This window comes from Oncorhynchus clarkii, chromosome 14, assembly GCF_045791955.1.
Source record: "Oncorhynchus clarkii lewisi isolate Uvic-CL-2024 chromosome 14, UVic_Ocla_1.0, whole genome shotgun sequence".
In the NCBI taxonomy this organism is placed as follows: Eukaryota; Metazoa; Chordata; class Actinopteri; order Salmoniformes; family Salmonidae; genus Oncorhynchus; species Oncorhynchus clarkii.
Genome location: NC_092160.1, coordinates 14,500,196 through 14,644,374, shown reverse-complemented (window position 1 = coordinate 14,644,374; position 144,179 = coordinate 14,500,196). Strand labels below are relative to the sequence as shown.

Genomic DNA, 144,179 nt, shown 5'->3' with positions numbered 1-144,179 from the left:
TTTTTCCCCACAAAAGGGCCTTATTAGACAGAAATACTCCTCAGTTTCATCGGCTGTCCAGGTGGCTGGTCTGACGATCCAGCAGGTGAAGAAGCCAGATGTAGAAATCCTGGGCTGGCGTGGTTACACGTGGTCTACGGTTGTAAGGTCGGTTGGATGTACTGGTAGAAAAATTAACATTAAATTATCTGGCAAGGGCTTTGGTGGACATTCCTGCAGTCAGCATGCCAATTGCATGCTCCCTCAAACCCACATTTTAGAGTGGCCTTTTACTGTCCCCAGCACATTGTGCACCTGTGTGATGCTTCTGTTGTAACCGTCTCTTGATATGCCACACCTGTCAGGTGGATGGATTATCTTGGCAAATGAGAAATGCTCACTAACAGGGATGGAAACAAAATTGGAAAGAAATATGATTTTTGTGCGTATGGAACATTTCTGGGATCTTTTTATTTCAGCTCATGAACATGGGATGAACACTACATGCTGCATAAAAAAATTGATTCAGTAGAGTTTCACCTTCCATTTTAGAGCAAATGGATTACCACTATTCTAATCTCCCCAGTTGTCTTATAGGGGAGGAATTGAAAGGATGGCGGATGGCATAACTCATCTTCACACCTACAATGAGCTCTGTGGAAAAGGTGTTTCCCCCATCAAACCTAGTCAGTTGGGAAACCCGTACAGATTCAGTGATCTTTTGCTATTCATACCTGACACTTGTTGGTCTGTATCATCACAGAACTGTCCCTGTGCATGTCCTCATTCCAACACACGATGGCTATGGTTAGATTTGTATCAGGAGGGATGAAGGTGGGGAAATATCATGAATACATCAAATTCGGAAGTATCGCTCCTGTTTCCATGAGTGCATTCATACTCCCCTGTAAAAACCCTTTACATTTGTGTTAGGTATTTATCATTTGATTTGGTGGATGTTGCTTTCTCAGAGTAACAGGAATGATTTAGCCAAATTGCAGATTGATTTAGACTGTTGGTATTACCTTTTTTGAATCACCCTAATGCGGAACATTTCTTAACTGGCCACTTCACACAGCCACTAAGTGGAGTAGGAAAAAGTGTTCTAGTCACCGATTCCACTTTCTCTCGCTGTAACGTTAGCTAGACTGGGTGAAGGGAAAACAACATTTTTAACACTGCCTTTTTCAGAAATGTATGATTTGAAATATATATTTTTTCTCTGGTCAGATATTATGCCATTTCGAAACTTAAGAAGCTCCTACATCGAGTCATATTTGACAGACACCCACCACAATATGAAAACGTTCACCCTCTGGAACTTCCTCTGATGTTTTCCATTCTCGACCTGACTGGGAGCCTCAAAACCCCTCTGTAGTCCCTAACAGATGATATATATATTTAGTTTAAATATTGTCTGAAATTGTCATCCAGGACAACTGTGATTGCCTGCAGACTGGCAGTGTCTAGTACAGGCAGGGCTTTAAATGTAAAAAAAAATCACTGGCGCTACCAACTTAAAATGGGTAGGAAGGAGCACAATTAAAAAAATTTAGGAGCATCAAAAAATATATACTTTTTTAATTGATTGATATCGCCATTTTGGGTCTTTGAATTTCTAGTTACTTTTGTGCCATTTAAAAACTAAATCTAACAGTCTAAAAACCATTTAGTTTATTATAAAAGCTAAAATGTTGATACAAAAACCTGTAATTGGTTGAATATCAGGTTTCGACATAGACTAACTGCACTGCCTATGCATTACATTGGAAATTGTACACTGTCAAGTTTATTGCTCTGATATGGTCATTGATTTCCTGAAGAATCTATCCCATTTTCTTTCTTTCTTTCTGTGCCCCCATGTTTGGATGTACTGGTAATTAAGTAACCAAGTTGTTAGCTATCTAATGATGCTACATAGGCTGAACAAGGTGTCAACAAATGAACATGTGGTTTTAGAACAGCCTACGAAATGGTTTATGACTGTATGGCCAATTCACGATAGGAAGAAAAAAACATTGCCCCAGTATTATGGGTCATGTCTTCTGTTTACCTGTTTGTGCTAGATACAATCTGTTTTTGCTGTAGTAATGGTGCAGCCATGACAGTAAGGCTCGCTTTTATCTGTAGGGCACGCTAAAACAATAGTACAGCGAAGCCCAATCATTACAACTGATCTGGCTGATTATGTTTCTAGGCACATGGTGCTCCCACAATGTCAGGTTGCACAGCAAAATATTTTGGTGTATGGGACCAAAACGGACACACTTTTTAGAGCCCTGAGTACAGGGTTTCCTCTAGCTTTCATAGTCAGGTGCCACAGTCAAAATTGGATGCTACAATTCGCTTTTTGGACATAGGTTAGGTTTTAAATCAGATTTTTAAGAAGAGTAACTGTAGAACTTGTCAGGGTTCATCTTCAAGGTTTTATGGCAGACTGCACCTATTGGTGCATTGCCGCCACCTAAATGACCCTAATTCAGACCTGGGACACCAGGTGAGTGCAATTAACTACCAGGTAGAAACAAAAAATAGAAGTGTTTCGGACCTCCAGGACCGGAATTGGGCAGCCATGATAGTAGCCTATCCCTTGCACACATGAGTAGCCCCACTTACCAATCCATGAAAAAGATAATGGGGCCATACTAGTGAACATAAGCAGCAACAATCTAGGGTTGCCTACCCCTGCTTAGCCCAATGCACCAAATTATTAGACGATTTTTAAGGACATTATTTAACTTATTTGTTGTCTATTATCAACATATGGGAATAATAGGCATTTGATCTATGAACATGTATTTTTGAACAAAGTAGCTATTTTCATTAGCTATAGAAATACACGTAAATGCTGAGGATACAGATTTTGCCAGTGCCAACACGCTCCTCAAAAGTTTCCGATACCAAAATGCGTGCATTCACAAACATGTAAAGAGGAGAAGCGCAGTTGGGGGGAACACATGTACAATGGATCTTCATATTAAAGGAATCCACTGGAACATATTCTGTAGGAGAGCTGGGTGATCACGTTAAAGTTATTCTGGCTGATAAAGTGTATTTACTGACAGTGAACTGTTCAGGTGTCATTCCCACTACCTGCTTTGTGGAGGCGGAGCAGTGTATCTCTCCAAATACCGCGGTTTAACAGAGTTGTTGGGTATTTTTTGTTTTTATATAAACAGGCTAGCCGTTTATGTTCTGAAAATGGTCTACATTTCACCCCTCTACATTTTCTGATATAAAACTGCCTATCATACCCATATGTTAAGAACAGACAACGAATATGTAGTGAAATATTGTTGTTGATTGATGTCTTGTTATGTTAAGGGTGAGACTGTAACGGCTTTCTTCTATCTCCTCCTCTGATGAAGAGGTAGAACAAGGATCGGACCAAAATGCAGCGTGTAGATTGCGATCCATGTTTTAATAAACAAACGTAAAACACATCAATACAAACACTACAAAATAAAGAACGTAACGAAAACCTAAACAGCCCTATCTGGTGAAAACACATAGACAGGAACAATCACCCAAAAACACACAGTGAAACCCAGGCTACCTAAATATGGTTCCCAATCAGAGACAATGACGAACACCTGCCTCTGATTAAGAACCATATCAGGCCGAACATAGAACTGGACAAACTAGACATGTAACATAGAATGCCCACTCAGATCACACCCTGACCAACCGAAACATACAAAGTAAACTATGGTCAGGGTGTGACAGAGACTGCATCGCTACATCTTCCACAACCTTCTAAAGTAGAATAGTTTTTTTTTCAGATGGCTGTTTATCCCATCTTTCTGTTTTATAATCTGATGCTAAATTGCAGAATATATTGTCTGCACAGAGTATCCCAGCGGTGTATTGGCGTGCTCTTTTCTGCTTGTATTAATAGTCTCTCCCCTTTAACTGTCTTAATGGCCCCATTGTTACAACGTCCAATGATCAGGGATCGAGGTTGTTGGAGAGGATCAGCTTGAGCAAAGTCAGGTGTAGAATCACTGATCAACAAATTGTATAACCTGGCAAATATTATGCTTTGTGCTATTAAGATTCATATGCTACCCCTACGCTGGTTTAGGTGATCCCCCCCCACCAAACACTCGCACACAACCAGACATTGAATGATTGATTAGAGACAGCTTGCATAAATTAAAGAGTGTTTCCAATGATTTTTTTCCTGCTTGATAAAGATAGAAATACAAACTGTCTGGCTTTAGCCATGTCATCTGATGTTACAAGCTGCAAAAGCTATGCATTTTGAGCTGGAGAGCTAATTTCACTAAATGGTTGCTTACGTTTGCAAGTATGAGAGAGAGATGTTTGAACTTGTGATTTTATATTCTTTGTTTATTCAAAGTAGGTTGGCCAGCAAAACGTTGGTTTACTTTAATGTAGCTGTAAACTAGGTAAAACTCCCCACGGCTAGTATTACCGTTTTCACATTTTTATTATCATTAAAACCGTGTTTGAAAAACTCACGGTAAATACTGTCCAGCATCAACCAAAGTTAGCAACAGTCTGATACAGGCGCAGCATGCAACCTGGGTTTTGTTTTGTGTGTGAACATGGCGGAAGGCGGTGACAGCGCTCGGGAGATTTTTCAGCCTTCTAAAGAGGACCAAATCTGAAGTGTGGTCTGATTTTGGGTTTTACAAGAGTGAAACGTAATTGAAGATGGTCACCCTGTCTCCAGAACAGAAAGGAAAACACTTTGAACGGGGGCAACACTTCAAATCTCTTGAGTCATCTTCGTGACCACCTTCTACTTTACAGCAAATGCAAGGTAAGTTAACTTTTAGCTCAATGCATGATGTGGGGACTTCGGAATGGAGGAAAATGTCATGGTTTGTCTAATTTGCTAATAGCTTGTCCATAATGTAAACTGAAGCTTTCAGTGTTACCTACTCTTGTTAAAACACTGCACGTTGTTCTGCTGCTGTATGCGTCATGTGTCTGCAGACTATTCTCCCATTGTACACGATAACACCTTATGTAGTTTAGTCACCCAAACAACATATTTTGTTCATTTAAAGTCCGGCAGTCGTCGACTTGGTTGAAAAAGTGTTCCAACGGGAGAAACACTATAGACTCCTATACAAGACTCCTAAGACTCATTTGTATTTATGTAAATTGTGCATGGGGTCATTGCATATACTCAAATGCAAGACAGACTGTGAGTAATTATAATGTAACAACACATAATAATAATAATAATAATAATAATAATAATAATAATAATAATAATAATAATAGTAATAATAATACACTTGCTATTCCCTTGTTTACAGAGTGGGCGTGCAGCAAACCCAGTCATGCTACTGGACCTTCATCTACAGTTGTGACACAGACACTCCAGCAAGCATTTTAAAAGACAGGCTGCTTATGGACCCACATCAACAAATGCTCAAGACCTCACTGCAGCTCTTTCATATTACATTGCGAAGGACATGATGCCATTTCATATTGTTGAGAGGCCCAGCTTTCTGAGGCTGATGAAGGTTGCCGTGACTACCTACAAAATGCCATCACAAGCATTACTTTCCAAGACTGAAATCCCAAACCTGTACAACCAGGTTAAAGCTGGTGTTGGAACATTTTGGGCTCAAGGCACATGGTTTGCTGCAACTTCTGACCTCTGGACCAGTGAAAGCGGGGGTGGTCAACACAATCCATTACCACACCCCAGACTGGCAACTGGAATCAAACTGCCTGGAAACGCATTTCTTCCCAGAAGATCACTCGGCTCAGAAGATCAGAGAGTTCTTTGAGAATATGCTGGAAGAGTGGGGATAAGCAAGAAAGACCTGGTCTGCATAACCACAGAAAACGCAACAAACATGACCAAGGCTTTTGACGAGTTCCCAGATCTGTGGCTTGGGTGCTTTGGCCATCATTTGAACTTGGCCATCTCAAAGGCTCTGAAAATTCAGAGAGTTGACACAGCAGTCAAGGCCTGCCATCATTTGGTCCGCGGCTTCTCAAGGAGCTGGAAGAGAAGGCGAGAACTGTGAGAAAAGCAAGCTGCCCTCAACGTGCCACAGAAGGCTCTGATCCATGATGTGGTGACCCGATGGGGATCTACACACAAGATGCTTGAGCGTTTCCTCAGCCAACAGCAGCCGGTCTGTGTGACACTGGCTGGGGAAAGAGGAACATGGCATCTGATGCCCAAAGATGCCGACATAAGTGTCATGGAGCAACTGTGCCAGCTCCTTGAACCTCTGAGAAAGTTTACAGATGCACTTGCCTCAGAGACATGAGTGACATTGTCAGCCATCAAGCCTGTCCTGGACCACATCACACGTGATGTACTGGTGGAAAAGGATACGGAGCCATTCCTGGCCAAGGAGATGAAAAGGATAATGAGAGAAGACCTTAACAACAGATACACAGAGAAGGCAAAGAGAGTCATCCACATGGCTTGTTTCATTGACCCCCACTTCAAAAGGAGCTTTTTAGATAAGCCTGAAGCTGTAAAAGTTGACACTGACAGCTGTGTCCAGGGGGCACTGAAGCTGGTAGCTACACAAGTCAGGGAATAACCACAAAGCACCAGCATCACCTCCACCACCAACGCCCTCACAGTGGCATCGGAGGGGAAAGGCCTGTCTGGGTCGCTGAGAAAGATTACCTCAGCAGAGACGTGAAGAGGGTCAGATTCCGACAGGGCGAAAGAAGAGATCAAGGTCTACTACTACTACTACTACTACTACTACTACTACTACTACTACTACTACAATTAACACCTACTACCACCACCATTACTACTAGTACCAACACCACCACCACTACTACTAGTACTAACACCACCACCACTACTACTAGTACTAACACCACCACCACTACTACTAGTACTAACTCCACCACCACTACTACTAGTACTAACTCCACCACCACTACTACTAGTACTAACTCCACCACCACTACTACTAGTACTAACTCCACCACCACTACTACTAGTACTAACTCCACTACTACTAGTACTAACTCCACCACCACTACTACTAGTACTAACTCCACCACCACTACTACTAGTACTAGTACTAACACCACTACTACTAGTACTAGCACCACCACCACTACTACTAGTACTAGCACCACCACCACTACTACTAGTACTAGCACCACCACCACTACTACTAGTACTAGCACCACCACCACTACTACTAGTACTAACACCACCACCACTACTACTAGTACTAACACCTCCACCACTACTACTACTACTAACACCACCACCACTACTAGTAGTACTAGCACCACCACCACTACTACTAGTACTAACACCACCAACACTACTACTAGTACTAACACCACCACTACCACCACCATTACTAGTACTAACACTACTACAAGTACTAACACTAACGCTACTAGTACTAACACTAACGCTACTAGTACTAACACTAACACTACTACTACTTCTACTAACACTACAACTAGTACTAACACTACAACTAGTACTAACACTACAACTAGTACTAACACTAACACTACTAGTACTAACACTAACATTACTAACACTAACACTACTAGGACTAACACTAACACTACTAGTATTAACACTAAAACGACTAGTACTAACACTAACACTACTACTAGTACTAAGACTAAAACTAAAACTACTAGTACTAACACTAATAATAGTACTAACACTAAAACTAAAACTACTAGTACTAACACTAACACTACTACTAGTACTAGCACTACTACTAGCACTAACTAAAACTAGTACTAACTAGTACTACTAGTACTAACACTAACACGACTACAAGTACTAACACTAACACGACTAGTACTAACACTAACACGACTACTAGTACTAACACTAACACTACTACTAGTACTAACACTAACACTAAAACTACTAGTACTAACACTAACACTAAAACTACTAGTACTAACACTAACACTAAAACTACTAGTACTAACACTACTACTAGTACTAACACTAACACTACTACTAGTACTAACACTACTACTAGTACTAACACTAACACGACTAGTACTAACACTAACACGACTACTAGTACTAACACTACCACTACTACTAGTACTAACACTAACACTAAAACTACTAGTACTAACACTACTACTAGTACTAACACTACTACTAGTACTAACACTAACATGACTACTAGTACTAACACTAACATGACTACTAGTACTACTACTACTACTAACACTAACACTACTACTAGTACTAACACTAACACTACTACTAGTACTAACACTAGTACTAACACTAACACTACTACTAGTACTAACACTAACACTACTACTAACACTACTACTAGTACTAACACTAACACTACTACTAGTACTAACACTAACACTACTACTAGTACTAACACTAAAACTAAAACTACTAGTACTAACACTACTACTAGTACTAACACTAAAACTACTAGGACTAACACTAAAACTACTAGGACTAACACTAGTACTAACACTAAAACTACTAACACTAACACTACTGCTAGTACTAACACTAACACTACTACTAGTACTAACACTAACACTACTACTAGTACTAACACCACCACTACTACTAGTACTAACACTAAAGCTACTAGTACTAACACTAAAGCTACTAGTACTAACACTAAAGCTACTAGTACTAACACTAACTAGTACTAACACTAAAGCTACTAGTACTAACACCACCACTACTACTAGTACTAACAATAAAGCTACTAGTACTAACACTAACACTACTACTACTACTAACACCATTACTACTACTACTAACAACATTACCACTACTAATACTACTACTACTACTAGCACCATTTCTACTACTACTAACAACATTACCACTACTACTACTACTAGCACCATTACTACCACTAACACCATTACTACCACTAACACCATTACTACCACTAACACCATTACTACCACTAACACCATTATTACTACTACTACTACTACTAACACCATTACTACTACTACTACTACTAACACCATTACTACTACTAACACCATTACTACTACTACTACTACTACTACTACTAATACCATTACTACTACTACTACTACTACTAACACCATTACTACTACTACTACTAACACCATTACTACTACTACTACTACTACTACTACTAACACCATACTACTACTACTACTACTACTAACACCATTACTACTACTACTAACACCATTACTACTAACACCATTACTACTACTACTACCATTACAACTTCAAGCACACCACATTTACTTCAGTAAATATCCTTCTCTAGTTAGTGCTGTTTTCATTCTCCTCAATAGAATTTATGTTCAAGCATAATCCAAATGAACACACCTACACACATGGGAGGTCAAACATGGTAACTGTGCAGGAAGATTATTTCGCTATGACAAAGCTGAAAATATAGTACCACTGACTCAACATTGCCTTCAGGGAAACTACATTCATGGTCAACTTAAGAGATTAATTTGGCACACATGTATTTTCCTCAATTATGATTTCAGAAATCTTAGCTTATTCAACTATATGAATTCTGAAGTTTTGGAACATACACTAGTTTATGTATTGATCTTGTCTGCAAGATTGCAGTTTGGTGATATTAACATGCTTTTGGAATATTGTCAAAGGACCCTTTCAAATAAACATTTATTCTCATCATTCTCTATGGAATATTTTAGAGCTTCAACAAAAAGGCATCAATTATGACCTAAATGATCAGCAGTGACTAATTAAAGATCGGGAAATCCATGGAAAGTGTGAAATGCATTTCTGCTAATCAAGACCTCCTGAATGAAACCACATCTTGATGATGCTTCACCTCCCACACACCTAAACACTGCAGGGACATTTCTCTGAAAATGGCCTTTCATCTTCATTTAAAAAAAATATTTTTTTTATTTATTTAACCTTTTATTTAACTAGGCAAGCCAGTTAATAATTTGTTCTCATTTACAGCCTACCGGGGAACAGTGGGTTAACTGCCTTGTTTAGGAGCAGAACGACAGATCTGTACCTTGTCAGAACGAGGATTCGATCCCAGCAACCTTTTGGTTACTGACCCAACGCTCTAACCACTAGGCTACCTGCAGTCCCAAATTCAAAACGGAACGATTTCCATTTTTCCAGAAAATCTGTCAGTAGGCTTATTGTACTTATCACCGATGTATGGAATTATTCCTCTGACTCTAATCATTAATTTTTGTCTGTATCAGTTATTGGACATACATTCAAAATGATTGCCTTTCAACTCAGTATCAAAGCAAATATAATTCACAATTGACTCAAAAGAATGCCTGTGGATTTCAATCAATGACTAAATTAACAGAGAATAAGGGAAAGGAACACACGAGAGATAAGAGAGAGCAATCATAGAGGGAGAAGTCAAAGTTTAATTTCTGATTGTTTATTTGACTTTTGTGTATCTATTGTACCTGCTTCACATATGTAAACATGTTTCCTGTGCCAATAAAGCCCTTTGAATTGAAATCAGAGCCAGAGAGAGAGAGATGCGAGAGGAGAGAAAGCCAGAGAGCGAGAGCACGAGAGAAGAAGAGATTGGTGACGTGAGGGGCCATGTTAATTTGGGGGGGAAAAAACAAAACATGTTTAACGGTTCAAAGCATGACTCGCTCGAAGTGTTCAAAGCGTCTCAATTGAATTCAATTCAAAGGGCTTTATTTGCATGGGTAACATGTTTACATTACCAAAGCTGAAGAACATACTCACATCCAGGTAGTTATAGGCAAATTCATGGAAAACACTCCTGCTCCCAGGTGATATTTATAACGTTTGCCCCTTTAGGTTTTCATCAGACATCCATATCCCAGGTGGGGGTGGAAGGTCCTATATATAGGGTCAGTACTGAGTGACATCACTTCCTGAAACAGGAGGTAAAAATGTATAACATAGTTTCACAATATTAACATTCAATGTATCAAAATATATGATCATACACAAGGAATGTGATCAATATTTACAGTAATATACATACACATACAATATTCAATTAGAATTTAAAAAAAATGCAATTTGGACATATTGAAACTATAAAAACGGTTTCAAGTCAAACTCCTCTTTAAGGCCAAGAGGAGACAGTGTGTTGAGCCTGTCGATCCAGAAAGATTTCCTTTGAAGAAGTTTCCTCTCAAGGGTCGAAACATTGTTAATAAATATCACCTGGGAGCATGAGCAGCAGTGTGCAGTGTTTTCCTTTCTGTTTTCCAAACATGTTTACATTGCCAAAGCAAGTGAAATAGATTAACATGAACACTAAACAAAAGTTCCAAGGGAATAGAGATTTCAAATGACATATTATGGCTATGTACAGTGTACAATGTACAAATATGCTGAACAAAAATATATACGCCACGTGACAATTTCAACGATTTTACTGAGTTACAGTTCATATGAGGAAATCGGTCAATTGAAGTAAATTCATTAGGCCCTAATCTATGGATTTCACTTGACTGGGCAGGGGTGCAACCATGGGTGGGCCTGGGAGGCCATGGGCCCACGCACTGGGGAGCCATCCCAGCCAATCAGAAGGAGTTTTCACCGCAAAAGGGCTTTATTACAGACAGAAATACTCCTCAGTTTCATCAGCTGTCCGGGTGGCTGGTCTCAGACAAACCCGCAGGTGAGGAATCCGGATGTGGAGATCCTGGGCTGGCGTGGTTACATGTGGTCTGCGGTTGTGAGGCCTCTTGGATGTACTGCCAAATTCAGCTTATGGTAGAGAAATGAACATTAAATTCTCTGGCAACAGCTCTAGTAGACATTCCTGCAGTCAGCATGCCAATTGCACACTCCCTCAACTTGAGACAGACATCTGTGGCATTGTGTCGTGTGACAGAATGACACATTTTAGTGGCCTTTTATCGTCTCCAGCACAAGGTGCACCTGTGTAATGATAATGCTGTTTAATCAGCATCTTAATATGCCACACCTGTCAGGTGGATGGATTATCTTGGCAAAGGAGAAATGCTCACTAACAGGGATGTAAACAAAATGAGAAGCTTTTTGTGCGTTATTATTTCAGCTCATAAAACATTGGACTAACACTTTACATGTTGCGTTTTATATTTTTCCTCAGTGTAGTATTGTGAGGTCCAAGACAATTCCCAGCCCTAACAAATAATAAGAATAAGTATGAACAGTTTATAAAGTTGTGCTTTGCATTCAGCAAACAAACCTTAAGAAAACTGGATCTTTATGGAAGATGTTCTTCAAAGGAAGCTTGAAACCACAGACCACTCTAGTCAAATACTCAGGTGGTGGCTTTGGTTGCAGCTACTATGTATGTGTCATTTAGGAACACCACATCATGATCTGAAGTGTGGGCTGTTGGGTGGATGCTTCTCTCCACGATCCACAATTTTATTCCAGGTGCCCACTCATTTGCGTCACTCAGTTGTACCTGAAACTTGGTGTGTAGGTCAGCTGTCCTGTCCCTTTTTGAAAGCGTTAGCACATTTTAAGGCATTTGAAAGTTGTGAGATTTAACCCTTTGGGCCATGACTTGAAGCAAAGGAGGGTAACTGTCACGTTCTGACTTTAGTTCCTTTATTTTGTCTTTGTGTTAGTATGGTCAGGGCGTGAGTTGGGGTGGGCAGTCTATGTTCGTTTTTCTAGGTTGTGTTTATGTGTATGGCCTGGTATGGTTCTCAATCAGAGGCAGGTGTCGTTCGTTGTCTCTGACTGAGAATCATACTTAGGTAGCCTTTTGGGTGAATGTTTTCTGTTTAGTGTATGTCACCTTTCAGAACTGTTTAGTTTCATTCTCCGTTGTTATTTTGTTTAGTGTTCTGTTGAATAAATGAACATGGACACGTACCACGCTGCATATTGGTCCGATCTCTCCTACTCCTCCTCAGACGAGGTCGACGAACGTTACAGTAACAAAATGCTTAGAATGAATTCAATTTCAATGGAGAAACTTGAAGCGATGTGGCTGTAGGCCAGGGCTCTCTAACCCTGTTCCTGGAGAGCTACCGTCTGTTTTCCAAAGAACTGAGTCCCTTTCAACAAGGGGAATAGTTTGCGAACGTTAGCTAAAAATCTGTGCGTCGAACATAAGTGTCTGTTTTGGTTCGAATTTGCCGCTACAAGTAATTGTGGCCATGTAGACTTTCTATTAATCCCCACAAAAATTTGCAATTTGACCTTTCACCATAAAAGTTTGGAATGTTCATTCAAATCATCCTGAAATTGTTACTAGAGGACACGTTCGCCGCAAAGGAAAGCCTTGAACACATCTCTGGCAAGACCTACAATCAAAGCCTTGACCTTTGCGAAAGCCTTAACTTCACGCCTTGGTATGGGTAGTAAGGATTTTGACAACCCGAAGGGACTAACTCATTCTTTCTAGCCTTGCAAATTAAAGATCCAATTCAGCCATGTTATATGAATATTAAATCATTTCTGGGTAACAATTAGGCACCTTACTGTGATTGTATTAAATTAAAATAGTCAAAAATTAACATATCTTCTTAGCCAAATGGCATTTCTCCAGCAATAATTTTGCTTGTACTGCTTGGGAGTGGTCTGAGAGAGGGTCCTAATTGGAGACAGGGTTCTCACCAAATAATGTAAGAGGGACAATGCACCACCTAGTGGACTGGCTGCGCCACTGTTATTTGTTGTAATTTAATCCTCTAGATTTGCACTAAATGTCAGTTATGGGTGTTCAAAAAAGCTAAAATCTCCAGGCTGCCCCCCCCCCCCCCCCCCGCCGCCACCTGAAGCATAAATCATAGTCCAAAGATGCGATAGTTCAACGTCCCATTGTGGCATAGCTATGTGGCTTGTGACCACCATCCATGGGTTATACCTTGATCAATTCTGGGGAGAACCCTGCGAGGGATTTGTAACCTGAAAATGAACTGTTATTTTCAGAGAGGAGGGAAAACTGTCTTTGTTATTGGTATATTAACTTATAGGTTCAAATCCCACCCAGCCAAACTGAACTTTCAGGTGGTCTTTTCGAATAGCTCTTACACTAAAAGTGCATTATAATAACTTTTGCCTTGAGAAAGTATTCACACCGCTTGACTTTTTCCACATTTTGTTGTCACAGCCTGAATGAATTTAAAATGGCTTAAATTGAGATCTTGTGTCAGTTACCTACACTCAATACCCCATTATGTCAAAGTGGAATTACATTTTTACAAATTAATAAAAAATGAAAAGCTGAAATGTCTTGAGTCAATAAGTATTCAACCCCTTATGGCAAGTTGAAATAAATTCAGGAGTAAAAATGTGCTTAACAAGTCACATAAGTTGCATGTGTGTGCGATAATAGTGTTTAACATGAATTTTGAATGACTACCACATCTCTGTACCCAACACAATTATTTGTAAGATCCCTAATTCGAGCAGTGAATTTCAAACACATATTCAACCACAAAGTCACTATACCCCTACCTATGTGTACAAATTACCTCAACTAACCTGTACCACCCTGTATATAGCCTCATTATTGTTATTTTGTTGTTACTTATTTATTTATTTTACTTTAGTTTTTAGTACATTTTCTAAACCAACAATGCAGTTTTAAGAAAAGAGTTAAGGTCTTGTTAGTAAGCATTTCACGGTAAGATCTACACCTGTTTTATTTGGCGCATGTGACAAATAAAATTACATTTGATTTTAAAGACCAGGGAGGTTATCCAATGCCTCACAAAGAAGGGCACCTATTGTTAGCTTCTTTTTTTTTTAACCCATCTACCATTAAATATCCCTTTGAGCATTGTGAAGTTATTAATTACATTTTGGATGGTGTATCAATACACCCAGTCACTAAAAAGATGCAGGTGTTCTTCTTAACTCCATTGCCGGAGAGGAAGGATACCGCTCAGGTATTTCACCATGAGGCCAATGCTGATTTTGAAACAGTTACAGAGTTTAATGTTTGTGGTAGGTGAAAACTGAAGATGGATCAGAAACATTGTTGTTACGCCACAATAGTAACCTAGATGACCTAAATAAGCCACTAAAATAAAACAAATACAAAATAAATGTCTTGAATACAAATGGTTATGTTTGGGGCAAATCCAACAAAACACATCATTGAGTACCACTCTTCATATTTTCCAGCATAGTGGTGGCTGCATCAGGTTATGGGTATGCTTGTCATTGGCAAGGACTAAGAAGACTGAATAGAGCTAAGCACAGTCAAAATCTGAGAGGAAAACCTGGTTCAGTCTGCTTTCCAACAGACACTGGGAGACATTCACCTTTCAGCAGGACAATAACCTAAAAAAGAAGGCCAAATATACAGGGGGCAGCAGGTAGCCTATTGGTTAGAGTGTTGGACTAGTAACCAAAAGGTTGCAAGGTTGAATCCCCGAGCTGACTAGGTAAAAATCTGTCATTCTGCCCCTAAACAAGGCAGTTAACCCACTGTTCCTCATTGACTTTCCGAGTTAAATGACTTGCCTAGTTAAATAAAGGTTAAAAAATAAATACATCAAAAATACACTGGGGTTGCTTACCAAGATGACATTGAATGTTCCTGGGTGGCCTAGTTAGATTTTCAAGCCGATTAAAGTAAAAACCGGCAAGACTTGAAAATGGCTGTCTAGCCATGATCAACAGCCACTTGAAAGAGCTTGAAGAATTAGAACAAATTATGTGCAAATATTGTACAATCCCAGTGTGCAAAGCTCTTAGACTTACCTAGAAAGACTCACAGCTGTAATTACTTCCTAACATGTGTTCACTCAGGGGTGTGAATACTTATGTAAATTAGATATTTCTCTATTACATTTTCAATACATTTGCAAAAATGTATAAAACATGTTTTCACTTTGTCATTATGGGGTATTATGTGTAGAAAGGTGAATGTTTTTATTTAATATATTTTGAATTCAGGCTGCTGTCAAGGGGTAGGAATACTTTCTGAAGGCACTGTATCTACCTCAAATACCTTGTAAACCTGCACCTTGATCTGGTTCCCCTGTATATAGCTCCATTCTTGTGTATTTTATTCCTTGTGTTAATATTTTTATAATAATTTAACTAACTAATTGTTGGGAAGGGCTCGTAAGCAAGCATTTCACAGTAAAGTCTACAACCGTTAAATTTAGCGCATGTGTCAAATAACATTTGATAACCCAGTAAAATCACATTTTGACTGCACTGCCTCTTTAAAGAAGGTTCAATACCGCAGCTTTTGCAGAATGTCAGTTTTAGTCAAAAAAAAAGTTTTATCTTTCACATTGTGATGTGTGTAGCGATATCTGACTACAATGGGAATTCTGCACTAACCAACGAGGAAAAACCCACCATCTCCAACCACCACCACCTGTCCCACTGGAGAGACCACTAGGGGTTTACCAAAACCACTGACACCTGCTTGTCAGCCTTCCAAAATGTTGTGGCATGTTAGACATACTTCTGTGGTTGAGTCGAGAATGTTTTTCATTGCTGCAAAAGGAAACTATTTGTTCTTTCAGGTGTACTGTTATGAGACAGGGAAACGAGGCCAGAGATGATGCTTGTGCAAGTTGACTTCTGCTCACCACAGGACCCTCAGTTAACACTGAATATCCCCTTCTATTGACCCCTAGTTTGATTACAGTAGTAAACCCACCTTGGTTTCAAGTGTTTGTGCTAGCAGACATGGAGCACACTTGATAGAGAGAGGTTGACAATGTTTTGGCTCTCTTGAACCCCCCCCAAGGCTGGGAATTCCTGTGTTGGCAAGGTAGCTCAAAAACATGCTGCACCTGTTAGTGTGAGAACTGACAGGCAAATATTGGTTACCCGTGTTGCATGAGGTGAAGTTCATGTTTACTTTATATGCATACATTGGAAACCTTAGTAGCACGTTGTAAAACATTTGACACAGTCAATGGGTTTACGGTGTACAGGCTAAATGAGGAGCAGCTATACCCCTCAGATGTCACTGGTGTTAAAGATTCCACTCATCAAAAAATCTCTGCACACAGTGCATTATTCTGTCAAATTTATTGGGGCATTTTATTTTTCTTCTTTTCGTGGCTTTTTTTTAATCCTAAATTACAGGACGAGCTCATATGGCCCTTGCCTTTTGGGTCTCGTCCAGTTAGAGAGGTGAACCCTGCTGAAAAACACCCACAACGCAGGGTCTGTCTACTAAAGGTCTTCATAGGTCCAAAAAGTTGGATCTGTCCCAAAATGGATCTGTGGCTTTGCTACCCTACCCAATTTCAATAAATGAATTTGTAAAAGACAGACCTGTTCTGAATGGAATCGAGAACAGTCAGACCCATTCTGAAAAGGCCCGTAAAAAAAGACTCTTGCCAGTTCGGATGTGAAAGACCCGTTCTGATCAAAGAGTAGAAAGACAGAGCGAAAGAAACCTACCAGGCACTGCCAGCGTCATCAATAAGCTAGTGTTATTGGCCAAATGATCCACAGTCAGTGTCCTTAAACTGCCTATACATGTTTTTTAAATATACACCACCGTTCAAAAGTTTGGGGTCACTTAGAAATGTCCTTGTTTTGAAAGAAAAGCAAATGTTTTTGTCCATTAAAATAACATCAAATTGATCAGAAATACAGTGTAGACATTGTTAATTGTAAATGACTATTGTAGCTGGAAATGGCTGATTTTTTAAATGGAATATCTGCATAGGTGTACAGAGTCCCATTATCAGCAACCATCACTCCTGTGTTCCAATGGCACTTTGTGTTAGCTAATCCAAGTTTATCATTCTAAAAGGCTAATTGATCATTAGAAAACCCTTCTGCAATTATGTTAGCACAGCTGAAAACTGTTGTTCTGATTAAAGAAGCAATAAATCTTTAGACTAGTTGAGTATCTGGAACATCAGCATTTGTGGGTTCAATTACAGGCTCAAAATGGCCAGAAACAAATACCTTTCTTCTGAAACTCATCAGTCTATTCTTGTTCTGAGAAATGAAGGCTATTCCATGCGATAAATTGCCAAGAAACTGAAGATCTCGTACAATGCTGTGTACTACTCCCTTCACAGAACAGCGCAAACTGTCTCTAACCAGAATAGAAAGTGGAGTGGGAGGCCCCGGTGCACAACTAAACAAGTGGACAAGTACATTAGAGTGTCTAGTTTGAGAACCAGACACCTTACAAGTCCTCAACTGGCAGCTTCATTAAATAGAACCCACCAGTCTCAACGTCAACAGTGAAGAGGCAACTCCGGGTTGCTGGCCTTCTAGGCAGAGATGCAAAGAAAAAGCCATATCTCAGACTGGCCAATAAAAAGAAAAGATTAAGATGGGCAAAAGAACACAGACACTGGACAGAGGAACTCTGCCTATAAAAGTTTTGACTTCCTGTATATTCTGCTGTTCATAGTGAACCACAAAATCCAGCATTCATAGCGAATGCAGATACGGCCCCACTAGATACCCACAAACTTGCAGAATTGTTTACTTCGATTGACCAACACGCAGTAATCTCAGAATTTCTCTACGCAAGATGTTTTTGAAAACGTTTGTTTTTCACTGATGTTTATCATGCCCGTGTGGTGTTCTGTTTGTCTGGCTGTGCTAACTATACGGAACAAAAATATGAACACAACATGTAAAGTGTTAGTCCCATGTTTCATGAGCTGAAATTAAAGATCTCAGAAATGTTCCATATGCACAAAAAGCTTATTTCTCTAAAATGTTGTGAATAAATTTGTTTACATCCCTGTTAGTGAGCATTTCTCATTTGCCAGGATAATCCATCCACCTGACAGGTGCGGCATATCAAGAAGCTGATTTTTAGACAAGATTGTAATTGTAATTGTCCCCCCCCCCCCCCCCTCCCCTCCACATTAATACACCGGAAGCTGTAATAGGATGTTTCACTCAGCGCGTGAAACCCAGACCTGCCTTCCTCCTGGGCGATTATGTGTGAAACACATCTCACTGACCTAGAAATTCCTCGAACATGATGGATACAAACCCAGATTCCCCAAGGGTGTGAAATTCCCCTTTTTGTACTTTAATTTCGTTTTTAATTTTTTTAAATTTTCACAAGTATGTGGTGCATTTTCGCAACTCTTAATACAAAACTCAAATCAGATCATCAAAAAGGCAGTTTCAAAACTCTAAGCACATTTTCAATTGACTAAGTACAACACATAACTTCATCAGTGTTTCATCTAGATATACATGTTCACATAAAGTAATTGCCTTTCCAAATGCAATGCTCACATTAATATTGATATGTGTAACGATATTCGTAGGTGGAAGAAGGTGAAGAGGACCAAGGTGCAGCGTGGTACGTGTTCATGGTAAATTTAATGAAGAAACTGAACACTAGAACAAAAAAACAACAAACCGAACGACCGAAACAGTTTTGGCTGGTGCAGACACACAACAGAAAACAACCACCCACAAACAAGAGTGGGAAAATAGGCTACCTAAGGATGGTTCTCAACCAGAGACAACTATTGACAGCTGCCTCTGATTGGGAACCATACCAGGCCAAACACATAGAAATACCAAACATAGAACAAAAACATCGAATGCCCACCCCAACTCACGCCCTGACCAACCTAAAATAGAAACATACAAAAGGAACTAAGATCAGTAAGTATGGACGTGACAATATGATTCTCTTCTCATTTTTAAAATACATTTTACTATTACTTAATCTGACTGGTCTTAATTGATAAACACTAAACCATTTGGTAAACCTATAGATTTTAAACTGGTTTGTCCACTACAGATTTTGAGAGCCACATAAAGAAAATGTTGGCCTATGTCTCCTTAGTAGGAATGTATAGTATGATATACAGTGCATTTGGAAAGTATTGACCCCTTGACTTTTTCCACATTTTGTTACATTACAGCTTATTCTAAAATTGATTGATGAGGATTTGATTTAATCTACACACAATCCAATTATGACAAAGCGAAAAGTTATTTAGCATTTTTTGCAAATATTTTAAAATTACAAAACAGATTCCTTGTGTAAATAACTGTTCAGATCCTTTGCTATGAGACTCAAAATAAATTGAGCTCCGGTGCATCCTGTTTCCATTGATCATCCTTGAGCTGTTTCTACAACTTGATTGGAGTCCACCTGTGGTAAATTCAATTGATTAGATATGATTTGGAAAGGCACACACCTGTCTATATAAGGTCCCACAGTTGACTGCATGTCAGAGCAAAACCCAAGCCATGAGGTTGAAGGAATTGTCCATAGAGTTTCGAGACAGGATTGTGTCGAGGCACAGATCTGGAGAAGGGTATAGTGGCCTCAATAATTCTTAAATGGAGGAGGCTTGGAACCACGAAGACACTTCCTAGAGCTGGCCGCCCGGCCAAACTGAGCAATCTGGGTAGAAGGGCCTTGACCCGAGGGTCACTCTGACAGAGCTCCAGAGTTCCTCTGTCGAGATTGGAGAACCTTCCAAAAGGGACAACCATCTCAGCAGCACTCCACCAATCAGGCCTTTATGGTAGAGTGGCCAGACAGAAGCCAGTCCTCAGTAAAAGGCCCATGAAAGCACGCTTGGATTTTGCCAAAAGGCACATAAAGGACTCAGACCATAAGAAACAAGATTCTCTGGTCTGATGAAACCAAGATTGAACACTTTGGCCTGAAAGTCAAGCATCACATTTGGAAGAAACCTGGCACAAATTCTACGGTGTATAATGTTGGTGGCAGCGTCATGCTGTTTTTTCCCCAAAACCTGCTCCAGAGTGCTCAGGACCTCAGACTGGGGCAACGGTTTCCCTTCCAACAGGACAATGACCCTAAGCAAACAGCCAAGACAATGCAGGAGTGGCTTCGGCACAAGTCTCTAAATATCCTTGAGTGGCCCAGCCAGATCGAATCTGATCAAACATCTCTGGAGAGACCTGAAAATAGCTGTGCAGCGACGCTCCCCATCCAACCTGGCAGAGCTTGAGAGGATCTGCAGAGAAGAATGTGAGAAACTCCACAAATACAGGTGTGCCAAGCTTGTAGCATCATACCCAAGAAGACTCGAGGCTGTAATCGCTGCCAATGGGGCTTCAAAAAAGTACTGAGTAAAGGGTTTGAATACGTAAATGTGTAATTTCATTATTTATTTTTTTTGACATTTGCAAAAAAAAATCATTATAATAATGTTTTTGCTTCGTCATTATGTGGTATTGAAAGCCTGGTAATGGCTCACATCAACACCATTATCCCAGAAACCCTAGACCCACTCCAATTTGCATACCACCCAAACAGATCCACAGATGATGCAATCTCTATTGCACTCCACACTGCCCTTTCCCACCTGGACAAAAGGAACGCCTATGTGAGAATGCTATTTATTGACTACAGCTCAGTGTTCAACATCATAGTGCCCTCAAAGCTCAGCACTAAGCTAAGGACCCTGGGACTAAACACCTCCCTCTGCAACTGGATCCTGGACTTCCTGACCGGCTGCCCCCAGGTGGTGAGGGTAGGTAGCAACACATCTGCCACGCTGATCCTCAACACTGGAGCTCCCCAGGGGTGCGTGCTCAGTCCCCTCCTGTACTCCCTGTTCACCCACGACTGCATGGCCAGGCACGACTCCAACACCATCTTTAAGTTTGCAGACAACACAACAGTGGTAGGCCTGATTACCGACAACAACGAGACAGCCTATAGGGAGCAGGTCAAAGACCTGGCCGGGTGGTGCTAGAATAACAACCTATCCCTCAACGTAACCAAAACTAAGGAGATTGTGGACTACAGGAAAAGGAGCACCGAGCACGCCCCCGTTTTCATCGACGGGGCTGTAGTGGAGCAGGTTGAAAGCTTCAAGTTCCTTGGTGTTCACATCAACACCAAACTAGATTGGTCCAAACACACCAAGACAGTCGTGAAGAGGGCATGACAAAGCCTATTCCCCCTCAGGAAACTAAAAAGATTTGGCATGGGTCCTGAGATCCTCAAAAGGTTCTACAGCTGCAACATCGAGAGCATCACTGCCTGGTACGGCAATTGCTCGGCCTCCGCAACATCACTGGGGCAAAGCTGCCTGCCATCCAGGACCTCTACACCAGGCAGTGTCAGAGGAAGGCCCTAAAATTTGTCGAAGACCCCAGCCACCTCAGTTATAGACTGTTATCTCTACTACCGCATGGCAAGCGGTACCAGAGTGCCAAGTCTAGGACAAAAAGGCTTCTCAACAGTTTTTACCCCCAAGCCATAAGACTTGAACAGGTAACCAAATGGTTACCCGGACTATTTGTATTGTGTTCCCCCCGCTCCCCAACCCCTCTTTTACGCTGCTGCTACTCTCTGTTTGTCATATATGCATAGTCACTTTAACTATGCATTCATGTACATACTACCTCAGTTGGCCCGACCAACCAGTGCTCCCGCACATTGGCTAACCGGGCTATCTGCATTATGTCCCACCATCCGCCAACACCTCTTTTTACTGCTACTCTCTGTTCATCATATATGCATAGTCACTTTAACCATACCTACATGTACATACTACCTCAAAAGCCTGACTAACCGGTGTCTGTATATAGCCTTGCTACTCTTATTTTCAAATGTCTTTTTACTGTTGTTTTATTTCTTTACTTACACACACACATACCTTTTTTTCACACTGTTGGTTAGAGCCTGTAAGTAAGCATTTCACTGTAAGGTCTAGCTACTACACCTGTTGTATTCGGCGCACGTGACAAATAAACTTTGATTTGATATTGTGTGTAGATTGATTATTTAATCCATTGTAAAATAAGGCTGTAACGTAAAACATTTGGAAAAAGTAAAGTGGTCTGAATCTTTCCGAATGCACTGTACACCGTAATGTGACTATCATGACTTTATTTCACAGTAAGTTTTACTGTCAAAATATCTGATATTGACTAGATCAGTTATGTACTGTATATAAACATGTATTCAAAATTAAGTTCCTGAGGTGGGGTTCACACTGCTTTACTAAAATTGCATTGGCCAACACAGTACTGAAATACTATAATATATGCAATTTATGTAGAAGACACTGTTATACAAAGTGATAACAGTGACTCTACACATTTGTATGTGACTCCAGTGGGAATCGAACCCACAACTCTGGTGTTCCTAGTGCCACGCTCTTACGAACTGAGTCACGTACAGGATCACTACAATACATAAATACGATATTGTAAAATACAATGCTGATTACAATACAGGTGCAAAATGTATGATTGTCATCCCCATGAGTGTCCCACTGTCCCTCAGGCCATGGATGAGGCAGGCAATGATTTCAATCCAGGCTTAGATTCGCCTTGACAAAAGGTTTTTCCCCAGGTGCATGAACAATGAGAATATTTACTGAGATGTGGATGAGAACCGTTGGCCAAATGCTCAAGACAGGCTTGATGCAAACTAGTTTCTTTCTTTTCACTCTTTTCCTTTGTTTACTGTAATTTTGACTGTTAGCCTAAATTTGACCACAGTAGACCTACTCCTATGTTGTAATTATATCTGAAAATCAAAATGACGATCACAAATGGGACATTTTTGAAATAAGATTTTCAGTGCATTTTGAAGGGTGGTACAAGTGTATAGCCTAAAGTGAAAATAGTGTAATGTACTATATTACTTTCAGCACTTCAAAGGGCAAATTTGAAACATGTATGTTGCATTTTTTGCTATTGGTGTAACTGGTTGTTAAAACGGTTAAATTGATATTATTATGTTGTGTTTTGGTGATTTAAACCAATGTACTCATTATATTTCACAGTAAACTTATATTTTGATCAAGGGTTGTGTGGTGAAAGATATCTACAAACAAAATGAAAGGTTTTGAATGTAAGACTGGCTGCGTTACAAGAGTGACCAGTTTAACGTTTGGTACTAAGTGAAAATTCACCACATACCCCCCCCCCCCTTATCTGTTGCTGTGAATGAATGGCCTCAATTTGATTTGTAATTGCAATTTAAATAATCAGAACACATATACAATATCAGTTATTTAATATTCTTACATTAAATTACATGTTTTTGATTAATACAAAAAACAACAGTATAGGATCATCAAAAATGATGAACAAATACTTTTTCTCCAATTTCATAATTTCTTCACCTTTTCAATCGATTTAATCTCATTGTGAGACACTTATTTTTGATTTAATAAGATGCATAGTATGGAGTAATGGGTGAGATATTCACAACTAACAATGTGAATAGTATACAAACATACAAACATGTTCATGTGAATAAATAAAGAAATATGAACAATCAAATGATAAACTGCATGGACATCTTCTTGCACTATAGGGCACCAAAAAGGCTGTCTTGTGGTAATAAAAAAAAAAAACATTCTTTAGCTTGAGTAGGATAACACCATTTCATAAATAAATATCACATAAATAGAATAGTAAGGTGACGGTAATGGCCATGCCTCTGATGTGTTCACAGAGTAGTGTCTTCTACACATTCCCATGTCTTCTCCCATGTTTACCCCCCCAATCTTTTCCTCACGCCAGTCTACTGATGGCCTGAAAAACATATTTTGGTAGTTAGCACACTGCACACTACAATCATTTGCTTTCGTGGAAGTGTAGATGACATTGTTGTTAAAAGTCTGACTGATTTATAAAAAACGGATACCTTTTGAAGCAGAGATTCCAACTGTTGGACACATTTCTGGCTGTCCTTTGGATATGAATCACATCCTTGGCAGACTGTTTTCTGAGGGAATAAAGGAACACAGAAAATGTTAGTTGGCTCTCACAATTTAATTTGTTTTCTGGATAAAATGCTCATTTGAAGTTACTCTTGGATTTGGACTGAAAATAGGCCTAGTAAAGTAACTATTACCCTTAACATACTTTCCACGTTCCCTCAAATGATTACGTTCAATAATGATCATCATGATGACGCTAATAGTGTAATTAGGAAAATAATGGCAAGGCTCACCTCTCTCTCCTCCTGACTGCAGGAGTCCAGACTTCCCAACTAAAAACCGAACAAAGCAACATGTTAATATTTTTCCACACAGTCTTGCTATCTACATTTTTATATAGATATACATTTTTCACATTTTCTTAAGTGACTCACAATCATTCGGTTGTTGAGGTTTTTGATAACTTTACGCTGAAGGGTCTTATTTTTGGCCTTGAGATGAGGTACCATCGCCCGGAAGCACTTCAAGGCAGACTGGGAACAGCACTCCTGTAAAAAGCAAAAAGAGACACTAAATTATGGAATGGAACAAGACTGGTTATTCTCCACTAATTAAACTAGTTGAGGCAAATCAAATTGATTGTGTTTTGATACTCTGTTACACTCGCATGTAAACTTTGTAATGTGGAATAGGAACCACATGAGGGCGCTGCTGTATTTAAGTGATAATACGCACGAATCCAGTGTTTATAGGATATATTGGCACTGGTGTTTTGTTTTGGGCTGGCAAACCGTGCGAATATATCCTCCAAACATCGGATTCGAGGGCATTATCATTGTTATACAATGGGTTACCAACATATTCAAATAATGATTGAAATATTTTCATTATGGCTATTTTTTAGCAATTTATTCATAATATGTTATCCTTCCACAATATATAGTCCCGACACAAATCAAGGGTTGCTACCCAAGCCCATATACCACACCTCCTCGGGCATTATTGCTTAATTAAGCAACATACAATCTTCAAGATAAATTAGCCATTCATCACAATGCTACATTTCATCAACCTGAACTTCTACCCGAATACATGCAATTTTTCCAGTTCATGCCAGCCAAATGTATTCTATTGAGCCACATACACCTAATGCCCACAATGCCTATACTTCATAACATAACCCGCTCTCAAGTATGTTGGTCCTCTCACAGACATAGTTAAGTTGTAATAAGTCATACCTTTTCTTAAAATTTATATTGATTGTGTTATCATTTGCTATAAAACCTTGACACACAAAGGTCATATTCTGCTTTTCAAGGTAAGACTTTCCCGTCTACCCTGGCACATCACATCCACACCCCGACAAAGAAACAATAATGTTTCTACCAATGTATCCAATACAGAATAATATGTTCCCCCGCTTCACTGAGATTAAGTAGAGAGATGTTTTCACTGTTGTTACTTGCTGCCTGTTTCCAGTTTCTCCACTTTGACTGGGTGTTTCACAGAATAGAAAATAACTCTCTTTGCTGACATGACAACACATTTTCCATGTGGAGGCTTTCATTTGTCTCTACCATTAGGCAATGATATTTTTCCCCATGCGGTGGGCCTCAAACTTTTGAGTCTCAAACAATAACTGTTAGACGGCTACACTCTTAGAAAGAAAGGGTTCTAAAAGGGTTCTTCGGCTGTCCCCGTAGGAGAAACATTTTTGGTTCCAGGTAGAGTGTACAGACACAATTTTATATTTAGTGTCAAAACGATAACATGGAAACCTTTTGATGGAACGTTTACCTATTAAACATTGGTAACAGACTGGTTCCATGGTATACTAATGAAATATTTGGTTAAGTTTAGGACAACTATGTTCAACTAACTTTTAAGATATAGTCAAGCATTTAGTAAAACCACAAGGAATTCTTATTAATAAGGAATCTTTAACAGCACAGTAGCACCGTTTGTCTCTTGGGGATAAGCCACAGAGACATGGTAGTGTGATTACTCATTACAGTTCTCCTAAATGTGCACAAGAGACATGGAGCTCACTTTCAAATTGACTCATTCATGCACAGAACTCTGACAATAACACATGCCAAACTGGATTGACTGTTAGGGCAACTGATAAATAGCTGAAAGAAAAATCATTCTCTTATCAAGTGTGTTTTTAAAACATTTTTATGAAAGAGTTTGTGATTCTGAGTGTGTGGGCCTCTGCTCTAATCATATGTTAACACTGTAAATGTGTTACACCTGCTAAGATAAAACCAACACGTGTATTTTTTTATTGTAGATTGTCCATTAATACTTTCAGTTAGTTTATTTGATTTAGTTATTCACATATCGTAAAACCAATTGACCCATGCTAGTAATTTAGCTGAAGAGTTTTTAGTAAACAAAATAGTTTTCCATGAAAAGATGTAGTACTGTGTACCTTTCTACTGTCTCCACATCCTGTTATAATGACTAAAGGATTACTAAATGAATTACTTCAAATTAGACTATTATATTAAACTAAGTATTTACTCATTATTGGTGATATAGCTAATTAACTATACACATAATTTATGCACATCTATTACACATGTAATTGCACTCTTTATTGCTTTATAGTATTGTTGATTGTGTCATTTTTTACCATAATGTATCACACCAGTATTTCCTGACCTCACAAGACCACATTTGCCTGCCCTAGTACTAGCATCCATGTGCCATAGACAGTAGGTGGGAGAGCATAAATGACAGCAACCCCAATAACAGCGGTCATTCATTGTTTATGAGTTATCTGACTGATGTCAGCATGAGCTCCATATGTTTGCAAAGTAAATGAGCTATAGTAGATTTCCCTTTAAAAATCACTTACTTCCGTATCCATTGAAGGAGCGTTAGACATCACACTGTTGTGCTGCAAGACGACAACAAAAAAATGTTGGTACTGAGATTGCATTTTATACATATCAGCCCCAGAGATGTAGCATTACCGTTAAGGTAATTCTTTCTGAGCCATTCACAGCCTTTATAAATGTAAAAAGGCAATAGATGCATTGCAGTACACAGTATAATGCATAATAAAACATGCTATAATCATTCATCAAAGCTCATGGTTTCTTCCAAGAGTCCATCGAATACATTAAGTGCTTATAACGCATAAGCTTTGAGAAAGTGTTAAATAAATTGCAGGTTGACCTACCGTCACAGTTTTGTTTAGCGCTTTTAATTCCTTTATTACTTCAGTCAGCTTCAGGATTCTCTCACCCTTGTCTGCATCCACCAATACACAGGTGATGGCTAGGAGACAACAAACAAGCAGCTTCATCTTCTCTTAACTTTCTTTAACGATGGCACAAATTACCCAAAGGATGCTGTTCAAAACGTTGACTGGTAATGTGGACAGGTGTCTAACTTACCTATATATTTGTCCATCAGGACACAGGAAAACCACGTTTGAGATATTGGAAAACTGTGGAAAGTGATTGAATGAGTAAACACATTTTCTTTTCCACTGGCCATTACCACAACGTGAGCTCAGAGTTGCATCAAGTGGTTGGTGCGTAGGGCGTACGGAAGCGAGAGTGACAACGAAAGCATACTTTCTGCACACAAGGCAGGAAACTACAGAGCAGATTCACTCTGAATCAGAGGACCGATACATCTAATAGGTTTTATAGGTAACAATAGCCTAAATGTATCTGCAGACACATCAAATAGCTGTTTGTGTGTGGATGGCCTCCTACACAAGCATAACTTGTAGGAACAACAGGAAATTCTTTGAAGGACTACAACAATGACATTACAATGTCTAAGGGCACTCCACCATATTTCCCTCTTCTGGGAGGATATACGTTTGTACCAACAGAAAGGAACCCTTGAAACCAGACTCTCACCTGAAAGCTACCCCCAAGACTGAGGCCTGCTGTTTATTACTCCTGAAACCTAATTATAATTCAGCTTATGTTATATTATCAGTGTCTGTCCTTGTAGTATTGCTCATTTTGGGAAATGTATAGTTTTGAATATTATGGTAGAATTCCGCATCAATCCCACAGTGGTGAAATCTCAAACAACTCCATAGAAACCAGTGAAAGCTGGAGAGAGGGCTGTTGATTTCAAACAGACATACGAGCTAGGGGGTGATGTTACAAGAGTGTGTTCACCCTGGGTGAAGTTCATCAGCACTGTACTTTCTGTGTATTGTCACGTGTTATGATTGCATCTTTAGGTTGGTGTGGGGGTCGCTGAATCATAGATTCACTAGTCAATAAGAATGTAATGAGTTCAGTCTTACATCATCTGTGGTGGCTAAATGTATTTCAAAACTCTTCACAATTTCATTATCTCTGGCACTTAATTCATATGTTTTAAATTGAACAAATGTCAAATAAAATATACAAATCATACTTTTACAATTTACCCAATGTTATTAATTTGATAATCAATCTTGGAGAAAAATGCTAGTGTTTTTTACTTGGGGAACGCATCTTTAATGAACTATTTGTCATTATAGCAGTACTTTAACACTTCAGCTGTTATTTTTTATTTTTTACCTCTTTTTTTACCTCTTGTCATTTTTTGTTGTTTGATTCCAAACGGTGTTGTAATAATTCCCTTTTGGGGAAAACTGAACAAGCATCACCATGATTTCATGTGAGATAACCTCCAGTGTTAGTCAGACAGGAAGCTGTGTAGTGTCCAAGTGTGCGTAAGCCGGTTTCTGCAGCGTCAGCGGTCTGAGGTTACCTAAGGAGTTCCATCCTCTTACGGAGTGGATGCTGTACTACTGGCTTCTATCTGAGAGGAGGAAGTGAGCTTGTGACAGATTCAAGAGAAAACCCCTCCTTCCTGGTCTTTGTTTCAGCATAAAGGAAATAGTGGGTGGGGACTGGGCCTATGAGCTGTGAAGCAAGTAACACTAGCAGTACTCATAGTGTCATTATATAAGGGAAAGGCAATGGCGAGCACCCCTTATCGTCCTGTTGGAAGGTGTATCTCTGTAGGACTGTTATTTCATTCCTAGGGAGTCCATTTAGTTGTCTGAGAGTTGGTTATCACTCATGGAAGGGATTTCTGTCCTCAGGTAGACACGAGATGAATCACAACGTTCCTTGTCCAGTCATGTGAATCTACCAATACGACCCTGGTGTGATAGTGTGCTATATGCTAGTGTGAGCAGTTTTGCATTGAGGGAAGGTAGCTGTCTTAGAGAACTCTGTCACTGTGAAATCAGAGTGAGAGTTGTTTTCTGTGGTCAACCGTGTTAAACGCAGTGCAAGACATGTGGCTTCATTACAGGTGTGCAGACAATTTTCATTAACCGTAATAAGGAACTAGATACTGAACTACGTATTTTGTGATAGTTAATGTACAATCTATCTTAGGGTGGTAGTATAAAATGTTTGATTCAAAAGAATAGAGAGAGAATCAAAATGTTGATGCACGTGGATCGTGTATGTACATTAACACATGGATTCAAAATACAACTGTATGGCTCTTGCTCAAGGGATCACATGTTTTGTAATCTGTTATTATCAGGTGCTTGGAAGTAATCTGCCCAGAGACTACAGATGGAAATGAACGGTTATATATATATATATAAATCTGGTGCAACGCACAATTTCTCTGTTTTCTGATAAACTTATTGCATAAGTCCTTGAAGGGAGGGGATAAAATAAGTGAGACTCCTGAGAAGTATTACTCACCACTTTCTTGACAATCAATCCTTTTGATGGTAAAACAATTTATATTGTTAGTCTTTAGTTGATATAAATCTCTAAGTAAACGAGTTTGTGGTCATACTAAACAAGCCTAAACAGAGTAAAATAAAGAATTACAATGACAAATCTAAGAGCTAAAATCTAACTTCAAATTTGAAGTTTAAATCTATGGATTTCACTGCAGTTTTTGTGTACACTCCCCTACTTATTTCTTTGGACAGTGAGGCTTAAACTTTGAATTTGGCCCTACACTCCAGCATTTTGGGTTTGAGATCAAATGTTTCAAATAAGGCGACAATACATAATGTCACCTTTTATTTGAGGGGATTTTCATACATATCTGTTTTACTGCTTATGTTTTGGTTGTGTTTCAGATTATGCTGTGACCCGTAGAAACGATTGTAAACAAGGCATTGTCATTTTGGAGTCATTGTAAATAAGAGTAGAACATGCTTCTGAACACTTCCTTCATTAATGTGGATGCTACCATGATTACGGATAATCGTGAATTCATCTTGAATATTGAGTGAGAAAGTTGCAGAGGCATAAAGATCATACCCCCCCCCCCCCAAAAAAAACACAAACCCTCCTGTTATTGGTAATGGTGAGAGGTTAGTGTGTCTTGGGGGTTAGGATCTTTGTTCGTCTGTCATTCATCGTTATTCAGGATTCATTCAGGATTATCGGTAATCATGGTAGCATCCACATTAATGTAGACGTGTTCAGAAACATTACATTTCTATTGGGCACATCATAATCTGAAGCACAACCAAAACAAACTGCAAATGGATCCAACAAGTTTGTCGTCACAAGCTTGTTGTAGTAATTGTGTTCTCGGAATATGGGCCCAAATAATAAACCTTTGACTGCTTTAATACACATATAAGTGAATTTGTCCAAATACTTATGACACCTTCAAATAGGGGGACTAGATACATAAATTGCTTTCAGAAAGTATTCACACCCCTTTTCCCACATTTTGTTGTATTACAAAGTGGGATTAAAATAGATTTCATTGTAATTTTCTTGGCAACGATCTACACAAAATACTCTGTAATATCAAAGTGGATGAAAAATTCTAACATTTTGAGGGGAAAAAACGATCAAATTAGATAAGTAGTCAACCCCCTGAATCAATATATGTTAGAAACACCTTTGGCAGTGATTACAGCTGTGAGTGTTTCTGGGTAAGACTCTAAGAACTTTCCACACCTGGATTGTACATTTTTCAAAATTCTTCAAGCTCTGTCAAATTGGTTGTTGATCTTTGCTAACCAACTATTTTCAGGTTTTGCCAAAGATATTCAAGTAGATTTAAGTCAAAACTGTAACTCGGCCACACTGGAACATTCACTGTCTTCTTGGTAAGCAACTCCAGTGTAGATTTGACCTTGTGTTCGAGGTTATTGTCCTGCTGGAAGGTGAATTCATCTCCCGGTGTCTGGTGGAAAGCAGACTAAACCAGGTTTTCCTCTAGTGTTTTGCCTGTGCTTAGCTACATTCCGTTTCTTTTTAATACTGAAAAACTCCCTGGTCCTTAACGATTACAAGCATACCCCTAACATGATGCAGCCACATCAGTAATGTTTGGGGCAAATCCAATACAACACATAAGACTTTGTATTCAGGACGAAAAGTGAATTGCTTTGTCACATTTTTTGCAGCATTACTTTAGTGCCTTGTTGTAAACAGGATGCATGTTTTGGAATATTTGCATTCTGCACAGGCTTCCTTCTTTTCACTATGTCAATTAGGTTAGTATTGTGCAGAAACTACAATGTTGTTGATCCATCCTAAGTTTTCTCCTATGACAACCATTCAACTCTGTAACTGTTTTAAAATCACCATTAACCTTTCCCTCTGGAAAGGTTTCCTTTCCCTCTGGCAACTGAGTTAGGAAGGATGCCTGTATCCTTGTAGTGACTGGGTGTATTGATACACCATCCAAAGTGTAATGAATAACTTCACCATGCTCAAAGGGGTATTTAATGTCAGCATTTTTTTTACCCATCTCTCAATAGATGCCCTTTGCGAGGCATTGGAAAACCTCCCTGGTCTTTGTTGTTGAATCTGTGTTTACGATTCACTGCTTGACTGAGGGACCTTACAGATAATTGTACTGTCTGTGTCAGGTACAGAGATGAAATAGTCATTCAAAAATCATCACTATTATTGCACACAGAGTGAGTCCATGCAACTTATTATGTGACTTGTTGAGCAAATATTTACTCCTGAACATATTTAGGCTTGCCATATCTAAGAGGTTGAGTACTTATTGACTCAAGACATTTCAGCTTTTCATTTTTAATTAATTTGTAAACATTTCTAACAACATAATTCCACTTTGACGTGATGGGATTTTGTGTGTCGTGTGTAGATCCGTGAGAACATCTCAATTTCATTTTCAATTCAGGTTGTAACAACAAAATGTGGAAAATGTCAAGGGGTGTGAATACTTTCTGAAGGCACTGTATGTATGAATAAATACTGATCTAAAAGGTGACATGCTGTACTGTCACCTCATAGAAAACATTTGATCTCAAATCCAAAATGCTGGAGTATAGAGCCAAATGTACACATTTTTGTTTCACTGTTTAAATAAATACGTAGGTGAGTGTATCTCTGTTGCATTGGCTAATCATGTCATTATTGAACAAGGACTGGATTTTTCATTTTGTTAATATATAACAATTAATCATGAAATACAAACACTCTTGATTGTGACAGATATACTTTGTACTCCCACCTACAGATATTTCCTACACTGCGGTCTCCTCACTGTAAAGTGTTAGTGAGCATTTCCGGAGAGGCTGACGATAACACTCAACATACTGGGCGTTAAGCCAAGATGACGGCTTGTGATTGTTTATTTGTTATGAATATTCTAAAAACATTTTTCCCCCAAAATTTGTGAAATCAAATAGGACTATGCAATCTGGAACTGTGTTGGTTAAATTTGGTCAGGTGTGCCTGCTTTCAGAATGATTCCAAATGAGAAAACATAACAACAAATGGCCAATATTACGGTAAGTATAGCGGAAGAACGAATTCCGTGGGTGGGGGATCGCCTCTGTTGGTCCTCTACATTAAAAGGGAACCATTGGTTCAACCTACTCAGGAACATACATTTGATCACATAATAGGTACCTACCTATGTGTGGCTCCAAAAGGTTATCAAGGTGAAGGCTTGCTTCACTTAGATCAAATCTAAAACACAAACATGTCAACATATCTCTTTTATTGAACTGAAACCATTTTCTTACTGTGAATCTACTACAGTCTGCTGCTTTGTTTTTCATTAATTTTTGTTTGCCTGTATGCATTATAGTATCAACTTCTTATACTTCTTAATTGAACATTCATAAATTACATACAAATCTCGTTCTGTTTGTTTGATTTGTCCCCCTCAAAAATAGTTTTATTCGTTTTTCTATCTGATATTCCTTGCGTTTTAGTTATGAAAGGAAAGGGTGACATTCACAGTTTAAACAACCGCATACACAGTGATGAATAACCATCATGCAACAACAGCCATCATTAAACCTGTTACTTTGATAAATACACGTTTATTGATTAAAGATGGATATTTGTCCCATGTTTTATAATTGTACATCCTCTTGCAAAAGTGGTTTAATAAACACCTCAAACTCCACTGAATTATTCCGATTTACAATTTAAAATCTGGTCTGTTTCTAAATACTTCAATTCAGCAAATGTAATATTTTCCAATAACGACACCTCTCCAATTTCTAATACAGAGCTTGAAAGTGACCATTAAAATGATCTGGTGAGCTTCAAGAATGTCACATACAGTACTTTGTATTCAAGCTACTCTAGAAGGTTCAACAGAATGGGAGAGTTCCATAATAAAGACATACATACATACCAGTCGGGAAATCAGCCTTTGTAAACCTCTACCAAGACCAATGTGCCACTTCTACTTTAGTTTATATCACTGTTTAAATAATGGTTCCTTCTAAATAGTCATAACAATGACACATACTTGACCTTTGGAGTTAACGGCTACCATCTTTTACAAGCAACGATGAAAGGGCAGTAGCACTTTGGTGCTTGGGAAATAGCTTGATTTATGGGAATAGAGAAAAAGCAGCCTGGGTGTGGGAGTCCTTCAACAACATGGCGAACTCAAGATTTTCAACCACAAGAATAGGGGAATAACACTAAATTTATCAGGGAGTTTTGTTTTTACACTGCTGCTAATTGCTGTTTATTATATAAGCAAAGTCACTTAACCCCTACCTACATGTACAAATTACCTAGACTAACCTGCACATTGATTCGGTACCGGTACCCCCTGTATATAGCCTCGTTATTGTTATAAAAACGTTTTTTTTAAAATGTACTTTAGTTTATTTAGTAAATATTTTCTTGAACTGCATTGTTGATTAAGCGCTTGTAAGTAAGCATTTCACGGTAAGGTCTACCTACACCTGTTGTGTTCGGCGCATGTGACAAATACAATTTGATTTTAGTCATAGTGAGACCAAGGTCTCTACAGATGAGCCCTGAATTACAGAAAATTCAGAATGCAAGCAGAAAAAACAAAATAACAAACCAGCACATTCATCAGTAATTAGGTCCTCAATCAGCTTTCTGAATTTCCCCAGAGGCACCGGAATGTCAAATTTAAAAATTGTTCCACATAAGGTGCAAGAAAACTAAAAGCTAAAACTCAGTAGAGACCAAAGGAGTTTCCAGAATTATCCATCCCTGAGACCGGGTGTGGTAACTTTTATGTCTAATGTTTAGTAAAGATGTTCGGTACAGTGGGACTTTTTGGAAAAGGGCTTTATGAATGAAAAAATAGCAATGTATCAACCTACGTGACATCGAAGAGGGCCAACCAACTTTCTGGTGGAGAATGTAGTGATGAGTACTAAAATTGTTGCCTGTACTAAAGCGCAGTGCACAACGATAAACTGCCTCTAACAGCTTTAATGAAGTGGCAGCTATGTTCATATAGATGATGTCGCCATAGTCTACGACCGATAGGAACGTTGACTGAATAATCTATTTAATACTATTTAGCAACAGGCAGAATCTATTTCTAGAAGAAACCCATGTTTATTCTCAGCTTCTGAACTAACTCATCAATGTGCTTTAAATGAGTTTTTCATCCATCCAGATGCCCAGATATTTCTATACAGGGACACGCTAAATATGGACACCATTCATATTTATTTTTATGCGCTATAGACAACAACATATACTTAGTTTTACCTGCATTCAATACTGATTTCAGGTCAAAGTTTTCCTGTAATACAATGAAGGCAGACTGTTGTTCAGATAGAGCCTGGTCAACCGTGGGGGTAATCACATACGCAACAGTATCATTGGCATACAAGTGCAGGTTACAAGTCGATATGCCAAATGTAAACAGTAAAAAGTACAGGACCCAGAATCGAACCCTGCGGGACACCTTTCGTGATATCCAGGAAACCTGATTTAACACCATCAGTAGATACACATTGAGTTCTATCTGTCAAGTAATTTTTAAACCAGTTACATGCAGCCTGGACTAGGCCTCTGAATTAACAGTGAGTGATCAACAGTATCGAAAGCCGTTGACAGGTCAATGAAGAGGGCGCCCCAATGTTGCCTTTTATCCATACAGTTAACCACATAATTTATAACTAGGGATGCAGCAGAGATAGTGCTATGACCGATGTACATTTAGAATACATTTCAAAGATAAGATCTTAGCTGAGAATTAATGAAGAATTATAGTATTTTAGCTAGGCAATAAAGTTTAGGAATAGAGAGATAATTATTTAGGTCACAAGGGTCATCACCTTTGTGAATATACACTACATGACCAGAAGGATGTGGACACTTGTCAAACATCTCATTCCAAAATCATGGGCATTAATGTGGAGTTGGTCCCCCCTTTGCTGTTATAACAGCCTCCACTCTTTTGAGAAGGCTTTCCACTAGATGTTGGAACATTGCTGCACGGAACGGACTTGCTTCCATTCAGCCACAAGTGCATTAGTGAGGTCGGGCACTGATGTTGGGCGATTAGGCCTGGCTCGCAGTCAGTATCCCAAAGGTGTTCGATGGGGTTGAGGTCAGGGCTCTTGTGCAAGTAAGTCACATTTTTCCACACAGATCTCAACAAACCATATCTGTATAGAACTAGCTTTGTGCACAGGGGCGTTATCATGTTGAAACAGGAAAGGGCCTTCCCCAAACTGTTGCCACAATGTTGGAAGCACAGAATCATCTAGAACAGTGGTTCCCAAACTTTTTATAGTCCCATACCCCTTCAAACATTCAACCTCCAGCTGCGTACCCCCTCTAGCAGCAGGGTCAACACACTCTCAAATGTTGTTTTTTGCCATCGCTGTAAGCCACACACACACTATACGATACATGTATTAAACATAAGAATGAGTGTGCGTTTTTGTCACAATCCGGCTTGTGGGAAGTGACAAAGAGCTCCTATAGGACCAGGGCAGAAATAATATAATAATAATCAATAATTTTGCTGTTTATTTAACCATCTTACATATAAAACCTTATTTGTTCATCGAACATTGTGAATAACTCACCACAGGTTAATGAGAAGGGTGTGCTTGAAAGGATGCACATAACTCTGTAATGTTGGGTTGTATTGGAGCGAGTCATTTTCCACACACAGCCACTGCCAGATTCTCACATAGGTACGTGGTTGCAAAGGGCATCAGTGTCTTAACAGCGCAATTTACCAAGGCAGGATATCCTGCCTGGCAGTGGCAAATTGAACCGCTTGTTGTCGATGAGGCTCTCTTGTTTAGATATCAGTAAGTGGACTGGAGGCATGGCATGAAATGGATAACGAATCCAGTTGTTTGTGTCATCCGTTTCGGGAAAGTACCTGCGTAATTGCGCACCCAACTCACTCAGGTGCTTCGCTATACCACATTTGACATTGTCCGTAAGCTTGAGTTCATTTGCACACCAAAAAATCATACAATGGACAGACCTGTGTGTTGTCCTTGTTAACGCAGACAGAGAAGAGCTCCAACTTCTTAATCATAGCCTCAATTTTGTCCCACACATTGAATATAGTTGCAGAGAGTCCCTGTAATCCTAGATTCAGATCATTCAGGCAAGAAAAAACATTACCCAGATAGGCCAGTCGTGTGAGAAACTTGTCATCATGCAAGCGGTGAGACAAGTGAAAATTATGGTCAGTAAATGAAACTTTAAGCTTGTCTCTCAATTTTTAAAAAATGTGTCAATACTTTGCCCCTTGACAACTAGCACACTTCTTTCTGTATGTTGTAAAAGCGTTACTTGGTCGCGGCCCATATAATTGCATAGTGCAGAAAATACACGAGTTCAGAGGACTTGCTTTAACAAAGTTAACCATTTTCACTGTAGTGTCCAACACTTCTTTCAAGCTGTCAGGCATTCCTTTGGCTGCAAGAGCCTCTCGGGGGATGCTGCAGTGTACCCACGTGGCGTCGGGAGCAACTGCTTGCACGCGCGTTACCACTCCACTATGTCTCCCTGTCATGGCTTTTGCGCCATCAGTACAGATACCAACATGAGCAGCAGCTACGTTTGGCTACATACAGTAACGGTCAATGTGATTGGATGTTAATTATTTGACTAGGCTACCTGTATTTGACATTTTGTTATTTCGCTGAACACTAGATGGTTTAATTTTATTTTTGGCAGTGAAACGAGGCTACTCAGGGAAGAAAAAAACATCACCCAAATGTGAATCCCATTTTTATTTGGCGTACACCAGAGGGCATTGCGCATACCCCAGTTTGGAAATACCTGGTCTAGAATGTCATTGTATGCTGTAGCGGTGATTTCCCTTCACTGGAACCTAGCTCGAACCATGAAAACAGCCCCAGACCATTATTCCTCCTCCACCAAACTTTACAATTGGCACTATGTATTGGGGCAGGTAGCGTTCTCCTGGCATCCGCCAAACACAGATTAGTCCGTTGGACTGCCAGATGGTGAAGCGTGGTTCATCACTCCAGAGAACGTGTTTCCACTGCTTCAGAGTCCAATGGCGGAGAGCTTTACATCACTTAAGCCAACGCTTGGTATTGCGCATGGTGATCTTAGGCTTGTGTGCGGCTGCTCTGCCACGGAAACTAATTTGATGAATCTCCCAACAGTTATTGTGCTGATGTTACTTCCAGAGGCAGTTTGGAACTCGGTAATGAATGTTGCAACCGAGGACAGATTTTTACGTGCTTCAGCGGTCCCGTTCTGTGAGCTTGTGTGGCCTACCACTACGCAGCTGAGCCGTCGTTGCTCCTAGATGTTTCCACTTCACAATAACTGCAGTTACAGTTGACCGGGCAGCTCTAGCAGGGCTAAAATTTGACGAACTGACTTGTTGGAAAGGTAGCATCCTGTGAAGATGCCACGTTGAAAGTCACTGAGCTCTTCAGTAAGGCCATTGACTGCCAATGTTTGTCTATGAAGATTGCATGGCTGTGTGCTCGATTTTATAACTGTTAGCAATTGGTATGGCTGAAATAGCTGAATACACTAATTTGAAGGGGTGTCTACATACAGAAATATATACAAAAGTAGCTCCAGCTATCCACTAACTAGACATTTTTATGGGATAACAATATATTTATGTGGGCATAGTGACTGTTTACTAAACACTAGACAGAGGGGGTTCCTTTCTCAATCTCACTTTGGCCACGTTGAGAAAGTGGACTGACTGATTTGACTCATGCAATATTCTCTGCTGGTTTGTTATACATTTTGGTTACTTGATTAATACACATTTGTGCATCAGATGCAAGGTACATTTCCCCTGATATATTGTGTTTGTAATGTGCACTAATGCAATTCCATCTTAGAGATTTGAGACACATTTGAGATAAATGTCTTTGATGAATATTTTCCATCTGACTCAATCTCTGAATCAGGTTATCAGAACTTTTACAATAACAAGCATTCTCAAAATAATACAGTTCTATGAGGCTTGGAAAAATACGTAAGCATTATATCCTGTTTATTTAGGCAGAGCGGAATGGTTCATTTTCTTACACCTCTACGTGTCATGATTTATCTGCATGCCTGATCATCTCACCGCACATCTCTGTATCGCTATGCTTGTAGTCATGTCATTAAAATCAAATCTAAATCAAATCATGTATGTCGTCCATGTTTATTTTATTGTATTGCTGTGCTTTGGCCTGTTAGCCAGGCTTACTGGTTCTAAGATGACTTGCTTAAAGAAAGACCTGTAAGTCAAACGGCCAAGACCCTGTAAAATGTTCAAATCAATGTAATGATCCATGTAATTACAATATAATGACCCAGCAATTGTGGGAGCAGGATGGCAGTCTGCCATTGTCTGCATAAGCCAGACCAAATGAGTTATGGTTACTGACTCACCCAGTGATCACTTTTACTGACAGTTACTCATCTTACATTCAACCCAGTCATTTCTTATACCATGCTTGGAGTTATCTGAGATTGGCTTAGTCATAACATTCAGCCAGCCATATTTTTATATTTAACTAGGCAAGTCAGTTAAGAACAAATTCGTATTTACAATGACGGGCTAGGAACAGTGGGTTAACTGCCTTGTTCAGTGGCAGAACGACAGATTTTTACCTTGTCAGCTCAGGGATTCAATCTAGCAAACTCAGTTACTGGCCCAACGCTTATTCGATTTCTTTGATTCAGAGCTGTACGTTTGTCTCGATAATGTGAAGTGCATAATCAAAAGCTATATCAATAAGCAAACTGTTTCACTGAACTTGAGAAAAAGGGCTAAATCATATGTCTAAGTTAAGACAATTATAGCTGCACTTCATTTCATATGTCACAAGAGGGAACCAAATAGCCATAGGAGCCATACAGTAATAGGTACAAGGGTCCTTCGAATAAACAATATCAGTTCACTTCCATGGTAAAGAGGAGACCATAACTTAGACTGTAACTATGATTTAATTAAAATAGTCAACATAAGTACAATATTATTATTATTATTTTTAAAACATCTAAAATATTCAAAAATCTGTGTATAGATCTGTTAAATTTGACAAGCCATATAAAAAAAAAAGCCACTAAACACTATTTCATAAAGTACCCTTAAAACAATCAAAAGGCATCTAAGTGAGACTGTTCCAGCAGTGGACAATAAACCTTGGGAAACATAAGACATTCAATATAGACTTGTCTTCTTCATTATCCTTAGAAACTCCTGCTCGTTGATCTCTCCATCTCCATCTCGGTCTGCTTCGTCAATCATTTCCTTTGAAAGATGCATTGTTTTAACAGTCAGGATTTATGCATTGAGTATGTTTAGATGTGAGCAGAACGCCAACAAGTTATATCCTAACATACCTGCAATTCCTCATCTGTCAGGTTTTCACCTAGCTCCTTGGCAACTCTCTTGAGATTTTTGAAGGAAATTTTTCCTGTGCCGTCATCATCAAATAAGCGGAAAGCCTTCAGGATTTCTTCTTTTGAGTCTTTTTCACTCTGATTAACAAAAAAATAAAAAATATATCAAGATTATGTAGAGACAAAATTCCAACCAAAGACCTGCCAAAAGATTTAAAATAAAAAATTATTGGTCTTGTACACAGATTTGCTATTGCAGGTGCAGGGAAATGCTTGTGTTTTCTAGTGCCAACAGTAATATATATTTTGACTGGTACTAATATACACTACTGTTCAAAGGTTTGGGGTCATTTAGAAATGTCCTTGTTTTTGAAAGCAAAGCTATTTTTTGTCTATTAAAATAACATCAAATTGATCAGAAATAGTTTAGACATTGTTAATGTTGTAAATGACTGTTGTTGGAAACGGCAGATTTTTAATGGAATATCTACATAGGCGTACAGAGGCCCATTATCAGCAACCATCACTCTGTTCCAATGGCACTTTGTGTTAGTTAATCCAAGTTTATAATTTTATAAGGCTAATTGATCATTAGAAAACCCTTTTGCAATTATGTTAGCACAGCTGAAAATTGTTGTCCTGATTAAAGAAGCAAAAAAATTGCCTTCTTTAGACTAGTTGAGTATCTGGAGCATCAGCATTTGTGGGTTCGATTGCAGGCTCAAAATGGTCAGAAACAAATACCTTTCTTCTGAAACTCGTCAGTCTATTCTTGTTCTGAGAAATTAAGGCTATTCCATGTGAGAAATTGCCAAGAAACTGAAGATCTCGTACAATGCTGTGTACTACTCCCTTCACAGAACCTCGCAAACTGACCCTAACCACAATAGAAAGAGGAGTGGTAGGCCCCAGCACACAACTGAGCAAGAGGACAAGTACACTAGTGTCTAGTTTGAGAAACAGACACCTCACAAGTCCTAAACTTGCAGCTTCATTAAATAGTACCCGCAAAACACCAGTCTCAACATCAACAGTGAATATATGACTCCGGGATGCTGGCCTTCTAGGCAGAGTTGCGAAGAAAAAGCCATCTCTCAGACTGGCCAATAAAATGAAAAGATTAAGATGAGCAAAAGAACACAGACACTGGACAGAGAAACTCAGCCTAGAAGGCCAGCATCCCGGAGTCGCCTCTTTACTGTGGACGTTGAGACTGATGTTTTGCGGGTACTATTTAATGAAGCTGCAAGTTGAGGTCTTGCAAGGCATTGGTTTCTCAAACTAGACACTAATGTACTTGTCCTCTTGCTCAGTTGTGCACCGGGGCCTCCCACTCCCCTTTCTATACTGGTTAGAGCCAGTTTGCGCGGTTCGATTACTCGTTGGTTATTACTGCATTATCGGAACTAGAAGCACAAGCATTTCGCCACACTCGCATTAACATCTGCTAACCATGTGTATGTGACAAATAAAATTTGATTTGATGCTCCAGATACTCAACTAGCCTAAAGAAGGCCAGTTTTATTGCTTCTATAACCAGCGCAACAGTTTTCAGCAATTTGATGTTATTTGAGTAGACACATTTTTTTTGCTTTTCTTTAAAAAACAAGGACATTTCTAAATGACCCCAAACTTTCGAATCGTAGTCTCTCTCTCTCTCTCTCTCTCTCTCTCTGTGTGTGTATATACACTGCTCAAAAAAATAAAGGGAACACTTAAACAACACAATGTAACTCCAAGTCAATCACACTTCTGTGAAATCAAACTGTCCACTTAGGAAGCAACACTGATTGACAATACATTTCACATGCTGTTGTGCAAATGGAATAGACAACAGGTGGAAATTATAGGCAATTAGCAAGACACCCCCAATAAAGGAGTGGTTCTGCAGGTGGTGACCACAGACCACTTCTCAGTTCTTATGCTTCCTGGCTGATGTTTTGGTCACTTTTGAATGCTGGCGGTGCTTTCACTTGTGGTAGCATGAGACAGAGTCTACAACCCACACAAGTGGCTCAGGTAGTGCAGCTCATCCAGGATGGCACATCAATGCGAGCTGTGCCAAGAAGGTTCGCTGTGTCTGTCAGCGTAGTGTCCAGAGCATGGAGGCACTACCAGGAGACAGGCCAGTACATCAGGAGACGTGGAGGAGGCCGTAGGAGGGCAACAACCCAGCAGCAGGACCGCTACCTCCGCCTTTGTGCAAGGAGGAGCAGGAGGAGCACTGCCAGAGCCCTGCAAAATGACCTCCAGCAGGCCACAAATGTGCATGTGTCTGCTCAAACGGTCAGAAACAGACTCCATGAGGGTGGTATGAGGGACCGACGTCCACAGGTGGGGGTTGTGCTTACAGCCCAACACCGTGAAGGGCGTTTGGCATTTGCCAGAGAACACCAAGATTGGCAAATTCGCCACTGGCGCCCTGTGCTCTTCACAGATGAAAGCAGGTAAACACTGAGCACATGTGACAGACGTGACAGAGTCTGGAGACGCCGTGGAGAACGTTCTGCTGCCTGCAACATCCTCCAGCATGACCGGTTTGGCGGTGGGTCAGTCATGCTGTGGGGTGGCATTTCTTTGGGGGGACGCACAGCCCTCCATGAGCTCGCCAGAGGTACAGTGCCTTGCGAAAGTATTCGGCCCCCTTGAACTTTGCCACCTTTTGCCACATTTCAGGCTTCAAACAAAGATATAAAACTGTATTTTTTTGTGAAGAATCAACAACAAGTGGGACACAATCATGAAGTGGAACGACATTTATTGGATATTTCAAACTTTTTTAACAAATCAAAAACTGAAAAATTGGGCGTGCAAAATTATTCAGCCCCTTTACTTTCAGTGCAGCAAACTCTCTCCAGAAGTTCAGTGAGGATCTCTGAATGATCCAATGTTGACCTAAATGACTAATGATGATAAATACAATCCACCTGTGTGTAATCAAGTCTCCGTATAAATGCACCTGCACTGTGATAGTCTCAGAGGTCCGTTAAAAGCGCAGAGAGCATCATGAAGAACAAGGAACACACCAGGCAGGTCCGAGATACTGTTGTGAAGAAGTTTAAAGCCGGATTTGGATACAAAAAGATTTCCCAAGCTTTAAACATCCCAAGGAGCACTGTGCAAGCGATAATATTGAAATGGAAGGAGTATCAGACCACTGCAAATCTACCAAGACCTGGCCGTCCCTCTAAACTTTCAGCTCATACAAGGAGAAGACTGATCAGAGATGCAGCCAAGAGGCCCATGATCACTCTGGATGAACTGCAGAGATCTACAGCTGAGGTGGGAGACTCTGTCCATAGGACAACAATCAGTCGTATATTGCACAAATCTGGCCTTTATGGAAGAGTGGCAAGAAGAAAGACATTTCTTAAAGATATCCATAAAAAGTGTTGTTTAAAGTTTGCCACAAGCCACCTGGGAGACACACCAAACATGTGGAAGAAGGTGCTCTGGTCAGATGAAACCAAAATTGAACTTTTTGGCAACAATGCAAAACGTTATGTTTGGCGTAAAAGCAACACAGCTCATCACCCTGAACACACCATCCCCACTGTCAAACATGGTGGTGGCAGCATCATGGTTTGGGCCTGCTTTTCTTCAGCAGGGACAGGGAAGATGGTTAAAATTGATGGGAAGATGGATGGAGCCAAATACAGGACCATTCTGGAAGAAAACCTGATGGAGTCTGCAAAAGACCTGAGACTGGGACGGAGATTTGTCTTCCAACAAGACAATGATCCAAACATAAAGCAAAATCTACAATGGAATGGTTCAAAAATAAACATATCCAGGTGTTAGAATGGCCAAGTCAAAGTCCAGACCTGAATCCAATCGAGAATCTGTGGAAAGAACTGAAAACTGCTGTTCACAAATGCTCTCCATCCAACCTCACTGAGCTCGAGCTGTTTTGCAAGGAGGAATGGGAAAAAATGTCAGTCTCTCGATGTGCAAAACTGATAGAGACATACCCCAAGCGACTTACAGCTGTAATCGCAGCAAAAGGTGGCGCTACAAAGTATTAACTTAAGGGGGCTGAATAATTTTGCACGCCCAATTTTTCAGTTTTTGATTTGTTAAAAAAGTTTGAAATATCCAATAAATGTTGTTCCACTTCATGATTGTGTCCCACTTGTTGTTGATTCTTCACAAAAAAAATACAGTTTTATATCTTTATGTTTGAAGCCTGAAATGTGGCAAAAGGTCGCAAAGTTCAAGGGGGCCAAATACTTTCGCAAGGCACTGTAGCCTGACTGCCATTAGGTACCGAGATGAGATCCCCAGACCCCTTGTGAGACCATATGCTGGTGCGGTTGGCCCTGGATTCCTCCTAATGTAAGATCAGAAAACCAGTCCGTATTGGGTGTCACCACCATTTGCATCATGCAGTTGATCATGCTGTTTAAAGTGGCCTGTAGATGTTGTTCCACTCCTCTCCAATGGCTGTGCAAAGTTGCTGGCTATTGGCGGGAACTGGAAAATGCCATTGTACACGTACAAGCATCACAAACATGCTCAATGGGACAGGTGGGTATGCCGGCCATGGAAGATCTGGGATATTTTCAGCTTCCAGGAATTGTGTACAGATCCTTGCGACATGGGGCCGTGCATTATTATGCTGAGGTGATGGCGGCGGATGAATGGCATGACAGTGGGCCTCAGGATCTCATCACGGTATCTCTGGGAATTTAATTGCCATCGATAAAATACAATTGTGTTCATTTTATCATAACAGCACCATCAGGCACTCTATTCACAATGCTGACATCAGCAAACCGCTCACCCACACGACACCATAGGGAGTGTGCAATTGTCATGCTGCCATCTGCCCAGTACAGTTGAAACCGGGATTGAAGTCAGCCCCGAAGTCAGTTACGAAGCCAAACTGCAGTCAGGTCAAGACCCTGGTGAGGATGATGAGAACACAGATGAGCTTCCCACAGACAGTTTGTGTTGAAATTCTTCGGTTGTACAAACCCACAGTTTCATCAGCTGTCCGGGTGGCTGGTCTCATACAATCCAGCAGGTTCAACACGGTCTGCGGTTGTGAGGCCAGTTGGACGTACTACCAAATTCTCAAAAACGACGTTGGAGGCTGCTTGAACATCAAATTCTCTGGCAACAGCTCTGGTAGACATTCCTGCAGTCAGCATGACAATTGCACACTCCCTCAAAACTTGAGACATCTGTGGCATGGCATTGTATTGTGTGACAAAACTGCACATTTTAGAGTGGCCTTGTTATTGTCCCCAGCACAAGTTGCACCTGTGTAATGATCATGCTGATTAATCAGCTTCTTGATATGCCACACCTGTCAGGTGGATGGATTATCTTGGCAATGTAAAAAATGCTCACTAACAGGGATGTCAACATTTTTGAGAAATAAGCTTGTGTGTATGAAACATTTCTAGGATCTTTTTTCAGCTCATGAAACATGGGACCAACACATGTTGTGTTTATATTTTTGTTCAGTGACCAATTGTGAACCAATCCTTTAATCGCTTCTTGACTAAGAAAATACATACCATTTTCTGTGTCATCATACAGAGAAAGTCATTAAAATCAATGGTCCCAGAGCCCTCCTTGTTGATGTCTGCTATCATCTTCTTGATTTCTTCTTTCTTTGGTTCAAAGCCAAGGGCACGCATGGCAACCTGGAGCAGCAGAAATGAATGAATTGTTTATATTCAAGAAACAAAATACATTTGTTTTTTGGGGGGGGGGAACTAAGCATACGCTAAAACAGTGGATGGCATTATGGTAACTAGCTGAGTGAACCATTTATATTCTATGGTATAACCTACCTTGAGTTCCTTCACATCAATTGTTCCTGAGCCATCTGTATCAAACAAGTCAAAGGCCTCTCTGATCTCCTGCTTTTGTTCCTCTGTCAAGTCTGGTTTAGGACCTGCCTTTTTCCTCTGGTTGGAATTGGTGTTGGGTTTTCGGTAGCCTGAAGCCTGTAACATAACAACAAACTGTCAGAGTTTACCTGTAAAGCTGATCATAAGGGAAACATTGATAGTATCACAATAAGCCTTATTGTAGATGGCTAGCTAATGTTACCCTATGTAGCTTGAGTTGATGCGGCGCAGGTCCTAAAATGTGCTTATCTCCCCTACCAGCCAAATGCTGATAACAGGTCAGATTTAACATTATTCAGAATAGCTGATTTTGATGCACTCTGTATACTGCTGTTCTGAAGTGCATTGATAAATTGGATATGAATTAAAAGGTATGTTGTTCCCTATTTAGCTAAACACCATGTGGCTGGTAAAGGGTCCGTTTTTGGCACTGCTGCTTAGTGAGATGGTACACATTAAAACTGAAAATATGTTCTGTATGGGGGAGGAAGTTACTTGGAGAAACTATCAAGGAAATGACACTTGAGCCCCAAGTCAATGATGCTAACGCAATAAGCCAACTTAGCTATATAACATGCAAACGTTTAGCAAACTGAAGTGCTGTAGTGGCTAAACCCTGTGAAAGTGATCTTAAAAAGCTAACGTTATTTTTGCCACCAGCTAGCTAACTTTACTAGCCACAACGTTGCAGAATTGCTGCTGCAAAGAGTTGAGTTACGTTACAGAAGCTCACTAACTTGAAACCCATCTGTGTACCTAGCTCAACGGACAAATAGAAACTGCTAGCTGACTAGCTAGGAAACTATAGATAAGTAACTAAAGTAGAGCTACATACCATCTCCAAATATTAGCACTGCGACGAACAAAATAGATGTATTTGAACTCAACGAAGTGTATCAGGCGACATGTAAACAAAGCTTGTCTGAAACTACTGTGGTATGAGTTATTTTAAATGACAAGGGAACAGTCCATCAGAAAATGAGTAAAGCTTCAGGAAATGACGACGAGGGCTTGCTTTGACCAATAGTGAAGTAAGTGGGTGGGACATAAGTAACTGCGACCGTTTGTTTGGTTCTTTTCGTGTCTCTTAGCAACAAGTGGGCGCTTGTTTGCGCACGCGTACACACGGATTACAACTGGATGAGTTTGAGCCAGGCTGAAGCTCACAGAGAACCTGGAACTGTAGCACGCCACACGAAGTTCTTAGGAAAAAGTAAGTTCATCGTTGTGTTGTGCTATAAATTTGCTAAATTCATAGTATCTTCCTAACAAGCTAAGCCTTTCAATGTACTTATCTGATGTTTTAGGGCAGGACCAGGTTGATGTTAACTATCACAGCTAGCTAGCATGCTAGCCAGCTACACTGCAGAACTACACCCAAGTATTTATTGCTATATCTCTTACTGTGTATTAATGATCCTTCTGGTAAATAGTTTGGAAATGTGTTCTATTTTCACACCAATAGTGAATGACCCAAATATACATTTTTTACACCAATAGAGAATGACCCTAATATACATTTTTTACACCAATAGAGAATGACCCTAATATACATTTTTTACACCAATAGAGAATGACCCTAATATAAAATTCCTAACATGTCTATCTTACAGGCGTCACAGAAAATGGGAAGTACAATTATTAGTCAAAGACTTCATGTTGGACTGCAGCAGCTCACAGCTTTGGCGGCTGTCACACATTCCTTTTTGGGCCCCAATAAAAACCACAAGTTTATTCAAGACGAGTCTACCGGGGAGTCGTCCTTGGTGTGCACATGTTTCCGCGTCTTGGAGCACTTAGACCTGACCTGCTCTGTAGGTCAGCTGGCCAATGAGACAATCCAAGCTCACCAGAAGGTCTTCCACTCTGGTGCGGGGTGCCTGCTATTTATGGCTGGGGTCTGGAGCAGGGCTGCCCTCGAATGTCTCCACAGAGACATTTCAATCCCACATATTGTGTCAGCCATGTCTGAAGGGCTGGATATATGTTGCAAAGTCTGCAGGTCAAACAGTGTGTCGATTGAAGACGTTCAACCGGTTGCTTCTGATAGTGGCACATCAGTACTCCAGGGCTCTCCACACACAGTGTTACGTAACCCTGTCACAGGGATGAACCCTAGCCATGGGGCCCTCAACAACAAGAAACAAAGCAGAATAAAACTCACTCACAGCAGACATTTTTGTGCAAATGATGAAGCTGATGAGAACACCACACCAGGGTTATTTTCCCATGCAGCGAGTTCTAAAGGAGTTGATATTGCTCACCTCGCTGAAGCTGTGAGCCATGGATGTGTGGATGCAATGAGCTTAGTGGTTGAGGTGAGCAAGATGCAGTCAAAGAACAATGGAAGTGGTGACAGCTGTAGAACATTTGATGTCAACAAGCTGGTAACGTGCACTCTGCCAGGCTTGTCAGAGGACCATTCATGTGTTTTACCAGGTTGTGTTATTCTGCTCTCTGCAGAGCAGGCTTCCCTTGTACATCACATGAAAGAACAGAAGTGGCAAGTTGTTCTCATTAATGGAGATCTCAGTGAAAAATATCGCCATCTTGGTTTCAATAGCAAGAATGACATCAGCCAAGTGACCGACAAGTTGGACTTGAAAGGCCTCAGCAAAGAAGATGATTGGGAAGACAATGTTTTAACAACTCTGTTGAAAAACAATGTGAATCTAGTTTTAGTCAATGGAGAGGCAAGTGAAAGACTCACCCAGCACTGCATGAGTCACCGTATACTTGTGGTTGAGAGGGTGAAGCCTGACATTTTGAAGGACTTTGCGGAAACAACAGGAGCTGTCCCTGTCACCTATGCCACACAACTTAGTAAGCACTGTGTCGGCACCGGGGTAGAAATCTCCATATGGAGAGACTGCAGTGGCAACAGAAGGAGAGCATCAATGGCTGTGAACATTGTCGCTGATCGTACTGCGCTGGTCACAGTGGTCCTCACCACCTCTGTGCACAGCAAGCTGCAGACCTTGGAGGACTGTTTCTGGGGCTGTGCCTATCGCCTACACCACACACTGAAAGACAGGAAACTACTCCCCGGTGCTGGAAAGACTGAATTGCTTTGTGTTCAAATCCTTCAAAAGCACATTAAAGATAATGGTGAGCAAACAAGAGGCAAAGATGGAACCTCTGCCCCACAAGCTAAACAAGGAAGAGCAGGAAACCCACACAGGGCTGATGTGTTTCAACTCATGGCAGATGGTTGGATGGACTACATTTCCACTCTGATGTTGAACAGTGGAACCTGTTCAAAAGTGGATGCTTGGACTACAATCAATCAGCAGCTGATAGATTTGAATGGGGGATTATCTCTAGATGCTAATTTCTCAAGACTGCTATTAAGAGATGACACAGAGGATGGTATGATGTCCCCAGATATGAAGCGCAGTGCAGGGAAGGTCTATGACAATATGACAGTGAAGTTGGAAGCATGGAGGAAAGCCCTGGATCTTGTTTTCCTTGTGTTACAGACAGACACTGAGATCATTACTGGCATAGATCCTAAACAAGTGGAGGGGCAATCAAATGTTATGGTGCTTTAATGGCTTTAACACATTGCTGCGCACTATCATTTTTGTATATTATCATGAAATGCATAACATGTCTAAATGTGTTTTATTCTTTGAATCCAAATATGCTGAAAAATGAATAAACTGTTGTAATTTCAGAAGTATAATTTAGAGCTTGTCGGCCATTAGTAAATTGCACTGGCCCAGCAACATTTTACCACATGGGGGAGACAAAGGATTTGAACGTTAATCCATTTCACATGGTTTCCAACTCTATGGCTATATCAATAAACATGTCAAAATCCAGTCACTGAGGTGCTTGTGTGTTCAGATCTCAGTAAATGTTTTCATGCTTATCCTCATCCTAGAATTACATCTAAATCATCTTACATCCCACCTCGTGCACAAGTTATATTATACGTTCCACCCAGAGCCAAAGTTACAGAACAAGCATTTTTTAAAACCTTTCTTTAACTAGGCAAGCCAGTTAAGAACAAATTATTATTTACAATGATGGCCTACCCCGGCCGAACCCTAACCCAGTCGACGCTGGGCCAATTGTGCGCTGCCCTATGGGACTTCTAATCACGGCCGGTTGTGATACGGTCTGGAATTGAACCAGGGTCTGTAGTGACGCCTCTAGCACTGAGATGCAGTGCCTTAAACCGCTGCGCCACTTTGGAGCCCAGAAGCATAGCATGTGACATGTCATATTTTGTTAACCTCTTATCACTGACTACAAAGTGAGCATTATAGGCTATTGAGGTGATGTTCACAGTATTGCATTCAAAATGGAAGATCATAGCTTGTCTTCTATAACCAAATGAACAATAAATGCACTGTTCAAGTGTCACTGATATGGCCGAGGGAAATACATTTTTTCTGTCAGTGTTTGCATGAGTCTGTATTTGCTTCCCTTGTGTTATTTGCCTATACTGCATAGGTCTAAGTCCCAGCCAACAGGACATGGTTTCATGACTTGCTTGGTCCTGTTTGTCATAACATAGAATAGTTTGCAGAAAAATAAACATTTCTAGACAAAGTAAATGTGTCTGTCAGATCTGTATAATCCACAACCCTGGAAATGTGAAAAGGACAACAATGTCCACATTTCTTATTAGGTCCCAGGAGCTGCCTTGTTTTTATGTAACGGTAAACTTTAATTATGAGCTTGTCACCTTGTTTTGGCTGGCCATATTTCCATTGGCCATAGTCTAACAAAGGTGCTCCATAGGGATCGTAACAGAGACGGTGAGGGCTTTACTTTGGGATCAAGAGGAATTTTAACTCGAGCATCACTTAATGGTGGTGTTGCTGTGAATGGGTGGGGGTGAGATGACCAATGAAAACATGACATCTGAGAAGGAAATGGGTCAGACCAAACTGGTGGCAAATTTGGAAGTTCAAACTAGGGCCAGTTTTTTTATGTGTCTGCTCACAACCCAACCTACATTGGAGGAGAGTCTGAAGCAAACCAAAGCCTGATGCTTCACCATGGCAAACAGTGAGTGAGACAGTGTACCTGGAGATGAATGCGTTTCTATGTGAAGTAGTGTCTGAAAATGATTCCCTTGGCACACAATTCCCACACAAATACCTTCAGTTTCAACACGGAATGATTCTGAAACGATTATCAGTCCATCTGAGGATAGCCAAGTGAATAGAAAGTATTATTTTGTGCTGAGCCATTGTGGTCGGCCTGTGGTTTAATGTTTCATTGATATGCATGCATCTAATCAAGATGATATGATCAACCCTGCACACAGTAATCTGTGTTCTGTTGTGTCCAGTGCACACTTTGAAAACAGACATTCATAGTTTTGACTCTGGTTAAAGTTGGTTAAAAGTAAAACATAGCAAAATGGCATAATTGAAATGAGCTGCTTCATACAGTTCACAACTCAAAATAGAGTTTCTATGTGAAGGGTCCTTTAAAATCTTCAATATTTACATATTTCCTTGAATTCAATTAGACAAGCTATTGTAATGTACTCTGTTGTACTTTCTGCTGCATATTTCATTTGTTCTTCAATAATGTGGCACAGAATCACTTATTCTACCCAGAAGTTCTAAGAAGCTAAGCTGAAGCCACCACTCAGGTTGCACAAGCCAAGGGTCTCTTATGACGCAGTTCAATCAGTAAGCCCCAGTCTTACCCTCCTTTCTCTGCTTGTGCTGTGTAGGGTTGTCTGGTTCAGATAGAAAGTCAAAGTGTGTGTGTGTGTGTGTGTGTGTGTGTGTGTGCTTGCCTCGGAGGGCGCATGCGAACTGAGGCCCATAGGGAAAGTCTCCCCAGATTTCAGCCAGCTGCCCCGCTATAAACATTTCAGCGCTTAAGAGTGGAGGAAGAAGACGATGGAAGGTGGAACACACGAATCCCCATCCAAACTACACTCGAATATCAACTATTAGCACTTTCTTAAAGGAACGAGAAGAGGCCAGTGAGGGGTGGACCTTGCTGTCGCGGCTAACAAGCTCCTTTCCAAGTGCTGCTAGCGCTTAGATTCCTCTCTGCTTGGGAGTAGAGGGCATGCTGCACCAGAGGGGTGTTCTCAAACAAACTATCTGACCCTGGGGGTTAACTAAAATCAGGCTCTGTGAGGCTCGCTGGGGAAGGGAGGGGACAGCAGTTAGCATAAGGCTACTGTGGGGCTGCTGCACTGGTAGCACACAGCAGCAGCAGGGTAGAGGATAGAGGGAAGAGGAGATGGCCACAGGAGAAATCACCACTCTACCCGCCACACCTGAAGATGGAGGCAGTGGCGGCTTCCTTCCAGGAAACTTTAAGGAGCCCAAGAGGTTGTACTGTAAAAATGGAGGCTACTTCTTGAGGATAAACTCTAACGGAAGCGTGGACGGGATCAGAGATAAGAACGACCCCCACAGTAAGTAGTTCCAGTCCCTTGCATGGCAGACAAAGCTTCTTTATGCGTTTAAAGGGTAACAGGGACGTAACCGTGAGGGGAATCATGGAGGACTGAAGGGAATTTTATGAATGAGTGTGTTTATTTATGGCTTCTACAGCATTCAAATTACAGTCGTTTGTGTAGTTCTTTTACATTCGCCTTTGCAAGTGCTTTCATGAATGTGGTGGGTTTTGATCTCAAGTCATCTTGATGTGTGTAACATGGACATTCTTTAAATGTCACTGCTATTACGTCACATGTAATTCAAATGTCCAGAATTAAAATATGACGTAGCTTTCGTGTGAAATGTGCATTAACACATAGATAGACCAACTCGAGTCCACATAAAAGGCCATTGATAGAGATTGAAGCACTAGGTTTGTGTTCTTATCAATTCAGTATAATATTAAAGTATCATTGATTAGCTTTAAATTTAACATGCAACAACACATTGAAACCACCTCACACATTGAAACCACCTCATAACTCACTATCTAGTTGTTTTTTCTTCAGTGTGTCTCTCAGATTGCATCAGTAATTGTGAGGAGGAGAAGGGGCCCATGTAGAAGAGGGGGTTTTCGTCACAGGAAGCACTGCTCAGTAGATCCTTGAGTGACAGATAGGGGATGGGACTTAGAACAGGTGCTATCAAACAGCTGTCCAAAAATCATCACAAGCAATGAACTACTATGGTAAAAATGGAGACGAGAGACTGACTAGTTTTAATGAAAAGGCCATTGGCCATTTCAATTATTGAAAAACAATTAGCATCTCATTTACTTTCCCGCGACATTTACTTTCAATCAACAAGGCATATACAATATTCTATAAGCGTAGTAGTAACCCATACACTAAACTGGATACACCACACTAAACCTATACACTAAACTATACTTTCTGTCATGACCATTCATTCAAATAGAACCAATGAAAAGGACTCTGTTCATACGCACATTTGCTTCCTCAATATGATTAAAGCAAGCGATTATGAAATAAACCATTGCCGAACATTTCACTTAGGGATGTGATCACTAGACCTGCTGTACAGATGTTCAGTAAACACCCTTGCATGCAACAACTTCTAATGATGTATTCCTTCAGAGAGGAATGGATCTTCATGACATGAGTCATTAAACAAACCCTAAGTGCACACAGATGCCTCTTATATAGAAGTTTACAATGTATCATCATGTACTATCTTGCCTTATGAGGCCTGTTTGATAAGAACTCTATTTTATTATATATATTTTTTTTTTAACTATGCTATAAATATACTATTCAAATATGCTCCATTGGCGCAGCACACTCAGGCTTATCTGACTCCACAAAACGTTTGGAGTATTTACAGGATGATCACTTCAACCAAATACAAGCTTTCAATAACTATTACGGCATTATTAATATTGTTTCTCAAAATGTGAAAATTGTGAAGAACGATGGTGAACCACAACTTCGAATGTTTTTTTTGCTTATCTGAAGTTTTATGAAGAAATATTGTATCAACTTGTTTGCCTCTGCTATATACTGAACAAAAATATAAACGCAACATGCAACACTTTTACTGCGTTACAGTTCATATAAGGAAATCAGTCAATTAAAATAAATAAATTACACCCTAAACTATGGATTTCACATGACTAGGCAGGGGCACAGCTATGGGTGGGCCTGGGATAGTTTAGGCCCACCCACTGGGAAGCCAAGCCCAGTCAATCAGAATCGGCGTTTTCCCACAAAAGGGTTTTATTAGGGTTTCATCAGCTGCCCGGGTGGCTGGTCTCAGACAATCCCGCAGGTGAAGATGCCAGATGTGGAGGTCATGGGCTGGCGTGGTTACACACAGTCTGCAGTTGTGACGTATTGCCAAATTCTGTAAAACGACATTGGAGGCGACTTATGGTAGAGAAATGAACATTCAATGCTCTGGCAACAGCTCTGGTGGACATTCCTGCAGTCAGCATGCAAAGTGCACTTTTCCTCAACTTGAGACATCTGTGGTATTGCGTTGTGTGAAAACTGCACATTTTAGAGAGGCCTTTTATTGTTCCCAACATAATGTGCACCTTTGTAATAATCAGGCTGTTTAATTAGCTTCTTGGTATGCCACACCTGTCCGGTGGATGGATTATATTTACAAAGGAGAAATGCTCACTAACAGGGATGTAAACAAACTTGTACACAACATTTGAGAGAAATAAGCTTTTTGTGCATATGGGACCTTTTCTGGGATCTTTTATTTCAGCTCATGAAACATGGTACCAACACTTTACCTGTTGCGTTTATATTTTTGTTCAGTATCATACTCTGCTCTATCCATCCTTGTTCAACACCACTAACAACTAGCATCAATGGAGTTGCTATCAATTCACTCTGAGACTAAAGTCATTTTTCCTCCTCAGATAAGCTTCAACTCCAGGCGACCTCAGTGGGGGAAGTAGTAATCAAAGGGGTCTCAGCCAACCGCTATCTGGCCATGAATGCAGATGGAAGACTGTTTGGAGCGGTGAGTAAGCATTACCTTCCTTATAGCTACCAAAGCAGTTACCAAAGCAACTCCATTCCATCTGTTTTGGTATTGTCATGGTCTACAACTCATGCTTTACTCTAACAGGGACATGCCTAAGATGAAGGGTTTTCATTAAGTTCATGCTGAAAGCAAATATTATCTTGTCATACACTGACAACAGATTTTGCTTTCGTATTACACTTGTTAGTGTGGTAGCAGTGAATGGAGGTATTTCTGGGATACTGCAGAAGTCCGAGCAGATAACTGACTGGTGTGTTTCCTGTCTCTCCTTAATGAGTAACCAGACTAGGCAATGGACACACACTGGCAGACACATTACAGACATGGCACCTTCACTGATGTGGTCAATCATCCAGGATCTGTTCTCACACGTTCTCTCAGGGTGGGGGAAAGTTACAGTTTGGTGTTAGCATTTTGTAAATAGACTGTTGTGTTCAGGTTGAAATTGGAAGCTGGAGGTATTGTATGTTGTTCTGTACTTGTCCTTATTCAGCCCCACTCACCAGCTTTATGCACATGATCATCTGTATAGATCGAGCTTACTTTCTAATACACTCATTACTTCTCACTTTACCTTTCCATTTTAGCACTGCCTTCCATGTCGGCATGGATAGTCTATATATATTCAGATATTAGGTGGTAGGGATTGAACTTTGTAGTCAATGTAAATGAATACACTTTTTATCTTTCCCAGTGTTGCTACCCTCTGAATTTATCTTCCAACTGTTTTTGTTCTGTGTGCCTGTTATAAGTGCCAGGGATTGCTTCCATGTAGGGTTAGGTAGGGCCATAAAAGTTATTCTCTATACTAGGTAGCCATGGTTGAATGGACAACAGGCCCCCTGTTGTTGGATAGGGCAGGGAATTCTGTTGGCCCTGCTATCAAGAGATATTTGAGCCAGATGTGATTGATGTCATCAGATCTTCCACATGAACACAAAATCACAGTGTGGACAGGAATAATCATTTATATTTTCCATTATTTCATGTAATAACAAAAAATGTAATAACAAAAACCTGTCAGAGGGTAGAAAACTGGGAGTTACTTCATTTCTATTGGACATGAGCAAATCTATTTCTTGCACACGGCCACTAGAACTGAACTGACCATTTGTTTTACTAATTTAAGAATGGATGATTATTCACACATCTTTGGCTTGGCAAAACATCTAGTAAAACTATTGAAACATATCTTCATTAGTGTGTGACATTAAACAGGAGTTCAGACTGTTCTGGAATGTCCACTGAAACAATGGAGGTATTGAGGTCTGATGTGTTTTACTGGATTAATCAAATTATGATGTATTTTTTGTCAGTTTGCAATCTTTTCCCTTTTCTCCACAGAGCATGTAAAAATCAACTATATTTAATTATGTCTAAAGGAAATGGCTTATTAGAGGCTATCACAATGACTAAACATTTGTGTTGACATTCCAACTACATTTCTTTCTACTTTTCCCCTAGACCTAGGCTAAACTCCAGTTATGTACATGAAATGTGGATCCTTTTTTTATAATATAAATAACCATCATTGCCCAAAGCTTGTCACTGGTGGACATTCCCCATTGAACATGGCTTTTAGTTCAAGAGTAGGTGTATTCATCTTGGTTTGAGAAACCTGCCCATTACGTTTTATTTCATAAGACAAAGACAAGATTTCAAAAGAGTTTCATTGACATTTATCATTGGTTCGGTTTACAATATGAAAGTGGATCAATTATATCAAAGAATAATAGAACTGGATTAACACATGTTGTAAATTGATCTCTGATTTGCTATCTCATATCTTTCGAACATTCTCTCTCTCTTCAGAGACGGACAACAGATGAATGCTACTTCATGGAGAGGCTGGAGAGTAACAACTACAACACCTACCGCTCTCGAAAGTACCCGGAAATGTATGTGGCACTGAAAAGGACTGGCCAGTACAAGTCAGGATCCAAAACTGGACCCGGCCAAAAAGCCATTCTCTTTCTCCCCATGTCGGCCAGACGCTGAGCTCATCTTGTCGTACCAATCTTAAAGTCAGCCTGGCTGCACACAAACAGACAGGACATGAAGAAATACAATGGAGCGTATTAAATGACTGTGACGACATAATCATCCTGTAGTTAGGTACTTGAACGGCAATTCAATTCAACTATATAATGTGAGTTTGACTAGAGCTGCTTCAAATATTCTAGTGTACTTTGATACTCTGCTTATTTTTCTTGGTTTAACAATTTTGAAGGTACATTATTTAAGATGAAAGAGAAAGTGATAACACACAAGATTCCACTGAGTAGCTCTGGGCTTAAAAAATGTACTTTTTACTGCACTGCAGCACAGGTTAGCTTGGTCATGCCCAGAACTTTACTTGATACAACTTTTAAATAGAACATTGCGTTGGCAAAGATAAATCGAGCATTGCAAAACAAACAGTATACCTAGTACAATACTACAGTATATGATATTGCACCTCTCAATCTTAACATATGAATGATTCATTTAATTTTAGAGCTTAGAGGACCTGAGTTCTTCCCAAACAGAGTAGCCTATTTCTTCAAATAGTGTATATTTTTTATCTTTACAGACAAGAGGTCTTGTGATTTGTGAAAAATGTCCTTTACAGTGATCATCATCGGTACCATTGGCTACACCCTCCTTCCTGTGTAACAGTTCAGAAAAACCTATTCCAGTCTGTCATAAATATACACTTCAAGTATTATGGTGAAAGACCATCCACATGCTCATATGACTAGCATTGACGTGTTCGTGCTATTAGCATCGATGCACTTGGCTAGGCAGGTCCTGGAGGCAGCACCCTGTGGTACAGCTGGTAGAACCTCCCTGAGTAGACAGCTGGCAGCTCCTCCATAGCCAGGTCAATCTTGTCGAAGCCCTGGTTCAGGCCGTGAAGCAGAAGCCTGGCTAGGCGGCTAGTGATAGGAGTAGTGGAGCTAGTCTTGGTTAGCTCGGTTAGCTCCAGCCACTCACAGCGCAGGCACTCCTGGGTGCAGAAGTTGATGTCGTATGTGAGGGGGCTGATGATGTACATGTCGGACATACCAAAAGCACCTGGGAGGTTGTGCTGCTGCCGGATGCTCAGGAGGGACATGAACTCTGAGCGGACTCCCGTCTCCTCAAAGACCTCACGGACCGCAGTGAAGGCTTGGAAAAAGAAAGTAAACAGAACAAAAGGAAATTTTATATGTATGTACTGTTCTTTAAACATCTTTGTTTTGAAAACCTTATTACTGTACATCTTATCTGACTGCATGATAATGCTCACTGGACACAAATAAAAATGGTGTGATACAATGTGAGCGCCCTTAACAACATTTTTACATTGTAATTCATGAAAATGAAATTTGGTTCTAAAAAAGGGAATTCGATTGTACTTTAGTCACATACAACGCTGCTTCAGTAGGTGGGACTTTGTATCAAAAGCTGCTTAAAAAAAACAAGTTGAACTTGTAACTAGTCAAATGTTTATTTGAAGTCTGTTTAAGTCTTAAAATTGTTTAGATATATGCTTGAGTGTAGTTCATAGGAATGTCTGAGGAGGCAGTTTCAAAAAGTAAACATTCCTATGAATAGGCATGTGTGTGTGCATTTAGATATTGTCTATGTATGGTATACGTTATGTGGTTGCATCACTGACCAATGTTTTCTCCTGGATCCGAGAGCCCTCCAGGGAACTTCCATGCATTTACTGTCTGAAATTAAGTCACAATAATATTCTTTGAATTAGGATGCAAATTGAATGGACTGCATCCAAGTCTTTTATTTGTTAAAGTGTCCTCCAGGGTCCTTCAGCATTGATAAGTATGTTACAATTGTATGTGCATAGGGACAAATCCTAACTTATATCCACCTAATTCACACTTGTCAAATGTATGCTTTAATGTTAAAAGTGATGCCTTGTACTCAGATCTAAAGATAGGATTCTGCCTGATGCGTTAAATATTAATTTTGATGTCATTGTATATTGTTATTCTTGAGAAAATCTAAGCAACTAAGTTTGGTGTTTAGTTTCACCACTCTTAAACTATATTTAAAGACAGATCGCTGCTGTTTAAATGATGAAGTAGTTGTATACATTTACTGTAGCTCTTGATTTATTCAAATTCTACTTTTTGTTTGCAATTATAAAACAATATTTTTCTATATTTGATTTCCTTGATCTTGTTCAAAGTTTTGATGAACTGTAAAGCACTACACTTTCATCATTTGATTCCTCTTTGTAAACATACATACCTACAAAGTGCTATATTTGTTGAAGCTACTTATATCTGCAACAAGGTAGGAAAATTCAAGAATAAACGTATCTTAACAATATACATCAAGTTTTGTGTGGTTTACTAAATTGTGTTCTGGTAAAGTGGCTGTGGTTCTAGATACAGGTTGGCCTAATGGTTATGAGCGCATCACAAGTCAGAAAAGTACAAACAGACCGAATAGCAATTAAGAATCATGATCGTAATTCTTATCCCAAATCAACAGCCAATGACCCATGTTGTTCTAAAACCTACTTCAACCCGTTGCACATTATTTAATCAGATTTCAACACAGCAAATTACAAATCCTTTGTCTCTGCCACAAATCACCTAGCTACAGCGCAATTACCAGGCATTCTTTTCTGTATGCTACGTTTGCCGTCTTGGTGCAGACGTCAGTGATAATGGCCCAGAGAGGTTCACTTTCAGGAAACACAACCCTAGAGAAGCTCTGGATGGGCTTACCCTGCCAAACTCTGCCAATGGCCAAGGGCCAGACTGAGTGTATGAGGCCCTTTTCCAGTAAATGATGACACTCCTCTTACTTCCCAAACACTGACCGCTCACCTCTGTTTCCTACAATAACTAGCATTGCAGAAGTAATGTATCCCTGAAACGTATTCTTCTGTAAGAATTCCTACAAGTGATGTTTACTAACTCGGGACAGACTTGCTGACGTGATGTCATTAGGCAAAAGTGATGTTGTATCATAAATGGCATGCCACGATGCTGTCATTGTCTGAATAAATTGACTGATGGATAAAAGGGTTAAACCACTCATATTAAACCACTCAATTCCTGGGCTTCAATACCTCTTTGCCAATTGGCCTGGACCCTTTGCTGCTGACACGGAACCCCGTCGATCCATCATGACTGGTCTGCTGATGTAACCGCCCGAGTGGGTTTCAACAGGCTCTTCCATTGCGACGTCCCTCTGAGGCCCATCTGCTAGCCTGCTAGCCCCGGCTTGCTAGCTGTCTGAATCGCTGTGTCTCCTGCTCGCCTATCTACTCACTGGACCCTATGATCACTCGCCTACACATGCCTCTCCCTAATGTTCCACCCCCCACACATGCGGTGACCGCACCTGGCTTAAATGGTGCCTCTAGAGACAAAACCTCTCTCATCGTCACTCAATGCCTAGGTTACCTCCACTGTACTCACATCCTACCATACCTTTGTCTGTTCATTATGCCTTGCATCTATTCTTCCGCTCCCAGAAATCTGCTCCTTTTACTCTCTGTTCCGAACGTACTAGACGACCAGTTCTTATAGCCTTTAGCCGTACACTTATCCTACTCCTCTTCTGTTCCTCTGGTGATGTAGAGGTTAACACAGGCCCTGCAGCCCCAAGCATCACTCCCATTCCCCAGGCGCTCTCTTTTGTTGACTTCTGTATCCGTAAAAGCCTTGGTTTCATGCATGTTAACATTAGAAGCCTCCTCCCTAAGTTTGTTTTATTCACTGCTTTAGCACACTTTGCCAACCCGGATGTCCTAGCAGTGTCTGAATCCTGGCTTAGGAAGGCCACCAAAAATCCTGTATTTTCCATCCCTAACTATAACATTTTCCGATAAGATAGAACTGCAAAAGGGTTGCAATCTACTTCAGAGATGGCCTGCAGAGTTCTGTCATACTATCCAGGTCTGTGCCCAAACAATTTGAGCTTCTACTTTTAAAAATCCACCTTTCCAGAAACTAGTCTCTCACCGTTGCCGATGTTGTAGACCCCCTTAAGCCCCCAGCTGTGCCCAGGACACCATATGTGAATTGATCGCCCCCCATCTATCTTCAGAGTTCGTACTGTTAGATGACCTAAACTGGGACATGCTTAACTTCTTCGATATAGGGGGCGCTCTTTTAATTTTTGGATGAAAAACGTTCCCGTTTTAAACAAGATATTTTGTCACGAAAAGATGCTCGACTATGCATATAATTGACAGCTTTGGAAAGAAAACACTCTGACGTTTCCAAAACTGCAAAGATATTGTCTGTGAGTGCCACAGAACTGATGTTACAGGCGAAACCCAGATAAAAAATCAATCAGGAAGTGCCGCATTTTTTGAAACCGCCTCATTTCAATGACACCTTATATGGCTGTGGAGGAGCTAGGAGTCAGCTTACGTTTTCCACGTTTTCCCCAAGGTGTCTGCAGCACTGTGACGTATTTGTAGGCATATCATTGGAAGATTGACCATAAGAGACTACATCTACCAGGTGGTCGCTTGGTGTCCTCCATCGCAATTATTGCGTAATCTCCAGCTGCAGTATCTTTCCGTTTGCCTTCTGCCTGATGAGAAACCGACTGCCAGGAATGATTTTTCATCGAATAGAATTGTGAAAAACACCCTGAGGATTGATTCTAAAGAACGTTTGCCATGTTTCTGTCGATATTATATAATTTGGAAAAAAGTTCGGCGTTGTGTTGACTGCATTTTCGTTTTTTTTTCTTAGCCAAATGTGATGAACAAAACGGAGCTATTTCTCTGACGCAAATAATCTTTTTGGAAAAAATGAACATTTGCTATCTAACTGAGAGTCTCGTCATTGAAAACATCCGAAGTTCTTCAAAGGTAAATGATTTTATTTGAATGTTTTTCTTGTTTTTGTGAAAATGTTGCCTGCTGAATGCTAGGCTTAATGCTATGCTAGGCAATCAATACTATTACACAAATGCTTGTGTAGCTTTGGTTAAAGCATATTTTGAAAATCTGAGATGACACTTTGTTAACAAAAGGCTAAGCTTGTGTTTCAATATATTTATTTCATTTCATTTGAGATTTTCATGAATAGGAAACGTTGCGTTATGGTAATGAGCTTGAGGCTATGATTACGCTCCCGGATACGGGATTGCTCGACGCTAGAGGTTAACACCCGGCCGTCCTACAATCTAAACTAGATGCCCCCAATCTCACACAAATTATCAAGGAACCTACCAGGTACAACCCTAAATCCGTAACAATGGGCACCCTCTTAGATATCATCCTGGCCAACTTGCCCTCTAAATACACCTCTGCTGTCTTCAACCAGGATCTCTGCGATCACTGCCTCATTACCTGCATGTGTAATGGGTCTACGGTCAAACAACCACCCCTCATCACTGTCAAACGCTCCCTAAAACACTTCAGCGAGCAGGCCTTTCTAATCTACCTGGCCCTGGTATCCTGGAAGGATATTGACCTCATCCTGTCAGTAGAGGATGCCTGGTTGCTCTTCAAAAGTGCTTTCCTCACCATCTTAAATAAGCATGCCCCATTCAAAAAATGTAGAACTAAGAACAGGTATAGCCCTTGGTTCACCCCAGACTTGACTTGACCAGCACAAAAACATCCAGTGGCGTTCTGCATTAGCATCGAATAGCCCCCGCAATGTAAAACTTTTCAGGGAAGTCAGGAACCAATATACTCAGTCAGTTAGGAAAGCTAAGACAAGCTTTTTCAAATAGAAATTTGCTTCCTGTAGCACTAATTCCAAAAAGTTTTGGACAGTGTAACGTCCATGGAGAATAAGAGCACCTCCTCCCATCTGCCTACTGCACTGAGGATAGGAAACACTGTCACCACCAATAAATCTACGATAATCGATCATTTCAATAAGCATTTTCTTCCCCAAGCCCCCCCCGCCCCGCTTATCCTTCACCCAAATTCAGACAGCTGATGTTCTGAAAGAGCTGCAAAATCTGGATCCCTACAAATCAGTTGAGCTAGACAATATGGACCCTCTCTTTCTAAAATTATCCACCAAAATTGTTGCAACCCCTATTACTAGCCTTTTCAACCTCTTTTTTGGATCGTCTGAGATCCCCAAAGATTGGAAAGCTGCCGCGGTCATCCCCCTCTTCAAAGGGGGAGACACTCTAGACCCAAACTGTTATAGACCTATATCCATCCTGCCCTGCCTTTCTAAAATCTTCGAAAGATAAGTTAACAAACAGATCACCGACCATTTCGAATCCCAACGTACCTTCTCCACTATGCAATCCGGTTTCCGAGCTTGTCATGGGTGCACCTCAGCCACGCACAAGGTCATAAACAATATAACCGCCATCGATAAAAAACAGTACTGTGCAGCCGTCTTCATTGACCTGGCCAAGGCTTTCGATTATGTCAATTACTGCATTCTTATCGGCAGACTCAATAGCCTTGGCTTCTCAAATGACTGCCTCACCTGGTTCACCAACTAGTTCTCAGATAGAGCTCAGTGTGTCAAATCGGAGGGCCTGTTGTCCGGACCTCTGGCAGTCTCTATGGGGGTGCCGCAGGGTTCAATTCTCGGGCCGACTCTTTTCTTTGTATATATCAATGATGTCGCTATTGCTGCTGGTGATTCTCTAATCCACCTCTACGCACGCGACACCCTTCTGTATACATCTGGCCCTTCTTTGGACACTGTGCTAACAAACCTCCAAACAAGCTTCAACGCTTAAACTGGTTAGACTGTAAACTCTCCTTCCAGACTCACATTAAGCATCTCCAATCCAAAATTAAATCTAGAATCGGCTTCCTATTTTGCAACAAAGCCTCCTTCACTCATGCTGCCAAACATACCCCCATCAAAACTGACTACCCTACCGATCCTCTACTTCAGCGATGTAATTTACAAAATAGCCCCCAACACTCTACTCAGCAATGTAGTGGATGTAGTCTATCACAGTGCCATACGTTTTGTCATCAAAGGACCATATACTACCCCCCACTGCGACATGTATGCTCTCGTTGGCTGGCCGTCACTACATATTCGTCGCCAAACTCACTGGCTCCAGGTCATCTATGAGACTTTGCTAGATAAAGCCCCGCCTTATCTCAGCTCACTGGTCCCCATAGCAACACCCACCCGTAGCACACGCTCCAGGAGGTATATTTTACTGGTCATCCCCAAAGCCAACACTTCCTTTGGCTGCCTTTCCTTCCAGTTCTCTGCTGCTAATGACTGGAACGAATGGCTAAAATCACTGAAGCTGGAGTCTTATATCTCCCTCTAACTTTAAGCATCAGCTGTCAGAGCAGCTTACCGATCACTGTACCTGTACATAGCACACCCAACTACCTCATCCCCATATTGTTATTTATCTTCTTGCTCTTTTGCACCCCAGTATCTCTACTTGCAAATCATCATCTGCCCATCTATCACTCCAGTGTTAATGCTAAATTGTAATTATTTTGCCTCTATGGCCTATTTATTGCCTACCTCCCTACTCTTCTACATTTGCACACACTGTACATATATTTTTTTGTTTTTTTCTATTGTTTTCTTCACTGTATGTTTGTTTATGTGTAACTCTGTGTTGTTGTTTTTGTCTCACTGCTTTGCTTTATCTTGGCCAGGTCGCAGTTGTAAATGAGAACTTGTTCTCAACTGGCCTACCTGGTTAAATAAAGGTGAAATAAATCAAATAAATCAAATATTACAGTGAATGTAAGCACTACGCCGGACATTGATTGCAGTGATTGGGTACACTGAGAAATATTCAACCAAAGAGTTGCCATTGAGTCCTGTTATGATACCTCCACACTGCAAATTGCTTCAGAAGTTCCAGTGAAGTCTTTAAGAGAACAGATGATGGCAATGTATGAAATGTTTGGTGTACTCAGCATACACAAGCAGGAGTTAAGGATGTTTGCTTGAGGTTGCGTAATGCTGTGGGGTGCTATGCTAAGTGAGACTGCGCTGCAGCAGAAGTCAAGGTAAAGTCTGTGAGAGGAGATGAATTCTCCCCATGGAGAGAGACAGGATGAGGGCCAGCACATGCCAGGAAAACTGCCTAAATAAACACAGATAATGATAACCATTTATAACAGTGGAAAGGAAGGAAAACAACTACTGCCATTTACCGCTCAGTGTCGATTGAAGAGGCACATTGAGTTCCAGAGTTCAGACAGTATCACTGTGGCTGAAAAGCTTTAGTTTCAGTAACACATCTCACAATGATTTAGTTGTACTTCCCTACACTGACACTTTTAACCTCTGAAAGTCTAACACTGCGTGCACACAGGTCATTGCAGCAGGTTACAGTCTTCACAATCCATGTGCCACATCACAACAAAAACTGTCACACTACACATTAGAACCTTCTTCAGGGGTTTACTACTGGTACCGCACGGCGAAGCAATCGCAAATTGAAAAAATCCTATGCATGCGACACACTGCACGCAGTGCCAAGCACCACAAACTAGTCCTACAGGTGAGTCGCAGCAGCGCGATTTGCCTCTCAATTAAAGTAATGGACTTCTGCAACCGGTGTGGATGAGGGAGGGGAGGGTCTACTAAGCAAACATATAGAATTGTTTAAAGATGGTTACATGGATCATACAAAATTATTTGATAAAATATAGAATTTTGCCTTTACTACTATAACCAATAGAAACACTGAATAACACGTTAATTAATAGCAAAAATGACAGTCAACAAATATATCATAAGAAATAAGGTTTTGAGGTGTCTGTCCTATATTTAGGAGATATAAGAAAGCTCGGGAAATTTTAGTTTTTTTGGACATATTTAACCCCTTGTTTTTGTTGCCAAAAAAACTACCTCCATTCATTTGTACGGGTTACCGTCTTGTATATTAGTTAGTAGGCCAAACCTTTAGGACACTACAGAGGGAGAAGACCGATTTTCAGGAGTCTCCCACATGTCTTTTGGCTAACACCAAACACGTTTGCTTATTTTTTTTCTTTAAGTAATGGCTTTTTTCTGGCCACTCTTCCATAAAGCCCAGCTCTGTGGAGTGTAAGGCTATGGAGTTTTGCAGCCCCTTCAGGGCTATTTTTATAATTTTAATTAGACATCAGGTAAGAACAAAATTCTTATTTACAATGATGGCCTAGGAACAGTAACTGCCTTGTTCAGGTGCAGAACGACAGATTTTTACCTCGTCAGCTGGGGGATTCGATCTTGCAACTTTTTTGGTTACTGGCCCAATGCTCTAACCACTAGGCTACCTGCCACCCCAATATCTTTGGTCTCTTTGTTGCCTATCTGATTAATGCCCTCCTTGCCTAGTCCTTCAGTTTTGGTGGGCAGCCCTCTCTTGGCAGGTTTGTTGTGTTGCCATATTCTTTCCATTTTTTAATAAGGCATTTAAGTTTTGGATATGTTTTTAATAACATAACCCTGATCTGTACTTCTCCACAACTTTTCCCTGACCTGTTTGGAGGGCTACTTGGTCTTCATGGTGCCGCTTGTGTGGTGTTACCCCTTGCTTAGTGGGGGTGCAGACTCTGGGGCCTTTCAGAAGAGTTGTATATATACTAAGATCATGTAACAGATCATGTGACACTTAGATTGCACACAGAAGGAATTAATTTAACTAATGTGACTTCTGAAGGTAATTGGTTGCACCAGATCTTATTTAGGGGCTTCTTAGCAAAGGGGGTGAATACATATGCACACACCACTTTGTTTTTACATTTTTTTTTTAATATAATTTTTTGAAACAAGTTGTTTTACATTTCACTTCACCAATTTGGACTATTTTGTGTATGTCCATTACATGAAATCCAAATATAAATCAATTTACATTACAGGTTGTAACGCAACAAAATAGGAAAAACACCAATGGGGATGAATACCTTTGCAAGGCACTGTAGCTCAGCCACCTTCCACCACAGATGTGGGAGGCCAACATAGGCGGAGGCAGTGGATTGAGACGTAGCCCATGCTGAAAGGTATCTCTACTTCAAACTGATTAAGGGGGATTTTTTCCATTAGAGTGACACACACGGGTGTGTGTGAAGCAGAGTGACACCGTGGAACACAAGAGCAGACTCAGATGAGGAAACAGGGATGAATGAACCAAAATATTTATTGTTACACAGAGAGATATGGAGTGCAGATCCGGGGAAGCTCGGATGAGTTGCAGAAAAACCAGATGTGGAGACAGAGGTTGGAGTTGGCTGAGTAGAATTTGGTAAACAGATCCTGAGGGGAAGCCAAGGTAGTGATGGTGAGTAAAATCGAGATCCAGGTAGTTGGGTGGTGAGATGTGGAACAGGAGACGGGAGCAAGAGACAGAGTAGTAACTGCAATGATAGGATAAAAGGTGTCAGGCAGGGAAACAGGCACAACGGGATCTTGCGTAATAATAAATGGCTAGAATAATAACTGACTGAGCAGAGATTACAATCTGGCAGAGTGGAAGTGGCAGGACTGAGTATTTGTAGAGGACTTGATTATGGAACGAGTTGCAGCTGGAGGGGATTTGCTCCAGCACACCTGTCTCCAACCACACAATCACACAGAGAGGGAGAGAGAGTGTACTGCAGGTAAAGAAGACACAGGATGAACACCAGAGGGCGTAGCAGGAGCAGATGTGACAGTGTGTCCAATAGACTCTTAAGGATTGGTCCCTAATAGAAGTCGACATATCTCATAAAAGAAAACAAGTTTCAAGTTGAGCCTTATGTAATACATAAAACATGACAGGCAGAGAAACAGTCCAGTACCTTGTTTTTATCTTGAACAATGGCAACCTTAACATTTGACTAATCAATGACTGCACCTTGATGGATAGAAAAAGTGTCTACGTGCTGGTCCATACTCCAAAGAACCTTGACGACAGCTTCCAGACAACTGACTTAAGACCAGGTAATTATTATTGGGTTTGAGAGAACATGAAAACGTTTCATTTAACTGACCCACGTGGAGTGAGCACTAAGTGCCCTGGGGCCGGGCTTTATTCAGTCTGCCAGAGAGAGGGGCCATCACAACAACTCGAAAAACATCAGGGACTTGACCGATAATCAGACGCTATTCTCTTACAGTGAGGTATACTTAGTTGCATCAACAAATGCTGGACTATATATACCACCATGGCCAGGCCAGACTAGAAAACAAGGTAATACTGTAATTTATTATCAATAACTCATCCTAAGTGAGTAAAGGTAGTGACAAATGTCAAGGTCCTTCCTACATTGTACAGTCTGTGTTGACATAGTCTGTAGTGAAACAGAGAGGGTGACTCGGTAACAGTTGTGAAACGTTTGCCATCCCTTTTGACATCGTGGGATAACTAAACCCCTTTTTCAACAGGTTCGCATTGGGCAAAAACTGGGTAAATCAACATTGTTTCCACATTATTTCAACCCAAAAATGCAATGTGATGACATTGAATCAAGGTGGAAAACTGATTAGATTTGAAAAAAGTAATCAATGTAAGGGAATTTCATATTTTTTCACCCAACTTTTAACCTTTTTGTTGATTTCACGTTAAATTCACGTTTAGTTGACAACTCAACCAAATGTAAATCAAAACTAGATTTTGAACAAAAGTTTGTACCCAGTGGGTTGTGACTAAGAGGGCCAGCTATGTGCCTCTGTTGACAGCTCCAGGGAGAAGGAAATGGGCCCTTGTTTTTCCGGGCCGGTGTCTCACCAGGACACACTCTAGACCTTGAATGAATCCCCCAGATGTGTGACGAGGGATGGGTCATCTAATCCCTGACTTGGCCTTCTGTGTGGAAATTGATGTCATCCCCGGCCGGCACCGGGCACATCACAGGAGATTGCCCGGGTACCGGACTGAGAAGCTATCATTAGGTTAGCTGTGGAGGGGGAGAACATTTTCCTCCAAAAGGCAGTGACTGTGTCTGTTCGTAAACTCGGGAATGACGCACCAAACCTAATCAACGAAGGTACTTCCCTTCATTTAAAACTGTTGGCTGCTGTGGCTGACAGCTTGGGTCCTGAATCAAGGAAAGATTCTCCCAAAACCACTCATTCTTTTAAATTTATAGTGTTAAATAACACTGAGAATAATATTTTTTGTGAACAAATGTTTCATTTTGGTATTATAATAAGGTTGGCAGCAACATGGGGAAAAAAAATGTGGGAATTTGTTGCAGCTCTTTATTGGCTGGCTAGCTAGCAAACGTAGCTGGTTACAATAATACCAAAGACAATATTAGCATGTAAAGCAGCTAGTTAGCTGTACAATTGCCTAAACAAACTGCACTATCAATTTAGGAGTCTTTAATCTCACCATGTTTAACCTGCAGATCGATGTGCCTGTCATTCACAACGGTTAAATGACCACAAAATCAAGTCTGTACTTAAACCCCATTGAAAACCTGTGGCTTGAATTGAAGAGGGCAGTCCATTAGCACAGACAAAGGATATCAAGGTTCTGAAAAGATTCTGTATGGAGGAGTGGTCTAAGAAACCTCCCAGTGTGTTCTCCATTCTCATAAAACGTTTTAGAAAAAGGCCGTTATCCTCGCAAGGTGAGATTTTGAAAGGTATTGAAAACAGACGTGGAAATAATTTTGACCCCTATCTAAAAAAAAAAAGAAAAGTATATTACTTATTAAACAAAATCTCTTCCTCTGAGCAAATGTATTTGTATAACATAATATATTAGTCACATTTTTTTTCACATACAATATAGCTCATTATTTGTCATATTTATCAACAGTGGCAATAATTTTGGACCTAACGCTAAGTGGCAAGGTTATTGGTACACTCACCAATTCATTTTTGACCCCAAAATATCTTCAAGGAAAGGAGCTGGTTGCTCGGTTTGACACTAAAACTCCTTGGATGATGATATGATGTAAATTAAATGATTTAATAACACAAATTACCCAGTGTGTTGTGTTGGTGTGTACTCCAACACATATCAGTCCTAAAAACACTTACAGTCACGATGGTGGGGTCCCGCAAGTTACTGTTGGCAACATGCCATCAGACCATGTGGACCAGGTTTTGGCCATCCTCTTTCCACAGACATGTTCTGACATGCTTGCATCCACTTTGGAAGAGGTATAAAGGAAACCGCATGCCACCTGGTGGATGATTGTGTTGGTGTTTATAAAAAAAATAAAAAACTGCCATCCAAAGTGCTGTTCCCTTCCCTAAAACATTGTTTTCCACTCCCACACAGCCCAAGTATATTTGTTTGCATGTCAAACACAAACTACATTTGAAATAACTGATATTTGCCCCATGAATATTTCTGCACAAGCGTGTGTGCAATGGCTTTACGATACCCGAAGCAGATCTGATCCTGAGCAGTATAAACCTGTGATATAGGTCAGGTTACACAAGGACTATACTACCTGCCACTCCAATCTGATGAGTAGCAAACCCAGGCAGCCTGCTCTGCCCATCCCCCAGCCACAGAGACAGAATTGGCCACAGAGACAGAATTGAGCGGTCCTGTTTGGCGTGGTGGTAGGTGAAGCCATGAGCAGAGGCAGCTGCGGCACAACGGCTGAAAGAGATAGGCACATGAAGCCATACTGCCACCCGGCCCTCTGTCCTCCACTGAGCCAAAGAGTCTGAAAAACAAACAAAACATCACACAGTCAAAAGAACATGACTGAGTAGATTCATCATTCAGTATCTGGGTAGATGTATACTGAACAAAAATATAAACGCAACATGCAACAATTTCAAAGATTTTAATGAGTTACAGATCATATAAGGAAATTACATATGTATCGTCAATTTAAATAAATTCATTAGACCCCAATCTGTAGATTTCACATGACTGGGAATACAGATATTCTTTAGGTATCCGTTGGTCACAGATACCTTAAAAATAATAGGCCACACAATGGGCCTCAGTATCTTGTCAATGTATCTCTGTTCATTTCAAATGCCATCAATTATGTTCAATGTCCGTCGCTTATGCCTGCCCATACCATAACCCCACCAGCACCATTGTGCAATCTGTTCACAACGTTGACATCAGCAACAAGTTGAGGCCAGTTGGACGTATGCCAAATTCTCTAAAACGACGTTGGATGCGGTTTATGGTGGAGAAATTAGCATTACATTATCTAGCAACAGATGTAGTCCTTTGCTGATTATTTTGGCAAAGGAGAAAGGCTCACTAACAGGGATGTCCATAAATGTGTGCACAAAATTTCTGAGAAATACGATTTTGGTGCATATGTAAAAAACGCCACCCATGCCCAGTCAGGTGGAATCCGTAGATTAGGGCCTAATACATTTGTTTCAATTGACTGATTTCATTATATGAACTGTAAAATCGTGGCATTTATATTTTTGTTCAGTATATATTCGTTTTCCACCACTGGTGAGCGTGGCCAAAGATCTATATTTTCATGCCACCCAATATATAGCGGATGGTTTGAATAAAAACAAATATATAGTGTAACGCGCCGGACCTCGGGCTCAAAGCTCGAGGGTTCGAGACCTGCTCCGTGCTGTTTCATTACATTGGTGTCAGAAGTGATCGGACCTTGCATCCACGACAGTGCGTGTCCGTGTGCTGAGCATTGAAACATTAAGAACATCTCTTTCCATGACAAACTGACCAGGTGTTCTTAATGTTGTGTACACTCAGTGTGTGTTTGACACCCAGGTCTACATACCTCGTAGTAAATTACTAAATACTCATTCACTGATATCTGCCGAATCTGTGCACCTTCCCAGACAAAACATTTACATTCATCCCCTGCTCGTTCTGTAGTTGTAACCGGCTTGCTGAGCATGTGAACTCCCACCAGCCCTCGATGACCCTATAGTATCCGTAAGGCGAAGCGTTTTAATTGAAAGCGCATTTCTTACTATATGTTGTAGTTTGCAAGTAAGAGTTAACATGTTATAAAAGCCTTTAAATATATTTTCATGGAAAAGCGTCCCTGAAATGTTACTTACTCGCGGGTTACATAAATACATTAAGTAAACGCTGAAGTTGCATAAATACCGTTATATACTTCACATTTATGAAGTACAACATTATGTTGCGTTTTTGTAAGTTGCTATCAAGTAAAATAATATCATACAAAGCTATATTATGTTTAAAATATATATATATATATATATATATATACATCATGACGCATCATCCGTTTTCGCACCAAAATAGAAAAACAGAGTTCCAAAGCAGAATTACTACGGCATTTACGGTAAAAGAAGCGGGACTGAACTTCAACCAAGATGTTTCTCAGTTGATTCACCCATGCTGGTGTTAAAACTTCTGCTTCACATGCACACTGTTGATAAATTAAAGACAAAGAAAGAAAAACAAAAGCAAAGTTAGGAGAGTCAATGATGGTGACAACTCAAGGGAACTGAGAGATGGCTCTAGTGATTTAAATAGTTTGCAAAGCTCGGGCACGAGGCAGCAATCGCAACAACTAATTTACAGGTATTGGCTCAGTTGAGAAAAGTAGCTAGTTAACGCTAGTTTTGATGCTCTTAAATAATATGGCTCAATACAATGTAAATTTCATGTACCATACATTATCGTCATTTAGTAGACGCAGTTATCCAGAGCGACTAACAGGAGTAAATCGGAGTAAGTGCCATGCTCAATGGCACAACAAAATATTTTTAATCTGCTCGGTGATTCCGGTTACTGAGCCAACGCTCTTTTAACCGCTAGGCTATGTGCCGCCCGAAAAAGATGTCACAAACCTACCAAGAGAGGGCCACCCACCAAAACTGACGGACTAGGCAAGGAGGGCATTAATCAGATAGGCAACAAAGATAACGTGGGGTGGCAGGTACGTGTAGGTTGCAAAATGGAATCCCCCAGCTGACAAGGTACAACTCTTTCATTCTGCCCCTGAACAAGCTCCTAGGCCGTCATTGAAAATAAGAAATTGTTATTAACTGACTTGCCTAATTAAATAAAAGTCAAATAAATATACCTACCAATTAACATGGAGGCATGCACTTACCTGCTGATGATGGATGAAAGTTGCAATGAGTACACACATTGCCTTGCATGTAACCTCCAGCAGGCCCCCAACTCTACAAGAAAGCCCCCCCTGCAGGGATGTGTGGTAATGCCAGTCATTTCACTCTTGACAAAACGTTCTCTTTTGCAGTTTAGAAAGTCCTAACATTCTATTTAAACATTTTGTGTACAGCAGATTATAAACTTCCCAAAATATTCAGGACATCAGCAGGGCTGAGTGTAAAAGCAGGATGACCAGTCCTATTGTCGAGCCATACTGGGCAACAGGAGGTATGTCAACAATGTTTATCAACACAATAGAATATTGTATATGTGCATGTGCTTATTGACAATGAATTGCGCTGTGGGAAGACAATATCAACAATTGACACAGACACAGTTGATATGGTGAATAATATTAGACCGACACAAAGACTGTCCGTTTATTTCCAGGCCAAGTTTCTGTGCTGTGTTTGTTTTTTCAAGGTGTGTCTGGCCTGCCCGGCATCATCTTTCCCCGGGAGTTAAGTGGGCCTACAGAAAAGTACTCAGAACAGCCTAAAAGTGAAGCCTGGGGATGGAGTGACTCTTCACTCCCTGAAAGGGCCTGTGTTACAGGCAGAAGATGTGCATCTCTCCACCAGGTAAAGTAGTAGGTTTAAAGGTGTCTGCATGCTTCCTATCCAAAACAATTCAGAACAGTTTGTGCATATATTATGATGACGTTTTTGTTCGTTTTGGTCTTCGGCAAGGTTTTTTTTCGCGTGTTGTGCACATTATTTTTTCTTGAGACAAGCTGAATTTCTGTACCCAAAGTTTATGCCCCTTCCTTGGTCGTTGGTCAACAGTACAGATTCTTCAATGAAGTGTTTGTTGTCATTCAACAAAAGACGACTCACTTTCATGTAAATTTTTTCACTTGAGAAATACTGCACCAAATATCTTAGTTGGATGTACAATTGTGCAGTTAAGGTCTTCTTGGCAAAATTGACATTCCTTGAGCTGTCTTAGATACAGTCTGACTAGTCTGACTAGAAAGTACACTGGCTACGGCATCTTAAGATGGACAAACAGTACTATTGCTGATTTTTCAAGTGAAGGTATTTTAAGGGAGTATTTGAGGAACACTCTTTTGGAGTTTAGCCGAGTTTGGCTAGGTGCCAGCCGAACTGAAGCATTGGAAGCCTTAAGACTAACCTCACTATACTTGTATAGCCATACGCCATAAAATGTTTTATACTTATAGATAAAGGTCGCCATCTGCTGGTGATACACCTGCAACAACAGTTTGACAGTCAATTGAGTGATGACTCAGAAATGCCATCACAGTTAGGTTAATTGCATGATGAATGGTAAATGCACTCTTGCTTTTTATTTAAAAATGCAGACAGAAGGATGATGCGCTCCATTTGGAAGAATTCCGTAACTTCTTTCTCCGGGTTAGACAGTTTATTTTTCGTGGGACTACATAACAGGGGATATATGTTATTATTTTTTCAATTTAACTAGGCAAGTCAGTTAAGAACAAATTCTTATTTACAATGACGTCCTACCGGGGAACAATGGGTTAACTGCCAAGTTTAGGAGCAGAACGACATATTTTTACCTTGTCAGCTCTGGGATTTGATCCAGCAACCTTTTGGTTACTGGCCCAACGATCTAACCACTAGGCTACCAGCCGCGCCAAATATGTAATGTAACACTTTTCAATGTAACACTTTGCATTACATTACATACACTCATATTTCAGATGGAAAGATCCCACTCTCTGGAAACTTACTGATGTATTTTGGCGGAGCGTGTAGTCTGCGGGTGACGGGGGTCGACGGCCACTCCCTGGAGAGACCCCTGCCTACCCCGGGACTGGAGCCTGATACAGAGGAGGCCTCTGACGAGGTCAGCCCTGGGCTCCACCTCCGTCCTGGGCTCCACCTCCGTCCTGGGCTCCACCTCCGCCCTGGGCTCCAGCTCCACCTCCGCCCTGGGCTCCACCTCCACCCTGGGCTCCACCTCCATGGACCTGAGGTGCAGGCCAGGGATCCGGCGCAGCCTGGTCCTGCATCCAGTACCCCATGCAGGCCCGCCTGTATGCCCTGTGTCCCTGCAACCCCCAGACTCCCACTGAGTCTGAGCAGGGCATTCTCAGTCTAGAGGTGGAGAATAAGGTGAAGTTCAGAGACAGTCACAAAGAGGCTTCAAGAGGAGGATACGGCAGCCCTGAGGTCTAAAGTCATATACAGTATGATCCCGAGAGAGACTTCTCCAATTACGGTACACAAATATATGACTTTCCTTTGAATTGGAAAATTCTTCATCAAAAACAATATGCTATATCTCAAATTCACGAAAACTGAACTCTAATTTTATGCATTTGATTCCATTTTTGTGCTTATGTGATGTTGATTATGTTATTTTTGCATACAGGAATCACACCTCCTAGGGGGGGTTCTTCTTTATGGGCCCCCCTGGATCAGGAAAGACTATGATTGGATGAGCCATATCCAATGAGGTCGGGGCACATATGACCGTAATCAACCGTCCATAAATCATTAGCAAGTATGGTCATATTATTGCTACCTAATGAAATGTGGTTGAGTACCAAGTACAAGATCATGTATTGAGGGTTAGTGGTGCTTGTACATCCATATCAAGTGACCTTTGTTTATTCTGTCTTTACAGATTTTATGGTGAAACAGAGGTCAGATGGAGGCAGATATTCAGAAAAAATACATGTCAACCTTAGAAATGCAGACGGACATCCAAAATATCCCCCTCTCCTGGACATCCTTCAGACATTCTCCCTCTGTCTGCTGAGTGTCTGCTGAATCTTGATTTTTGTTCTGTCAGCGAATCAGTCTAATGAGAAAAAGAGACCGCAGGCCCACAATCAGAGATGGCTCGACAGCCGCCCTCTGCCCCTTTAGAGAACACAGGGAGCCTGGGAAACCCATCACCGATGGTCGCCATGACGTGCCAAATTGGCATCACGTTATGGCCAAGTATATCTTCATCTCCCCAGCCCAGCTCCTTGGTGCAGATGGTGCACTGAAGCAGCTGCTCTCCCTCCTGCTATCTGTTTTCCATGCCGATGCTAAGGCTTGTTGTATAATCCAAGGTCACCAACCACCAAGGGCCTGCTGCTGTGGAATGTGGCATAAGCACTTCCTGCTCCCAGAATTCTTGTCTCTCCACTCTCACTGTAGTTTATTTGTGTTTTGGTCCATCTGCTGGGCCTGTGGTATAGGGGGAGGTGGAAATAGCTTTATTTTTCAGCTGGACCACCCATTTTAGAACATAGTACAAGGAGCTCTGTTAGAGTATTAAAATTGTATTGCCAGATGATGCCTGATAGTTTCAGAAGATGTAAACCAGTCATTTATTAAGCCTTCAGACATATTTATGGTCTGGAAATGTCCTTTATGTTTGAGCTTTTAGTGTCGGGGTCATTGGTTAGGACTAAGATTATTGATTAATAATTTATTACACCTACATGCTCAAATTGAAGCATAGTCATACTACCTTAAAAGCATACTTGCTTCATCCTACTGTTCCAATTGCTCTCTTACATTCACACCCCTCATTTAGTGATTAAATGCTTGTTTTACCAGGGAAGTTGACTGAAAGTTGAGTGCACATTCTCATACCACTGTAACATTCCTAACTGCCTGGTTTGTCTCTTCCTCCAGGAGGGCCACTCAGGCCAGCTGCTGGTCCTAGGGGCCAACCAACCGGCCCCACGCCCTGGACTGCGCCGAACAGGTGTAGACCTTCACGTGAAATGCTTACTTACAAGCCCTTAACCAACAATGCAGTTCAACAAAGAGTTAAGAAAATATTTGCAAAGTAAAAAATAATAAAAAAGTATCACAATAAAATAACAATAATGAGGCTATATCCAGGGCGTACCGGTTAGTCAAGGTAATTTGTACATGTAGGTATGAGTAAAGTGACTGTATAGATAATAGCGCGTAGCAGCATTGAAAAAACAAATGGAAGGGGAAGGGTCAATGTAAATAGTTTGGGTGGACATTTAGTTCAGGTAGGCTGTTGATTACTTGTTCAGCAGTCTCATGGCTTGGGGGTAGAAGCTGTTAAGGAGCCTTTTGGTCCTAGACTTGGCGCTCCAGTACCGCTTGCCGCTCTGGTACCGATTGCTGACCTTCCTCTGACACCGCCTAGTATAAAGATCCTGGATGGCAAGAAGCTTGGCCCCAGTGATGTACTGGGCCGCACGCACTACCCTCTATAGCGCCTTACGGTCAGATGCCGAGCAGTTTCCATGCCAGGTGGTGATGCAACCGGTCAGGATGCTCTCGATGGTGCAGCTGTAGAACTTTTTGAGGATTTGGTGACCCATGCCAAATCTTTTCAGTCTCTTGAGGGGGGGAAAGGTGTTGTTGTGCCCTCTTAACAATTGTCTTGGTGTGTTTGGACCATGATAGTTTGTAGGTGATGTGGACACCAAGGAACTTGAAACGCTCGACCCGATCCACTTCAGCCCCGACAATGTTAATGGGGGCCTGTTCAGCCTTCCTTTTCCTGTAGTCGACGATCAGCTCATTTGTCTTACTCACATTGAGATATAGGTTGCTGTCCTGGCACCACACTGCCAGATCTGATCGTTGTCGGTGATCACGCCTACTACCACTGTTGTGTCGTCAGAAAACGAAATGATGGTGTTGGAGTCGTGTTTGGCCACGCAGTCGTGGGTGAGCAGGGAGTACAGGAGGGGACTAAGCACGTGCTTCTGAGGGGCCTCAGTGTTGAGGATCAGCGTGGCAGATGTGTTGTTGCCTACCCCACTCCATGTTGTGGTTTATTTAGAGCTGGATTACTGCGAGGCCTACGAGACAGAGTGGCTCACCTCACCAACCCTCTGAGACTCCTGACCTAAGGAAGTGGGCTTGTACTTTGGCTTGTGGGTCCCATTGAGAAAAACCTTCTTTAAAGTAAGACCCATACCATTTACTTGTTGTGAAATTCCTCATGGCCCATACAGCCTTAACCCTGCAACCCAATCCCCCTAACCGGGAAAACAGTGTCAGGAAACCAGGATGTTGGGGTGTTTCTGTGGTGGTCAGTTGGTGTGTGTGTGTGTGTGTGTGTGCGAGACGCTGAGAGCCTCCTGGGTGGTCCCGGGGATGTGGCATATTGCATTTCCAGAGGAGGCTACAACCTCGGCTCGCAGAATTGCTCTGGCAAAGAGCGTGATTTACCGTCCGTAGAGGCCAGACGTGACTGGCAGTGTTTTCAGAGAAAACCCCTGGAGGGAAGAGATTCCCCCCCCCCCTCTGTCCATTCCCGAAACACAAAGCTCAAGACAAACACAGAACCTCACGTGCGCCACAGGAAAAAACGAGAAGATTGGAGCTCTTTGCCATGTCTGACCATGTCATGGCTCAGTTAATAGCTCCATACTTACCACTAAAGCTATTTCATACAATTGGTCAAATGAACCCATTCTTCTGTCCTATAAAAAGGGTTAACACTACTGTATTGTACTAAGGGGGGGACAACTGTAGGATGTTTGTGTGTTTCCGCATGTACAATGTAATAACAACATCATGGAGATGGCCATACACAACCTTGTGGTCTTTGTTGAGTTGAGGGACAGACCCCTAGCAGACCCTGTCCATCCATCACCATGTTGATGTGTTTTTTCCTCTGCTGCCGTCATGAAAACATCTCAAGGAACCCCAGTTGTTTCCCCCAATTCCCTGTCCTCTTCTGGTAACAATGACCTGCAAGGGGGAACGTGCCTCGCTGCAGCCCCTCTTCCTGTAAAGATGGGGGGAGCAGCGAGGGTGTCACACACACGACCGGACCCCCCCCCCCCCCACACACACACACACACACACATCCAATACAATGGTGCCCTGCCAGACCCGGCTGCATAAGGCTATTTGTAGCTTCTCCTCTTCAGCTCCCTCTGTCTCGCTCTCTCAACTCACTCACCCAGGACCTCTGCCTTGCTACCACACTTGTCTGCTTTCCTGAAGTGTCTTAGGCTATGTAATATCTCAGTGCAGTGATATCGTAGAATAGAAGTGGTATTTGAAGTCAACACAAGCTGTTATGCACCAGATTCACTGTGAGACTATGCTAGATTGCAGGATAGGTCAGCCTTCATTTGCAGCCTATGAGTAGAATTCATTAGACCCAAGTATATTCTGACTTACTCAATAGAAACCTCTAGTGAAATAGAAATAGAAACCTCTAGTGGAGAACATTAGAACATAATACTTAGTTGAACTGCTAGGAAGTCTTAGTGCAGTGTGCCTCAAATGGCGGCCCAAGGGCCAAATTTTGCCCGCAGTTGAATTGTCAGACATGAAAGACTAAAAACACCAGTAAATCAGCTCCATGTGATTTTAGTTTTGGAAATCTGCGCCAAAGAATTCCAACGCAGTAGAGAGAGACGTGGTCGTATATACAAATGTAAGCAAGGTTTTAAATTATTGTTTCAGTCAAATATTATGTCTGTCTGGTTTCTGTCAGTCAATTTTTCAGTCAATAAATGATTTCTAATTATGTTCTGTCCCCCTGAACATCCCCTCAAGAAAGCGTCAGCCCACGGCTGAATCTAGTTGATGGGCGACGTGTCTTAGGGAGTAGTTACAATATTTCTAAAATCCTACAGTAGTCTTTTTCCCTCTCTCTGTCTTGGGCCATAATTACATTTCACAATGAATAACATATAAATGGAGAAATCAATGATGGTGAAGAGTTAGTCCATATAAACCTCATGAAGAACAATTGAAAGGTGGCCTATTGTAGGCCTATTGATTTGAACAGACGTTTTGGTAAATCAATCTCTATTGTGGCCATCCATGATTTCCACTGTTTTGAATGGAGATCAGTCAGCTTTTCTGTCATGCTGTCCCTCCCAGGGTTTTGGGTCTTTGTTGTCATCGTGTTGGTGAACTGATCCAGGTTGTGGCAGATGATTCATTTCTTCAGTCTAAACCGTGTCGGTTGTTGTGTGCCACATGTGGACCCACTACAAAGCCTTCTAAACAGGGAACCCCTTTGGTAGGAGAATAGGAGCAATGTACTGTGCTTGGACTATTGGTTGTTAAGTATAACATATTTATTAAAAAAACACATTGCCATGTTTAAACTATATACTTTTGTTTGTCCAAAAAGTACTTGAATTACGTTTTGCGTAAGGGTTCATGTCTGCCTAGCTAGCTTAGTTGATATATAGATTTGTTGTGCTACAAGTATTGTTTTTTAACTCGAGGCCTTCAGATAAAAACGTTGGGATTTATTTGAAGATTATTCATTGTAACCAGACAGTGACCTTGCTGAGGAGTTCTGGAAATCCGTTTTTGGAATGGCGATTACTTTATTGCGTAGGTATGAGGGGGAAAAATGGCAGGGAGAAATGAGGTGAGTATTGTGTTTGACATAACCTTTGCGGCAAAGACATGAATGAGACAAACAGTGCTAAATGCTAGATGTGTGTTTACAGAGGCAGCCTTCCATATAAAGCACTTTTCCTGACTCCCCTGTCCTTTTAAAGACACTTTTGGAATTTCAGGACAGGCTACATAAATATTGCCGGGTCAGTATGTGAAGTTTATTTTGGGGCTCTGTTTATAAAATCTGGAAATGTTCGCCGTGTACTCTTTAACCTTGGTCCTTACCTTCACCTAATGGCAGAATTCTCGCTCACTCTTTTTTTAAGGGGGCTTTATTGGCATGGGAAACATGTTAACATTGCCAAAACAAGTGAAGTAGATAATATACAAAGTGAAATAAATAACAAAAATGAACATAAACATAATTTACAGAAGTTCCAAAATAATAAAAGACATTACAAATCTCATTATGTGTGTGTATATATACAGTGTTGTAACGATGTGCAAATGGTTAAAGTACAAAAGGGAAAATAAATACATATGGGTTGTATTTACAATGGTTTTTGTTCTTCACTGGTTGCCCTTTTCTTGTGGCAAAAGGTCACCAATATTGCTGCTGTGATGGTACACTGTGGTATTTCACCCAACAGATATGGGAGTTTATCAAAATCGGGTTTGTTTTCGAATTCTTTGTGGATCTGTGTAATCTGAGGGAAATATGTGTCTCTAATATGGTCATACGTTGGGCAGGTGGTTAGGAAGTGCAGCTCAGCTTCCACCTCATTTTGTGGGAAGTGTGCACATAGCCTGTCTTCTCTTGAGAGCCATGTCTGCCTACAGTGGCCTTTCTCAATAGTAAGGCTATGCTCACTGAGTCTGTACTTAGTCAAAGCTTTCCTTAAGTTTGGGTCAGTCACAGTGGTCAGGTATTCTGCCGCTGTGTACTCTCTGTTTAGGGCCAAATAGCATTCTAGTTAGCTCAGTTTTTTTGTTAATTCTTTCCAATGTGTGAAGTAATTATCTATTTGTTTTCTCATGATTTGGTTGGGCCTAATTGTGCTGCTGTCCTGGGGCTCTGTAGGGTGTGTTTGTGTTTGTGAACAGAGCACCAGGACCAGCTTGCTTTAGGGGACTCTTCTCCAGGTTCATCTCTCTGTAGGTGATGGCTTTGTTATGGAAGGTTTGGGAGTCGCTTCCTTTTAGGTGGTTATAGAATTTAACGGCTCTTTTCTGGATTTTGATAATTAGTGGGTATCGGCCTGATTCTGCTCTGCATGCATTATTTGGTGTTCTACGTTGTACACAGAGGATATTTTTGCAGAATTCTGCATGCAGAGTCTCAATTTGGTGTTTGTCCCATTTTGTGAAGTCTTGGTTGGTGAGCGGACCCCAGACCTCACAACCATAAACCACCATCTCACAACCACCATCTCTCTCTGTCCATCTCTCACTCTCTCTCTCTGTCCATCTCTCACTCTCTCTCTCTGTCCATCTTTCTCTCTTTCTCTGTCCATCTTTCTCTCTTTCTCTGTCCATCTCTCTCTCTTTCTCTGTTCATATTTCTCTCTCTATGTCCATCTTTCTCTTTCTGTCCATCTCTCACTCTCTCTGTCCATCTCTCACTCTCTCTCTGTCCATCTCTCACTCTCTCTCTCTCTCTGTCCATCTCTCACTCTCTCTATCTGTCCATCTCTCACTCTCTCTCTCTGTCCATCTCTCTCACTCTCTCTCTCTGTCCATCTCTCTCTCTCTCTCTCTCTCTGTCCATCTCTCTCTCTCTCTCTCTCTCTCTGTCCATCTCTCTCTCTCTCTCTGTCCATCTCTCTTTCTCTCTCTCTCTCTGTCAATCTCTCACTCTCTCTCTCTCTCTGTCCATCTCTCACTCTCTCTCTCTCTGTCCATCTCTCACTCTCTCTCTCTCGTGCTGTCCGTCTTACTCTCTCGCTCTCCGTCTTTCGCTCTCTGTCTCTCGCTCTCCGTCTTTCTCTCTTTCTCTCTCTCTCTCTCGCTGTCCGTCTTTCTCTCTCTGTCCATCTCTCACTCTCTCTCTGTCCATCTCTCACTCTCTCCCTCTCTGTCCATCTCTCACTCTCTCTCTCTCGTGCTGTCCGTCTTACTCTCTCGCTCTCCGTCTTTCGCTCTCTGTCTCTCGCTCTCCGTCTTTCTCTCTTTCTCTCTCTCTCTCTCGCTGTCCATCTCTCTCTCTCTGTCCATCTCTCACTCTCTCTCTGTCCATCTCTCTCTCTCTCTCGCTCTCCGTCTTTCGCTTTCTCTCTCTCTCTCTCTCTCGCTGTCCGTCTCTCTCTCTCTCTCTCTCTCTCTCTCTCTCTCTCTCTCTCTCTGTAAGTCTTTCTCTCTCTCTCTCTCTCTCGCTGTCCGTCTCTGTCCATCTGTCTCTCTCTCTCTCTAGCTTTCTCTCTCTGTGTCCATCTCTCTCTCTCTCTCTAGCTTTCTCTCTCTGTGTCCATCTCTCTCTCTCTCTCTAGCTTTCTCTGTCCATCTGTCTGTCTCTGTCCGTCTCTCTCTCTGTCCGTCTTTCTCTCTCTCTCTGTCCATCTTTCTCTCGCTCTCTCTGTCCCTCTCGCTCTCTCTGTCCATCTCTCTCTCTCTGTCCCTCTCGCTCTCTCTGTCCATCTCTCTCTCTCTCTCTAGCTTTCTCTCTCTCTCTCTCTCTCTCTCTCTCTCTCTGTCCGTCTTTCTCTCTCTCTCGCAGTCAGTCTTTCTCTCTGTCCATCTCTCTCTCTCTCTAGCTTTCTCTCTCTGTGTCCATCTCTCTCTCTCTCTCTCTAGCTTTCTCTCTCTGTGTCCATCTCTCTCTCTCTCTCTCTAGCTTTCTCTCTGTGTCCATCTCTCTCTCTCTAGCTTTCTCTCTCTGTGTCCATCTCTCTCTCTCTAGCTTTCTCTCTCTGTGTCCATCTCTTTCTCTCTAGCTTTTTCTGTCCGTCTGTCTCTCTCTTTCTGTCCATCTTTCTCTCTCTGTCCATCTTTCTCTCTCTCTGTCCATCTTTCTCTCTCTCTCTGTCCCTCTCGCTCTCTGTCCAGCTTTCTCTCTCTGTTCATCTCTCACTCGCTCTCTGTCCATCTCTCACTCTGTCCCTCTCTCTGTCTCCCTCTCTCTGTCCCTCTCTCTCTGTCTCTCACTCGCGCTGTCCGTCTTACTCTCTCGCTCTCAGTCTTTCGCTCTCTCTGTCTCTCTCGCTGTCCGTCTCTCTCTCTCTCGCTGTCCGTCTTTCTCTCTCTCTCTCTCTCGCTGTCCGTCTTTCTCTCTCTCTCTCTCTCGCTGTCCGTCTTTCTCTCTCTCTCTCTCTCGCTGTCCGTCTTTCTCTCTCTCTCTCTCTCTCTCACTGTCCGTCTTTCTCTCTCTCTCTCTCTCTCTCGCTGTCCGTCTTTCTCTCTCTCGCTGTCCGTCTTTCTCTCTCTCTCTCGCGCTGTCCGTCTTTCTCTCTCGCGCTGTCCGTCTTTCTCTCTCTCTCTCTCTCGCTCGCTGTCCGTCTTTCTCTCTCTCTCTCTCGCTGTCCGTCTTTCTCTCTCTCGCTGTCCGTCTTTCTCTCTCTCGCTGTCCGTCTTTCTCTCTCTCTCTCTCTCTCTCTCGCTGTCCGTCTTTCTCTCTCTCGCTGTCCGTCTTTCTCTCTCTCTCTCTCGCAGTCAGTCTTTCTCTCTCTCTCTCTCTCTCGCAGTCAGTCTTTCTCTCTGTCCATCTCTCTCTCTCTGTCCATCTCTCTCTCTCTCTCTAGCTTTCTCTCTCTGTGTCCATCTCTCTCTCTCTCTCTAGCTTTCTCTCTGTGTCCATCTCTCTCTCTTTCTCTGTCCATCTTTCTCTCTCTCTCTCTTTCTGTCTATCTTTCTCTCTCTTTCTGTCCATCTTTCTCTCTCTCTCTCTGTCCATCTTTCTCTCTCTGTCCATCTTTCTCTCTCTCTCTCTGTCCATCTTTCTCTCTCGCTCTCTCTGTCCCCCTCGCTCTCTCTGTCCCTCTCGCTCTCTCTGTCCATCTCTCGCTCTCTCTCTGTCCATCTCTCACTCTCTCTGTCCATCTTTCTCTCTCTAGCTTTCTCTCTGTCCCTCTCTCTGTGTCTCTCTCTCCCTCTCTCTGTCCCTCTTTCTGTGTCTCTCTCGCGCTGTCCGTCTTACTCTCTCGCTCTCCGTCTTTTGCTCTCTCTCGCTCTCCGTCTTTTGCTCTCTCTCTCTCGCTGTCCGTCTTTCTCTCTCTCTCTCTCTAGCGCTGTCCGTCTTTCTTTCTCTCTCTCGCGCGCTGTCCGTCTTTCTCTCTCTCTCGCTGTCCATCTTTCTCTCTCTCGCTGTCCGTCTTTCTCTCTCTCTCTCGCTTTCTCTCTCGCTGTCCGTCTCTCTCTCGCTGTCCATCTTTCTCTCTCTCTCTCGCTGTCCATCTTTCTCTCTCTCTCTCGCTGTCCGTCTTTCTCTCTCTCGCTCTCTCGCTGTCCGTCTTTCTCTCTCTCTCTCTCGCTGTCCGTCTTTCTCTCTCTCTCTCTCGCTGTCTGTCTCTCTCTCTCTCTCTCTCTCTCTCGCTGTCCGTCTTTCTAACTCTCTCTCTCTCTCGCTGTCTGTCTTTCTCTCTCTCTCTCTCTCTCGCTGTCCGTCTTTCTCTCTCTCGCTGTCCGTCTTTCTCTCTCTCTCTCTCGCTGTCCGTCTTTCTCTCTGTCCATCTCTCTCACTGTCAGTCTTTCTCTCTGTCCATCTCTCTCTCTGTCCATCTCTCTCTCTCTCTCTAGCTTTCTCTCTCTGTGTCCATCTCTCTTTCTCTAGCTTTCATTGTTCGTCCGTCTCTCTCTCTCTCTCTCTCTCTCTCTCTCTCTCTCTGTCCATCTTTCTCTCTCTCTCTGTCCATCTTTCTCTCTCTCTCTGTCCAGCTTTCTCTCTCTCTCTGTCCATCTTTCTCTCTCTCTCTGTCCATCTTTCTCTCTCTCTCTCTGTCCCTCTCGCTCTCTCTGTCCATCTCTCTTTCTCTCTCTCTAGCTTTCTCTCTCTCTCTGTCTAGCTTTCTCTTTCCATCTTTCTCTCTTTCTCTGTCCATCTTTCTCTCTCTCTCTGTCCATCTCTCTCTCTTTCTGTCTTTCTCTCTGTCTAGCTTTCCCTCTCTGTCTATTTCTTTGTCTCTTTATTTCTCTCTATCTTTTTCTCCCCCTCTCTCTCTCTCTCTCTCTCTCTCTCTCTCTCTCTCTCTCTGTGTCTATGTCTGTCTGTCAGGGGGAGAGAGAGAGAGACAATATCTCTATCTGTCTCTCTGTCTTTCTCTCTCTGTCGATCTCTCACACTCTCCAATTAAAGGGCTTTATTGGCAAAAATGAAATAAACAATATAACCTCTGTCTCTCATTCTCGCTGTCTCTCTGTCTATCTTGCTCTCACTGTCTATCTCTCTTTGTCTGTCTAACTCTCTGTCTCTGTGTTTTAAGAGCACATGTTATTGCAGTTTTTCAGAGTTGGAACAGATGTCGGGTATTGTAAATACAGGTGCAAAGAGTGTTCCGGAAGCCCCTTGGAGTAATGAAAATGTTCCTGTTTTTTGATGGTGTAATGCCAAAAGTATTTCACAATTCATTTGAGGACAATGTCGCTTGAGACACACACAGCTCTGCCGACAAGTGCCTGGGGATGGGGGAGTGGTGTTAAGTAGGCTACTTCTGGAGGGTGTTTTCCTGTCTAAAGGAAGTGTGGAACGTGTTGTAGGAGTGCAGATGGACACTTACATCTCTAGTTACATAAATGACTTACTGTTGTTGTTGTTATCCTATCAAGACAAATATGGTCTATAAGACGCCCTTGAGGTCAGCAGGGGGAACCTAACTTCACCTCTACTAGACTTCTGTCAGTTTCCTCTGCCTGTCTGAAAATGGTAGGCTTTAACTGCCCAAATTCATCCACGGTAGTCATTTTTGAATGGTGTTAGTTGTATTAGAATGCACCAATGTCTTCGATATATTTACCTTGTGGACTTGGCTCACATTCTATCGGAGGATAATGTTGTTTTTACTCAAGGTTTTTTATTTTTTATACTCAGGGCCAGGGTGAGACCAGGGCTGCTGGAGTTGACTCTTAATAAAAGGCCTTGAGTCGGGGAGGGCGTGTTTTGGGGACAGATAATTGCAAACATCTCTTCTTTTTACCAGGCCACAGCCCTCATGTTCACCTTGTCTGCTCTTCCTCCCCAAGCCAATATTAGCAATGATAAAAAGTAATTGCCGTCCCATACCTATTTTGGGTCCAGTTGCATTTATTGCAAATGCGCATTCTTGGAAGTGGAGGGGCCCCCATTCTCATTTCCCCACAGATTGCTGGTGAATTTGAAGCATTCGGCAAAGAACAAGTGGGAAAAAAGTGTCCACAAGGTTCAAATTAAACTCTGTTGTGTTGCTTATTTTTCCACTCCTAACAGGGAATCGTATGTTTTCCTAACTAAACCAAATGTGTGCTGGGGTCGAGCCTAGCCAGAGGATAGAATCCCTGAAGCGAAAAATGCTTGAGGCACATTGTTGAATTACATTTATTTAGCCTTTTGGCTATCCAGAGGCTGGGTACCTCATTAATCAAGCTCATGAATATACTTGCTAACTAGGCATTTGCTAGGGATGTGTTTGTCTTTCCTTAGGTGTATTTGTTTAGTAGGTTATTCCTCAACCACTGTAGCATGTTGTGTCCAGCGATTTGGTGAGAGAAATATCATTAGCTGGCCAAAATGTTTGTCAATCCAGGAAGATTGAGCCTTATGTGTGCAGACCTTTCTATCTCATGCTGTCGACAAGTTTGTGTTGAAGCACCACAGACAGAACTTTTTTTTTTTTTTTTCTACACACTTGAACACACCTGACAGTGAACAGTAAGGTGAGAGGGTGCGAATGCTTTCGTGGTCACCCCACTGTGAAGTGAGCTTCTTTTTCAAAGGCAAATAGATGTGGCCTGATGAACCAAGGCCTAACCTCCATTACCCTTTGACCATCCCTCTATCCCTGATGTGGAGGCTGAGCAGTGGAGGAGAAGACGATGAGGGGAGTTACGGGGGAAGAGTCGGCTGGGTAGCAGATGTGGTAGCCCACATTCCCCCCTCTCCCCAGAAAATGTGCTTTCCTCCCCTCCTTTCTACCCTGTGCATGGTCCCAGGCTGAGGCAGATGTTTTTGTGCTGCTAGTCGAAGATTCCTGGAGCTTTTAACGGAGAAGAGAAGAGACGTTCATGTCATCGGGCAGGGCCAGGTCAGGCTAAGTTGATGTGATGTGGGGGGACTCAGGGGAGAGGAGACTGTACGCAGCAAGGCCAGGGCCCGGGACCTGGAACACACTGACCTTGGCTGGCTCCTCTCCCATACCCCCTCTCTTTGTCGCTCTGTCTCTCTCCGCATTAATTGTGTATTTCTTTTTTCCTCCGTCCTTTTTTTCAGTCCTCGCATCCTGGAAAATATAAACAGGATGTAGTCTTGTCTGATCGTAAGTCCTCTCTCGTCTGCCCTGGCCCCCAGTCCACCGAAGTCCCTTGCCCCAGCCTCCAGGCTGAGTTGGAGCTAGGGCCATCTTAACCGGAGCTTGGACTGGGCGGGAAGGAGGAGATGGGTGGTGATGGGTAGAGTGCTGAAAAAAACGTTTTGGGTTCAGTGCATCAGTTGCAATCATGCCTTCAGCCACCATGTAATTTGTTCATCAAATGCCTGCTATCCTACCTGCATGTCTCGGAATCTATACAACAAATGGTTATGAGTGGAGGCTACTCTAGTCGAGTGCAGGTTGTTCTGCAATGTTATGGGGTAGGGTTCTTTAAAAGTCAGGCTGATTTACTCCTAGCAGCAGCTTTTCATTACGCATTTTCACATTCATATTTGTAAAAAGGATCTATTGCACAAAGAGTTCCACCAGCCTTATTCAGAATGTGCTTTGCCCTTGATCCTTGCACATCATTTCACTTATCTCATATTGGCTGGACTCGTGACATGTTTATCTAGTCTAGTCTTAAACATAGACCGTTTAAGACAAATTACCCACAACCCTCAGGAAGAACCCTTTCTCCTTTGTGTTAAACACGCACTGTGAGGATCTTAGAGATTTCCTGAAATCTTAAAGAAAAGCCAATCCTGAATTGAAATCCCACAGTATTCCATGAGACACTTGGAAAACAAGGCATTCCCCCTGTTCTAAACTAATGTAGCCTAGGTGATTGTCAAGCCCTATTCTCGCTCCCTTCCTCCTTCTAGCCTGCTCCCTATCTTCGTCGCCAGTGCCAATGTGGCCTATTCATAAGCTATCATCACCCTAGGCCCCTTGGAATGCTGACTGACTGTACAAGGGCCAACTCTATCTGTGGTTCATCGTTTTGTGACCCTACTCTGCAATGCCCAACACGAACTCAACATCCTGCGCTGATATTGATGCACAGATGAATTTATTTGTACGGTTGTCCTTTTGTGTCCTTCTTTTCTACTCGGCAGGTAACGGAGTTGCCTCGAGTCAAGAGAGAGTTAATCTCAAACATAAAACGTCAATTAAAGTTCCTCTCCAGCTTTTCTTCTTGGCTATGCGTGTTCAATGTTCCCTGTTGAATTGAAAGAGTGGAGGAGAATAGCGTTCATTTAGAGATTAGACGTTCGTCAGGGATTCGTCATCACGGCATGTCGGAGCGTGTGAGGTGAAAGTTCTACTGTGTGAAAGTAAGTGTGTGTTTGGAGACGTGGAGCGGCTGCCAAGGACTTGTGTGGGAAACTGTCCGTCACTGAAAGGCTTGTCTTTGGAAAAAGGAGGAAAGGGAGGCTTAGCCTATTGTTGACATTTTGACAATGTCTTGTCTCTGAAGACTAGCCCCGAGAAAGGTGGCAATGCTGAACAACAGTCTTGATGTTCCCCTCAGGCCATAACTATCAATGTTTCAAACATGACTTACTGCAGCTAGGGCATCTTTCCTCCGAGTAACTGTACACATCATCACAACATCTTAGACTTGCAAATGTCCATCTCTTACAAAATCATGTTCTTTATCAGAATTGTCTCTCTTATTACCCACCATGCACTATTATTTTTATACCACCCCTAACCTAGAGATTTGGAAACAAATATGTTGATATCATTCTGGTCTTTCTACAGGGCTGAATGCATTGAGAAGTGCTCTCGGCAGTGGCTCCCAGCCATCGGACCTACAATTAATGGGGACAGGGACGGTCACTTTCCAGGACCTTCAGTGGGCCATGTCGGAGGTCAAACCAGGTGCCATGAGGCAGGTCGCCATCGATGTCCCCAAGGTATGTCTGGATTATGGCCCTTTGGTTTCCTTTTTAGTTTAGAAACCCATTTAGTCTTTTGAAGGTCGGCATTAAAATGTCCTTTTAACCGCCGTTCGATTTATAGAGTGACACAAATATGGAACAACAACTCTGCTGATGTCACCGGCACAACGGAAAGTGTCTTCTAGTCTCATGTTCTGAAACATCAACAAACTTCCTCAGGGATCAAAATATATACTTTTAAACCTTTATTTAACGAGGCAAGTCAGTTAAGAACAAATTCTTATTATCAATTACATCCTAGGAACAGTGGGTTAACTGCCTTGTTCAGGGGCAGAACGACAGATTTGTACCTTGTCAGCTCAGGGATTCGATCTTGCAACCTTTCGGTTACTAGTCCAACGCTCTAACCACTAGGATACCCTGCCGCCCCGCACCATCTCTCAGCGAACATTGCTTAATTACTCATTGGACTACCAGTCAATGTATTATACCAATAGTACAGTGAGGCATTAAGTAATTTGTGCATTAGACAAGATGCTTTCAGATCCCCAATGACTTTTGTTGACGTGCGGGGTTTAAACCGAGGAAGCGTCGGATGGAAATGACCCACAGGCCATACTGCTGCCCTCCCTGAAACGGAGATGAATCACACACTCTGGGGAGGTGGGGGGACAGCCATCCATGATGTTTTGGACTTTGCATGTGCAAGACATAACGGACAGGAAGAGGCTATCATCATCTCCAGTACTAATTGAAAGCAGATCGGGTCGATGTCGGTTCCTGCCAGAGAGTGAGAGAGAAAAAAAGGCCCTTCTCCTCCTTCCTCCTAATGCTCCTCTGCACTGAGCTCACCCCGAGACGTTCAGTTCTTGCGGCCAGTTCCTGGAAACAAAATAGGGACTTTAGTTTTTTCCTTCCCCCAGTGCACTGCAGCTGAAGGGTCTGCCGCAGAGCTTGGACTTGATTATATCCACATGAGTGCAAACATTTGCTTCTAATCCATTTATATAAGAAACTTCCAGTGGATCCCGGGTGAGGCAAAAGCAAGAGCAGAGCACGCCTCTCTCTCTCTCAGGCCGACCGGACCTTTTAATATTTTGATCTGGTCGAGAGAGACGTTCCGTTGTTCTTCTTCCTCATCTTTCTCTCCTCCAAGTTCTTGTCGGGAGAAGTACCCACCGCAACTCCTCCTCCCACCCTCCTCTCCCACCTCCCCACCTCCCCATCAAAGCCCAGACCCTGAGAAGCTCCTTGTAAACTTCAGACAACAACAGTAAAAGATAATAACTGGGTCTCGGAGAGAGAAAAAGAGGCAGGGGGAATGAAATCAACACAGCAAGGTGTGACTCAAACGGCGCCCTCTAATTCCACATCCGCCATATTCGTGACAAAAGCACCTTGGAATTAATGGTGCCTTTTTGTTACGCCAGAGCTATGTTCTTTTGTCTGCAGAAAACCTGAACAGAAACAAAACAAAATAGGGCGGGTGGGGAGAAAAGATGTATAAATCTTTACTGTGCACATCTGCTGCTAGCCTGGCACCTGAAGCTGCCTGATTTGATTTACACCCCATAGACTCTGGCAGGAGGCGGCTGTCTCTCTCGCGCTCTCTCTCTCCTTCCATGCTCTCGCCCATGCTCTCTCTTCCCATCTCCCTCTCACCATCTTTATCATCTCTCTCTCCTCTCTCTCCCCATAAATTGTTCAGCATGTGGTATTTACAGTATGTGGCCGGATGCCAGGTTTCCATTAGGTGCTCCGTTCCCGGGAGACGGCGCCGGTTGCCTGGGATGTGTTACCACAGAGGAAGGGAGGAACGGAGGGGGGGGGGGGGGTTGACAGAGGAAAAGTAATGCTGATGAGGGGGGGGGGGGGGACTTATTGCTCTGGCCAACCCCTGCTTTCCTTATCTGTTTTATCTCCTGTAGTCGTACGCCTCGGCCCATCATCTGTCAACGGGGACAGCTGCTGGCTCTGTTCAATGTCTGCTGGTTCACCCTCAGCCCAGCTCGGGCCCAATACTTTTCCTGACGTATACTACATTTTCATTTTCTTGTACTGTATGCCTATTATTCCAAATAATTCGCACAGAGCAAAAATACAAACAGTATTTCAGTGATTTATTTGATTGGCTAATTGATTTATTACAGCTGTAGAGAGAAATCAACACTGGGCAAACTGCACCTACAACTTCCTTGCCCCACGGTAAGGATGTCATTTTTTGAATTGAAAAACGATGGAAAAGGTGTTCGTTTTCTTGAATCGGTTTCTAAAGAAGCTTTCATAACACTGCTGGACACCATGCTCCGTTAAAACTGCCACCCTATACAGCCCATTGGGGACCTCTCTTTCCATTGTGTATGAAACCTCTGTATTCTTCTCTGTTTCCAGCTGTGTCCGAATGGTTTGTCTGTTTCCCTTGCAGGTGCGCTGGTCGGATGTGGGAGGCATGGAGCAGGTGAAGCCGAAACTTAAGCAGGCGGTGGAGTGGCCTCTCAGGCACCCCGAGGCCTTCACCTGCATGGGCATCCAGTCCCCAAAAGGAGTACTACTCTATGGACCCCAGGCTGCTTCATGATCACCAAAGTTCTGGCCAACGAGAACGGCCACAACTTCCTTGCCTTTAAGGTGATGATCATTCAAAGTTTGATTGTAGCCTGTTATCTCCACCAGGTGGCCAATGTCCAGGCAGGGAAGATTTCTTTTTAGTCTTTTCTACACCTACAGGGTTCCCTAAATCCCACCCCTATAATGCATACTTTTGTAATGCATCAGTTTTGCAGTTGCATTGTGTGCATTGCCTTCAAGCACAGTTTCTTTTGTTATGGCTGACATGGCATGGACCTTTTGACGTTTCCACAACTAGGGAGATTCTACAACTATAGATAGTAAAACTAGTACGGCTTCTTTCCTTTTTCCAAAACATACTGTACTTAGCTATGGCCAGTGATTTACCACCAGCAGCCATTGTCTTGGCTTCACCCCAGTTAAAAAACAGGGATGTGCCCCTGATTATCTCAAGGACCTCAGAATCTTTGGCTTCCTTGGAGGCAGACCTACAGGCCTTCTCACTTGACCCCTCCGACCCCATGTTTGTCCTTTTCATTCATCACCCCATCCCGTCTTCTCCCTTCTCTCCCTCCACCCCAATTCACAACTATCCTCTACACGCCTCGCCCTGCTCTGTCCAGGCCCCTTGATGGAGATTGATTGATCACTTCACTGATTGTTAATTGCCGATTCTTTTGGAAGTGGTTGCCGGGTAAGATGGGGCAGAAACTGTCAGCCAGCCTGATTTAGATTGGGTCAGTGGTAAAAGATAGTGGATAGGCTGTAATATAACGAAGAAAGACTTACCTTTTAAAGAGTGCTTACAGTGTAAAATTCTCTTAAAGGTTTTTCTCATAGATGCTATTTGTGAATAACGTTCAACCCAAATTGTTCGTATTATGTTACACTTGATGTTTAAGCAAAATAAAATAGTAAGAAGTTTCTTTTTCAATGACAAAATCATATAAATCATATTATTTTTCCCCGGTGTGTTAGCTTTGCCTCCGACACATTACCCTTGCTTCACTATACTTTTAGATGCATACTACTTGCGTCGTGTACAGTAAAACTCTAACAATTTATCAAAATATTTTCACACGCCAATATGACTGTTACTCTAGCCAAGTAGAAATGTACCTACATAGAATTTAACCCTCCCAGTGAGTAGCTGGCTAGAGAAATCAACAGATTAATGAGTCAGTCTCCACAACGTTGTCGTGTTCTGAGGAGACAAAAGGTGTCGTCTCCCTGCCAGCCCAGAGGTGTTGAAGAGGGGGGATTGCAGGGGAGGAAGTGCGTCCTGACGGGCTGAGTGGATGTTTATCCGCCTCGGAGGGAGGGAGAGTGCAGAGTGGCCCCATCAACCTTACTTACCCTACCTCCTTTGTCCTCTCTGCCTTCCTTCTTAATGATCATTTTTCCCTCTCTTCCCCTCTTCCTCTTAAATAACTATCCCTTTCATCTCTGAGAGATTTCTTGGCGGGTTGTCAAAAAGTTCTCAGTGGTTTGTTCATTGAGGTGTGTTCCTGTCCGATATTAAATAGTGGTCTAGTTAGCTTGTGGTTAGCTAGGTTAAATGTTATTGAGCGTGTATTACTAGTGTTATAATGATGTGAATGAATAGTAATAGCCTACTGTAAAACTAGGGTCCTCGTACGGAAATCTCCTGGTCCTATAATGAATCACTGGACAGGAGAACCAACTTCCCTCTCGGTCTTTCAGGGTCCAGAGTCACTGAGTAAATATGTAGTGGAGTCTGAGAGGGCTGTCAGAGAGGTGAGTACCAGGCCAACTTTCATTGTCTATCATATACCCATTACAGTAGGAACATAAGTACTACTTCTGCTTAGAGGAAATTGCTTTAATATGCTACACTCTAATGTATATGCAATTACTGTATATTAATACCTCGCATATGTCGATACCAGGTCAGAGCTGTCACCCCCTCCATTGTGTTCTTTGATGAGGTTGTCGCTCCTACTGGAGATCGAGGAAGGTAGATATTTTGTCTCAGAAATGAAGTTCAAAACTTTTTCTACCTGATAAACATAATACTGCAGACTTGATGACCACGACACGGCAACTGCTTGCAAGCACACATCTTATTCTGAAAACTGGAAGCACGTATCAAGCCTCAATGAATGGGAAAGATAGGCACCATTTTTAATCATCAGCCTAGTTCAATACGCTGAATGGCATGTATTATCCCCAATTACTTGTTGAATGACTGAACGTCTACATTACCACAATAATTACATTATCAGTGTAATTATTGTACAGTGTAAAGCCGGCTGTGGAGTTCCCATGGAGTCAGTCCACTAGTGCTTTGCTATCAACGCACGCACACATACACTGACACACAGACGAGCCAGTCTGTCCGGAGGCGCTTCAATGGGATGACACTGGGAACATCTGTGGCTTCAGGAAGAAGACACAACGGCCAGAGAGAGGACACAGGCCGCGACAAACAAGCGCTTCATTGTGTACGCCACAGCAGATGGGGGAAGCCAAATATGAGGCGTACTTCCCGGTAAACCCCCATGAAAGTCAATGGTGAAGGAACAGACAAAAGACCCCTCCAGATATGGTACAAACATGGCGTTCCCTCAAGCTAATTGGCCAGGGCCTGGGATGGGTCACAGTGTCCTTTCTTAACAAAACCATTTTGCCATTAGTGCATGTAGGGTGACATTTTGTATCTGTTTACTAGGACTGGGAATTGCCAGGGACCTCACGATACGAGATTATCACGATACTTAGGTGCCGATATGTATTGTGTTTCTCACGATTCTAAATGTATTGCGATTTGAGACCGCGATTTTATTCTGAGTTGATGTTCCAAACATATTGCTTACTGTATGTCTGCTGCAGACAGACGAGACAGCATGAGAGGCTACATATCAGAGTTGGGGGTCAACTTAAGTAAACTCAGGAATGGACTGGATATAGTGTTCGACCTGACAAAATGCCCCACTTCCAGTGGCGATTTTCTCATCTGAATTCCATGGATATCACTGAATTGACTGGATTTGAAGAAGTTATTTGGCCACGACTCTGCAGTTGCCTTTCAAAAGGACTTGATGCAGGGGAGTCAGTCAGTTCACTGCAGCAGAGCTCATATCTCCAGGCCACTGGCCATTTTAAAAAATGCACTTAGCAGTGATCTATAAAGGTTATTTATTGGTCTTAACTTCCCGCATTTAATCAATGAAGTGGCTTCATTGCTCATGAGCTGGAATTTAACTGTTGACACGGCCTGGGCTAGAGATGGAAGAGTGATATTTTGTGTTTTCTTTTCTTGACGTGAAGCACCAGTAAATCTTCAAGCCTACCTGCCATAACTGCCCAAATCTGTTGGAATGAGTTATCTGATAGTGAGAGAGAAAGACAGAGAGCGAGACAGTAGAGAGTCTGAGACGGAGAGACCGACAGAGCGAGAGACAGACAGATTAAGGGCATTGGGTCCAGAGAGAAAGCACAAGAGCGAGAGAATGAAAGATCGAGAGGGCAAGAGAAAGAAACCAAGCCTTGGATGAGAGGCAGAAGCAGCCATGGCAGATTTCTCCCTTTGTCATGAGGCATTTCCCCTATTCCTCCCAGGACCATAACTCACTGACAGGCCTCTTTTGTGTTTCTCTGTGGTAATGACGTGTGGCACTTACGCTGGCTCTGTGAACAGAGACAGTAAGAGTGTGTGTGTTTGGTTTTACTGTCCTTGTGGGGTCCAGAAGTCCTTACAAGGACAATTCTGGCAAGTGGGGACATTTCACTGGTCCCCACAAGGAAAAGGGTTAGGGGTTTGGGTTTAGGGTTAGATTAGGCTTAGGTTAGGGTTAAGTAACAGGATTTTGAATGGGAATCAATTGTTTGGTCCTGACAGAAAGCTGGGGGACGTCGCCGTCCTGGCCACATCCAACCGGACTGATATGAGAGATAAGATCCCTTTCTCCCTTTCTCTCTCTATCTTTCTGCTTCCCATCCTTCTCTTCCTTATCCTCCCTCTATCTCCAAAATAAACTTCCTGAGTGCTGATCAAAGACAGAGCCTGGGCCTGGGCAAAACACACCCAGGAAGAAATGGCCTGGCGCTTTAATTGAAGGGTTTTCATTCTCTGTATCCTTCCTTTTAATTTTCTCTCTGTATTCTTTCCTCATTTCATTCTCTCTTTGTATCCTTCCCTCTTAATTCTCTGTGTCCTTCCCTCATCTCCCTCTTTTCTGTCTTTCTCTCTCCCCATCTATGTACTAACTCTATGTGAACATACTCTGCTTTCTGAAACATAATATTATGTCTGCTCTTATCGTAACGTGGAGTGATTAGGAGGGGGAAAACTGCTGTTATAGTAGACATTTTGACTCCTCCAATATCTGACAGGTGGCTACAGAGCTCCCATGGTGGGAAAGACCCTCACACTGCTCCCTTATGGACAGTTGAACAGCTGGAGGTCCCCTCCAGGGCCACTGTTGGAGAATTGACACTTCCCTGGCCTTCCTAGCAACTGAAGACCATTTCCTTCCTTCCTCCTCCCCTGCTACTGCCTGGCCTGCCACTCCAAGCTCTGTTAGCAGTGGGGGGTCGAGCCCCTGGGGTTGGTGGGGGGGCATGAGAAACCCCAGGCATCTCCTGCAGCCCCACCAAGCTAACCCTGCTGCTGCTGTCAGGAAGCAGAGGTCCTAGGCAGCTGAGAAATCAGCGCGGGGTGGCGCTATTTGAATGTGAATCACATTAGCCGTGATGGGAAATACAAGCCGCCAAATGTAGTTGCAATTTTTAGGGAACCCCCTCCCTTGGGCTGGCACCCCGCTTCCACTCCCGAACCACCCACTGTTGCACCCCTCCACCACTACCCACAAACTGTCAACACACAGGAGAAGGCGGCCCTTTCCATGAGAATGTCATGATAATGATGAGACAAATGAAGATTAATGGGATGTTTGGGTGTCAATGAGGCACATTGTCGGCAGACTGATGGAGCACAGGGACTTCTGGGTCCTTGTTGGTTTGATGGACATAGTGGTAGAGGGAAGGGGAAAGGGAGGGAGGGAATGACATGGAGAGATGGGGAGTCTGAGTGTACTTATGGCATAGTTTGGGTGGGTCTGCTGTTGGTCTCTCAGCCACTAGCTGAGTCAAGTGTCTACTTCCTACTTATCTACCTCCTTTAGCCAGCTTTTAGAACGGGCTCTGCTGTGCAAAGGAAGCGCTCCATTTGGTCTATGTGGCATTTGTTAGGAGATTAATTAAATTACTGCAAATCTCTTGTGATGGCATGGAATTATTGACATCAACACTTGATTTTTATTTTCACCAATAAAATGTTACTTCATTCATTCCCCTTTGTCTGGTGCTTTTTGCTCCCAAAATATCCACAGTTCAACAGGCCTTTGTATTGCACCAATCATCCTGTCCCACCTTTGACCCATTTTGAGTCTCCTGTGATGATTGATTAGTGGCACCAGGATATTTACCCAGCCTGATTTGGGGAAGACCCCCCTAGCCTTGTCTCACACACAGACACACACACACAAACACACCTCATGTTTCACCTCAACATTGTGAAGAAAGTCACTTCATTAAGGCACCCACCCTAATTGAAGTTGTATGCAAAATGTTTACATAGCATATCCATAGGCCACTTGTTCATTTTTTAAATTTTATTTATTTAACCTTTAATTAACTAGGCAAGTCAGTTAAGAACAAATTCTTATTTACAATGACGGCCTACCCCAGCTAAATTGTGTGCCGCCCTATGGGACTCCCAATCACGGCCGGATGTGATACAGCCTGGATTCGAACCAGGGACTGTAGGGATGCCTCTTGCACTGAGATGCAGTGCCTTAGACCGCTGTGGCACTCTGGAGCATTGAGGAAGGATAATGTTGGTTTGTTATTCTACTGAATAGCCTGTTTGTTTACCCTAATATGTGTTGAGCTCCCTCCGTTCTGCCAGGAGAAAGTTACAGTATATGTGATTACTGCCAGATGGAGTTTTTTTGGAACCAGAAGTTACAAAATGGGCTCTTATCAGATCTGTGGAAAACAGATGTGTGGTGTGGCATGCACTTTAAAAAAAAAGAAAAGAAAAAAAAGAATCCCCTCCCAATACTCTAAATTTGGCTTGTGTAGTTTCTCTTCTGAACAGGAGATGGCGCCACATCGGATACTGTTCTGCCGTAAACAATTGTGTGGGTATTACTCTTGTAGACTTTTGCTTTACACACTTTATTCTAAACATGTTAATGTTTTGCTGGCTCCATTGGCTATTAGGTTGTTCTACACAATGACATTTAGAATTATATGATGGCAAGAGTGTAGGCTAAGTGTGCACAAATAAAGGCACACATACATGAGAGAGGTTGGAACCCTAGCACCTACTGCCATTTAGTTATCTCTGAAAATTATGTAATTTTACACAGTCTACATGTCACCATTGGTAATTGTTATGCCTCCATTGCGTATCTTGACCAAATCAATGGTCCTTTTCAGCGTTTTAATCATCAGCCTAATAATTTCACCTTCCCAAAGAGCCGTTTTAAACCTCCAAAATGTACCAAAATATCTCCCCCAGTAATTTCTAAATTTCCAAACATGATTGCAAAGTTAAGGAATCTGACCCCCCCCCCCCCTGACCTGTTCTTCTCAGAACCATAGTGTGGAAAAAAGAGAGGAAAAGGGTTTCTAACTCATTGCATACCTCCTAGTACCTTTAAGGGGGAAGGAAAACACATCCAAGTAAAAGCAAAGGTTTAACTAAGTTTAAAACTCCACCACCGGATCACAACGTTAGTCATGCCTTGTGTTTGCATACGCTGTAGATAAACTGGACTTTAGCTGTATATGCAAACAAACATAGGTCACTGAACATCTGTCAGTATCTTTCAAGCCAACGGTTAACGTTGGACATTTCTAATTGTAATCAAAGTGTAATTGTCCTAGACCTATAATTTGTGGGCCAGTTTGTAAATATATGAATACCAGTCTACTGTAGCCTTATAGCTTCAGGTTACAAAGAATTTGCCTTGACCTTTTGTAAAGTTCGGTGTAGTCTTTGGTGTATTTGTGAAATGTATTGTATCACAGTGTTGCCTGATGATGTCAATGTTGTTTTGCCTAGTAGACCTGACCACAGCCAATCACCATTCATCTAGATGGCATTCCCAGGCATCCATTATAGACTTTGCTTTTAAGTGCCATTGTTTTTGGTGACAGCAGTGCATTTAGTCTGTTTTAAAAGGTGTCTTCAACTCTCCATTGACCTTTAGCCAGACGTAAACATTGTCATGTTTTATAAATTTCCTTTGGCTCTTCACCCCAGCATGGGGAACTATCAACTATCCACCTAGCAGACACTGGTCATGGGTGACTCTCACAGTTTGAATGACACACACCTCCTGTGTTCCCCCTCATCCAACAGAAGGTTACTTGGGCCCAACCTTGACCTGGCAGGAAATTAATCTTCGCTAAAAGAGTGTGGTAATAAGCCCACCAGTCAAAACAGGTCATATTTGTTGTGCTGGTTATCATATCCCAGCTTTTCTCTCTGTTTCTCTTTTTCATTATCTTTCTTGTTCTATATCTCTCTCTATCTCTTTGGGCTGTTTTTGAAGGATTAGAGTTCATTCACTGTTTTCCTGACTCTACACTTCTCAACAGGGTGGTGGTGCACAGCACAGGATGTCTCTCTGAAAGCTTGGCTGGCAGTGTTATCTCAAGGTATTAGTATCTATGTTTACTGGTAAATGATACAGCAGTTTACCCCAGTTCTCACTCCTTCGCCTCGTTTCGCCCGTCGAAATCAGTTACGTAAAAAGACACTAAGCTCTAAGTATTCGTGCATTCATGCAGTATGTGTCTGAAGTAGTTTTGTACAGTTGTACTCCGAGAAACTAAGATGATTTGGCTTTGTGGATTATAAAAACCACAGTGGCAAACGAAAACAAATGGTGGATTTAATTCCCAAGACTTTGTGTGTGTTTGTGTGACCAGGTAATGGGATACCAGCAGGGGAGGGATGAGCTCTGGGAGGTGTGTGTGTGTGTGTGTGTGTGTTCGAGGGTGGGGGCAGGGGGTTAGGATCCCCAGACAGGTATCAAACTTCAAGGGCTGTATTAGTGTCAAATAACACGAGTGCCACCCCAATTGATCAGGATATCAAAAACTCTGATCATACCATGCACACAAATATACTGGTTTTAAATAAATACTTAAGATGACAGTTTATTTTTGAAATGTCATATTTTTGTTGCTTTTCAAACAGTGGCTTTGTATTATCGCCCCGACAAGTATAGTATAGTTTATGCATTTATTAAAGCTCAATGTTAAATTTAAATCTCCCTACCATCATATCTAAGCCAATATGACACCAATGTCGATGAAAATTAGCAAATCAACTTGATTTAAGGTACACACACACACGCCTCTCGTTATGAGTCGTCTGGCCGTTACCGAGAAAAACAAAATAAATGGAGGTACTTATTCAAGAACCATCAAGTGTAATGTATTACAAAAATAAAGTGAATTGGATGGAACATTTTGAAAAATGCACAATGTTTCTTGCATCTTCAACATTGAAATTCTACCAAAAAGAATGTACAGCAATTTGTTACAAATTATGTAGTTATCCATGATTCACTAAATACAATTTTGAAAGAGGAAGCTAAATTATTTTAAGCATATGTTTTCTTTTCAGGCTCCTCAATTTCCACATGTTAACTAAGGATTTCTTTCCTAATAATAATGGAAACTGAACACATTTACAGAAAGGCCTGTGTGAAGCCAACCTACGAAAGAGGAACTTTTTGAGGCTATAAAATCTTTTCAGTCTGGAAAAACACCATGCCTTGACAGTATAGGTCTGACAGTAGAGGTCTATCAGACCTTTTTTTTTATGTGCTCAAAGATCCATTATTAGCATATTTTAATTACTCTTATACGAATGGTAGACTTTAAGGTACTCAACAAGAAAGTCTAATTTCATTACTACTAAAACAGGACCCAAGTGGTAAGTATAAAGATCCAGTCCATGTAAATAAAAAAATGGAGGCCTCTAACATAGCGCATAGAATTAAAAAGGTTTTACCAGATATTGTTCATCCTGATCAGACAGGTTTTTTACATGGACGATATATTGGAGATAATATACAACAATTACTTGAAACAATTGAACATTATGAAACATCAACGATACCAGGCCTGGTCTTCATAGCAGATTTTGAAAAGGCATTTGATAAAGTACGGCTACAATTTATATTTAAATGCCTGGATTACTGTAATTTTGGTGAATCTCTTATACAATGGGTTAAAGCAACCCTAGAGGTAAAATAGTAAATGATGGTTACTTCTCAGAAAGTATAGAGCTTTTAAGAGGAGTAAAACGAGGTTGTTCTTTGTCTCCATACAGATGAAGTCAGAAGTTTACATACACCTTAGCCAAATACATTTAAACTCAGTTTTTCACAATTCCTGACATTTAATCTAAGTAAAAATTCCCTGTTTTAGGTCCGTTAGGATCACCACTTCATTTTAGGAATGTGAAATGTCAGAATAATAGTAGAGAGTGATTTATTTCAGCTATTTCTTTCATCACATTCCCAGTGGGTCAGAAGTTTACATACACTCAATTAGTATTTGGTAGCATTGCCTTTAAATTGTTTAACGTGGGTCAAACGTTTCGGGTAGCCTTCCACAAGCTTCCCACAATAAGTTGGGTGAATTTTGGCCCATTCCTTCTGACAGAGCTGGTGTAACTTAGTCAGGTTTGTAGGCCTCCTTGCTCGCACACGCTTTTTCAGTTCTGCCCACATATTTTCTATGGGATTGAGGTCAGGGCTTTGTGATGGCCACTCGAATACCTTGACTTTGTTGTCCTCAAGCCATTTTGCCACAACTTTTGAAGTGTGGTTGGGGTCATTTTCCATTTGGAAGACCCATTTGCCACAAAGCTTTAACTTTGTTAAAACTGACTGATGTCTTGAGATGTTGCTTCAATATATCCACATAATTTTTCTTCTTGGTGATGCCATCTATTTTGTGAAGTGCACCAGTCCCTCCTGCAGCAAAGCACCCCCACAACATGATGCTGCCACCCCCGTGCTTCACGGTTGGGATGGTTGGTGTTCTTCGGCTTGCAAGGATCCCCCTTTTTCCTCCAAACATAACGATGGTCATTATGGGCTAACAGTTCTATTTTGTATCATCAGACCAGAGGTCAAAAAGTACGATCTTTGTCCCCATGTGCAGTTGCAAACCATAGTCTGGCTTTTTTATGGTTTTGGAGCAGTGGCTTCTTCCTTGCTGAGTGGTCTTTCAGGTTATGTCGATATAGGACTCGTTTTACTGTGGATATAGATATTTTGTACCTGTTTCCTCCAGCATCTTCACAAGGTCCTTTGCTGCTGTTCTGGGATTGATTTGCACTTTTCGCACCAAAGTACGTTCATCTCTAGGAGACAGAACGTATCTCCTTCCTGAGCGGTATGACAGCTGCGGGGTCCCATTATGTTTATACTTGCGTACTATTGTTTGTACAGATGAACGTGGTACCTTCAGGTGTTTGGAAATTGCTCCCAAGGATGAACCAGACTTGTGGAGGTCTACAATTTCTTTCTGAGGTCTTGACTGATTTCTTTTGATTTTCCCATGATGTCAAGCAAAGAGTCATTGCGTTTGAAGTTAGGCATTGAAATACATCCACAGGTACACCTCCAAATGACTAAAATGCTGTCAATTAGCCTATCAGAAGCTTCTAAAGCCATGACATAATTTGCTGTAAAGGCACAGTCAACTTAGTGTATGTAAACTTCTGACCCACTGGAATTGTGATACAGTGAATTACAAGTCAAATAATCTGTCTGTAAACAATTTCTGGAGAAGTTACTTGTGTCATGCACAAAGTGGGTGTCCTAATCGACTTCCCAAAACTATAGTTTGTTACCAAGAAATGTATGGAGTGGTTGAAAAACGAGTTTAAATGACTCCAACCTAGTGTATGTAAACTTCTGACTTCAACTGTATCTATTTATTACAGCCATTTGAAATGCTAGCTATTAAAATGAGATCCATCAAGAACATTAAGGGGTTAGAAAACCTAGGCATAAAATCAAGTGTCAATGTATGCCGATGACTCTAGTTTTTTCTTCAGTCCGCAATCTGGTTCCCTGCACAGTCTCATTGAAGATCTTGAGTGTACCATATTACACATTGGATCGTTAAAAAATAGTGTTTACACTACCTTGTAGTTTATCAATAAAATGGGCGGATGGTGAAGTAGACATACTTGGTATTCACATCTCTAAAAAATATATACATGTACTTACCACAATTCATTTCAATAGAAAGTTTGCAAAAATAGTTGAGTTTGCAACAATGGAGAGGTAAATACTTGTCTATTTATGGAAAAATCACATTGATTAACTCTTTGGTCCTATCACAGTTGACTTACGTACTAACGGCACTGCCAACTCCAGATGACTTGTTTTTTAAATCGTATGAGAAAACAATATTTCATTTGATTTGGAATGCTAAGCCAAACAACATTTAAACCTGCCTATTTATATAATGAATTCAATATTAATTCAATATTAAAGCTTTAAACCTCTCACTAAAAGCTTCACTCATAAGTTATACTTAAACCCAAAATGGTTCTCCTGTAGATTGTTAAGAAAGGCTCATCCTTTGTTCAAAAATTGCATTTTTGCCTTGATACAGATTACAACTTGTCATTTCTGACTAATTGAAAATGAAATGTTGTTTAAAGTATCGCCCTTTCTTAAACAAGCAATACAAAGCTGGTTACAATTTCAGTTTTATCCTCCAGAAAAGATGGAACAAATATTATAACAAATGTCATGGTTAAATTAAAATATACTGATTTAATAAACATTTTCATGGAAAAAATATTGTATTTTATTTGTTAATGATTTTCTGAATAGAAATGGAGGAGTTATGTCACATATGCAGTTATCGAAAATATATGGGAATATCTGCGCAATCCAAATTTACAACCAACGGATTGCAACTACCACAAAAATGGAGGCGGCAAGTGGAAAAGGTAGAAGGTAGGGAACTTGTTTTCCTGACATATTTTAAAGATACAAATTGGCTAAAGGAACTGGCATAAATAGAAAAATATAACAGTTTCATTTGAGGACAAAAATGCTGACAGCTGCGCCATACAGGTTGCAAAATAAATGGGAAGAGATTTTCGATGTACCAATTCCATGGCCAATGGTTTACTGGTACAAAAAACTACACTTGATTCAACACAGAGTTTTTCAATTTAAATTATTATATACAATTCTTACCATCAACAGAATGCTATATATAGGGGGCATACAACAATCTCAGCTCTGTAGATTTTGCTGCAAAGATCATTTATTCTGGTATTGCCTCATGTAGCTAGTTTCTGGTCACAGGTTCAGGAATGGTTAAAAAATCAAAACATGAGAGCTGAGGTCTATGGTGACAGGTGGGATGATTTGAGAGTAGCTGAGGGGTGGGATTAAAGAGCTGAGGTCTATGGTGATAGGTGGGAAGGGCTGAGAGTGGCTGAGGGGTGGGATTAAAGAGCTGAGGTCTATGGTGATAGGTGGGATGGGCTGAGAGTGGCTGAGGGGTGGAATTAAAGAGCTGAGGTCTATGGTGATAGGTGGGACGGGCTGAGAGTGGCTGAGGGGTGGGATTAAAGAGCTGAGGTCTATGGTGATAGGTGGGATGGGCTGAGAGTAGCTGAGGGGTGGGATGGGCTGAGGGGTGGGATGGGCTGAGAGTGGCTGAGGGGTGGGATGGGCTGAGAGTAACTGAGGGGTGGGATGGGCTGAGAGTGGCTGAGGGGTGGGATTAAAGAGCTGAGGTCTATGGTGATAGGTGGGATGGGCTGAGAGTAGCTGAGGGGTGGGATGGGCTGAGAGTGGATGAGGGGTGGGATTAAAGAGCTGAGGTCTATGCTGATAGGTGGGATGGGCTGAGAGTGGCTGAGGGGTGGGATTAAAGAGCTGAGGTCTATGGTGATTGGGTGGGATGGGCTGAGAGTGGCTGAGGGGTGGGATTAAAGAGCTGAGGTCTATTGTGATAGGTGGGATGGGCTGAGAGTAGCTGAGGGGTGGGATTAAAGAGCTGAGGTCTATGGTGATGGGTAGGATGGGCTGAGAGTAGCTGAGGGGTGGGATGGGCTGAGAGTAGCTGAGGGGTGGGATGGGCTGAGAGTAGCTGAGGGGTGGGATGGGCTGAGAGTATCTGAGGGGCGGGATGGGCTGAGAGTAGCTGAGGGGTGGGATGGGCTGAGAGTAGCTGAGGGGTGTAATGGGCTGAGTGGCTGAGGGGTGGGATGGGCTGAGAGTAGCTGAGGGGTGGGATGGGCTGAGAGTAGCTGAGGGGTGGGATTAAAGAGCTGAGGTCTATGGTGATGGGTAGGATGGGCTGAGAGTAGCTGAGGGGTGGGATGGGCTGAGAGTAGCTGCGGGGTGGGATGGGCTGAGAGTAGCTGAGGGGTGGGATGGGCTGAGAGTAGCTGAGGGGTGGGATGGGCTGAGAGTAGCTGAGGGGTGGGATGGGCTGAGAGTAGCTGAGGGGTGGGATGGGCTGAGAGTGGTTGAGGGTTGGGATGGGCTGAGAGTGGCTGAGGGGTGGGATTAAAGAGCTGAGGTCTATGGTGATAGGTGGGATGGGCTGAGAGTAGCTGAGGGGTGGGATGGGCTGAGAGTGGCTGAGGGGTGGGATTAAAGAGCTGAGGTCTATGCTGATAGGTGGGATGGGCTGAGAGTGGCTGAGGGGTGGGATTAAAGAGCTGAGGTCTATGGTGATTGGGTGGGATGGGCTGAGAGTGGCTGAGGGGTGGGATTAAAGAGCTGAGGTCTATTGTGATAGGTGGGATGGGCTGAGAGTAGCTGAGGGGTGGGATTAAAGAGCTGAGGTCTATGGTGATAGGGTAGGATGGGCTGAGAGTAGCTGAGGGGTGGGATGGGCTGTGAGTAGCTGAGGGGTGGGATGGGCTGAGAGTAGCTGAGGGGTGGGATGGGCTGAGAGTAGCTGAGGGGTGGGATTGGGCTGAGAGTAGCTGAGGGGTGGGATGGGCTGAGAGTAGCTGAGGGGTGGGATGGGCTGAGAGTAGCTGAGGGGTGGGATGGGCTGAGAGTAGCTGAGGGGTGGGATGGGCTGAGAGTAGCTGAGGGGTGGGATTAAAGAGTTTATGTTTGTTAATGTATTATTATGCAGCTGTTTTATATAAAAGTACCATGTATGCAACGTGTATGTAAAATGTATATGTAAAATGCATGTATATGTAGCAAAAAAACTGTAAAAAAAACAAACAAAGATATTTGTCCTTCGAAGAAGGGGGGTGGTGGAGGGGTAATATATATATATATTTTGGAATGTAAAAAAAAAAAAAGCTATGGATTTTTTGTTGTTGTTGACACATATATCCCCTTTTTTTTGTTGGCACAAAACTACCTCCATTCGTTTGTATGGGTTACCTTGTATGGGTTACTTGTGCGGGTTGTATAACAAAATGGAGAGTTCATAGCTCAAACGGTTCGGACGCTACAGACTGAAGTTGGCACATCAGCGTTACTGACTTCAGATGAGTCCCGTAACACTTGTTGGGGCTGTAGATTAAAACGGAGAACACCATCGTGTTCATGAGAGTCCCTTTCCAAAGAGTGATCATAATAGTTTGTAGGCCAAACCGTTTGGATGCTACAGATGTTTTTATGAGAAGGCCGATTTTCGGGATGTCTCATGGTCTGACCGATGTAGCTCTGCCACTTTCCACTGCAGATGTGGAGGGCTGCCACAGGCGGATGCGATGCATTGAGACGCAGCCCATAGGCGGATGTGGTGGATTGAGACGCAGCCCATGAAAACAAAAACTGATAACTCTAGCTTCAACTCACAGATTTTGATGGGGATTTTTTTTATTATGTTCATGCCTTGCTCTCCAAGCCACTTAATGTGACAGTCAATAATATTTGTAAAGCGTTAATGGGTAGGCTACATGTTTATTATTTGTGTATTATACAGGAGCTTGCTCAATTGTCTTGTTAAAAGATATCACGGAAGTTTGTTCTATTTTGTTCCATATTGGCTTAAAAAGCTTTCTGTTTTTTTTGCTTTCCTCTGGAAAATCAGTTAATATTAAATAAATACTAATAACTACATAATTTCTGTTGCCATTTGTCATTATTGTGTATTTGTACTTGACTTGAATGGCTATGTCATGCTGTATTATAATGTTGCATAATCACCTTCTGGTGTAAAAACCATGGAAATTAAAAACACAAAACTATGTTTTCAGTGAGAAGTAGGCATTGGTCTGAAGCTGAAAAAGAAAGGAAATTCACATGGGCCCCACAATGCCTACGCCCCCCATGCTGTACCAAGGTTTTCCAGCACCTTGTTTTGTACACTTAGTGTATATCATTAGGCTGTATGTATTTTTTTAGATATAGGCCTATTGTAAATGTGTATTTTTATTGCAAGAATATATACAAATAGACAACTTTAAGCTACATATTCATTTGACAGAGGTAATGAACTGCCCATTGATCAGCACAGCAATTGATAGAACAGGACCATGTTTGCGAAACAAGTGTTGATGAGCTTATGTCAATATTACACAGGTAAACTAATGATTACAGAAATCAAGAATGCAGACAGGCTCTATACACCTCTATATATCAGTGACTGTGTCCAGCACAGTGTGTTGGGCACCTACTGACCAAGAAAATATTTTACTATTTTAATTAATTAATAATTTTTTATATAATAAAATTATAATTAATAATATCTAAATTAAAAGGTTTAAGGAAGTACAGGCAGGCACCACATTACTACAAGACAAAACAGCTAGCTCTATCAAGCATGAATGTCTTGTAAATATAACAGCAAAGCAAATTTTCCTATAACAAAAAAAAAGCTTGGACAGGTAGTGGAATGGGATTAGTGTAGTGTGTGAAGAATCCAACACTTTAACTTGTATGCTGTATAAATCACATTACTGTGGGAGCACCTCTAAGAGTGTGGATTAGGCTGTTTGAGAAGGGTTATATCCTAAGTAACCTGCATACACATTGTTTGAAGTACAATAGACCAACATAGCTACTGTAGTAGGTCAAAGCTGTGTGCTGGAAAACCTTGGTAGAGCATAGGTGGAATAGGCATTGTGCTCGTGAATTTCATTTCATTTTTCAGCTTCAGACCAATGCCTACTTCTCACTTAAAACATTTGTTTTTAATTAGACATAGCCCTGGTTGTGGCATGCTTCCTTTCAACTTGAAAGGACGTTGACAATGTGCTCCACATTGGGATTAGCAGAGCAGATGTAGATAATACAAAAGCCAAAAACGACGGTGAAACAATACACACAATCCACTTCCACCGGCTGCTCCTCTGTTTTGGTGAGCGGGAGAGAGGGAGGAAGGGAGGGGGAGAGAAATAGCGAGAAAAGAGGCAGGAAATGAGGGCTCTCTGTGCACTGATACCTGGCAGACCTCTCCAGCGTGTGTCGTCTTGCCTCTTGGCGAGCAGAGACCACCAGGGCCTTGGAATGCTTTCAGTTCAGGAAATCTCATTTATTCTCATAACTGCTGTGCCTAAACCCCTCCACAATCCCACTGGAGAGCTGCTCTTCTCTTCCCCTCTCTCTCATTGGGGCTTAGTATTGCCTCAAGACCTAGGAATGGCATTCTTGGTAACATTAACAGGTCTAATGGCAAATGTATAAATCATTGTACACGTTGATGTGTGTTTTTATGTCTCAAGTGCATGTACCATTGTACATGTTGATGTGTAGATGTACTTCTTTTGGCGTAATGTCTTGGGGTCCTGTGTAGCTCAGTTGGTAGAGCAAAGGAAAATATGAAAATGTATGCAGTCACTTTACTGTAAGTCGCTCTGGGTCAGAGCGCCTGCTAAATGTGGTCAATGTAGCGGTAAAATATGACGAGTGGAGAGCACGGAAGGATGGTGTAGTATTTAGTGCTAGGACTGTGGTAACATGGAGCTAACCTTTTCTTGCATTTGCTATATTTGTGCATAGACGAGAAATCGGTTTGTTGTCCCGTTAATTCACTTCAGTTTAAGCCTCAGTATTGCAGTGGAAGTTTGGCCTTTCAGAGGGGGGCTTGATATTTTCTAGAACTCCGGGACCCTATTTGACTGCACATTTGACAAGATGTGCTCAGACAAAACACCTACATGACCCACTCTTCCCTACTTCAGTGTTCACCACACAATAACAGCCAGGGACCTGGATGAGTCATCAGTCCTCACCTGCAGCATACAGCCATACAGCCAGGCCCACAGGAGCCAAACAGGGGATCTGGGAGGGGTCACCTAATAATACCCCCTTTGTGTTGTTTCCAAAGCCCCCCTGAAAAGAGCACCCTGACCGGGGGATCCTGACACCACATTAAGATGATCTTACAAGTGGATTATGTGTACATTTGTGGGGATTTAAATGGGAGAAGGGTATAGTAACATGCGACGGAGTGTATGGACAGGGGTTTTTGATTCAACAAGGACCAGTGCTGTTTGGGCGGCTAACAAATGAGCTATTATCTGAGCGAAGATTCGGAGGCGCTGCCGGACAGACGGTAATGGTATCCCAATGTATATCCTCAATCAGCCCAGTCATCTTCATCAAGATTTAAGTTACCCATTGTAAGTGAAATGCAATCAATCCTAGCACCTTCAGTGTGGCCCATTTGGCTGTCAGAGCAGGAGTAATGTTTCCATGTTCTAGACCTGTATACACTGAGGTGGTGGTGATGGTTATGAGGGTTGTGGTTATAATGGTTATGACACAGGAATATAACACTTATCAACACTGGTATCTCGTGTATCAAAGTATATTTGTCTGCTTGCACAGGATAGAACAGGTGTAAGTGGTAGAGCAAAATGCTTACTTACAAGCTCTTCCTCAACAATGCAGTGTTCAAAGGTAAGAAATAGAAAATCCAGAATCTTAAAAGAACTGAATCAATACTTGATCAGACAAATAAAAACAACACATAAAACAACTTACCTCTTCTTGTGGGTGTGGCTTCTCTGCGGTCCAAACCTGAAGCATGGGGACATGAGTCTTCAGTCGCCTCCTGAAAAACAGTAGATCGGTGTCACCACGATCGTCTCATCACTATTTAGTGCAGTTGACGAAGTACTCATGAATTGAAATTGCATTGCATTATGCACAGTTCCTCAACAAGGAAATAGACACTACTGTAAGTCTCTCTGGATAAGAGTGTCCGCTAAATGACTCCAATGTAAGGACATGGAAATACTGTACTGCAAATAACAACGCAGTACAACGGTGCGCATAACGCCATCTCCGAACGCACAACTCGTTGGTCCTTGTCACGGACGGGCTACTACTTGGTCATTTTGTAAATATATTATTTGTCATAAAATTATTAGAGATACACAAATCGTTTTTGCACCCACCATGCATCATGTCCACAATGGTCATGTGAGGTGAAATGTGTATATTTTGGGATGTGAGCACTCAGTTTGTTTGTTTGACCTTTGACCAATCCATTTCGGATTGAAACGTTGTCAAAAAAGAGGTGAATTGGGAGCTTTAACGGTGTGGAGGCATTCTTGTTCTTCACTAATGCAGCAGACGACCACACCTGGTTCCACTCCTATCAGCTAAAAACAACAAGAAGAAGCAGCTTCAGTGGGCACGCGATTACCAACACTGGACAATTGAGGATAGGAAAAACATTGCCTGGTCCGACGAATCCCTGTTCCTGTTGCATCATGCTGATGGCAGAGTCAGGATTTGGCATAAGCAGCATGAGTCCATGGCCCCATCCTGCCTGCTGTCAACAGTACAGGCTGGTGGTGCAATGATGTGGGGAATGTTTTCCTGGCACAGTTTAGGTCCCATGATACCAATTGAGCAACGTTTCAATGCCCAGGAGAATTCAGGCTGTTCTGTAAGAAAAAAGGGGGTCCGACCTGGTACGAGATGGGTGGGTGTACCTAATCAACTGGCCACTGAGTGTATATCAAACTGCTGGTTATTTTTGTGTTTAAGCAACTTCTATTGGGGTTCTATGTGTTTTAACTTGATTGAGAGGAAATGGGGACAGTTGTCAGGGTTTTCTGAACTGAAAGTGAGGTTAAATCCATGTTCTGACATGGGTTGTGACTTTTTCAGGGGGGGGGTTGCAATTTGACATCAATTTGAGATTGTGGGCTGTGGTCATAGATTGTTTACTGGTAGTTTTAATATTTGGGTTAAGGATCTGCAAGTCAAGAAAGAAACATTCCTTGAATTACTTTTTTACAATTAAATGCAAGGTGCTTATGAAGCTAATTTCCTTGAATGTTAAAACAACAGACTATCCTAGTGTGTGACACTTCAGTTAAGTAACCACTTTCCTTGAAAGAAACATTTCTTTCCATGAAATCTCAGTTCGGTGCTATTCTTATCTGGCAGTGGCTTGCGAAATTGGAATCATCCTTAAAACCTTCAAACTGGGAACCCTGGGGTCAGGCAAGGCAAGGGCCGGTAGTGGAAACCCTGGGGTCAGGCATGGCAAGGGCCGGTAGTGGAAAGCCTGGGATAAACCACGGAACAAACATCTTTCCCAAATCCTGTTGCTGGGACTTGGCAGCCACACTGGAAAGAGGACAACGACATGTGAACGCATTTCCTCTCTTAACTTGATAAATGATCCTGTGAAATATGCCTGGATCTTAAGTAGTTGGTTTAGTTTGGCCCCAACAGCTTATTTCTCAAAGAGGTTTCATCTAAACTGTTGCAGGTTTTGCCTAGCTGTCACAAACAGGCTGTGTCAGACTTCGGGACAAGATGGCTAACAGTTTAGTTTGAGAAGCTCCTTCAGTCAGTACTGAAATGTTAATCAATTTTTTCACACATCTTCGTACAAATCTGCAACGACGGCGTGTGCACACGTGTTCATGTCGACTGGGTGAGGATAGAGTTCTTTCCAAAACACATGTCACCTCTGAGTCAAAGTAATTTACTCTTGACAGGAACCACCAGAAGCGCTCTCATGCACTAAACCTCTGACTTGGACTGCGCCCTGCAAAATATTCTCATGTATTTATCGGCTTTAAAGGGCACGGGGTCCCATCCTAAATCCTGTTGCCTGAGAAATGGACGCATTTCAGATGTTCCCCAGTCCACTGTCCTCCAGGCCAGACCCAGAACTAATCTTGTTCATCTCCGGTTGCTGGAGGGGAGAAAGTGGAGAGCGCACTCCCCTCCTCCAGGATCTCTCCTCTGTTAAAGAGATCACCTCGGGGGGATGCAGCTGAGCGAGCCCTCCTCCCTCTTACCCTCCATTTCCCTCCCTCCCTGGGCCTCTGAGCTGGGCTGCCTTCCCTTTGGCTTTCCCCTTTTCCTTCCTTCCTCAATTCCTCCACTAATAGCTCCCTTGTTCCTGAGGAGTCAGGGCTGCCAGTTAAGCGGTCATTCGTGGAAGATTCATTCCTGGAGCAGTAATTGTAAACAGACTAAGAGGAGAGGCACGCTCACGTTGGCGTTCACGCCCAGGGCAAAGTGGTCGCAGACAGCAGGCGCAAGGAGGAACACAGAGAGCCTCTATCTTTCCTCCCTCTCTCTTTCTGTATTTCTCCCTCTCTCCCTCTTCCCTCATTTTCTTTTACCCCCTCTTATTTTCTGGCTTAATAATTCATCCCTCTCTTATGACGATTTCTGTCATGTTTTATTGATAAATGTAAATTACGCTATGCGGTCAGTTCTGCTATATGGTTATGTTACTGAATTTTTAGGTAAAGGTTTCAAATTGCCTGTGTAAAGTTGCTCTCTCTCTTAGGAAAGTAAAAACTAAACAAAAAACCCTATATGCCCCCCCACCCTTCTTTGTAGCTGCAGGGATCACACACACATTAATGGAATCCAGAGCTTCAATGGTGGACAAAAGACACTCCCTCTAGAGTTACTAAGCCAGTGCTGACATCACAGGACCCTTACCGCAGTGGAGAGCCCTCGGATGTACCTTGAGGCTAATGGCTAAAGCTAGACATATCATTATAGGCATGCTAATTAGGTCTGATTCTGTTTGAGCCTTCCCCACAGTATTTGCTGCAGCTTTGCTTTGGTACACACACGTATGCTTCATAAGTTTTACTTTCCTGAAATGGTACAATGCCACAGATGCGCTTGTGCGCTCTTAGATTTGCTGTTAGCTCTGTGTACATTTGCATAAGAGTAGCATATCACTTTGTTGAATGTATCCTCAAATGAATTTAACAAACTTGTACAATATGCTTAGATTGCTTAAATTGGACAATCAATGTCAAGCAACAGATGACACGTATTGGTGGTTAATAGAATTTAAAGGTTTGTTTTTGTCTTTTTGATCTGTCTTTGCGCACATTTATCGAAAGTTGCCCTGGCAACTGGAAAATGTGGCGTTGATTAGGAGTTACAGCAAATATGGTGGAGTAGCACAGGGGAGACAAGGGAGAGGGGAGGTGGGGGTGTCACGTTGCAGTGTTACCCAGCAGCACTGGGCAACCAGACATGTCTCTGACCTCAAAGGATTGTGCCTTTTATGATGGTCACAAACCAGGCTGCAGTCAACACAAACCCTCACTACAAAGGCATGCTAGGTCGCTTCCTTGAGATCCTCTCTCTTTCCTCCTCTCTTGTGACAGTTTGACACCACCCTGTTATCAAAATAGATGCCATCTCTTAAAATACTCAAAGTGACCAGAATGTAGTATTTATTATCCAAAATGGATGAAATATTTATTTTCCGGGCTCCCGAGTGGCACAGCGGTCTATGGCACTGGTTCATTCCCGGGCTGTATCACAACCGGCCGTGATCGGGGGAACCATAGGGCGATTTCCGGGTTGGCAGAGTGTTTGGCCGGGGGGGGGGGGGGGGGGGGGGGGGGCTTTACTTGGCTCATCGCACTCTAGCGACTCCTTGTTGTGGGATGGGCGCCTGCAGGTTGACCTCAGACATCAGGTGAATGGTGTTTCCTCCGACACATTGGTGCGGCTGGCTTCCAGTGTTAAGATGCGCGGTTTGGTAGGTCATGTTTCGGAGGGCGCAAGATAGAAATTGGGGAGAAAGAAGGGGGTTAAAAAAAGCCCAAGATATCAAAAAATAAAAGCAAAGCAAAAACAGGATTTTATAAATTTTTGCAAATGTATATATATGTATATATATATAAAATATATATGAAATATCACATTTATATAAGTATTCAGACCCTTTACTCAGTACTTTGTTAAAGTAACTTTAACAGCGATTACAGCCTTGAGTCTTCTTGGGTATGACGCTACAAGCTTGGCACACCTGTATTTCGGGAGTTTCTCACATTCTTCTCTGCAGATCCTCTCAAACTCTGTCAGGTTGGATGGGAAGCGTCGCTACACAGCTATTTTCAGGTCTCTCCAGAGATGTTCGATCGGGTTCGAGTCCGGGCTCTGGCTTGGCCACTCAAGGACATTCAGAGACTTGTTCCAAAAGCTACTCCTGCGTTCTCTAGACTGTGTGCTTGGGGTTGTTGTCCTGAGCACTCTGGAGCAGGCATTCATCAAGGATCTCTCTGTGCTTTGCACCGTTCATCTTTCCCTTGATCCTGACTAGTCTCCCAGTCCCTGATGCTGAAAACCTCCCCACAGCATGATGCTGCCACCACCATGCTTCTTAGGAATGGAATGGTGTCAGGTTTCCCTCAGATATGACGCTTGGCATTCAGGACAATGAGTTCAATCTTGGTTTCAGACCAGAGAATCTGGTTTCTCATGGTCTGAGAGTCTTTAGGTGCCTTTTGGCAAACTCCAAGCAGACAGTCATGTGCCTTTTACTGAGGAGTGGCTTCCATCTCACCACTCTACCATAAAGGACTGATTGGTGGAGTGCTGCAGAAATGGTTGTCCTGCTGGAAGGTTCTCCCATCTCCACATAGGAACTCTGGAGCTCTGTAAGAGTGACCATTGGGTTCCTGGTCACCTCCCTGACCAAGGCCCTTCTTCCCCGATTGCTCAGTTTGTCCAGGGGTGGCCATCTCTAGGAACAGTCTTGGTGGTTCCACACTACTTCCATTTAAGAATGATGGAGGCCACTGTGTTCTTGGGGACCTTCAATGATGCAGAAATGTTTTGGTACCCTTCCACAGATCTGTGCATTGACACAATCCTGTCTTGGAGCTCTACAGACAATACCTTCGACCTCATGGCTTGGTTTTTTTCTCTGAAATGCGCTGTCAACTGTGGGACCTTATATAGACAGGTGTCCAAATCATGTCCAATCAATTTAATTTAGGTGCACTCCAATCAAGGTGTAGAAACATCTCAAGGATGATCAATGGAAGCAGGATGTACCTGAGCTCAATGTCGAATCTCGTAGCAAAGGGTCTGAGTACTTATGTAAATGTAATATACCTGTTTTTTTGTTTTTATGAATTTGCAAAAATGTCTAAAAACCTGTTTTCGCTTTGTCATTAAGGGGTATTGTGTGTAGATTGATGAGGGGACAAATGAACTTAATGCCTTTTAGTAACATAACAAAATGTGGAAAAAGTCAAGGGGTCTGAATAATTTCCGAATGCACTGTATATATCTGCCACTTAATGTATTTATTCAACCTTCATATGCAATAACACTTTCGTTCATTCCCTCTCCTTTTATCTCCCTCTTCCTCCCTCTCTGCTCAGCTTTCCTCCTCCGTATCTGTTTCTGTCTCTCACTTTTGCTTTCCCATAACGTTTGGTGCAGAGAGCTCTGGGCTCTCCGGACGTTGTTTAGAAACAGATTTGATTGGAGTTATTAACTGGCCATGTCCACAACCAATGGTGTATCTCCCCTTGTCAGCATCAATAAGGCGGGGGGAGATGAGTTCTGGGTCTGTTTTTATTTCCTCAGCAAGGGAACACAAATAATAGTGGTGGGAAAGAGCTGGAGAAGTATACCATTAGTTTGCTCACATCCTGTGTAATTGAGAAACAGCAGTGCCAACAGAACAGGAACATGGGAGTGTTTACTTGCCGAGTTTCCGATGAGAAAAACCACTAAAGACGTTGTACATGCAGTTATAAACATGCAGTAGTGAGCTTTAGTCTAATGCCATCCTGTGTTTTCATTTGTTTGTTAAGGTTGTTGTATGCAAAGAACATGGCTGAGTTGTAAGGTGGACTGTAAACATTAAATACATCAGCTTTGAATGAAGTGCATTTTATCAGTTACATTTTCTACAGCATAAAAGTGGATTTTAAAACAGAGGTGCTGTAGCCAAACTGTTCTCCATCAGGAGACCTTGAGACTGCACAGTCTGGGTTAAATCATTGGCATTCTTAGGCACATCGAACAACCAAACGGCATCAAACAACAATAAATCCGCGCACCACAAGGCTATTTCTCTGAGCAACCCCACATTTGTATCCCTTACAAATTTAGCTTCGTTTTCCTCTTGGCGAAAAAAATTAAAATAACTTTGACTGAAGTTGTCTGTGCTTCCACAGATTGCTTTTTTTGCCCTTAAAACTTTCATTTCGGGCCTTGATTACGGTGTACGGTTTCTCTTAAGACAAACAAAGCCCACTAAGTACGACACGGCCAATTGGTCGGATCCTGAATTAGGGCGGGGGAAATGGAGAGAAACCAATTAGCAGGCGGAAGCCACTAATTAAAAGCTTCATGGTCTACAGACTGCATCAGTTTTATTTACTTCGAGACGGCAAGGGCCATAATTTCAGAGCTTGGGTTGTTCACCAATGGACATTCCAAGACAGCTACTGCCTCTGTGTTTGGAAAGTCTCTAACAGCGTACCAGCACTACTAAAAAAAGTCTCTCCTCATACAGAATCAACAATTTTATGAATCTCAGAGAACATACAGCATTTTGAATCGACTAGAGACCATATATCCACATTCCTGTTGTACAGAAGTATTTCGTTCTCCGACTTGGATATGTGTTGTGGACAGCTGCCAATAGGTTGGGAGTGTGATGAATAGGAGATTGCATTATGCTCAAGTGGTTAGGTGGTTAACCAAAACAGTTGCTTCGGAGAGCTCACAGGGTATGCTGAGCCACAGGTTGCCGGGCCAACTTGAGGATCGGGGCCTTTTTTTATGGTCCAATTTCCGGATCAAGCTTGTTGTTCTTTGCCTCACAAGTGGTTACCTAACCTCTTGACGACACACAAATAACCTTTTGCGTCAAGCTGTCATACAGTCAGACTCTGGGTCACCAGCCAAAACAGTCAAGTGCAGGATGAATGTCATCATCCAGTAATGTGTGGCTGACATTGTCATTTTTTGTTTTGTCGTAATGCAAGTCAAGGCACCCCTCAAGGGGTCTGATTCCTGCCGTCACTGAAAGGTTGCCTGTGAACTAAAACCTCATCTGTTGTGGATTAGTGTGTTTTATTTATTCTTGGATTTACATATTTCCAATGAATGCTTAGGATGTTCTGTTTTGACGACATTGTGTTGTTTGTATGTTATCGCTCACGCCAACGCTCAAGCAATGAAATCAAGTTTTTTGAAGATTAGTTATGGGACACACACACACACAGACACACAGATACACACACACAAGATGGCGCCGTACTGTATGGCTGCAGTCTTGCTCTGACCCAACTTTGCTTTTTCCTTTCTTTTCTTTTTTCTTCTTCTCTTTTCTTCTCTATATTATTACTTGTTATTTTTCTTCTTCTTCTCTTTTCTACTCTATGTTATTACTTGTTATTTGTCTTCTTCTTCTCTTTTCTTCTCTATATTATTACTTGTTATTTGTCTTCTTCTTCTCTTTTCTTCTCTATATTATTACTTATTTGTCTTCTTCTTCTCTTTTCTTCTCTATATTATTACTTGTTATTTTTCTTCTTCTTCTCTTTTCTTCTCTATGTTATTACTTGTTATTTGTCTTCTTCTTCTCTTTTCTTCTCTATGTTATTACTTGTTATTTGTCTTCTTCTTCTCTTTTCTTCTCTATGTTATTACTTGTTATTTGTCTTCTTCTTCTCTTTTCTTCTCTATGTTATTACTTGTTTATGGTCTTCATCTTCTCTAGTCTTGTCTATATTATTACTTTATTCTGCATTCTCAGGAAAGAGCTCACAAGTTAAGCTTTTCACTGTAATGTTTTACACCTGCTATGTCCTGTGTATGTGAAAATATGATTTTTCTTAACTTTAAAACTAAAACACACACAGACACACATCCACCTCTGCTCTCTGGCCTTGGAGCCAGCTGCACATAGCCTTGCGGTCTTGCATGGCACACCAGTGTGTCCTCAACCCATGTCAATGCTTCAGGAATGGTAGTAGCCACGCTCCAAGGAATAAAAATTCTGTTTTTACCCTGCAAATGATGGAGGGAAAAGAAAAAGAGAGGAAATAACTTTGACCTTGACTTTGACTTTTCCCTTTCATTTCACCTAATGTTTTTTCCAGACTGGGAGAACTGAAGGCCATCCATCCCACTTCTGCTGGATTTTTCCTGTACCGTACACCTTGGGTTTCAGGAAATGTACAAAACAGGATAGCACAGCATGACATATTTCTTGAGGCTGTTCTTTTTTCTTTTTTTTTCCCCTGTCCAAGAAAATATCGTCATTTTTGAAGCACCTGGAGGGATCAGGGCGCTCCGATAATCCAGCGAAGTTGTCTGTTTAGTGAAGAATTGTGATTTCCCCTCGTCTTCTCTGTTTAAATGTCTGTGTGATCACTTGTTGATTTGTTTGTTACTGTATGTATGAGTCTGTTACTTAAAATAGAAGCAGACATACTATAACTAACTAGACACCTTTTGATGTGAAGTGCATGCAGAAAAGGCCCACTCACGACTTTAGCCTAGGATTTGTTTGCTTCGCAGGCCAGACACATTGTTGTGGAAGAGAACCATGGAAGCCGGAGACTGAGGTGACTCTGTTCCTGTCTCAGTCACTGGCGCCTATTGAGCTTCTGATCAGTCTGAGTTCAATGTTCTCCATTGTCCATCCTGCCAAATTTTGTTTGCATATCTTTTTTTGACTTGGTCTTAATTATGTTTTCTTCTCTTTTTCCCCTGGTTGAAAGAGCCCATTTTTGGAAATCATACATTTGTAAAACCAAGGCCAGCAGTTAGGAGCAGATCACATTTTCTGCATATTATTTGTTAATTTTTGCACATTGTGGTCTATTCAGGACTGTACGTGTCATGTGTGAGGAGAAGACTACATTTCACATTTAATACAGCCCATTTAGTGTTTCTATGGCGGCGAAGTACAGTGCAGTGCCGAAGTACAGTGCCTTCAGAAAGTATTCACACCCCTTGATTCTTTCTACATGTTGTGTTACAGCCTGAATTTAAAATTGATTCAATTGAGATGTTGTGTCACTGATCTACACACAATACCCCATAATGTCAAAGTGGATTTATGTTTTTAGAAATGTTTATAAATGTATTAAAAATTGAATGTTAAAAGTCACTAAATATGTTGTGTGGACTCACTCTATGTGCAAGAATAGTGTTTAACATGATTTTTAAATTACTACCCCATCTCTTTACCCCACACATAATGCTCAGTCGAGCAGTGAATTTCAAGAACAGATTCAAACACGAAGAAGAGGGAGGTTTTTTCAGTGCCTCACAAAGAAGGGCACCTATTGGTAGAGGGGTAAAAAAGCAGACATTGAATATCCCTTTGAGCATGGTGAAATTAATTATTGCACTTTGGATGGTGTATCAATACATGTAGTCACTACAAAGATACAGGCGTCCTTCCTAACTCAGTTGCCGGAGAGGAAAGAAACTGCTCAGGGATTTCAACATGAAGCCCATGGTGATTTTTAAAACAGTTACAAAGTTGAATGGTTGTGATATGAGAAAACTGAGGATGGATTAACAACATTGTATTTACTCCACAATACTAACCTAAATGACAGAGTGAAAAAAGGAAGCCTGTAGAGAATAAAAATATTCCTGAACATGCATCCTGTTTGCAACAAGGCACTGAAGTAATACTGCAAAGAATGTGGCAAAGAAATGAACTTTTACAAAGTGTTTGGGGAATATACAATACAACACACTACTGAGTACCACTCTTCATATTTTCAAGCATGGTGGTGGCAGCATCATGTTCTGGGTATGCTTGTCATCGGCATGAACTAGGGAGTTTTTTGGGGGGGATAGAAAATGGAAAACCTGGTTAATTCTGCTTTCCGTCAGACACTGGGAGACAAATTCACCTTTCAGCAGGACAATAACCTAAAACACAAGTCCAAATATACACTGGAGTTGCTTCCAAGGCGACATTGAATGTTCCTGAGCGGCCAAGTTACAGTTTTGACTTAAATCCGCTTGAAAATCTATGGCAAGACATGACAATGGCTTTCTAGAAATGCTTGTTGAAGAATTTGTTAAAGAACAATGGACAAATATTTGGACAAATAAAGACTCACAGCTGTAATCGGTGCCAATGGTGATCCTAACATGTATTGACTCGGGGTTGAATACTTATCTAATACTTACCATTTTGACATTACATAGTATTTTGTGTAGATCATTGACAAAAAAATGACAATTAACGGAATCAAACCCACATCAGTTAAAAACCAGAGATGATAATTCTAACCATAACACAGCTAACATACAGTATGTTTTACTCTCCCGGAGCACTGATTAGAAACCTGCTCTGAGTGGAGCTGCAGGCCCTGTCTTTACAAGGCCTCTATAAGGCCACTCCTTCTTGTGGCATGTTCTGTGGCCATTGGACTGAATGTGTGTATATATAGAGTCCAGGCACAAACTACACAGATACTGGCTGTTCTCGGGTTAGGAAATGGAGAGACCACGCTATAAAATGTTTAATGTCTGAACACAGTACTTTTGGGGATGTTGTATTGTGTACACATCTTACCACTGTACCATTAGAGTCCTATTAGTAAATCAAACTACATTCAGTACCAACATGTTTCTTCTGTGCAAGAATGTGCTCCTGGATCCATCTAGTCAATAAAACATATTTTACAGTGTGAAACAAACACAGTCACAACATGCTGTCTTGCTGTGCAATAATGATATTGTTTTCGACTTATCTAAGGAACTGGTTTTTATTATGACCAGATCAGATCTAATTGGATCAGACACGCTAACTAGCTAGAGATATTGATAGTATATCGATTGGCCTTTACCAATAACAAATAAGTGGGAAGGAAAAGTGGGACTGGAGTTAAGTGCTTCAAAGGCAGTGTTGTAATGACAGCACTAAGCTTGTTGCTCCCTCGTCCTTATGGTCACTAGAGACAGCTGTCAGCTAACAACTCCCTAACTACCAGCCCACGCCTGAGAAAGACGATCCCGGGACTAGACACTCGACTCCGACATCACGCAAACAGGGCTTCCAGTCTTTGTGTGGAGTGGCTCCAACCCCAAAGCCTGATCCACTGCAGCAGTCGCCTCTGGGCTATTCCTAACCCTAAATCCAGATTCCCACAACTCTCTTCCTGTCTTGGCTATTCCGGCCATCATTGGGTTGGGAAACTGGATTTTTGACAATGTGTTTATTTTTGGAAGTTTGACATCGATTTTTTTTGTTGTGAACAACTGTGAGAAAAAACATTGTATGTTTCCCATACGGTGTACAAGGTCTGGACGAGGCTTTTACTTTTCCAGACTAGATATGGTTTATTAAATTAAACATCCATCATGCATTTTCCTTAACCGATAGGACTTACCTCCGTAAATAAGGATGTTTACCACTAAAAGAAGTTCAGCATAGTTGATGGCTCTCATTTTCAATACCTGAAAATAACAGTTTTGTAACTGTTAAACCACGACACAGTAATTCTGAATCTGTGAAGGTAGAAGACACACATTCTATTGTCTTTGCTTAATACACACACACAACCAACTCACTGGTCTTCCCAAGGCTAGCAGGCAGTGTGGGCGGGATTACACACATTCATAGTGAATCAGGAAAGTATCTGAGTAGTATTCTATCACTCTCTAAAGCACTCTGCCAACTCAGCCAAGGAGACTACACTGAGGCTGTTCACCAGCTCCAGCCGAAGCTCATTCCTTGAGTCCTCCACAATCCTTGGCTTAGCCTCCATCTGGGCAGTGGATCCGTACTAAAGCCTGGAGATGCGTAGCCCCTAATTCCTACACGCTGAAGCATTATCGTCCGTCCACCCCAGAGACAAGATGGTCGCCAGGTGTCTTCCTGTCTTCAAAGTGTCGGCATCGTTAATCATGAGTGGCCCCCCTTCCATTTTGCATCGCCTCACATGTGTTTTGTTTTCCTTGCCACCCCCCCCTTCTTTATTTTTGAACAGTCTGTCACCCAGCTGCATTTCCTGCAGAGTTTATTTACAGTTTACCCCGATTAGAACCACATTGGCAACAGCGCGCCATCCTAACGAAGTCACTGTGATCCGGCCAGGTGGGTAATGCGAGAAGCAGCCCCCGCAGGGCCAACGGATAGTAACCCCTCTAAACCCTTCACCCTGCCCTCCCCCAGACTCCACAGCTCTAATATGGCCACTTTTATTCCACCCCCCCTCCCAACAGCTTCATCTTTCATTTATCTTCGCTAATGGTAGTTATCACTGCTAAAGCTTGTGAACACGGTCCGTACAGCTGCTAGCCCTTAAACAGTTGAGAGGAGAAGTACTACCAGAAAGGTCCACTTTTCTGATGTTGTTGTAATGTTTCCAATTGAAACCAACTCAAGGCCATTTCTTCATGGGCGTGGCAATAGTGCTTGGGGGGGGGGGGGGGGGGGGGGGGGGGAGTCACCTGCATAGTGGTAGGGGAAAGACAGAAATAATCTAGCATTAATCATTGGGCATCCTTAAATCTCCCAAACAAAGCAAGATAGGCTTTATCTTTAGATATACTGCCTACCTTGCATAAACTGGATTGTCCATCTTGTGTATGCTCCTTCAAACGTGTTGACATTTCTGTCATCGTGAAAGTCTGTTACTTCATGTAGAATCTGAAACCCCCAAACATACACATCATGCTGTGAATTTTATCACCGTTGTAGTTTATGTCAAGGCTGCAACTTTTGGAACGGCAGTGTTGGATTTGTTTTGGGTTGTTGGCTGCCAAGGCCCAGTTTTCATTAACGGTGGGTGCACTCTCCATGCCCTCTCTGGCACAAAACCGAGAAGGGAAAATAAGGCCGCTTTCCTCTGGAAAAGCACCAGGGGACTATGTCTGTTGTTTTAAATTGTAAAGATGGAATGGGGCGGGGGGGGGGGGGGGGGGGGAGAACTTAGCGGCATACAGTTTCACGTTGCCAGATCTGTAATGTGTTCCTCCGCTCTGGGAGCGTGCAGAACCCTTGGACCACTGCGCTCCAGGAGGAAGTCCCAAGCCTAGCGAGCTCCAGACATCCTGTTTTGGCACAGCCACTGGCCCGGCCATTGCACGACACCTGTGGACGACGCCATCACATCTGCCTGCAGCGTCAGGGACCTCCAGTGTTTTGGCTTGGCTGGCCTCTCTCTCTCTTCCCCAGTTGCATTGGCTCCTCAACACCCCTACGGAGCAACAGAGAACTTTCAGTCTCTGAAAACAAATGTATGAAAAAAGGCTATCTGAGAAGGATTTTTTCAATACAAATTTTGTTGTACAATATCTTTATCCCTTCACTCTTAGCCATCTAGAGATTTGATAAGTACTGGCTCAAATATGCACCAATGCACACATCAATATATCCATTGTACTCAGACATTCAGTTGTTCCCTTGGCAGCGATCATAATTCTTAACTATTGTCCAAAGTCTTGCCAGTGACATTCTGTGCTGTGCATTTCTTCGCTAGTCAGATGTTCCCTTTCTCAGAGTCTTGAGGAGCTGATATAACAGGACGCTTGGGGAGGTGGTGCTCCCTTGTTTGTTGCTGTCAAATCAAATCATATCAAATTGTATTTGTCACGTGCGCCAAATACAACAAGTCTAGACTTTACCGTGAAATGCTTACTTACAAGCCCTTAACCAACAGTGCAGTTCAAGGAGAATAAATATTGACCAAGTAGACTAAAGTAAAAAGTAATAATAAAAGTAACACAATAAGAATAACAATAATGAGGCTATATACAGGGGGCACCAGTACCGAATCAGTGTGCAGGCTAGTTGAGGTAATCTGTACATGTAGGTGGGGGCTAAGTGACTATGCATAGGTAACAAACAAACAGAGAGTGTACAAAAGGGGGAGGGGGGTTCAATGTAAATTGTCCGGTGGTGATATGAATTGTTCAGCAGTCTTATGGCTTGGGGGTAGAAGCTGTTGAGGAGCCTTTTGGTCCTAGACTTCAGGTGCCCCGGTACCGCTTGCCGTGCGGTAGCAGAAAAAACAGTCTATATCTTGGGTGACTGGAGTCTCTGACAATTTTATGGGCTTTCCTCTGACACCACCTACTATATAGGTCCTGGATGGCAGGAAGCTATTTAGGACAAATGGAAGGAGCCTGTGTCTGCACAACCCCCTCCGGATTTCCCAGTCTGTTTCTGTTCTCACCAAGCAGCCTTGTGGAGTGGCCTGTTCTGTTGTCCAAATGAGCACCGTGTGAACCCTGGAGTCAGCACACTGTCACCGTGCCTCTCGCTGGACCGTAGCGACTCTGGACATCAGACTCTGAATGAGTCTCTCTGGACATCAGTCACTCTGAATGAGTCTCTCTGGACATCAGTCACTCTGAATTACTTTCTCTGGGCATCAGTTACTCTGCATTAGTTTCTCTGGACGTCAGACTCTGAATTAGTTTCTCTGGACATCAGACTCTGAATTAGTTTCTCTGGACATCAGTCACCCTGCATTAGTTTCTCTGGACATCAGTCACTCTGAATTAGTTTCTCTGGACATCAGACTCTGAATTAGTTTCTCAGTACATCAGTCACTCGGAATTAGTTTCTCTGGGCATCAGTCACTCTGAATGAGTTTCTCTGGACGCCAGACTCTGAATTAGTTTCTCTGGACGTCAGACTCTGAATGAGTTTCTCTGGGCATCAGCCACTCTGAATGAGTTTCTCTGGGCATCAGTCACTCTGCATTAGTTTCTCTGGGCATCAGTCACTCTGCATTAGTTTCTCTGGACGTCAGACTCTGAATTAGTTTCTCTGGACGTCAGACTGAATTAGTTTCTCTGGACATCAGACTCTGAATGAGTTTCTCTGGACATCAGTCACTCTGAATTAGTTTCTCTGGGCATCAGTCACTCTGAATTAGTTTCTCTGGACATCAGTCACTCTGCATTAGTTTCTCTGGATGTCAGACTCTGAATGAGTTTCTCTGGACATCAGTCACTCTGCATTACTTTCTCTGGACGTCAGTCACTCTGAATTAGTTTCTCTGGACATCAGTCACCCTGCATTAGTTTCTCTGGACATCAGTCACTCTGAATTAGTTTCTCTGGACATCAGACTCTGAATTAGTTTCTCTGGACATCAGTCACCCTGCATTAGTTTCTCTGGACATCAGTCACTCTGAATTAGTTTCTCTGGACATCAGACTCTGAATTAGTTTCTCGGTACATCAGTCACTCGGAATTAGTTTCTCTGGGCATCAGTCACTCTGAATGAGTTCCTCTGGACGTCAGACTCTGAATTAGTTTCTCTGGACATCAGACTCTGAATTAGTTTCTCTGGACATCAGTCACTCTGAATGAGTTTCTCTGGGCATCAGTCACTCTGCATTAGTTTCTCTGGACGTCAGACTCTGAATGAGCTTCTCTGGACATCAGACTCTGAATTAGTTTCTCTGGGCATCAGTCACTCTGCATCAGTTTCTCTGGACGTCAGATTCTGAATTAGTTTCTCTGGACATCAGACTCTGAATGAGTTTCTCTGGGTATCAGTCACTCTGCATTAGTTTATCTGGACATCAGACTCTGAATTACTTTCTCTCGACATCAGACTCTGAATTAGTTTCTCTGGACATCAGTCACTCTGCATTAGTTTCTCTGGCGGTCAGACTCTGAATTAGTTTCTCTGGACATCAGACTCTGAATTAGTTTCTCTGGACATCAGTCACTCTGCATTAGTTTCTCTGGACGTCAGATTCTGAATTAGTTTCTCTGGACATCAGACTCTGAATTAGTTTCTCTGGACATCAGACTCTGAATTAGTTTCTCTGGACGTCAGACTCTGAATTAGTTTCTCTGGACATCTGTCACTCTGCATTAGTTTCTCTGGACGTCAGACTCTGAATTAGTTTCTCTGGACATCAGTCACTCTACATTAGTTTCTTTGGACGTCAGACTCTGAATTGGTTTCTCCGGACATCAGTCACTCTGCATTAGTTTCTCTGGACATCAGTCACTCTGCATTAGTTTCTCTGGACATCAGTCACTCTGAATTAGTTTCTCTGGACATCAGTCACTCTGCATTAGTTTCTCTGGACATCAGTCACTCTGCATTAGTTTCTCTGGACATCAGACTCTGAATTAGTTTCTCTGGACATCAGACTCTGAATTAGTTTCTCTGGACATCAGTCACTCTGCATTAGTTTCTCTGGACGTCAGACTCTGAATTAGTTTCTCTGTACATCAGCCACTCTGCATTAGTTTCTCTGGACGTCAGACTCTGAATGAGTTTCTCTGGACATCAGTCACCCTGCATTAGTTTCTCTGGACATCAGTCACTCTGAATTAGTTTCTCTGGACATCAGACTCTGAATTAGTTTCTCTGGACATCAGTCACCCTGCATTAGTTTCTCTGGACATCAGTCACTCTGAATTAGTTTCTCTGGACATCAGACTCTGAATTAGTTTCTCGGTACATCAGTCACTCGGAATTAGTTTCTCTGGGCATCAGTCACTCTGAATGAGTTCCTCTGGACGTCAGACTCTGAATTAGTTTCTCTGGACATCAGACTCTGAATTAGTTTCTCTGGACATCAGTCACTCTGAATGAGTTTCTCTGGGCATCAGCCACTCTGAATGAGTTTCTCTGGGCATCAGTCACTCTGCATTAGTTTCTCTGGACGTCAGACTCTGAATGAGCTTCTCTGGACATCAGACTCTGAATTAGTTTCTCTGGGCATCAGTCACTCTGCATCAGTTTCTCTGGACGTCAGATTCTGAATTAGTTTCTCTGGACATCAGACTCTGAATGAGTTTCTCTGGGTATCAGTCACTCTGCATTAGTTTATCTGGACATCAGACTCTGAATTACTTTCTCTCGACATCAGACTCTGAATTAGTTTCTCTGGACATCAGTCACTCTGCATTAGTTTCTCTGGCGGTCAGACTCTGAATTAGTTTCTCTGGACATCAGACTCTGAATTAGTTTCTCTGGACATCAGTCACTCTGCATTAGTTTCTCTGGACGTCAGATTCTGAATTAGTTTCTCTGGACATCAGACTCTGCATTAGTTTCTCTGGACATCAGACTCTGAATTAGTTTCTCTGGACGTCAGACTCTGAATTAGTTTCTCTGGACATCTGTCACTCTGCATTAGTTTCTCTGGACGTCAGACTCTGAATTAGTTTCTCTGGACATCAGTCACTCTACATTAGTTTCTTTGGACGTCAGACTCTGAATTGGTTTCTCTGGACATCAGTCACTCTGCATTAGTTTCTCTGGACATCAGTCACTCTGCATTAGTTTCTCTGGACATCAGTCACTCTGAATTAGTTTCTCTGGACATCAGTCACTCTGCATTAGTTTCTCTGGACATCAGTCACTCTGCATTAGTTTCTCTGGACATCAGACTCTAAATTAGTTTCTCTGGACATCAGACTCTGAATTAGTTTCTCTGGACATCAGTCACTCTGCATTAGTTTCTCTGGACGTCAGACTCTGAATTAGTTTCTCTGTACATCAGCCACTCTGCATTAGTTTCTCTGGACGTCAGACTCTGAATGAGTTTCTCTGGACATCAGACTCTGAATTAGTTTCTCTGGACATCAGTCACTCTGCATTAGTTTCTCTGGACATCAGTCACTCTGCATTAGTTTCTCTGGACATCAGACTCTGAATTAGTTTCTCTGGACATCAGTCACTCTGCATTAGTTTCTCTGGACATCAGACTCTGAATTAGTTTCTCTGGACATCAGACTCTGAATTAGTTTCTCTGGACATCAGTCACTCTGCATTAGTTTCTCTGGACGTCAGACTCTGAATTAGTTTCTCTGGACATCAGTCACTCTGCATTAGTTTCTCTGGACGTCAGACTCTGAATGAGTTTATCTGGACATCAGACTCTGAATGAGTTTCTCTGGACATCAGACTCTGAATTAGTTTCTCTGGACATCAGTCACTCTGCATTAGTTTCTCTGGACATCAGTCACTCTGAATTAGTTTCTCTGGACATCAGACTCTGAATTAGTTTCTCTGGACATCAGACTCTGAATTAGTTTCTCTGGACATCAGTCACTCTGCATTAGTTTCTCTGGACATCAGACTCTGAATTAGTTTCTCTGGACATCAGTCACTCTGAATTAGTTTCTCTGGACATCACAGCTACTTTTTCCAGGGGAGTTTCCTCTCAATTGTGCAGGATTGCATTTTATCACAATTATTCAACAATGACACCACAATAGCTACTACACCACTTACTCTGACAGATAGCAGACTTACAGTAATGTCTTGTCATTGTTGTCTTGTTGTAATGTCTTGTGGTGTTGTTTGATTTTATTATTTAAACTATTTTGATATTGATTACAGCACTGTTGAAACTTGTTGATGCCTGGTAATGCAGGCTCCAAATGGTGGCCAGGCCATTGTTATTGCTCATGAAGAAGTGCTTTGACGATGCTTCAGTTTGCATTCAGAGGTTTGTTTATGAAACTCCTTGGCTAGTGATTGGGATTATTGTCCAGAAGGAAGACCTGGATTAGTTCATGAGAGACTTCATATCTCCGTACAGAAATTGAAAGCAATGCTTGCCAGTCAAATCAAACATGGAATTCCTGCAGGTCTAGTTATAGAGGGACTCACATACTGTAGGCACGCACCTCTCTTGTTTGGAGACTGCTGGATACTCATCTGGCATCCTTTACCAGCCTTGCAAAAGTTATAAATGCTGTGGGCTCAACTTCTAACCCCAGGAAAATACCAATAGACCCTAGGCTGACATCAAAGGACCTGGACATCAAACACAACCCAGCACATAGATGGTCATTCAGGATAAAACCAACATGACTGCCCCCCCCCCCCCCCCTCCCCAATTTGTCAGTACCATGATTTATTTGCATGGGGGGAAAAAAGGCATTGTGTTTGGTTGGGTATTGCAGAGGTCAGGGATAACGCAAGGATTTTGTAATTGCGTTCTAGTTGATTTTTTGGTGAAACAGTTGTTTAGAGTGAAGATGGAGATACAGTGCTTTTGCTGGCATGTTGGGTTGTTGAGAATAGCTGAAGTACTCTGTGGAAACCTGGGAGATATGAAATGGTATGTCTTGAACATTCCTTGCTCTGAAGATAATCAGGGACATTTATTCTCTCCCTCCCTCTCTCTCCCTCCCGCTCTCTCCCTCTCCTCCTCTCCCTCCCCTCCTCTCCCTCCCTTTCCCTCTCCCCTGACGCTAGCCTGTCTGAGTGGCCTTTTGCCATGCATTCCTCCCTTCCCTGTTTGGCCCCCGCTTCAGGAAGTGGCCCAATTAGTGCATAAACACCATGGAAGGGGGGGGGAGCACCAATTAGTGCTGTTTGGGCTCTGTCCGTCAGACCCACAACTGTGCTGTGCTGACTCCCTCACAGGCCCTGCTAAGGGGAAGAAGATGAGGGGGAAGGGGGGGGGGGGGTGGAAGGCAAACAAATAAACAAATAATTAAAATGTCAAAGTACAATGGACCTATGACGCTCGCGATGCTCGGCTGCGTTCTTGAAGGTCACTTGTATACAGTATAGTAGGCCGGAATGCTAATTAATTAGCAACCAAGGCTAACGTGGAGGTCTCACATGAAAGGAAGAAAAATACAACCGCTGGGTTGTTGTGGGATGTGGCTAAGGTAACCAGTTTGATACTGTACCGTGTATTCCCACTTTACTAACTTGTTTAAAGTAGCCCACAAGGCACGGTCACACTTGTGACATGCATGTGTTCCAAAACATACAAGTAACTACTAGTTATACAGCTAGGTAATAGCAGTCAGTATTGTAGTTCAAAAGTATCTGCAATACATCACAATGTGACAAAATGCAATTTCAAAAGTTAAACGTTGACAAATATATTGCCTGTTGCATTTACAGTTCTTCAAAACTCCCCAGACTGTAGCCACTTCTGGGAAACTAAGAATGGGTACTCAATATGATTTATGCTAGGCTTTGACTTTGGGGATATGATTCACTCAGGCCCAAATTCTGATTCAAGATGCATGCGTGGAGCTCCAACTGAAACTTTAAATCATATCACACCCTCCTGTCATTGGAGAATTTGTGTGAAAATGAGTAAGTGAAAGGATAACTGTGGATTTCCGCTGTACAATTTGTCTCCGCAGTACAATTTGTCACCCCAGCTCTTAGCCTTGTCATTATTTTATTGGTGTGGATTATGTGGTGCTATCAGTGTTCTAGCAGACAGTTGTGTGGTTGAAGGTTTCATCCGATGATGAAATCCAGGCTAAGAACACCAGATTTAACTAAGTAAGCCTATGTATCCACTGGGGTGCTATTTAATCAAACCTGGTCACCGGCTTTCTTGGCTAAGACACGTATCCCTTATGCAGCCAGAATGTTTGGACTCATAGCACAAGATAAAGCATTGACCATGTTGCTCAACATAATGAAAACAAATTAAAAACGAGTCAGAATAGAAATGGAAAAATGCTCCGTATACTGTGATGATGACACAATGGGGGGGGGGGGAGGAATAATTTTCTCCTAAACTCAAGCCTTTGTCTGGTACATCTCAGTAAAATGACCATGAACAATGCCCTTGCATTGAATGGTTGGTGTGAGGGAGGTAATTAAAGAGGCATGTGTCCTACTGCTCCCCCCCAAGGCTTTAATAGGTTGCATTGGTATTTAGTGAGGTGTGACTTACAGGTAACACCCCTGGTGTTTGCACTCGGCCAACTCCAGGAAACACTTCTAGGCTCTATGGCTGACACCTGGGTGAGATATGACACTCAAGTGACCTCAGGTAGAAACCATTTTAATCGGCTGAGCATGGACATAGTGGTAGGGGAAAAACTTAACAACGAGTTAGGTTAGTCACTAATGGGAAATGGCTGACTTTAGGTCAGACGAGTCATTATATATAGAAAGGGGGATTCCTAGTCAGTTGTACAACTGAATGCATTCAACTAAAATGTATCTTGCGCATTTAGCCCAACCCCTCTGAATTAGAGAGGTGTGGAGGGCTGCCTTAATCAACATCTTCAAAACCTGGGGAACAATGGGTTAACTTCCTTGCTCAGGGGCAGAACAACAGATTCGATCCAGCAACCTTTTGGTTACTGGCCCAATGCTCCTACCCACCAGGCTACCTTATAGACAGGAGATGAGGTTGAAAAGGATGATTTGTAATCAGGACGTGTTTGATAGAAAGAAATCCCAAAGTCTAATGATTTCATTCTTAAAAATAGATGGCCTTGGGCCCTATTTGGTCAAGACTTATTAGGAGTGAACTTTATTTATAATAAGGGTAATAAGGGTTACATGGAGAAACTGACCTTTCTGAAATGAAAATGGATGGTCCTCCCTTCAACAAAATATAGTTGACCTAAACCAGCCTTTTCTAGCATTAGAAAACTTGCCACGAGATACAATTTTTTTTCCTAGCTTTCAAATAGGTACATTATTTTCTTCTCCTCACCCCTGCAACTCTTCCCAAGTCCTTCATGTAAACAAGAGTTGTACACTATGTTTTATGTCTTTATACAGGCAAAATAACGGTTAAAACACAACACAAGGGGGCCCTAAAAAATCAGTGATTTTTTTCCTATGTTTTAGTTTTCCTCGTTTTAGATTTATTTGGGTTTTCACTCTCAAAATGACAATTGTTCATAGAGAAACAACATATTTTGATGTTTTGAGTCGATGCTTAAATCACAACCGAAGACAATTTTTGCAGGTCTGGAAGAGTTTTCTAGTGTAATTCCCCTTTAATTGCGCATTTGGCCCTTTAATTGCGCAGAGTGAGGAATGTGCTGTCTAATGTGCCTGTCTAGTGATGGTTCTTTACTGCTTCTGCTCATTTCATGGCAAAGTTTGCAAATAACAAATAATAGATACAAATGGTATACTGACTCATGATATACTTCTGCCAGATAAGTCTAATTTGTAGTTAATATTTAATTGAGAAGGTTTTGGGGAAAGTATTTGTCAACCCACTGACTACACACGGAGTGATGGACAAATGCGCCAACCACACAAACAGACAGGGGCAACATTGCTGGACATTAATTGTCAGATATTGTGATAGGTTTGGCTTTTTAAGCCAATAGTGACTAACCAGGGGTGGCATAATGGAACACATGAAAATTGGTGGAACACATGAAAAATTGCATGTACTTTCAGAATTGTTTGGACTGCGATGTACTGGTAGCTCGCGATCGACATGTTGGAGATCCCTGCCCTAAACCCTCCCTGAACGCTTGAAAAGAAACAAGTACCTTCCCCTATACCCAAAATAATAATTAAAACAAAGTGGATAAAATAGAAAATGTCTAACATTTACCCTCACTTCTTTAACAGACCAGAGTCTTAGATGTGCAGTTTTATAAACTGTTCTTTGTCCTGGAAGCATTACACGGCAACGCGAGAATTTTGATAGTACACATGGCTATGAGCCGGAAGGTTGTGGGTTTACAGACCAGTGTAGACCAGAATAGGAGTGAAAATATCTCCCTATTAGTAAAAGCATTGCATGAATCTATCATTGTATTTGCAGGTCCGGGGAAGAAAATGCCTTTTTTTATAGACATTTCATTCAATTCTACGTCATTTGACATATTAGCAGAACATTTTTAATACCTAACAAATTACCGAAATTACAGGCTAAGAATGGAAAGACAGATAGACCTATGTGTTCATCTTATCATATTTCTCCAATGCCAAATCAGTGTGTCTTGTTTGCAATGAAACTGTCCCTGTTTGCAAATAATTCAATCTGAGGTGTTTTAGGAATCTGAGCAGGGTACTGTACTTTCAAAAGGTAGGCCTACTTTTCCACCACCGACAGAGTAGGCCTACTTATGCAGAATTATGTAAGCTTTAAGTGCTGGCTACTCTTCTTCCATGGCTTAACCCAATGAGAGATGATCACAAGTGCTTCCCTAAAAGCTGTCTGGGTTTAAACATCTATTGTACAGAAAGTGAATAGCTTAATGAATTGATAGTGAAAGAATTAGGATACTTCCCAAGCCAAGTCTATTTTTGTCTTCTCGACTACAGAAGGTTGTAGCTCAGCCTCTGAATGTCAAAGAAAGGAAACAATGATATCCACATATGCACTGGTGTCACCTCTTTCCCAATTATTTTAGTTTGTTTCTAGCATAAAGCATAGCGGACCAAAGTGGTGTGTCACGCCCTGATCTGTTTCACCTGTCCTTGTGCTTGTCTCCACCCCCTCCAGGTGTTGCTTATTATCCCCGGTGTATTTATCTCTGTGTTTCCTGTCTATGTGCCAGTTCTTCTTGTTTTGCCATGTCAACCAGCGGTTTTCTTAGCTCCTATTTTTTCCCCAGTCTCTGTTTTTGCCTAGACCTCCTGGTTTTGACCCTTGTCTGTCCTGACGCCGAACCCGCCTGCCTGACCACTCTGCCTGTTCTGACCTCGAGACTGCCTATCCCCTTGTACTGTTTGGACTCGGACCTGATCACTGAACCACTGCTTGTCCTGTCCCCGACCTGCCTTCTGCCTACCCCTTTAGTTATAATACATATTGGAGCTCAACCATCTGCCTCCTGTGTCTGCATCTGGGTCTCGCCTTGTGCCCTTATAGTACGAAATGGCCATGACAGACCCAACAGACTTGGACCAGCTCTGTCACATTGTCTCCCTGCAGGGAGCCACCATTGGGAGGTATGCGGCGCTACTGCGAGACCTTTTGGAAGTGCTTCGTTCCCTGAAGGAACACCACGACCAAGGGTTCAAGGCTATAATGGAGTAAATCCGTGAATTAGCTCATAGGCAGCACGCCACATCTGAAACCTCCCAACCACCCAGTAATCTTTCTACTACTAGTGGATTAACCCGGCTCCCTGAGAACCCCGCTTACCACGTCCGGAGCATTATGCAGGCAATCCTGGTACCTGCCGGGCGTTCCTTTCCCAGTGCTCCCTCATTTTCGAACTCCACCCTCTTCATTCCCGTCGGACCAATCGAAGATAGCGTATTTAATCACACTAATGTCCGGAAGGGCGTTCTCCTGGGCAACGGCCGTGTGGGAGCAGCAATCCGCTGTGTGCCATAGCCTGGAGGAAATCATGGCAGATGTGAAGAAGGTTTTTGATTCTCCGTCCCCGGGAGGGAGGCGGCTCAACAACTACTGCAGGTACATCAGAACTCACGTAGTTTGGCAAACTATGCAGTAAATATTCGTACATTGGCCACCGAGAGTTCCTGGAATCCGGAGGCTCTGTTTGACACCTTCCTCCACGGACTGTTGTAGGGGATAAAGGACGGGACCTCAATTCCCTCATCTCCCTGGCGATTAAGATTCCTGGGCGCCTACGAGAACTCCAGTGTGTGAGGTCGGGTCTCGGGAGCACTCATTCGTCTGCTGATGCTGGCACACGTCCTAATGAATCTTGGAAATCCCCGAAGTGTGTGTTTCTGAGGAGAGCCGAAAACAGCTGAGGTTCCCCGAGAATCATTGGCGACGGGTGAGTTGGATACTCCTGAGCCCATGCAACTGGGAATAGCTAGATTATCGGTTGGGGAAGGCTCATCTAGGCTGAATTTTAACTGTTGTCTGTACTGTGGAGGGGCTGGACATTATATAACCACTTGCCCTGTTAAGAAACAATTTCCGTTAGTGGGTATAAGTACTCTGGTGAGCCAGACTTGGAGTCCCATAATTTCCATCACCCGCACACCTTTTTTTGTGATTCTGCTATAGGGAGACCAGTCAAAGTCTCTCCGGGTGCTCATTGACTCTGGGGCTGATTAAAGTTTTATGTATTCTACCATGGATTCTGAATTATGTATTCCCACTCAACTTCTCTCTGCCCCCATGGATGCAAGGTCACTGGACGGCCGCTCTATTGGAAGAGTCACCCATAGGACAGTGCCCATTCATATACAGGTATCAGGAAACCACAGTGAGACCATACAGTTTCTCCTCATCGATTCTTCCCATGTTCCTCTGGTTGTGGGTTTTTCTTGACTCCAGAAACACAATCCTGTTATTGACTGGACCACGAGCTCCATCCTGGGTTGGAGCCCATTTTGTCATTCCGGGCGCCTTAAAACGGAACAGCTGTCATTGAGACGTCCCTCTCAGGATGTAAGCAAAGCCTCAGATGTCTCTGCTGTTCCCAGGAGTACCATGACCTCCTGGAGGTCTTCAGTAAGGTAAGTGCTACTTCTCTTCCCCTGCACCATCCTTATGATTGTGCCATTGATCTCCTCCCAGGCACCTCACCACCACATGCTCGGCTATATTCTCTATCCGGCCCAGAGACCAAGGCCATGGAGTACATTGAGGATTCTCTGGCTACTGGAGGCATCTGTCCGTTTGCATCTCCTGCCGGCGCGGGGTTTTTCTTTGTGGAGAAGAAGGACCAGACCCTGCGTCCGTGCATTGACTACCGGGTCTGAATGATATAATGATCAATAATCGTTACCCCCTACCTCTCCTCGGAATTCGAACCTCGCCAGGGGCTACCATTTTTTTCCAAGCTGGACTTTCGGAATGCCTACCACCTGTTTCCGATACGCGAAAGAGATGAGTGAAAGACAGCATTTAACACAGCCAGCTGACATTATGAGTACCAGGTCATGCCGTTTGGACTCACCAATGCCCCTGCTGTCTTCCAGGCTCTGGTTAACGATGTGCTCTGTCACATGCTAAACTGTTTCGTGTTCGTCTACCTTGACGACATCATGTTTTTTCCCAGGCTGCCCAAGAACATGTTCTTCATGTCAGACAAGTCCTTCAGCGCCTCTTGGAGAACCAATTGTTTGTGAAAGCCGAGAAGTGAGTTCTACCGCTCTACAATCTCCTTTCTGGGATATGTCATCGCGGATGGAAATATCCAAATGGATCGTGAAAAAGTGAAAGCAGTGGTAGATTGGCCTGAACCTACATCCAGGGTGCAGTTACAATGTTTCCTGGGGTTCGCTAACTTCTAGCGTCATTTAATTAGGGGCTTCAGCACCCTGGCGGCCACACACTCGGCATTCCTCTCCCCCAAAATACCGTTCACATCGTCTCCAGCTGTCAATAGAGCCTTCGTGGACCTGAAGCAGCGGTTCACCACAGCACCCATCCTCGTCCATCCGGATCCGTCCTGTCAATTTGTGGTAGAGGTTGATGCTTCTAATGTTGGATTGGAGGCCATCCTGTCTGAGCGAATTGCCCAGGACCAAACACTCCATCCCTGTGCCTTCCTGTCCCATCGTCTCAATCCTGCAGAGAGGAACTATGACGTAGGCAACCGGAAGCTGCTGGCGGTCAGAACCTGGAAGAGTGGAGGCACTGACTGGAAGGAGCAGAACAGCCATTCTTGGTTTGGACCGACCATAAGAATTTGGAATATCTCCGTACAGCCAAGCGCCTTAACTCCAGGCAGCCCGGTGGGCTTTGTTGTTTACAAGATTTAACTTCACCATTTCCAACCGCCCAGGGTCCAAAAATGTGACGCCTGACACCCTCTCCCATCTATACAGTTCCTCTGCCACATCCTCGGTCTCTGAAACCATTCTCCCTACCCCATGCCTTGCGGCTTCAGTGGGTTGGGATATTGGAACCTTGGTTGGTAAGGCACATCGTTCCCAGCCTGAACCTGAAGGGGGCCCGGCTAAGAGGTTGTTTGTCCCTAACTCAGTCTGGTCCTGGAATGGGCTCATTCTTCCAGGCTGACCTGTCATCCAGGTTCCAGTCGAACCCTAGCCTTCCTCCGACAACGTTTATGGTGGCCCACAATGGTTCCTGATGTCTCTGCCTTCGTCGCTGCGTGCACTGTGTGTGCTCAGAACAAGACTCCACGGCAAGCGCCTTTTGGCCTCCTTCAACCACTACCTGTCCCTCATCATCCCTGGTCCCATATCTCTCTGGACTTTGTAACTGAGCTCCCTCCATCTGATGGCAACACCATAATTTCTGACGGTAGTGGATCGGTTCTCCAAGGCTGCCCATTTCATACCTCTCCCCAAACTACCCTCTGCCAAGAAGACGGCCCAGCTTATGGTGCAGCACATCTTCCCGGATCCATGGATTCCTGGTGGACATGGTCTCCGACCAGGGTCCTCAGTTCTCATCTCAGTTCTGGAAGGCGTTCTGCACCCTTATTGGGTCGTCGGCCAGCCTGTCCTCCGGATTCCAATCCCAATCCAACGGCCAGTCAGAGCGAGCTAACCAGGACCTGGAAACCACCTTAAGATGCCTGGTCTCAACCAACCCCACCACCTGGAGCTGACAACTGGTCTGGGTGAAGTATGCCCGGAATACCCTTCCCTGTTCAGCCACGGGACTCTCCCCTTTTGAGTGCTCTATGGGGTATCAGCCTCCCCTCTTCCCAGAACAAGAGCAGGAGGTCAATGTACCCTCGGCCTAGATGTTTGTCCACTGCTGTCGACGTACCTGGAGTAGAGCTCGGGCGGCACTTCTCAAGACCAACTCCAGGTATCGTTGACAAGTGGACCGCCGCCAGACTCCAGCTCCCCGTTACCGCATCAGGCAGAGGGTATGGCTCTCCACACGTGACCTGCCCCTTTGGGTGGAGTTCCACAAACTGTTTCCCCATTTCATTGGCCCTTTCCAATCTCTCGAGTCCTTAGTTCCACTGCTGTCCATCTTGTTACCCAGTACCCTTTCACCTGTTCTGACCTCAAGCCCGCCTATCACCTGGTACTGTTTGGACTGGTTTATGAACTCTCGCCTGTCCCTGACCTGCCTTCTGTCTACCCCTTTTGTTATAATAAATATCGGAGCTCAACCATCTGCCTCCTGTGTCTGCATTTGGGTCTTGTCTTGTGCACTTATACAGTGTTATACTGAAAATGACTTTATATAATCGTTTACATTTTTTTTCTTCAAATCTTAAACTAACAAGGCCTATGGCATAAGGCCTATTGCATACCCCCTCAATTTGAGTCTGTTGTTTTAACATAACAGCCCTTCACTTACACGGAGGTAGGCTATTTAAAGACTGCGTGTTGGGTGGAGGAATTGACCTAGAAATGTATGGATATACAGTACAATCAAAGTATTCAGACCTCTTGACTTTTTCCACATTTTGTTATGTTACAACCTTATCATAAAATAGATTAAATTGTTTTTCCCCCCTCATCACACTTCACACAATACCCCATAATGACATAGCAAAAACAGTTATTTAGACATTTTTGCAAATTTCCCAAAAATGTAACTGCAATATCACATTTACACACTAAGTATTCAGGCCCTTTACTCAGTACTTTGAAGCACCTTTGGCAGTGATTACAGCCTTGAGTCTTCTTGGATAAGACGCTACAAGCTTGGCACACCTGTATTTGTGGAGTTTCTCCCATTCTTCTCTGCAGATCCTCTCAAGCTCTGTCAGGTTGGATGGGGTATGTTGCTGCACAGCTATTTTCAGGTCTCCAGAGATGTTCAGTCAGGTTCAAGTCTGGACTCTTGCTGGGCCACTCAAGGACATTCAAAGACTTGTCCCGAAGCCACTCCTGCGTTTTCTTGGCTATGTGCTTTGGGTCGTAGGTCCTGTTGGAAGGTAAACCTTTGCCTCAGTCTGAGGTTCTGAGTCTTTAGGTTCCTTTTGGCAAACTCCAAGCGAGCTGTCATGTGACTTCTGTCTGGCCCCTCTACCATAAAGGCCTGATTGTTGGAGTGCTGCAGAGATGGTTGTCCTTCTGGAAGTTTCTTCCATTTCCACAGAGGAACTCTGGAGCTCTGTCAGAGTGACCATCGGTTTCGTGGTCACCTCCCTGACCAAGGCCCTTCTCCCCCGATTGCTCAGTTTGGCTGGGCGGACAGTTCAAGGAAGAGTCATGGTGGTTTAACTTCTTCCATATAAGAATGATGGAGGTCACTGTGTTCTTGGGGACCTTCAATGCTGCAGAAATGTTTTGGTACCCTTCCCCAGATCTGTGCCTCGACACAGTCCTGCCTCGGAGCTCTACGGACAATTCATTTGACCTCATGGCTTAGGGGTGTTATATAGACAGGTGTGTGCCTTTCCAAATCATGTCCAATCAATTGAATTGACCACAGGTGGACTCCAATGAAGTTGTAGAAACATCTCAAGGATGATCATTGGAACAGGATGTACCTGAGCTTAATTTCGATTCTCATAGCAAAGGGTCTGAATATTTATGTAAATAAGTTATTTCTGTTTTTTTATACACATTTGCAAACATTTAAAAAAAACTTGTTCCGCTTTGCCATTCTGGGGTATTGTGTGTAGATTGATGAGGAAAACAGTTATTTAGTCCATGTTAGTACAAAGCTGTAACCTAACAAAATGTGGAAAATGTCAAGGAGTCTGAGTACTTTCCGTAGGCAGTGTTGCAGCCTATAGCCTAATTTTGTCTGTCATACAGGTAGACCTACCTACCTATTATTTCTTAAATAGGAAGAAATAGGCTCCAACACAAAGCACTCTTTTTGTTAGTAAAGGGTAATTAAAATGAAGGTTGAAATGAATTATGCCTACTCGAATTTGTCTAGTTTCAGCACCATGAGCGGTCCATTCTGATTGATTGTGCCATGGCTGGTGCTTCAAGTTTCAGCTCTACAATGTAAGTTACTCGAATCCAACTTATTGTGAGGTCAATAACTTTGATAAATGCATCGTGGGCAAGAAACATATTGTTTTTATTCAAACCAATTATAATAGTAGCAAGCTATCAAAGTTGACCTCCGTCCTCCTCATCTCATCAACTTCTTGCCTTTGTGCTGTTGTCTGTGCCCAATAATGTTTGCACCATGTTTTGTGCTGCTACCATGTTTTGCTGCTGCCATGTTGTGTTGTTGTCATGTGGTGTTGCTACCATGCTGTGTTGTCATCATGTGTTGCTGTCATGCTATGTTGTTGTCTTAGGTCTCTCTTTATGTAGTGTTGTGGTGTCTCTCTTATTGTGTTTTGTCCTATATATATATATATTTTTATCCTATCCCCCGTCCCAGCAGGAGGCCTTTTGGTAGGCCGTCATTGTAAATAAAAATATGTTCTTAAGTCACTTGCCCAGGTAAATAAAGGTTAAATAAAACATTTAAAAATAAATCTTCGCTGTCCTTCTCAAACTAAACAAAACATAGGCTAGTCTGTGTGCAAGATGCATTTTTTGCACTAGGCCTAATCAAACATTTATTTGGGAAGAAGTCTTTGACTCTCCTCCTAAACTGCTACCATAGGCCTGCACAGCACAGTCATTGGTTAGGCAGCACAAACATTTTTTTGATCAGCAAGAGCAGAGCAGGCCAGAGTTCAGGGTTGGAATATCAATTGCAATGTGTAATGCAGCCTAGTTTTATTTACACCATCCCAGCGGCTATCTTAGAAATATAACTTTGCTTTGTGCTTCTCCGAGCCTGCACTTCGTAGCCTACAGGCTATGGATCAATTGATCGAGACCACACTAAATAACAAGAACAGGAACAGAAACAAACATCTTTCTGGTAAGAAGAGGGGCGGGGGCGTATGCCTTATGACTAACGTGACATGGTGTGATGAAAGAAACATACAGGAACTCAAATCCTTCTGTTCACCTGATTTAGAATTCCTCACAATCAAATGTAGACCGCATTATCTACCAAGAGAATTCTCTTCGATTATAATCACAGCCGTATATATCCCCCCCCAAGCAGACACATCGATGGCTCTGAATGAACTTTATTTGACTCTTTGCAAACTGGAAACCATTTATCCGGAGGCTGCATTCATTGTAGCTGGGGATTTTAACAAGGCTAATCTGAAAACAAGACTCCCTAAATTTTATCAGCATATCGATTGCGCAACCAGGGGTGGAAAGACCTTGGATCATTGTTACTCTAACTTCCGCGACGCATATAAGGCCCTGCCCCGCCCCCCTTTCGGAAAAGCTGACCACGACTCCATTTTGTTGATCCCTGCCTACAGACAGAAACTAAAACAAGAGGCTCCCACGCTGAGGTCTGTCCAACGCTGGTCCGACCAAGCTGACTCCACACTCCAAGACTGCTTCCACCACGTGGACTGGGACATGTTTCGTATTGCGTCAGACAACAACATTGACGAATACGCTGATTCGGTGTGCGAGTTCATTAGAACGTGCGTTGAAGATGTCGTTCCCATAGCAACGATTAAAACATTCCCTAACCAGAAACCTTGGATTGATGGCAGCATTCGCGTGAAACTGAAAGCGCGAACCACTGCTTTTAATCAGGACAAGGTGTCTGGTAACATGACCGAATACAAACAGTGCAGCTATTCCCTCCGCAAGTCTATCAAACAAGCTAAGCGTCAGTACAGAGACAAAGTAGAATCTCAATTCAACGGCTCAGACACAAGAGGCATGTGGCAGGGTCTACAGTCAATCACGGACTACAGGAAGAAATCCAGCCCAGTCACGGACCAGGATGTCCTGCTCCCAGGCAGACTAAATAACTTTTTTGCCCGCTTTGAGGACAATACAGTGCCACTGACACGGCCTGCAACGAAAACATGCGGTCTCTCCTTCACTGCAGCCGAGGTGAGTAAGACATTTAAACGTGTTAACCCTCGCAAGGCTGCAGGCCCAGACGGCATCCCCAGCCGCGCCCTCAGAGCATGTGCAGACCAGCTGGCCGGTGTGTTTACGGACATATTCAATCAATCCCTATACCAGTCTGCTGTTCCCACATGCTTCAAGAGGGCCACCATTGTTCCTGTTCCCAAGAAAGCTAAGGTAACTGAGCTAAACGACTACCGCCCCGTAGCACTCACTTCCGTCATCATGAAGTGCTTTGAGAGACTAGTCAAGGACCATATCACCTCCACCCTACCTGACACTCTAGACCCACTCCAATTTGCTTACCGCCCAAATAGGTCCACAGACGATGCAATCTCAACCACACTGCACACCGCCCTAACCCATCTGGACAAGAGGAATACCTTTGTGAGAATGCTGTTCATTGACTACAGCTCGGCATTCAACACCATAGTACCCTCCAAGCTCGTCATCAAGCTCGAGACCCTGGGTCTCGACCCCGCCCTGTGCAACTGGGTACTGGACTTCCTGACGGGCCGCCCCCAGGTGGTGAGGGTAGGCAACAACATCTCCTCCCCGCTGATCCTCAACACTGGGGCCCCACAAGGGTGCGTTCTGAGCCCTCTCCTGTACTCCCTGTTCACCCACGACTGCGTGGCCACGCACGCCTCCAACTCAATCATCAAGTTTGCGGACGACACAACAGTGGTAGGCTTGATTACCAACAACGACGAGACGGCCTACAGGGAGGAGGTGAGGGCCCTCGGAGTGTGGTGTCAGGAAAATAACCTCACACTCAACGTCAACAAAACTAAGGAGATGATTGTGGACTTCAGGAAACAGCAGAGGGAACACCCCCCTATCCACATCGATGGAACAGTAGTGGAGAGGGTAGCAAGTTTTATGTTCCTCGGCATACACATCACAGACAAACTGAATTGGTCCACTCACACAGACAGCATTGTGAAGAAGGCGCAGCAGCGCCTCTTCAACCTCAGGAGGCTGAAGAAATTTGGCTTGTCACCAAAAGCACTCACAAACTTCTACAGATGCACAATCGAGAGCATCCTGGCGGGCTGTATCACCGCCTGGTACGGCAACTGCTCCGCCCTCAACCGTAAGGCTCTCCAGAGGGTAGTGAGGTCTGCACAACGCATCACCGGGGGCAAACTACCTGCCCTCCAGGACACCTACACCACCCGATGTCACAGGAAGGCCATAAAGATCATCAAGGACATCAACCACCCGAGCCACTGCCTGTTCACCCCGCTATCATCCAGAAGGCGAGGTCAGTACAGGTGCATCAAAGCTGGGACCGAGAGACTGAAAAACAGATTCTATTTCAAGGCCATCAGACTGTTAAACAGCCACCACTAACATTGAGTGGCTGCTGCCAACACACTGACACTGACTCAACTCCAGCCACTTTAATAATGGGAATTGATGGGAAATGATGTAAATATATCACTAGCCACTTTAAACAATGCTACCTTATATAATGTTACTTACCCTACATTATTCATCTCATATGCATACGTATATACTGTACTCTATATCATCGACTGTATCCTTATGTAATACATGTATCACTAGCCACATTAACTATACCACTTTGTTTACATACTCATCTCATATGTATATACTGTACTCGATACCATCTACTGTATCTTGCCTATGCTGCTCTGTACCATCACTCATTCATATATCCTTATGTACATATTCTTTATCCCCTTACACTGTGTACAAGACAGTAGTTTTGGAATTGTTAGTTAGATTACTTGTTGGTTATTACTGCATTGTCGGAACTAGAAGCACAAGCATTTCGCTACACTCGCATTAACATCTGCTAACCATGTGTATGTGACAAATAAAATTTGATTTGATTTGATTTGATTTGATTTGATTTGAAATAGCCTATAGGTGCACCTAATATTGCGTGCCAAGCGGAGAATCAGAGATGAGGGGCGGCATCGGGCGCACATCGATATATACAGTTGAAGTCGGAAGTTTACATACACTTAGGTTGAGTTCATTAAAAC

General features: G+C 42.3%; 4 protein-coding genes and 2 pseudogenes across 5 annotated transcripts; 3 read left to right on the top strand and 3 right to left on the bottom strand.

Moving 5' to 3' along the window:
* Window positions 1–24,364: 24,364 nt before the first annotated feature.
* Window positions 24,365–28,023, bottom strand: LOC139365994 (interleukin 21). The gene is made up of 7 exons (XM_071103066.1): window positions 27,921–28,023; window positions 27,704–27,801; window positions 27,377–27,418; window positions 24,948–25,061; window positions 24,807–24,845; window positions 24,498–24,578; window positions 24,365–24,385 (listed from the first exon to the last, which is right to left on the bottom strand). Exons 1-7 carry the CDS (start codon window positions 28,021–28,023, stop codon window positions 24,365–24,367), a joined length of 498 nt encoding a protein of 165 aa, XP_070959167.1.
* An 11,181-nt stretch (window positions 28,024–39,204) lies between these two features.
* On the bottom strand, window positions 39,205–47,394 carry LOC139366335 (centrin 4). The gene is made up of 5 exons (XM_071103698.1): window positions 47,268–47,394; window positions 46,373–46,528; window positions 46,094–46,222; window positions 40,569–40,706; window positions 39,205–40,476 (listed from the first exon to the last, which is right to left on the bottom strand). Exons 1-5 carry the CDS (start codon window positions 47,268–47,270, stop codon window positions 40,387–40,389), a joined length of 516 nt encoding a protein of 171 aa, XP_070959799.1. The 5' UTR covers window positions 47,271–47,394; the 3' UTR covers window positions 39,205–40,386.
* Window positions 47,395–47,566: 172 nt separating this feature from the next.
* On the top strand, window positions 47,567–50,992 carry LOC139366334 (Bardet-Biedl syndrome 12). Of its 2 annotated transcripts, none has more exons than XM_071103696.1 (3): window positions 47,567–47,645; window positions 47,740–47,857; window positions 48,046–50,992. In XM_071103696.1, exons 2-3 carry the CDS (start codon window positions 47,780–47,782, stop codon window positions 49,981–49,983), a joined length of 2,016 nt encoding a protein of 671 aa, XP_070959797.1. In that variant the 5' UTR covers window positions 47,567–47,645; window positions 47,740–47,779; the 3' UTR covers window positions 49,984–50,992. The 2 variants fall into 2 exon arrangements, with proteins under 2 accessions (XP_070959797.1, XP_070959798.1); XM_071103697.1 differs by having other exon boundaries at window positions 47,579–47,645; window positions 47,740–47,813; window positions 48,046–50,972.
* A 1,189-nt stretch (window positions 50,993–52,181) lies between these two features.
* Window positions 52,182–59,702, top strand: LOC139366333 (fibroblast growth factor 2-like). Its single transcript, XM_071103695.1, has 3 exons — window positions 52,182–52,835; window positions 55,253–55,356; window positions 57,193–59,702. The coding sequence occupies exons 1-3, from the start codon at window positions 52,658–52,660 to the stop codon at window positions 57,376–57,378; spliced, it is 468 nt and encodes a 155-aa protein (XP_070959796.1). The 5' UTR covers window positions 52,182–52,657; the 3' UTR covers window positions 57,379–59,702.
* On the bottom strand, window positions 58,160–72,206 carry LOC139365835 (nucleoside diphosphate-linked moiety X motif 6-like; annotated as a pseudogene).
* A 3,943-nt stretch (window positions 72,207–76,149) lies between these two features.
* LOC139365834 (transitional endoplasmic reticulum ATPase-like) lies at window positions 76,150–134,419 on the top strand (annotated as a pseudogene).
* The last annotated feature ends 9,760 nt before the right edge of the window (window positions 134,420–144,179 follow it).

Bases quoted from the DNA above. Each gene is read 5' to 3' on its own strand.
- LOC139366335 (XM_071103698.1), bottom strand. The intron at 40,707-46,093 runs GTATGTATTTTC...TTTGTTAATCAG, and splicing joins GTATGATGACACAGAAAATG to AGTGAAAAAGACTCAAAAGA. The intron at 40,477-40,568 runs GTATGTTAGGAT...CATCTTTCAAAG, and splicing joins TGACAGATGAGGAATTGCAG to GAAATGATTGACGAAGCAGA.
- LOC139365994 (XM_071103066.1), bottom strand. From the start codon at position 28,023: ATGGCCAGTGGAAAAGAAAATGTGTTTACTCATTCAATCACTTTCCAC. The intron at 27,802-27,920 runs GTAAGTTAGACA...GTTGTCTCCTAG, and splicing joins CCTGATGGACAAATATATAG to CCATCACCTGTGTATTGGTG. The intron at 24,386-24,497 runs GTATCCGTTTTT...TATGTTTTTCAG, and splicing joins TGGAATCTCTGCTTCAAAAG to GCCATCAGTAGACTGGCGTG.
- LOC139366333 (XM_071103695.1), top strand. From the start codon at position 52,658: ATGGCCACAGGAGAAATCACCACTCTACCCGCCACACCTGAAGATGGA. The intron at 52,836-55,252 runs GTAAGTAGTTCC...TTTCCTCCTCAG, and splicing joins AGATAAGAACGACCCCCACA to ATAAGCTTCAACTCCAGGCG. The intron at 55,357-57,192 runs GTGAGTAAGCAT...CTCTCTCTTCAG, and splicing joins ATGGAAGACTGTTTGGAGCG to AGACGGACAACAGATGAATG.
- LOC139366334 (XM_071103696.1), top strand. From the start codon at position 47,780: ATGCTAGCCAGCTACACTGCAGAACTACACCCAAGTATTTATTGCTAT. The intron at 47,858-48,045 runs GTAAATAGTTTG...TCTATCTTACAG, and splicing joins GTGTATTAATGATCCTTCTG to GCGTCACAGAAAATGGGAAG.